The 113,894-nt window shown below is 49.6% G+C and overlaps 1 protein-coding gene across 7 annotated transcripts; it reads left to right on the top strand.

Moving 5' to 3' along the window:
• Positions 1–18,771: 18,771 nt before the first annotated feature.
• On the top strand, positions 18,772–103,120 carry BRD1 (bromodomain containing 1). Of its 7 annotated transcripts, none has more exons than XM_081309357.1 (13): positions 18,772–18,925; positions 21,643–23,023; positions 46,040–46,196; positions 51,248–51,379; positions 51,771–51,899; positions 52,371–52,683; positions 55,428–55,688; positions 61,021–61,518; positions 68,483–68,618; positions 69,144–69,271; positions 70,287–70,396; positions 70,580–70,734; positions 100,968–103,120. In XM_081309357.1, the coding sequence occupies exons 2-13, from the start codon at positions 21,657–21,659 to the stop codon at positions 101,029–101,031; spliced, it is 3,450 nt and encodes a 1,149-aa protein (XP_081165483.1). In that variant the 5' UTR covers positions 18,772–18,925; positions 21,643–21,656; the 3' UTR covers positions 101,032–103,120. The 7 variants fall into 7 exon arrangements, 6 of the variants coding, with proteins under 6 accessions (XP_081165483.1, XP_081165484.1, XP_081165481.1 ...); XM_081309358.1 differs by lacking the exon at positions 100,968–103,120 and adding an exon at positions 71,780–73,238 and having other exon boundaries at positions 18,773–18,925; positions 61,414–61,518; XM_081309355.1 differs by lacking the exon at positions 100,968–103,120 and adding an exon at positions 71,780–73,238 and having other exon boundaries at positions 18,773–18,925.
• Positions 103,121–113,894: the final 10,774 nt, after the last annotated feature.

Below are 113,894 nucleotides of genomic sequence, written 5' to 3'. Positions count from 1 at the left end.
GGCTGCAGCCCGGATTCCGGCCCCACCTGTCCGCAGGCGGCGGGTCGGCGCGTGAGCCCAGGTGCGCCAGGTGCTCGGGCCGGCCGCTGCGCTGGGCGCCGAAGGGCGGGGCTGGCCGTGGCTGGTGCTGACCGCGCTGGGCTTGGGGCGTTTGAGTCCCTGTGAGCAGCGTGGGCTTTCAACGTAGTGTTTCCTAATTCAGGTTCCTGTGCGGAGCAGATAGATTCTGCAGGTGGGTTTTAGCCCAGCGGTCCCTCGTTGGTGACATTTTACGAAAATGAGACAAGTTTGTTCACTTCCTTCGTCCTGACTGTAATGACAGGAAGCGGCTCCACAACTGCCCGCGTGGTTGAGTTCGGTTGGGACCTGCCCGCCTCCACCCAGCCCTGGGAGTCCCTGCTCTGGCTGGACCCCCTCCTCACACCCCGTTCAAGCCCCTCCTGCTGCCTGAGTTTGCACGATCCTGACTCTTCTTTTCAGAAGGTTGAGGGGCAGGTACGTGCAGGCGCAGGCGGCGCGCTGCCTGGAGTTTCACTGAAGCACGGCTGGGCCTGCTCCCACCGTGCAGGGCTGAGCTGGGAGGTCAGCAGAGACAGTACCCAAGACGCCGGGTCACTTACTGTCCTGGCCTTCACAGAGGACGTTCGCCCACAGTCTTCCACTGCTGCTGACCGACAGGTTTCCTGAGTGTCAAAGCTCTCATCTGTGCCCTCCCACAACCTCACCAGCCCTGGAGGAGGCTGCTGCTGCCCCAGGCTCAGAGGCTTCATCTGAGATGGAACTGTTAAGTGCTTAGAGGCAGACGTCCAGGCCCCTGCTTTAAACGTTCAGGTGCTCTCCAGCGAGGCTTTTCTGGGGACCTGTGGCCTGGAATGGGCCTCCTCTTTTCAGGTACAACCTACAAGGCCCTGCTCAGACTGCTCTGGAAAGGCTACCCCGATGTTCCTTGGGACCTCACAGCTCCACCAGATGGTTACCATGTCAGTGGGAGCCTAAAATCATGCCTTGTTTCCTTTTGTTTGGGGATAGACCCCGCTTTACCATTGAGCTGTGCCCTAACCCTGGTCATCATTGAATGAATGCCTGTTGCACCGCATAGGTGTGCACACGGCACTATGGACGTGTGACAATTAGAAAAATACATTTCACCTCTATCCCGAGTTTCTAGCAGAACGTCTAATTCCTGAGTGCTGGAGGCGATAGGAGTCTCTCTCTTTTTTTTTTTTTTAAAGAGAGAGTGAGAGAGAGAGATTTTTTTTTTTAATATTTATTTTTTAGTTCTCGGCGGACACAACATGTTTGTTGGTATGTGGTGCTGAGGATCGAACCTGGGCCACACGCATGCCAGGCGAGCGCGCTACCACTTGAGCCGCATCCCCAGCCCAGGAGTCTCTTCTTCATAGCTCCTAAGTTCCTTGAAATTTCTATTTTTATTTATTTATTTTGGTTCAGGTGTGTGTGTGGGGGGTGTTTGAACCCAGGGGCACTCAACCACTGAGCTACATCCTCAGCCATTTTTTACATTTTATTTAGAGACAGAGTCTCACTGAGTTGCTTAGGGCCTAAGTTGCTGAGACTGGCTTTGAACTTGCAAACCTCCTGCCTCAGCCTCCCAAGCTCTCCCTTAGAATTTCTTGAATGACACAGTTTTAGGTGATGACCTGGATGGCTTCAGGAGGGGGCTAGTCACCATAACGGCCAAGCCCTGGTGAGAAACTTGGACCTCCCAATGTGGTCCTCTGGGACTGCAGATTGAGTAAGCGGGATGGATCATGCCTAGGTGATGAGGCCTTCATAGAGATCCCTAAATATGTGGAAGCTAAAAAGTCGACCTTAAAGAAGAGGGTGGAATAGTGGCATCCTCACCCTGGAAGAGTGTAGGGAGAGGTGGGAAGGGAAGGAAGGTTAGTGGGTACTAAGGAGCTGTTGGGCGGAGGAGTAGATATTCTGTAGCACATTAGGATAACCATGCTGACCGAAATGGAGAGAACCCTTCAGACAGTCAGCAGAGAGGGTTTGTGTTGCCAACAGAGAGATGACACACGTCTGAGGCCATAGATTGCATTGTTGGACAACCTAGTCGAATGTTTCAAATTGAAAAAATTAAATTTGTTTTGAGGGGCTGGGGATGTGGCTCACGTGGTAGCATGCTCGCCTAGCATGTGTGAGGCACTGGGTTCGATTCTCAGCACCACGTGAAAATAAAGATATTGTGTCCACCTAAAACTAGAAAATTAAATACTTAAAAAAATTTTTTTTGAAATAATTGTAGGCTCAAATGAAAGATCTCAAACTGTATTGATTCGATAGGGTCCCTGATCTAATTCCAACTCCCCCAGCCCCACCTGTGCTGAGTGTGTGCTAACTTCTGCACAGTTGGGTCCCCCAGGCAGGTCTAGGTCCCTAGTGGTCCCTTTGTAGCCACTTCCTGCTGGGTCACAAACCCTGGGCTTCAGCTCATCTGTTTTTCATTTCTAAAGCCTCATTTATATAGAATCACATTATAAATAACTTTTGTTGATTGACTATTTTTGCTCAGTATAGTTTCCTGGAAATTTATCCACATTACTGCTTGTGTCAATAGTTGTTTCCTTTTGCATACTAAGTACTATTCCAGGTAGATTTAGCCATTCCCCTATTGAAGTATACACGGGTTGATTCCAGTTTTGGTCTATCATAAGATTAGCTGGTATCAACATTCAAGTACAAGTTTTGGTGGGAAGAAAAGTCTTCATTTCTCTGGAATAAGTGCCCAGGAACACAACCACTGGATCATAAGGTAGTTGCATGTTTAGTTTTTGAAGAAATTGCCGAGCTGTCATTCACCAGCAGTGTGTGAGTGAGCAAGTTTCTCTACATTTTTGTTAATGTTCAGTGTTGTCACTACTTTGTATTTTAGTTATTTTAATAGCTATGATACTTTATTGTGCTTATTTATTTATTGGTACCAGGGATTGAGCCCAGGGTCACTTAACCACTGAGCTATATCCTCAGCCCTTTTTATTTCTTTTTAAATTTTGAGACAGGGTGTAGCTAAGTTGTTGAGGCTGACTATGAACTTCTGATCCTTCTGCCTCAGCCCTCCTGAATTGCTGGAATGGCCAGTGTGGGCCACAGCACCCAGCTTTTTACCCCTTTTAAAAATTGGATCAAGAGGGTTTTTTATTATTATTATTATTATTATTGTTGGATTTGAGGCCTTTCTGTAACAAAGGGTGTGTTTAGAGTCAGGGTCTCACTGAGTTGCCTAATGCCTCGCTTTTGCTGAGGCTGGCTTGGAACTCTTGATCCTCCTGCTTCAGCCTCCCAAGCTGCTGGGATTATAGGCATGCACCACTGTGTCTGGCAGGTTTTAAATTTTAATGAGGCCCCATTTATCAATATTTTCTTTTACAGCTTATGCTTTTGTTGTCAAGTCTAAGAAGTTTTTACCTAGTCCTAGATCTTAATGTTTTTTCTAAAAGGTTTAAATGTTTGGAGCTAATCTTTGAGAGCTACTGAGGTCATGGTTGTCCTCCCCATCCCTCTTCTCTCCCCTCTTCCTACTTCTTCCCTATACATGTTTGACTGCCCCAGTATAATTTATTGAAAAAACTTCATCCCTTGAAATGCTTTTCTGTGTTTGTCAAAGGTCAATTGGATGAACTTGTGCAGGTTAATTCTGGGTGTCTCTTTTTTTGCATTGACCTTTGTGTTTAACTCTTCGCCGACACCTCACAGTCTTGGTTACAGAGCTATAATAAAGAACATAAAGTGATTCTTCCTACTTTGTTCATCCTCTTCAAACTGTTTTAGCTATCATTCTGTATACATTTTAGAATCAACTTGTTTGTGTCTTCAGAAAATTCTTGTTGGGATTTTGATGGAAATTGTATTAAACTTGTATATCAATTTGGAGAAATCTGGCATTTGTACTATTTTGAGTCTTCCAATTCATGAACATGGTATGTCTCTTCATTTATTTAGACCTTTGATTTCTTTTTATTTTTGTTGTGGTAGCAGGGATTGAACCCAAGCATGCTAAACTACTGAGCCACATCCCAGTCCTTTTTAATATTTTATTTAGAGACAGGGTTTCTCAAAGTTGGCTTAGGTCTTTGCTAAATTTCTGAGGCTGACTTTGAACTTGTGATCCTCCTGCCTCAGCTTCCTGAGCCACTGGGATTACAGGCATGTGTCACTGCACCCAGCAATAAAATTGATTTTTTTTTTAATGTTTGCTTATGTACTGAGACCTGCTGAATTTGTCTGTTCTGGGAGTTTTACTGGTGATTTCTTTAGGTTATTTATATAGGTACTAATGTCATTTGCAAATAGAGACAATTTAATTATTTCTTTTAGAGGTAAATGCCTTTTTCTTTTCTTTTTTTCTTTATTACACCAGCAAATGTTTCCAGAACTATAGTAACAGTGTAGGGAGTGAAATCCTTACATTCTTCCTGGTCTTAAGGGGAAACTGTCAATCTTTTGCCCCTAAATATGTGAGATTTAGGATGTTTGTAGATCACATTGAAGCTATTCACCTCTTCTGTCTCTGTCTCCACCACCCCCAGGTACATGTCAGGTATGTGCTCTACCACTGAGCAGTATAAACCCAAAGCCCAATTCCCCTCTTTTCTCAGTTTTTATCTTGAATTAATGTTGGATTCTGTAAGGAATCAATACCAGTTTTTTGTATCAATTAATATGACCATGTGATTTTTCTCCTCTGTACTGTTAAAATGCTGAATTACTTTATTTTTATTATTGAACCAGTTGTGAGCCTCAGTATAAACCCCATTTGGTTATAGTGTATGATTCTTTTTATATCGTATTTAGATCTATAGTAATATTGTGTTAAGAGTTTTTTGTGTGTATACTTGTTGAGAGCCACGGCCCAGTCGGGAGGATGCCTGGCATTTTTGCCAGAAGGAGTGGTTGAAAGGTGAAGCCAGGGAGCCATTAAGATGATGATAATTAAGTTAAGCTGTGTATAATTGCTGTGACTGGACGATGCTGGATTGAAACAGGCTGTGTATTCAGTTGTATATTAGACCCCTGCTGTCCGGCAATAGGAGGGCTACTTTTGAGTTCTGAGTTCTCAGTTGAGTTCCGGTTGAGCTCTCGCGAGGATTCCTGGAGAGTTTGCATTGGTTGGTGAGGTGCCGGTGGAGGGAGTTCCAGTTGGGGTGTGGTGTTCCTGAAAGGGCTGTGTGGGTGGCATTCACAGGAGTTCCTGTTTGAACCTACAAGTGCCCTGTGGTGGCTCAGTTATTTTGTGCCCGCGACCTTGGTGTTATCAGCACCAAGCTCTAACCAACTGCCAGGTGTCATCGGCTGTGGCTCTCAACATCTACTTATAAGTGGTGTTGGTTTGTAGTTGTATTTTTTGGTAATGTACTGATTTGGTTTTGTTATTGGAATACTAGCTCCATGAAATGTGTTGGGATGTGTTCCCTTCTTTCCTATTTTCCGAAAGAGACTTTTTAGGACTCATGTTTGTTCTTATTCAAACGTTTGGGAAAAGTGTCCAATGAGACCGCCCAGACCTGAAGGTAGGTAGGTTTGTTCATTCCTTTCCCCTTTATTTCCTTCCTGCCCTCCCTCTCCCTCCCTCTCTTTGTTTCTTTCTGCCTTAAATTTATGGATTCAATGTCCTTAATAGTTGCATGGCTCTTAAGTTCTCTATGTTTTTGATGTATTGTGCTAGTTTGTGTGTTTTTGTGGGATTGATTCATTTCATCTAACTTGTAAATTTATGTGTGCAGAGTTGTTCTGTAGTATTGCCTGATTATTGGTGTCGGTAGGGCCTGTAGTGGTATTTCTTGTTTCAGTCCTGATACTGATAATTTTTCTCTTCTCTGTCTCTCTCTACCCCACTCCCTTTTTTGTGTCAGTGTTCTTCAGAGAAACAGAACCGATAGGAACCAACACTTGCATCTTCACATATAGGCATAGGTCTGTATGTCCACTGCCAGCTCTCTTTATAAAGATATGGAGACAGAGATGGTGTTTGGGGGTTGCTGGGGACTGAGTGAGGGCTTTTCAGGTGCTAAGCACACACTCCACCACTGAGCTACAGCCCAACCAGAGAGATTTATTTAAAAGAATTAGCTTATGCAATTATGACTTGCTGAATCCACAAATCCAAAATTTTTTTTTCAGTACTGGGGATTGAACCCAGGTGTGCTTTACCATTGAGCTACATTCCTACATCCCATACCCCTAGAAAAAGATTCTTAAGACAGAAACTTAGATTATTGCTTTCAGACATATCTTCTTTTCCAAGATATGCATTTAGTGCTGTACATTTTCCTCTTACCACTGCTTTGGATTTTTTTATATGTTGTATTTTGTTTTAATTAAGTTCAATATTTTCAAATTCCTCATGCCTTCTTTTTTGAACCATGGATTATTTAGAAATTTGTTGTTTAGTTTCCAAGTATTTGGAGTCTTTTTTTGTGATCTTTCTGCTAGTGGTTCCTACTTTGATTCTTTTATGATCAGATAACACTTTGTATTGTTTCATTTCTGTTAAATTTGCTGGGGTGTAATCTGTGAGCCAGGGATGTCTGTCTTGGTGAATGTGCTGTGGTTGCTTGGTGAGAGTGGACTCTGCTGTCATTGGTGTTGTTGGATCCTGTGGTTGACAGTGTTGCAGAATTCTTTGACGTCTATTGACTCTCTGTCTGGTAGTTCAGTCCTTTCAGTTGCTGAGACTGGGGCAAAAAAAAGTCTCCAGCTGTAATTCCAGGTTTCTCTGTTTCTTTTTTCAGCTCTTTGAGTTTGTGTAGTTTTAAGTCCGTGTTTGGTGCATACCTTTGTAGGATCATATCTTTCAAATGGGTTAATCCTTTTTTCATTGTCCCTCTTGTACCTAGTAATTTTTCTTTGCACTAAAGTCTATTGTACATGATTTTATTTTTTTATTTTTATTTTATTTTTTTTAAATATATATATTTTTTAATATTTATTTTTTAGTATCGGCAGACACAACATCTTTGTTGGTATGTGGTGCTGAGGATCGAACCCGGGCCGCACGCACGCCAGGCGAGCGCGCTATCGCTTGAGCCACACCCCCAGCCCCTGTACATGATTTTAATACATAATAAATAAAAATATGTGCATTATGATTTGGAAATCTGTGTTGATACAGGAGTGTTCAGATCCTGGTCTTTTTGATCCTGATCTGTTTCATCCCCAGAGGTGCTTACTGAACTCTGCAGAGGTGAAATGACTGAACTGTGAGAGCTGTTGGAAGGGACTGACTGGGTGGTACTGGAGGAGGTGGTCATGGGGGTACCCTGGAGGGGTGCATCTGCCCTGTGGTCCCTTCCCCCACGCTGCTTTCTGACTCTGGCCAAGAGAGTGACGCAGCTTTCCTTCACTTCCCTTGTGACTGTCACCACAGCCCAGAGCAGTGGAGTTGGCTGTATGTGGACCGAGGCTCTGAAACCATGAGCCCTAAGTAAACTTTTCCTCCTCTAGGTTTTTTTATTATTATTATTTTGATTTACTACATTTTTCAGTTCTATAATTTCCATTTGGTTCTTTTTGAAAGATTTTTTTTTAGTTGTAGACAGATAACAATACCTTTATTTTATTTATTTGTTTGTTTTTATGTGATGCTGAGGATGGAACCCAGTGCCTCACACGTGGTAGGCAAATGCTCTACCAACTGAGCTACAACCCTTTTGGTTCTTTAAAAGAAAAAAAAAACTTGCTGTTCTTTTGGTTAAGATTTTCTATTTTTTCATTTGTTTCAAGATTATTTGCAGGGCTGGGGATGTGGCTCAAGTGGTAGCGCGCTCGCCTGGCATGCATGCGGCCCGGGTTCGATCCTCAGCACCACATACATACAAAGATGTTCTGACCACCAAATACTAAAAAATAAATATTAAATCTCTCTCTCTCTCTCTCTCTCTCTCTCTCTCTCTCTCTCTCCCCCCCCCTCACTCTTTCTAAAAAAAAAAAAAGATTATTTGCAATTGCTTGTTGAAGAGTTGTTGTTTTGGGGCTGGGGTTGTAGCTCAGGGTGGAGCACTTCTCTTGCACTTGTGAGGTACTGGGTTCGATCCTCAGCACCACAGAAAAAATAAATGAATAAATAAAATGAGATATTGTGTCCATCTACAATTAAAAAACTATTTAAAAGAAAGAGTTGCTGTGTGTGTGTGGGGGTGCTGGGGGCCTTGTGGATGCAAGGCAAGTACTCCACCAGCTGAGCTATATCCCCAGCCCTTGTTGAAGAGTCTTTGTGACTACTGCTTTATAACCCTTGTCAGACACTTCCAACTTCTGATTCATCTCAGTATTGACATGTGTCAATTGTCTTTTCTCATTAACTTGTGAGTTCTAGCTTGTAGCACAACACATCATCTTCTGATGACAGTCTGGACGGTAGGTATATGTAGGAGGCAGGGACTCCTCTTTCAGCCTTCCCTGCATCTTAACTAGGAGTTGAACAGTGGCTTTGAAGGTGGTCTGGCATTTTGATCCTGGTCTGTTCCATCCACAGAGGTGCTTACTGAACTCTGCAGACACTGTCTGTGGTGTTTCTTAGGCTGCCCAGAGCTGGTTGGGAAGAGGAAAAGTGGCACAGGTGGCCCAGGGCCACAGGGGTCCTGACAGCTCTGCTCACTTCCCTAGGGGAAGGCACTTGGGCTTTCCTCACCCTGGGTGGGAGGCAGGGAGACCCTGGGTTGGACATTTCCTGCCTCTGGCTGGAGGTCAGGCGGTTCCAGTCTGCCCTGCCTTTGAAGCCGGGTGGGGATGGAGGCTGCACTCCTGGCTCTGGTCAGCCAGCTTTCCTCCTCCAACTATTTGGGGTCCTGTAATTGTGTCATTTAAAAGTCACGTTTAGCTGGAGGAGGGGAAAAACTAGTCCACACCATTTACTCCTGAACAAGACGTCTCTGGTCTTATTTATTTATTTTTTGGAGAGTATATTCTTTTTTTATATACATTTATTTTATTTATTTTTATGTGGTGCTGAGTATTGAACCCAGGGCCTCACATGTGCGAGGCACGTGCAAGGCACGTGTGAGGCAAGCGCTGTACGACTGAGCCACAACCTCAGGCCCTCTCTGGTCTTATTTTAAAATTATGTTTATGTAATTATTTATCCAGTGTGTTTAAAGTTTTTAGTGTTGCTGAAGCACAGCATGCGCTCACACACATGCTCCCCGAGACGTGTGCAGCTCTGTGGCGTCAGCACTCTGGAGGATGTGCGAGCCTTCCTGCAGTGTTGTGGACAGTTTTGTGAGTCACAGATGAAGTCACTGCCCTCAGCATCGCTCCCCATCCCTCCCTCCCAAGCCCCTTCCTAAACCTGTTTTACAGATAAACCTGTTTTACACATTTGCCAATTGGGAACATTTCCCATAGTGAGTGGCCTCTCTCACTGAGCAAGATGTTTTCAAGGCTCATCCACGTCACAAGTTCATTCGCTGTTATTGTCAAGTCTCATCCCATTTATATGCACACCACACTGTATTTTGTTTTTACATTTTGGCTACTTTGAGTGACACAGCCATGGACCTTTACACATAAATTTCGGATGAGACGTGTCTTCCTTTCTCCTGGGTGAGTACCTGGGGCAAAAGAGTTGTGTTGGATGCAAAGCTGCTGCTGAGTGCTCCAGGGAGCATCTGCTCCTCCACACAGCAGCAGCACCACCCAGTCCCCTGCAGTGTGAAGCCTGCAGCATCCCCAGGCCCTGGCCGATGCTCGCTACCTGGCGAGGTACCCTGGCGTCTCAGTCTTTGGTGGCTGATGCTGCTTAGGGTCTTACAGGTGCTCATCGGCCATCTGTATATCTTCTTTGGAGAATTGTCTGTTCAAGTCCTTGGTTCAGTTTTTAGTCACTTTGTTTTTCATTGTTAAGTTGAGGGCTTTGGCTTTGATTCTGAGGGAGACGATGAGTCAGGTAGTGTCTCAGCACAGAAGTGACAGGATTTGCTGGGCTGTTGCATAGAACAGAGGTGCCAGGATGAAGCAGAGTAACGGGGTCCTGGAGAGAGACAGGTGGGAGGTGGTGGCTCACCCTGGGGAGCTGGTCACAGAACTGGTTCTGGACACACTGTGAAAGGTGAGCCCCAGGATTTCCAGGTGGATCTGACCCGAGTGTAGGGCCTGCCCCTCTCTTGGGAAGCACGAGGGTGCCTGTGACTGACAGGATGCACTCATGGTCTGTGGCTGCTATGACAGACCTGAGACTGAGCATTTTAAAGTAGTAGATGCTCCTTGCCTTAGAGTTCCGGAGGCCAGAAGCCTGACATCAGGGTTGGCAGAGCTGCCTCCCTCCGAAACCTGTTTAGGAGGATCCTTCCTGCCTCTTCCAGCTCCTCTGGCTGCCAGTCCTTGGTGCTCCTGGGTCACCCTTGGCAATCCTCCAACCTGATGCCACACACACCACTCCAGTCTCTGTCTCCACCCTCAATGTGGCCATCTTCCCACTGTATATCTGTCATTGGGTTAGAGCCCACCCCGTAACCTGACCTTGATACATATGCAAAGACTCTACTTCCAAACCAGGTCACAGTCACAGGTACTGTGGCTGAGGACATGTCCTTCTAGGAGACATTCTTTCCATTACAGAGGGGGCATGACGGAGTTGCTTGGGGATGAAGGTAGAAGCTGAGCATCAGGTTGTTTTGAGAGTCCCATCAGATTTCCCAAGGGGGATGCTGAAGGGTGGCTGGATGTAGGATCTGTCAAAGCATAATTTTCAAAAAGTTAAAAATATGACTCATACAGCTCTAAACTGAGGATGCACCAAAGATTTATTTAATCCCTAATGAGGAAAAGCAGTGTGAGGGTGAGGCTGGTTCAGAAGATTAGAGAAAGGGAAGTATTTGTAGTGTCTGAGAAAATGCTTGGTTGAGTAAGCCAGCTGATTTACAGTTTAAAAAAAAGAAACTTGGTTAATGCTGTATAGGACTATGAAACTGTAATCTTTTCAACCAGACGAAACAATTTCTATCACTCATTACTGAATTAAATAATTTTGCATTGCCATCAGACCAGGATAATTTTACTTAGTTATCTATTTTCTACAAGTTAAAGTTTATCCTTGCTGAGTTGTAAAATATTATAAAAGCCAAGTTAAACCCACCCCAGAAATCAGAACCCCTCCTTGGCAAGTCTTGTAGACAGCACTCAGCCTGCCACTGAAAGCACACAATGCCATCCTTGTGCATGGTCCTAAATTTTGGAAGTTTCCTTATTAGAGCGCCCTTATGATGACAGTCTCCATAGGTCTGACCATCACTAGGCAGCTGTCTTGTGTGCTGACCTGATTCACAGATATATAAAAGTGGTGATTGACATGTACCAACCTCCCTGTTGGGGCACATCTAAGCCATGCCTTACGCAAGACCAAGGCCAGAAAATCAACTCTGTCTGGAGATGTCATCTTAAGGAATGTAGGATTGAACCTCTATTATACCTGAGATCATTTTTTTTTTTTTTTTTTTTTTTTTTTTTGGTGGTGGTGCTGGGATTGAACCCAAGGCCTATGTGCATGCCAGGCAAGCACTCTATCAACTGAGCTATATCCCCAGCCCTGGTTTGCTCTTCTCATCCTGGGATAGGAAACTGAGCCAAGCTAAACGCCCTCAAGTTGGCGTGCAGTTCTTGAGCAGGTAGGGAGTGTAGGTGAACTCTTACCTTGCTGAGGGCCTCTGTGTCTGTGTGGTTCTTGGCTTGCCAGGGAGCATCTTCTTACTACTTAAGTGGCTGAGACTGTACACCAGAGCTCAGATGGCCAGCCGGAGCCTGCTGAGGGCGGCGTGGGCACAGGTCCAACACGTACTCTGCAGCCCTCATTTCTTCAAGATGGGTGTGTCATGTGGCTCACATGAAATATATTCTCAAGTACGACACCCTTGTGAGGCCTTGGTTGCACAACCGATTTGTCTAACTATTTCCTGGTAAAAAGGAGGACTGATTTCCATTGCAGCTATTGTGAATTGCTAGATTTCTATTAAAGTAAAGGTAAGTAAACATTGTTTTTCTGAATTTTTTAAAAGATCCTCATTTTGTTTGTTTATTTTTATGTAGTGCTGAGGATCTAACCCAGTACCTCACGAGTGCAAGGCAAACACGGTACCGCTGAGCCACAACCCCAGCCCCTGTTTTTCTGAATTCTGAAGTGAGAAAAATACTTAAGAATGTTTCATTTGTTTGTGAAATAGTCTATTAAAGATAGGTCAAGGGGCTGGGGTTGTGGCTCAGCAGTAGAGTGTGCACCTAGCACGTGTGAGGCCCTGGGTTCGATCCTCAGCACCTCATAAAAATAAATAAAATAAAGATACTGTGTCCAGCTAAAAAATAAATATTAAAAAAATAGGTCAATAAAAAGAAAAAAAAGGTTTAATCTTATTCATGCCAGAAAATATAACATTAAAAAGAAAAGAAAAACAAACCATCAACACCCTGCTCCTTTCCTCTGTTGGGCTCAAGCTTTCAACCAGCAGATCTAACAGGTCGGAGGGGCATTGAGGTCCCTTGGCCAAGCCTTTTTTTTTTTTTTTTTTTGGTGATAGGGGTTTAACCCAGGGGTGCTCTACCACTGAGTTACATCCCCAGCTCTTTTTATTTTTTATTTTGATACAGGGTCTCCCCAAGTTGCTTAGGTCTTGCTAAGCTGCTGAGGCTGGCTTCAAACTTGCAATTCTCCTGCCTCAGCCTCCTAAGTTGCTGAGATTCAGGTATGCACCACTGCTCCTAGCCCACAGCCAAGCTTTTAACTGGTGCATGAAAAGGGACACTGGGGATTGCATTTGGAGTAAATTTCTATTTGGTATAGCCCAGTGATGGTTACATACAGGGAAACTGAGTTAAGCAAATGCTTACGAATTTCTTACTGTTGAAAGAGTCATAAATATAGAAAGGGAGGAAGGACAGAATCAGAAATATTAATATGAACTCTTAAGAATTATCAATGAGGGGCTGGGGATGTGGCTCAAGCGGTAGCATGCTCGCCTGGCATATGTGCGGCCTGGGTTCGATCCTCAGCACCACATAAAAACAAAGATGTTGTGTCTGCCGAAAACTAAAAAATAAATATTAAAAAATTCTCTCTCTCTCACTGTATCTTAAAAAAAAAACAAAGAATTTTCGTCAATGACACCATCAGGATATGTGCGTGTGTGCGCACATTCCGGTGTACATAGGCATCTCCCAATTGTTCCTGCTGAGAGTAAGTGGAATCATCCTTCATAGTCTTCTGTGACTTGCTTCTTCCACTCAGCGTGCTGTGGCTGAGATTCAGTCATATAGTTTCAAGTGGTGGGATCCATTCATTTTTGGTGCTGTGTGCTGTTCTGCTGTATGGAGATACCTCTATTTATACATCTTACAGTATGAGGACATTTGAATCTTTAATTTTTTTTTTAAGTTGGAGATGAATACATTTATTTACTTTTGTGTGATGCTGAGGATCAAACTCAGTACCTCACACATGCTAGGCAAGTGCTCTACCCCTGAGCTACAACTGCATCCCAATATTTGAATCTTTTCTCTAGTATTTTTTGCTATTAAAAACAGTGACCCTCAGGGCTGGGGGTGTGGCTCAATGCCAGAGCACTTGCCTAGCATGTGTGAGGTACTGGGTTTGATCCTCAGCACCACATAAAAATAAATAAAAAAATAAAGGTACATCAACAACTTAAAAAGTGAAGCTCAGTTGGTAGAGTGCTTCCCTTGCATGTATAAGGCCCTGGGTTCAATCCCAGCACCAAAAAAACACAAAAACAAAAACAATGCTATCTGAGCATGGTGGTACTTGCCTATAATCCCAGCAGCTTGGGAGGCTGAGACAGGAGAATCGTGAGTTCAAAGCTAACCTCAGAAACAGCGAGCGAGGCGCTAAGCAACTGAGACTCTGTCTTTAAATAAAATACAAAATAGGTTTGGGGATGTGGCTCAGTGGTTGAGTGCCCTCAAATTCAATCCCTGGTACCCCCCCCCCAAAAAAAAAAAAAACCCAAAAAACAACAGTGCTGCTTTGGACATTGCAGGCATGGAATGCCCTAGTAATATATATGGACTTATCCCTCCACCTGGGAGTGGTTTTCTTGGGAATCTTGTTCTAGGAACCTGGCCACCATCCTTCAAGGGAGTCCCCACAGCCCTCAGCCCACCAAGATACCAGCCACGTGAGTGTACCAACTCTGAAGTAGTCGCTCCAGCCAACAGTAGCCACTGCTGCATGTAGACAAGCTGTGCTGTTGAGTCCTGCTCAGGTAGTGGATCTGGGTGCAGAAGGAATGATTGGTGTTTTAAGCTACAGAGTTTTGGGGGTGGTTTGTTATGCAGCAATAGATAACTGATACACATGACCAATTTCAGTAGGTAATGTCATGTTATTTGCCAAGATAATTGTACCCCTGGATATTCTGGCCAGCAAGTAACATGCATTTAAAATGCTCCATCCTCTAGCATCACTGCATATTGTCAGACTTTAATATTTGTGCCCATTAGGTGTGCTCTTAGTTTGCATTTCCAAAATTATTCAAAAGATTATTGGCTCTTTTCGTATTCTCTGCAAGGTACCTGATTATTATGAAAGTTTCCTTGCTGATTATCGATTTTGCCCATCATTCTATTAAACTGTTTCTTTTCAATGGTTTTGAAAGAGTTCTTTATATATTTTGGATGCCAATCATTTGCAAGGTTATGTTGCACATACTTCTAGTTCCTTTTCTTAATTCTCTTCCTACTGTCTTAAAAATAGGACTCATTCATCCCATACTTTTATTTTTGATCTACATCAGTTTTCAGGTGTATTTTCTCATAAAGTATAATTTTTATTCCATTCCTGAATTTATACAAAGTAACAGAGGTCTTAGCTGGGTGCATGCCTATCAGCAGCTTGAAGCAAGATTGCAAGTTTTAGGCCTCAGCAACACAGGCAATAAATACATAAATAAATAAATAAAGCTTGGGATGTAGCTCAGTGAGAGTGCCCCTGGGTTCAGTCTCCAGTATTGCAAAACTATCAAAACTATCAGCCCAAAACCCCACAAAGTAATAGACTTTCCTACTAATAAAAGAAGTGAATTCTAAAGCACTTGAGAAATTTGGGCCAAGTATAGGCAGATGCCAAAAGTGGGCTGACAATGAAATGATTTGTTCTTTGGTGAAGGAAACTTGAGAAAATATATTTGGATACCAATCAGGTACATGTCTTTTTTTTTTTTTTTTTTTTTTTTTTTTTTTTTTTTGGTACTGCTGGAGATTGAACCCAGGGCCTAGTACATGCTAGGCAATTGCTCTAAAACTGAGCAACATCCCCAGTCCTTTTAAAAATCGTATTTGGAGACAGGTTTTTGTGAAATTGTCTAGACTGGCCTTGAACTTGTGATCCCCTTGCGTCAGCCTCCAGAGTAGCTGGGATTGCAGGCATGAAGCTGAGTAATTGGAATTATAGGCATGCACTATCATGCCAGCAGGTTTATGTCTTATCATAGCATTAAACAGTATTTATATTCCAATCTTAAAAGTCTCTGTCTTTTAATGGATTAATTTAATTTAATCACATTTTTGATTACTCAGTTTTTTTGAACTTATTCCTGCCACCTCATATTAAGCTCCTCATTTACTTTGTCTTTTATCTTTTCCCTGTTTTGGTGTCAGTTTTTCTTGGTTTCATCTTTTCCTCTCATTTTGAATGTTCTAAATCCTATTTCTTTTTTTTCTAGTGGAAACTTTGATATTTTAACATTTTAAGTCTTTTTCCTATCCATTCTAAAATTCTCTAAGAAATACAAGAACTTTGGTGCACTTTCACTTCCTGTTGCTTCCTTTCTTTGCCATGTCATGTTGACTTCATCTGGGATTTTTCTCCTTACTACTACTGATTTTAATAGTCCAAATTGGTTTCTTTGTTGACATTCATGTTTCATTCTTGGATTCACTTTTCATTTTGCTAAGGTATTATTATGGTTTAGATATGAGGTATTTCCCAAAAGCTCATGTGTGAGATGATGCAAGAAAGTCTAGAGGTGAACAGATTGGGGTCTGGTGTCTTAACCTAATCAGTGAATCAGTCCCTTGATATAGGGGGTCAACTGTAGGCAGGAAGGGTATGGCTGGAGGAGGTGGTTATTGGGGGCATACTTTTGGGGTATACTTTTTTTCATGGTAAGGGGAGTCTCTCTTTGTTTTTAATATTTATTTTTTTATTTTATCGGCGGACACAACATCTTTGTTTGTATGTGGTGCTGAGGATCGAACCCGGGCTGCATGCATGCCAGGCCAGCGCGCTACCACTTGAGCCACATCCCCAGCCCCGGGAGTCTCTCTCTCTGCTTCCTGGGTGCCATATCCCCAGCCACTTTTCTCCATCACACATTTTTGTCACGATGTTCTGCCTCATCTCCTTAAGGAATGGAGTTGGCTATCTATGCACTGAGACCCCTGAAAACATGAGCCCTCAAATAAACTTTTCCTCTCCAGATGTTCCTGTTAGGTCTTTGGTCACAGGGTGAAAAGCTGAGTAAAACAGGTATTGTATTAGCACTTTTTTAGAGAGGTGTTGTAGTAAACTTGGATGTTCATGGGCTGTGAATGTCTGTCTTGCTGTTTCACTGTGTAGAACTCTTAAGTTCAATTCTATTAAAATCTTGACAGTTCCTCTTCCATACAGTGTCTGATTAACTCTAAAGAAGATCCTCTTTTCTGAAGGCTTCTTAAGCTGGTGTCTTTGTCTTTGGAATTTTAGAATGTCACTGTGACATGCCCGTGTGTGTGACTTTTTTTCTTCACTCCTTTGGAACATCACTCTTTTGTCTGAGAAGCCTCACCTTGTCTCTATCTCCTGTTTTGTGAAGAAAGGTTTCCTGTCTTTTCAGGTTTTCATGAGACTGTCTCATTTTCCCTCGTGTCATGGGAGATTCTCTAGCTTGTTGGTTTGGATCTGTTCTCCCCAAGGTGGAAGGAAGAAAGGTGCAGGCCTAGTGCACTTACCTCCATCTCCCTGGCACATTTAGTCTCAGATAAGCAGACACCTGTGGAGCAGAGACAGTGTTTGCAGTTCCTGGTTGGGTGCTGCGCCGTGGTCAGGGCCCCATGGCTGGGCCTGCTTCCACCATAGCTGAATTTTGTGTTTGGAGGGATTTCCAGTTTCTGGTCCTTCTGAGCCAGAGAAACCTTTTCCTTATGGATAGGAAGGTGGGACTTTGCTCAGGACTGATCACTGGGTGACCCTGACTGTGGTGCTATGTCTTTACTTCTGGATCTGTACTTTGGGTGCAGTGGGGCAGGAGTGCTGGCCAGCCACAGGACTGTGGGGCTCCAGCTCCCACCTGGATTGCGTAGGTGAACAAGGCCACCCTGCTGCTATAAGGCTGTTGGTGGAGCATCCTGAGCAGTGGTCCTGACCTGCCTACCATGTGGAGGGAGGTCTCTCTGGCTCAGAATGACCCAACCTCTGTCCTGGGGTAGACAGACCCTCTTTCTGAGGGGCTTGCCCTAATACCACAGATAGGGCTCCCCACCCTGCTAGGAGCTCCTTCAACGCCATCTGTACCAATCACAAATCAATCCTTGAAAGGAACCGAAGAACCATCTAGGTTTCTCTCTCATTTTGAAACATTTTGGGACTTAATCTTAGAATGAAAGTCACCAATAAAACCACTGAATTAATTTAAGAGCTTAGGCCAAAGTAGAAGCAGCCAGTTAGTTGAAGTCCAAGGTGCAGGTCTCCTAGCTGCCCACAGGATCTGTTTCCCGACATCTTCAGTGGGCTTATCAGATCCCAGGTGGGGGTCATATACCTGGAACCTGGTGTGCAACACTCTCAAGGGAGGTCTGGGCTGGAGCACAGTGCCCTTTCCTCTTGCACCCTGCCCACCCATCAGTGATCCTCCACTCCTAGTCCAGCCTCCCTTGCCCCAAGTCCTGGTTACTACCACCACTGAAGGGCACACTCCCAGGGATTTGATGACCCTCCCACAGGGATCCCACTTCCTAGGCCCCCTCAGTCCCTCAGAGCCACCTCCCTAACCCTGAGGCCCCCAGGTGGAATATACCCCCCTTGGGCTTCACCCCTCAGCAGCTTGCTGGGGACCCCGACTTGTGGTGCCCGCTTAGTCCCTTCCATAGGAACCACCAGTCACCTTGCATTCTCAGGAAGTTGCTCCACCTCTCAGGATCCCCCTTCTGGTCACCCCACACTGTAAGGACCCCCCAGCTCCTTGGGATCAGCCTCCTGGTCCCCCAGGACCCTGTGCTCCATCCACCTGCAGACCCTGCAGCCACCTCGGCCCTCTCAGGTCCCCCAGGCACTTCAGGTCCCCTCAGGTCTACTCAGGTCCCCTCATCCACCTCAGGTGCCCCTGGCCCGTCCCCTCAAGTCCTCTCAGGTCCCCCTGTCCCCCTCAGGTCCCCCTGAGGTCTCCCTCAGGCCCCCCTGTCCCCCTCAGGTCCCCCTGTCCCCCTCAGGTCCCCTCACGTCCCCCTGTCCCCCTCAGGTCCTGCAGCCCCTCACCCCGCCGTCCCCTCAGTCCCCTTCCGCGCGGCCCCGCCCCCGCTCCTCCCGCCCCGCCCCTCCCCCGCGGCGGCGGCCCGGCGCGCGTCATGGCGGCGGCGGGCGGGGCGCGTCTCGCACGCAGCGCGCCGGGCGGAGCGCTCGCCGCATTGTTTGCTTCGCTGGGGAGCGAGCGGCGGTCCGGCCGGCGTCCGAGCAGCCCCGCGCCCGCGCCCGCGCCCGCGCCCGCGCCGCTCCGGCGGCCCCGAGCCCGCTGCCGCCGGCGCCCCACCCCCGAGCCGCGGCGCCCTGCGGGCCCGGAGCCGCCGCGGCCGAGCGCGCCCCGGAGCCCGGCGGGGCCCGCAGCGCGGCCGTTGGCGGAGCAGCCGCGGCGCCATTAGCGCCGCCTCGGCCTCGCCGGCCCCCGCGCCCGCCCGCCCGCCGGGCTCCCGCGGCCGCGGCGCCCAGAAGGTGAGTGGCGGCGGCGTCCCGGCCCCGCGGCGCCCGCCTCCGGCCTCCCGGGCGGCGCTGCCGGCGCCATGTTTGGCGGCGGCGACGGCGACGGCGGCGGCTCCGCATTGTCCGCGGGCGGCCGGGCGGGGGAGGCCGGGCGGGGGAGGCCGGGATCGGGGCCGGGGCCGGGCCGCCGCGGAGGCCGGGATCGGGCCCGGGAGGCGGGGCAGGCGGCCGGAGGCCGGGGAAGCGGAGGAGGCCGCGGCGGGGCGGCGGGCGGGCGGGCGGGGCCGGGGCGGGAGGCGGCGGGTCCCGGGCGCTGCCCACGTCCGCCCGGCCCGCGCCGCGCCGGCCCATTATGTAACCGCCGGGCCGGGCCCGGCCCTGTGCGCCGTCGGCCCCGGCGGAGGCAGCCCGCTCTGCCCAGCCGGCCCGCGGGGGAGGCCCGGCGCCGCTGCGCGGGGAGCCGGCGCGGCCTTTGTGGGCCCGCAGCTTCGCTGGGAGCCGGGGCGGCCCGCGCCGGTGTCCGCGGCCGGGGACGCTGGGCGTGACCCGCCTCCTGCCGAGTGGCGCGCCCACGCCGGCCGGCGCCTCGCCCGAGGGGCGCCCAGTGGCGGAGGCCCGCGGCCGCTCCGGGCCCGCAGGAAACGCCCGCGCAGTGGCCTCCTGCCCGCTGGGCCGCGCGGGGCCTCGTCGGGGGCGGGTCGCGGCCCTGCGGAGCGCCCGGAGGGCTCGGGTGCAGCCCAGGCTCAGGCGGGGGCCTGGGAAGTGACGAGGCAGATGAGGTCGCGGCCACTGTGGACGGTGCTCCAGTGCCCGCTCTTCTCTGCTTCCCTGGTCACGGTTGCACTTTGGGACCACAGAGCTGCTGGGAGCGTGGAGGGTGGGGTTGAAGGGCCGCTGGCAGTTAGAGCCACTTGGTACTTTGTTGTAGAGGAGAAAATTGCACATTTTCCTTAGTCTGGTGAGTGACCAGCTGTTGCTTCTGCCTCACCTCAGTGATGACACATTAGGCTGACCCTGGGTGCAGCATCCATCCAGCTCGCCTCAAAAGCAATGGCATGGGCTGCTGCTGGAGTCCACTGCCAGCTGGGGTGGCTTTGCTGGCAGCTGCTTGGGAATCCAGGTTTGAATTTGCATCTGGAGGCCCCCTCAGATGCAGGTGACTTAGGATTTGACTGATCAGTCTTTGATGTCCTCTCTAGGAAGTTGCTATCTGATTTCTATATAAAATGCAGGTTTTTGCAACCCGAAGGGTCTGTCTTTAAAAGTGCATTTAGGATTTGCTGGATTTTGCTTTTTGGCCTTAGAAAGTGAAGTCTGTTCTTTGAGGGGATTTCCTGAAGACCAGCTAGATCACTGAAGCTGTGACTTCACACTCTCTCAGGTACCTGATGCTGGGCTTTGCTGATGTAGGCTTCATCTTGAAGTACTTGTGAGTCAGTCACTCAAAAGTCATTTTGTTCCCTGTTAGTAACATGTGGTTGTGTGTGTGGGGGGGAAGGAGTCTGAGCAGTCCTTGTCATTGTTGCCCAAGGTGCTGCCTTGTTTGGCAGGCAGAGTCTATAGTTGGCATGTCTTCACATGGGGTGCCTAGACATCAAGCCATACTGGGGAAAACTGGAAGTAGATGCAGTCAGTGACATTTAAACAGTAGAAGTCACCACCACAACAAGGTGGAGGTATAGGCTGATAACTCACTGGTTCTGCCTACCTCTGAAAAGAGCAGATTCTAATAAACTTCTGTGGCCAAAACTTGGCCACCTGAGCCAGGATTGGGGACCCTCAGTGTATGTGTAGGCAGTGTGGGGCTTTTGGCAGTATGGGGTTTGGGAGGGTCCGCTCTTGCTGTGGAGCAGGAGCTGAGCATCTTACTTGCAAATGTGTCAGGAAGAACAGATGCCCTTTGGCATGTTGTACATAACTGGGTTTATTTGAAAAAAAAGAAAGACAAGGTCTAGTATAGTGGTCAAGCCATGGCTGAAAAGTCACCCTGAGGGGAAGGGGCAGGCTGGCACTGCCTACAGAAACTGCATTGGGCCACCCAGAGGTGGTGATGTCCCCACAGGCCAGTATAGGGTTCTTTTGGGTCCTGCTGTGGCTGGTGGCCCTGGTCTGGGTCTGGGTGTGTGTGTGTGTAGGACGTATTTGTGGAGAGGATGGACAGGCTTACATTGTTGGGACATGAACAGAAGCTTCTGGCTCCCAGTGGAGGTGCTGTGAGGACTATGGGCTCACAGGGGCACTCTGCTGGGCAGCAGTGGAGAGAGGAGTTTATAGGAGGCCTTTGTTAGGACCAGGTAGCCACTGAACATATCTACCTTGTAGCCACAGCCTCTGAGCCTGGTGGGCTCAAGCTCTGTGCATGGGTTTCCCCAGTGGGTTGTCTGTACACCAGAATAACACTCCTGCATTTGTGGGCTGGATCCTGGGCCGCTCTGGAGTGCTTGTTGCTGTTCTCTGGGTTACCTTTGGCTTGGTCTAAAAAGGTAACTGGCTGAGTGGTGGGGATCAGGGCCCTGGCTGTCCTGTATTGCCTCCCTGCCTGCTGCCATTTCCAGTCCTGGGACACTCTTGAAGTGTAGTCATGACTCCTAGGAGTAGGAGTTTGGAAACTTCAGAAGTGTGTTAACTGTGAGTTCATTTTGGGGGCGTTGCCCCTGCATACTTGTGTGCTTTTCTCCAGTCTCTTGTCACTCTACATGGAATTAACTTTTCCTTTGATTCTATTTCAGGTAATTATTGCCAAATGAGGAGGAAAGGACGATGTCATCGAGGCTCTGCAGCGAGGCATCCTTCCTCCCCATGCAGTATTAAACACTCTCCCACCCGAGAAACATTGACGTACGCTCAAGCTCAAAGGATGGTTGAGATAGAGATTGAAGGGCGCTTGCATCGGATCAGTATTTTTGATCCCCTGGAGATCATATTGGAAGATGACCTCACTGCTCAAGAAATGAGTGAATGCAACAGCAATAAAGAAAATAGCGAGAGGCCACCTGTTTGCTTAAGAACTAAGCGTCACAAAAACAACAGAGTCAAAAAGAAAAATGAAGCCCTTCCTAGCACCCATGGCACGCCGGCCTCAGCCAGTGCCCTTCCTGAGCCCAAGGTTCGGATTGTGGAGTACAGCCCTCCATCTGCGCCCAGGAGGCCCCCCATGTACTACAAATTCATTGAGAAGTCGGCTGAGGAGCTGGACAATGAGGTGGAGTATGACATGGATGAGGAGGACTACGCCTGGCTGGAGATCATCAACGAGAAGCGGAAGGGTGATTGTGTCTCTGCTGTGTCGCAGAACATGTTTGAATTCCTGATGGACCGCTTTGAGAAGGAGTCATACTGCGAGAACCAGAAGCAGGGGGAGCAGCAGTCCCTGATTGACGAGGATGCTGTATGCTGCATCTGCATGGATGGGGAGTGTCAGAACAGCAATGTGATCCTCTTCTGTGATATGTGCAACCTGGCCGTGCACCAGGAGTGCTATGGCGTGCCCTATATCCCTGAGGGCCAGTGGCTCTGCCGCCATTGCCTGCAGTCCCGGTCCCGTCCCGCGGACTGTGTGCTGTGCCCCAACAAGGGCGGTGCCTTCAAAAAGACGGACGACGACCGCTGGGGCCATGTGGTGTGTGCCCTGTGGATCCCAGAGGTTGGCTTTGCCAACACGGTGTTCATCGAACCCATCGACGGTGTGAGGAACATCCCTCCGGCCCGGTGGAAATTGACGTGCTACCTCTGTAAGCAGAAGGGCGTGGGCGCCTGTATCCAGTGCCACAAAGCAAACTGCTACACAGCATTCCACGTGACATGTGCCCAGAAGGCTGGCCTGTATATGAAAATGGAGCCTGTGAAGGAACTGACTGGTGGTAGCACCACCTTCTCAGTCAGAAAGACCGCTTACTGTGACGTCCACACGCCTCCTGGTTGCACACGGAGGCCTCTGAACATTTACGGGGATGTTGAAATGAAAAATGGCGTCTGTCGTAAAGAGAGCTCAGTCAAAACGGTCAGGTCCACGTCCAAAGTCAGGAAGAAAGCAAAAAAGGCTAAGAAAGCGCTGGCTGAGCCCTGTGCAGTCATGCCGACTGTGTGCGCCCCCTATATTCCCCCACAGAGGTAAGTGCGTTTGAACACTGGGTGAAGAGTAAGCCTGGAGTGGGGGACCGGGGGACCTGAGGGTTCACGCCTGCAGAGAGCCCTGCCAGATGGCCTTCCCACTTTGTAGTAGTCAGCTAAAGTGCCTTGCACTCACTTTTGGGGGCAGTGGTATTGTAAAAGACTTGTGGAGGATTTACAGTTTCCTTCGTGCCTAACTGGTCTGCAGAATAAGCCAGATACGGTCATGGTAACGATGGCCACACTAGTGTTCACTGCATCAAGATCTCTGCCTCATGGTGGCTGCCATGCTCAATTGGTTGGAAAAGTGAAACTGATCAATAAGGCAGCTCCTGAAGTGGAGATTAGAATGGGATTTATGTCGAGAGTGGTAGCTGTGGGGAAGGAGATGGTCTTCTCCGTCCCGCTGTCGTCCCGCTGTCCTGCTTTGTGGCAGGACATTTTTCTGATAATTTCTTTCATTTTTTTTTTTTTTCTTTTGGTTTGGGTGGTGGGGAATTGAACCCACGGGGCTTAACTACTGAATCGTATTTCCAGACCTTTTGTTTTTTTAAATTTTGAGATGATTTTACTAAATTGCTTAGGGTGACACTAAATATTAAAGCTGGCTTTGAACTTGTGATCCTCCTGCCTCAGCCTCCTGAACTTCTGGGTTTACAAGTGTGCACCTCCACACCCGGCAGATAGTTTTCTTTAGTAGTGCAAACATTGCTTGATCCATAGAAGTGCTCTCTGATTAGTGCTGGTTCCTGGTGGTTGGAATCTAGCCCAGCCCTGTTCTTTTATGTGACCCAGGGGTTGTTTCAGATCCTCCTGTATATGTCTTGGTCTATCTCCATCTCACAACTTGTATCTTCTTGACCTGTTCTTGTTGTTACTGACTTGCTCTGTTTGTTCCCTTATCTTGAAAAATGCTCTTTGCCAGTGGGCCTGATGGCCACCCCTGTAATGCCAGCTACTAAGGATGCTGAGGTAGTAGGATCATGAGTTCAGGGCCAGCCTGGGCAACTTAGTGAGATCTTATCCCAAAATAGAATAAAATTTAAGAAAAGCATTTGGGTGGGCTGGGGTTGTGGCTCAGTGTTAGAGCGCTTGCCTAGCACATGCGAGGCCCTGGGTTGATCCTCAGCACCACGTTAAAGAATAAACAAATAAAATAAATATATTTTAAAAAAAGGGGGAGGGGATTGATGCTGTAGCTCAGTTGTTGAGTGCTTGCCTAGCATGTGAGGGCCCAGAGTCCAGTCTTTTGGTACTGCCAAAAAACAAAAAAAAGGCTCTTTGCCTGCGAATATAAGGTAAGTGAGTGGATGAGTTTTACACTGGAGCCTGTGAGTGACAAGAAAGCACTCCTTTTCCAGGTGAACCTGGCTCCTTTTGGACCCACATGAACACTTCCTGGAACTTTGAGGAAGTGACACAGCTTCTGTGTAGGGTGTGGGCTTCCGAACAGTCTGGTCAGGTTGGTAATGCCTAGAGACAGTGAGGTGCAGAGGAAAGCTGTTCCTACAGGTGTTTTTATGGTGTCTTCTTGCAAACTGCTTTGTTTTCAGATGGGGCACATGCATTAATAAAATTGTACTTTTCTGTGAATGAATGGAAAATAGACATGCAGGATATTTTTATTACTAAATGTTTTTGACATTGTTAGCCTTATGTGTTATTTCCCAAGGTTTGTAGTGGTTTGAAGTTATTCATGCTTATCAGTACACTGTGATTAATGTGCCGCAAGTGTACAGCAAGCTAGCTCACTGGCTGGGCTAGGGGTGTGCTGGAGTCTTCCACTTAGAAAACAGGTTTCACCCTAATAGGAGCGAAGACTAACTTTGTATTAGCAGTTGAGAGTTTGAAAATAATTTCTGTAAATGTTGTTTTATGTCACTGACCTTTTCCCCAAATGGTTTCTTATCGCAGAGCTGTACATAGTCATTACAGAATCGTAAGTTCAGAGTGAGTAAAATGTGTTTACAGTCCCTCTCCTTCAGAGAAGACCCCTGTCAAAACAAGGTGCCTGTCTTTACAGATCAGTCAGCCTGACCTGAAAGACTTTAACTGGGATTCCTACTTGTGAGTCAGAAATGATGGGAATGTATCAAGAGCCTTTGTTTAAGAGGCCTAAAAATTTCAGCTTAACCAAAATTGAAGTGAAACACAAATGCGATCTCCAAAAGGGAAAAACCAGCAGTGCTCCTTTCTCTGACTAGCATCACAGGATTACCTGCTCCAGGTGAGGGCAGGGCCTGTTGGCATTTCACATCCCAGTCCTGTGGTTCCCATTGTTTAGGTTTTTGGACAGCAGAGCCCATCAGGTGGGCAGGGCTGTGGACAGGAGAAAGCATTGGCAAGGGGAAGGATGTGGGCACTCCTGGCCGTAGTGGCCAGGGCTGCTTTGGATCTGAATATTTCAGAGTAGATGGTGTGGCTTTGCAGTCTGGGTGATGTCTGTCCGTTCGTCCTTCCTTCCTTCCTTCACCAAGTTTAGAAAGAAACATCCAGCTTTGAGCAGAGACAGAAAGGCACACCTGAGCAAATGTGTTTGAGGCCTTACCGTCTGAGTGCCAGGTCTCCGAGAGATGCAGTGTTTCAGGCTACCTTGCCCTCTGGGACAGGTTCCCACTTCCTGTGCTCTGCTTGTATAAGATGTGAAGGGCAGGCCCTGAGCACTGTGATGGGTGTTGTTGGAGACTGAGGTTTGCTGGCTGCTGCCCATGGCTGAGTTTGCAGCAGATCTGGTGGCCCTTCTTAAGCCGGAGATACTGCCCTTGGTGTTTTTGCACCCTTGGTTGGGGTTCCATATGCAGTTGTTCAGGCTTTGCATTTCCTTTGGCCTCTGGGTCCAGAGCATGTGTCCCGATCAGCTCAGAAGGCCCATCACATGGAAGGAGGACACAGGCCTGATCCATTGAAGTGGTTGTTTAGAGATTTTAGAGAAAGTATCTTCCTTAAATAATTTTCTAATGTTTAGCATTTCTATATCACAAAGATGGCATTTTATTTCTCTTAAGCTATAGATTGTGAACATCATAAGGATATTCCTGGCTTTGCCTACCCATTGGGGAACTTCCTCTGGAGTTGGTGCTAGAGGGGCTGTTTTCATCGGTGGCTGCCCAGATGACTCATTGGGAGCTCTCTGGTGGTGGCACCTGCCCCAGCCCAGCTGTCGAGCTGCTTGGCCTTCTCTGTGTGAGGATGTACTGTCTTCTGCTCTGATTGGACATTGTGGGTTTCTTATTGTTATGCCTGCAGGGGTCTTAGCCTTCAAGCCTGGTGGGCAGCTGCAGAGGTTTTGGAACAATTGTGGCAGTATCTCAAGAGTCATGCTCCCTTGTTTCTGTGTCCCTTGTCTTCACTTTTTTTTTTTTTTTTTTTTTTTTTTTTGGTGGTGCTAGGGATTGAACCCTGGGCCTTGTGCATGTGAGGCAAGCACTCTACCAACTGAGCTATGTCCTCAGCTCCTTCCTCATCTTCTAAGAAAAGGTTTCCAACACAGAAACAAGAATAGGTATGTGCCACTAAGTGGCGGTGCCATCTGAGAAATATGTGTCAGTAGTGATCCTGTCCTTGTTCTACCATCAGAAGCCTGGATGTTTTGGGTCAGTCACGTGGTAAATGAGATATGAGAGGCTGCAGCTGATGCATTCTGTTTTACTACAAACTTTTTTTTCTAACAAGGATTTACTCCAAAATAATCCTTAAGAATATAGTTTAGTAAATACACCAGCCAGTGATGTTGCTGATTTTCACGGACAAGTACTATGTACTGTGCATGCCTGTATTTGCTGTACCGTGACAAGCAGTGCAGCAGGTTTCTTTACACCAGTGTCCTCACAGATAATATGATGATGGATGTGGTGGCACATGCCTGTGGTCTCATCTATTGGGGAGGCTGAGGCAGGAGGGTTGCTTGAGTGCACGGATTCTAGGCCAGTCTGAGCAACATAGTGAGACCCTGTCTTCAGAAAAAAAAAAAGTGACCATAGTATGAGGGAACTGGTCATAGGAATTTCCAGTCTGTCGTACTTTTATGGAACTATCTTCGTATGTGTGGTCCCCGGTGACTGAAATCTTATGCTCTGTGTGACTATATTTAAAATTGGGTAAGACAGAAGAAGGAGAGTCTAGATTAGAAGACAAAATTCCTTTTTTCCTTTACTTTTTTCCTAAGAAAAATCACATTTTGATGATTTTGGTGTTTTTGTTTTGGGTACTGGGGATTGAACCTAGGGGTGCTTAACCACGAAGCCACATCCCCAGCCCTTTTATATTTTATTTAGAGACGGTCTTACTAGGTTCTAAATTACTAAGGCGGGCTTTGAACTCTAGATCCTTCTTCAGCCTCCCAAGGTGCTGGAATTACAGGGGTGTGCTGCTGCACCTTGTTGGATGCTTGTTCAGAGCAGTCATTTGCCTCTGCTGCTCCAGTGGAATTTGTTTTCTGCTCACTCATCCATTTCATGCTGTTTCATGGGATAGGAGATGGGACAAGCCAGGGAATGTTCTAGAAAGAAGGGACAGGTAAGCTTCCTTTAGAGTCATGAGCTCTGCGTCCCTTAAAACATCAAACCTGGTAACTCCTGCTTGGGTTGTGCCTGGGGTGCTCTTTCTCTTCAGAAGAGAAGCCAGGTAGCTCTCGTCTGCTCTGATCCGCGCCTGGGCTCAGAACGCGTCGTGGGTACCCTTGGCTACTGGGACCGTGGTGCCTCTTTTACCCAGTGCAGAAGCCTGGCTAGCGGGCCTGCTGTTGGGTAAATGAAGATGGTGTTCCTTGTGTGTGCTGTTCACGGCCCTGCTGCCACCAGATGAGGACCGAAGTAGAGCACGAGTGCCTAGTTGACACTTCATTATCAGCGTCATGTCATACTTTTGAGTGTGACAGTACAAAGTTCTGGGGGCTGAGGATGTAACTCGGTGGTAGAGAGCTTGCCTAGCATGAGTGAGGCCCTGGGTTCAACCCTCAGCACCACCAAAATAAATAAGTAAATCAATCAATAAATTTTAAAAACTGGCTTGGGTTTTGTGTTTTATTTTGTTTTCCCTTCATGTTTCTGGCAGTTAATTTTATTATACTGATGCTGCCTGACTTAATGATGGTTTTATTTACGATGTTTTGAAAACAATGTGTGTGAAAATGAAACTTGTTCAGTACAGCATTTTGAATTTTGGATCGTTGTTTTTCCTGGCTAGTGTTCACGCAGTGTGACACACTCTGGAGATGCTGGGCAGTGCGCAGAGGGTGGACAGTGGGTATCCACGGGGTATTCTGATGCTAAGCAAGGATGCTTGGTAGGGTAGGTGCATTAAGTGCATTTTTGACTTAAGATATGTCAACCTAGAGTGGGTTATCAGGTTGTAGCCTGTCATGTCAAAAGAACATCCAAATTCTGTAACTTTTCATCTGCCTTGGATGGGTGGTGGAAGCCCTGCCCTGGAGGCTCTGAGAGCAGTGCCGTCTGAGTTCACCCCTGTGGATGGGCTGTGCGTGCCTGTGGCTTGTATCTGAAGTAGCCCTGTGGGGAGAGAAGCACCGTAGCAACAACTGACAGGAAAAAGCCGAGGGTCGCCAGGTACCGGGTGGAGCTCAGGGCCAGTGTTCACTGCTAAAGCAGCCTGGGGGCTCCTGCTGCCTGGCGTAGACGTCCTTCTGCCCTCCCTGGCTCTGGTGCTTTCTCTGGCTCTCCTGGGTTGGAGGAGTGAGGCACACCTAAGAGGGGAGACAGACATCTGCAAACAGTTTGGCTCTGGGTACGGGAAGGATGTGTGGCCTGGCACTGCCCTTGTGCTCTCTGAGGTATGCCCCTACTTTTTGAAGCAAAACCTGCCCACTGTGCTCTGCTCCTGGTACCTCAGGCCTCTCCTGCCTGGGCCTGGCCTCTTTGAAGCATCCCAGGTGGAGAGGACTTGGCTAGAGTGGCTGACTTTCCATTTCTAGTCACTCTCAACCACAGTAAATTGGTTTGGGCAGAGTTGGGGTTGAATATTTATTGGAGGTTTTCTTTAATAGTGGGGGCAGGTTAGTGCTGCCGTCCCGCCACTGTCCCTTCTAGGTGGGACTGGCATGCTTGAATTTGCTTGTAGTTAAAACAGCAGGACAATGAACTTTGTTCTAGAGCCACTGAGGCACTTTCTTCTGGATCCCCAAGGAATGCAGCAAGGACCTTGCTTTCAGTTATGATTTGGAAATAACTTTAACTTACAAAAATCTTTAAAAAGATTTCCAAAATATTGCAAAATAAGGAGAATAAAGCCACCCAGCAGTCAGCAGTTACCCGTTGCTGTCCTTTCACTGTGTGGGCGTATCCCTCACTTGCAGGTTGCACCTGTGCCAGGAGTTCGCCTCATGTGGCCCAGGTCCCCAGGCATTCCGTTGCTGGAGAAAGACACTGGTGTCCCACTAGCCTCCCCTCCTCCTGTCCAGGGCCCAGTCCTAGGCCAGTTGCTGCTTGAAACTGGTGGCCCTCCAGCCTTGGAGTGTGACGCCCCCACGGCTTTCCCTCACTTCCTTTCATTCTTTCATGCTGTTTTTGAAGAATGCTTTTTGTTTTGGGCTGGTCTGGCATCTGTGTGGCTTGCTAAGTCATGCCTGGATGCTGTGGTGTGTGCTGGGTGTGCGCCCACCTAGTATGATCAGACGTCTGCAGGGAGACCCTAGTTTGTGTAGGCCCAGACTGGGGGTTGTTGGTGGTCCCTGCTTGGTTTTTCCCTCCAGCTTCCCAGTCCAGGGTCCTTGCCTTCTCTTAGCTTTGTGCTGATGTCAGTGTGTACCGGGAAGGCCTGACTTTCCATGACACCTGCTACAGCAGGACATGGGTGTGGCAGGGGAGGCCTAGGGTCCCAGGAGCAGCTGTGCCTCAGTAGCCACCCATGAGTGAGATTGATAATAAAATTGGTCTCTTGCCTCCAAGGAGACCTTGACTACTGGGAGTGTGCTACAGTAGCCGGGGTGGGGTGGTGGGGTTGGTGGGAGTCTGTCGGTGGTGTTGTGCATTTGCATCCAGAGGCAAATTCTGGGCTTTTCAGGCTTTGAGGGCATAAAATAATATTGTAAATGACATTGTCTCTCATTTTCATGATTCCGTGATTTTTGTGCATCGATACTGTGAGGGGAAAGGCTCTTGCCACTCTGACCTGAACTGTCTGTGAGTCGCATCTGCTATAAAGTTCGACAACGCAGAGGTGTTAGGGAGGAAAGGAGAAAGTGTCGGACTCTGCTTTCCAGAAAGGATGCTTGGAGTGGGAGCTCTGGAGAGTGCGCCTGGAGCTGTGCCCACGCCTGGGCAGTGGTGGTTCTTGGTGTCTCTTCTTTTGTTTCTCATCATACTTACCCAGGAGTTTCCTTCCTTCCCTCCTCTTTCTCTTTCTCTCTGCCTCCCTCTCTCTCTTTTTTTGTTTTTAGTTGTTGAGGTGCTGAGAATTGAACCCAGTGCCTCACACATGCCAGGCAAGTTTGCTACCAGCGAGCCACAACCCCAGCCCCAGCTCCTCTGTCTCTCTCTCTCTCTCTCTAATAAAGCAAAACAAACATTTTTATTTGTCAAAATATGGTTCATCCCAAGGAGTTTTCAAACGAGAAGCAGTGGAGCCTCCTCTGAAGTACTCAGTGTGGCCCTAGTACCATGTGTGGCTTCTGGGACCCTGCAGTCTTCTTGTCCCCCTCCCAGCAGTGCTCTGTTTGGGTAGGCTCTTGTGAGTGTGTGGACACACTGTGGCCTGGACTTCTGTCCTCAGGTCTTCATGTGCCTGGCCCCTTGCAGCTGCTGTTTGGTGCCAACCTGGCTGAAGCTGGAGAACCCAGGGTGAAGAGGCGCCATCTGCAGGAGCTGTCTTGAGGTGGGATTCAGAGTGGGGAGAGTGGCCACACTCTTTCACTGTGCATGTGAGTTGCTACTTACAGACTGGCCCTGTCACCCCTCCTCTGGCCTGGGTGGGACTTGGGTGTGTGTCTTGCCCTGGGCTGTGTGCACTAGTTATTGGACCTCTCGTCCCCTTGGCTTGCTTCTTATTTTCAGTGATGTCTGTAAAAATGTCTATATTTTAATCAGGAAATATTTAGAGAGAACCCACTGGTTCTGCAACTTAGCTTCAAAAGTTAATGTACCTGGTCAGGATTCCTTCACCTGTCCTCCCCTTCTGTCGTGGAGAAGGGAGAAGTTTCAGTCGTGTAATTTCACCCATGAATGTGTGTGGACTCTTAAAATCATAACCAGTGTAGCCACGTGGATCAGGCTTTTCTCACTTGGTGTAGGGTCAGAAGGCTCTCGGGTTCGTCCTTCAGGGTGGCGTGAGTTGTCGGTGCTGTCGGCCATATGGCTGGGCCTGCTGGTTTTGGGGTCCTACCCTGTCTCTTGCCCTGTTGTGGCCTTGCACCAAGCCACCCAGTTGAGGTAGGCCACCTTTCTTCCTGACAGAGTCTTGTATGCTCTTGGGTCTTTTCTGTGCGGTGGGTGGTGGCACTCTGCCAGCTGGTGCTTTTGGATGAGTCCCTGTGACAGGACCCTGGCCTGCGTGGCCTCACCTCACCTCTCATGTAGGACTTCCTGAGCATCATAGTGAAAGTTCATGGTTTGTTCTCTAAAAAATTGGTTAGGGGGCTGGGGTTGTGGCTCAGTGGTAGAGTTCTTGCCTGGCATGTGTGAGGCCCTGGATTCAACCCTCAGCACCATAAATAAATAAATAAATAAATAAATGTCCATTGCCAACTAAAAAATATTTAGAAAATAGAATCGGTTAGATATATTTTTAGGTAGCTTCTCTCAGTGTATAGTGTATTCTTTAAAACGAGCATTTTGTGTCTATAGGTTTTTTTTTTTTTTTTTTTGGTGGTGCTGGGATTAAACCCAGGGCCTTGTGTGTGACGCTAGCCCTCTACCAATTGAGCTGTATCCCCAGCCCTCAATTTTTTTTTTTTTAAGATTTACATATAAACCAGTTGCGGTGGGGCTAGGGATATAGCTCAGCCCTGGGTTTATTCCCCAGCACCACAAAAAGCCTCCCCAAAAACCAGGTACCGTGGTGCATGCTTGTAATCCCAGCGGCTCAGGAGGCTGAGGCAGGAGGATCATGAGTTCAAAGCCAGCCTCAGCAAAAGCAAGGCCCTAAGCAACTCATGAGACCCTGTCTCTAAATAAAACACAAAATAGTACAAAATAGGGCTGAGGATGAGACTTAGTGGTTGAGTGTGTCTGAGTTCAATCCCTGGTACAACCCCCCCCAAAAAAAAAACAAAAAACAAAAACAAAAACAAAAAAAACAACAAAAAAACGTATATATGATGGCATTGTGGGTCTTGGGGAGTATTTTTTTGGACAGTGTGACAATGACAGTTGAGGTAGGCTTTCCTCATCTTTATCTGATCTCGTAGCCTAGGATTGCCATGGAGAGCTGATTGGAAGGAGATGTTATAAATACCCTTCTAAATTAAGGCTCCTTTTTATTTCTCTTAACAAAAACCCCCCACATTTATGATACAAAGTATGTCAATATGCATCAATGTTATTTTTTTCAAATGATTGAGAGACTTGTTTGTTAGTACTGTAGATTTTAGTATATTGTAAGAACCGATGACATTCATTATATACCAAGTAGTATATAGACCATATGTGAAAATAATAACCCCAGGTAGCCCTGGGGACCCATGTGGCCCTTCCTTGTTAGAAGGTGAGGTTTGCTTACACACACCCTTTTTACTGCTCCCATCCGTGGAAACGTTTTATCACTTCTTTTAAAACACAATTCACACACATAAAATTTTCACCCATTTAAAGTGTACAGTTCAGTAGATTTGTTTATTTATTTATTTATTTTTACCTTAACCAATTTTAGAGCATTTTTATCAACCCCAAAAGAACCCCCCCCCCCTTTCTGCTGCTGGCCTCTTTGTCTTGGTGGCATGCCTCTTCAGGCAGTGTTGTGTAAACAGAACCGGTACTGCTTCTCCTTTGTGTTGGCTTCTTGGGCGAACTTTTTCAAGGTCCATCCGTGGATCAGTGGTAGGTAGCATGGATCAGTACTTCCTTCCTTTTTGTGGCTGAGTAATGTTCCATTGTATCAATAAATTACGTTTTAAAAATATACTCTTCTTGGGCTGGGGATGTGGCTCAAGCAGTAGGGCACTCGCCTGGCATGCGCGGGGCACTGGGTTCGATCCTCAGCACCACATAAAAATAAAAAATAAAGATGTCCTGTCCACCGAAAACTAAAAAATAAATATTAAAAAATTCTCTCTCTCTCTCTCTCTCTCTCTCTCTCTCTCTCTTTTAAAATAAATATACTCATCTTTTGGTGGATATTTGGGTTTTTGCTTTGTGATTTAGGAGCAGCTCTGCATCAAACATTTGTGTACGGGTTTTTGTATGGACCTGGGTTTTCGTTTCTCTTCCCAGGAGAGGAGTTGCTGGGTCACATGGTAATGCTGCTGAGCATTTTTAGGAACTGCTGCACTTTCTCATTCCCTTGTCTTTTGATGGTAGCCATGTAGTGATGTGAAGCAATAGTTATTTGTGGCTTTGATTCACAATTCCCTGATGGCTAAAACTGTGGAACATCTTACTTATTGTGTGTTTTCTTTGGACAAATGTCCATTCACATCCCCTGCCCCCTTTATTTATTTATTTATTTATTTAGTTATCTGACTTACTGTTCAGTTATTGATTCTTTTCTGGGAGGGGTACTGGGGTTGGACTCAGGGGCACTCAACCACTGACTACATCTCCTGACCTATTTTGTATTTTATTTAGAGACAGGGTCTCATTGAGTTGCTTAGTGCCTTGCCATTGATAAGGCTGGCTTTGAAATCAAGATCCTCCTGCCTCAGCCTCCTGAACCGCTGGGATTACAGGTGTGTGCCATTGCGCCTGGCCAGCTATTAATTTTTTATTCTGGATACTAGATTCCCATCAGATATATGATTTGCAGGTGTTTATTCTCATTCTGTGGGTTACCTTAGTACTTTATTCATGGTATCCTTTGAAGCAAAACAGTTTTTAAATTTTTAGGAGGTCCAATTTTATCATCTCTTTTTTATCTTTTAGTACTGGGGATTGAACCCGGGGCCTTGGGTATGCTGTGCAAGAGCTCTACACTTGAGTTATGCAGCCTTTAATTTTAGTTTTTGGAGATAGAGTCTTGCTAAGTTGTTGAGGCTGGCCTCAAACTCGTGATCCTTCTCAGTAGCTTGCAGTATAGGTGTGTACTACCATGGTGGCTCTTTTTTCTCTTTGATTGCTTGTGCTTTGGATGTCTTGTCTAAAAATGTTTTTAGGCAAAACCTGGGGTCATTTAACAGGAGTTTTAGAATGCTCTGAATCTTTAGTAGTTCTTTAGTAATACATTTTTGTCCTAGGAACATCTGCAGCATCTCTTGGCCCTCCTGGGCCTGTGTAGCTGTAACTGTCTCACTCCACACCTACTCTTCTTTTGTCCTTCTGTCTGTAGATCAGGATGTGATCCTGATCCCAGCTATACTAGGGATTGAACTCAAGGATGCTCTGCCACTGAGCTGCACCATCAGCCCTTTTTACTTGAGGCTGACCTTGAACTTGCCATCCTCTTTTGCATGGGCATGTGTGATAAAAGGCCAAGGGCAAGCCTAGCACATCTTTTCCCTGGGCCTAGTGTTCTTCCTGCCTGTAAATCAGAGGTGCAAGTGTGCCCACCCTGGTAGGTGTGAGAGTTGAAGTAGCTGCGGTCAGGAATCTGCCCTGCACCTTGGGACACCCTCTGTCAGTGGGAGTGGGCTGCTATCTCTTCTGCTTTCCATCAGGATTGTCTTATAAAGGCAGCTCTTAGGGTCAGGGTGTTCATGGCTTGTGCTTGTTGTGTCTGATTTGAATAATCCTCATTTCTCTGAGGTCTGAAAATGTTTTCTCGTGGCAACTTTAGTTTGTGCCTGCCCTCTGGCCATCCTCCTGCTCTGTTTGGTCTGGCCTGCCTGGCTCCCTGAGCTGACTCCACGTCTAGCCTGGCAGCACATGGAAGTGCTCAGCAGATGCTGTTCAGTGGATGTTGCTAGTCCACTTAGGGTTGATTTTTGAATTTTCACTGTGGGTGTTATTTGTTCCATAATCACTGCTTGGTGGCTTCTTTGTCCATAGAGATCTGTGACACCTCTTGTACACTCTACAGGTTTTCTCCGTGACCGTTTTTGTTCTTTGGAGTTCTGCACTTGCCCAGCCTATTCCCAAGGGTGAGATCTGCTGCCTCTGCAGGTGCATTGGTGTTGATCCTGATTCTGTAAGAGTTTTAAGGTCAAGCTGTCAGGTTTCTGGACAAGTCTTCGGAAGGTGGAATTTTTGTGGACTCTACACTTGGATTTGGCGATGATTACATGTATCATTTTGTCTTCCCCTCTCCAGCAGGCCTTCAGGGTCACTCAGTAACAGTCTGTAACTTTCTCCCTTTGCGAGGGCTGCCCAGCCAGCCCGTAAACTCCTGTGGTACTCCCCTGCAGGATGTGGCCCTGCTCTCCTGGAAGCTTTCAGTGCACCCTTGGAGGTGGCTGACCTTCCAGGGTCAAAACTGCCAATGTCCTTAATCTGGGTGTGTCCTTGGTCTGGGTGTGTTGTGACCTTTCATACTTACTTGGCCTCAGGGACTCCTTTTGTCCCACAGGCCAAGTGTCCCTGCTGTGCATGACTCTTGCCCCACTGCTGCAGGCTCTGAGGAGCTGGCTGCAACTCCTCTTTCCATCCAAGCAGACTGGGGACACTCAGCTAGATCCTTTTCTGGAGAGTCTTCTTTTTGTGTTCTTTTGGGGGTGGGAGTAAATTTTTCAACTATTAAATCAGTTTCTAAAATAATTATTTTATTGGTGTACTTAGGTGACTCCACAAGTCAGTTTTGACAGGTAAGATTTTTCTGCAGATTTGTTTTGTATCTAAGTTTTCAAATTTATTGGCATAAGATCATTTTAAATTGGGTTTCTGATTATTTTTTCCTTCCCATTTCTTACATTGTTTTTGAAAGAATTCCTCCATGCAAGACACTTCGCCGGGGAGAGTTCCACTTTATTCCAAAAGGCTGTGGGCTTATATAGATCTAAGGAGAGGTGACAGGGCTTAGGTAAATGACGGGTCACTCGTTTATTGGTAAGTTCTTCCAGATGTCAGTTCTGGAGCCCACGAAATTAGTTCTTATTGGGGCTAAGGTTTCCCGCCAGCGAGATTTGACATTGGCGCCAGTGGGAGAGTTCACACCGGCGGGAACTTTTGGTGGGAACTTTTTGCGTCAGTGGAAAAAGGGGAAAATAGGAAGAGAAGGTCCTTAGGCGCCATGTTGGGGTTTTTTTCCTGGGGTGCGGCTGCCGTTATACTTTTTCCCAACATTCCTCCCTTTTTGTTTTCTTAGGAACTAGGGTGTTGATAGTCAGATCTGGCTGCTTCCTGCTCTGCGGGGGCAGTGTAGGGCCTAGAAGGGGAAGTGGAGGAATGTTCGGGGGCGGGGGGGGGGGGCAGGTCTGAGGATATCATGACAACCAGAAATAAAACCCAGTGGCTATAGACAGCTACTTCGGTAGAGGTAAAGCCTATAAAAGTTCCCTGAAGCCACAAGTCGTCGATGGCATCGAACCAGTCCTGGATAGAGGAGATTGTTGGTATCAGCCACTCGTCCTGTAACAGAGACTCTAGGAAATACTGGAAGTGTTGCCTCCAGCACCTGAAGAAGATCAGAGCGAACAAAAACAGGGTGAAGATAAAAATTAAAGCAAAGTTCAGTTTTTGGCAGAAGTTCTGTGTTGGGGGACTGACAGAGAAGAGGCCAAGGGCCTTGAGGAGGCTTAAAAGGACATAAAGACTCAAGAGTCCAGGGTGGCAGATTAAGAGGTTCTCCGGGCTCGTTGTCTCCCGCTGTCCGATGTCCGTTGCGTTCCATCGTGCCTGGTAGTGAGCTTCAGCACTGCGTGAGCTGTTTTCTTGAAGATGTTGGGGGTTCATTGGTCATCAGAGGCTGGTAGTGCCTAAGCAGAAGCTGGTTGAAAGTTTGATTAGAAATTTTCTGTAATTGGGTTTGAAGGAACTTCATTATGCAGGGCAAGAGAGCACAAAAAAGGAGCATCCCAATAAGGGGCCCCAAGAGAGGTAGCAAGTACGTGGTGAGAGAGGATTGGAAGAATCCCATTATGGGATTAGGGGAGGTGGGTTTGAGCAATTGGGTCAATAATTCTTGTAATTTAATAACATTTTGTTCTATTAGACTAGATTCATTAATATAACAACAACATTCTTCCCTGAGAAATAAGCAAGTACCTCACCTTTTCCGCTGTTAGAAGGTCAATTTGGTGTATGCTTGATTCTCATAGCAAGGCTTATCTAGAAAGCGTTTTTTGCATGAATTATAAGGGCATCTGCCATAGGTATCAGGCCAGTGCTTACAGGATTCCTCAGTTTGGTCTGCTGTGAAGCTTAGCATTGCTGAACATAAGTGGGATGAGGTGGTCCAGTTGAATCCAGTAACATTAAGGACCCAATTACAGCCAGTGAAAGGGTAAGCCTTGACCCATAAACTGAGAGTGGGTGGTGCCATCCTGTTGGTCACTTGGATGTAGAAGCTCCATCTGTGGGTTGGGATAGAAGCTTGAGAGAGATTAACGATTAGTAACAGGAGAGGGTTGGCGAGAAACTTTGAGTTTGATGGGCCCCAGCATGGTAGAAATATGACTGCATGAGGTCCCCTCCAGCGAGGTTTCAACGACTGAGAATGTAGCTCTCAAAGTAAGACTGCATCACCCGGTTGAAGAGGGTCCGATTCAATTCCTGGTTGTGCTGGAGCAGAAGTAACAGATGGTGCAGGAGGACACCTGTCTGCGTGTTCTCTTAGGAGTTTGTACAGAAGTATGAGATAGGGCAGGTAGGACATGGGGGGGGGGGGAGTGACAGGAAAGTTTTAGTTGATTAAGAAAGGCGCCCATAGAACAGCTCAAAGGGGCTAAGGCCTGAGGGGGCTCAAGGAGTTGCCCGAATTTGGGTGAGGGCCAATGGCAAAAGATTGGGCCCGGACAATCTGAGTTCAATAGCAAGTTTGGTGAGATGGTCCTTGAGAATGCTGTTAGTCCTGTCAACCTTACTCGAGGATTGGGGTCAGTGGGGGATGTGGAGCCTCCAAGTGCTTGTTAAGGCCTTTGGAAACTAGTTGAACAACCTGAGAAGTGAAGGCTGGATCGTTGTCTGACTGGATGGAGGCAGGAATTTTGAACCTAGGAATGATCTGCTCAATGAGGATGGAGGCGACAGTGTTAGCAGTTTTTGATGGTGTCAGCAGTTTTCCTGGAGGTAGGGAAGGCTTCTATCCAACTGTAAGAGAGTGCTATCCCCAAATTACAAACAGTTAAATCCTGTGTCAAGGCCTGACCAAAGAGGTAGGGACTGTCCCTGAAGCCTTGGGGGTAGGCCTGTCCATGTCAGCTGTTGAAACCTAAAGAATGTAGGGTCTTCCCATGTGAAGGCAAAGAGGTAATAAGAGTCAGGATGCAGAGGCACTGTAAAGAAGCCAGCTTTAAGATCCAGGACAGTAAAGTGAATGGTCAAAGGGGGATATGAGAAAGAAAAGCATGAGGGTTGGAAACCACCGAGTGGATGGGAATAACTGCCTCATTAATTAGGCGGAGTTCCTGGACTAAGTGATAGGCTCCTGAGGGTTTGCATACCAGAAATATGGGAGTGTTGCAGGGGGAATCTTAGGGACCTGAAGGAAATTTAAGTTTGGCATTTCAGCTGGATACGGACTGGCTAGTGGTGGGAGGCTATGACTGGTGTGGAGATGTCCCAGACCTGGGGATCAACTAGATCAGGGGGCAGTGGCACAGTAGGTACTGTCAGGTCATTAGAGAGGGTAAGGATTAGAGGCAGAAGGAGATGGGTGGTAGTATTCTTGGGGTGTAGTTGGAGGGTGGCTCCTAATAATTGGAGAACATCTCTGCCTAGGAGAGGAACCGACAGGATGGAATGACCAGAAAAGAGTGAGTGAATGGGTGTCCCTCCAGGGCACAGGCCAGCTTTACAGTTCTGTTTGGGGAGAAGGGTTTGTTATCAATCCCCATAACTGAGACCTGGGAAGGAAACAGAGGCCTAGAATGGGCAGGCAAGACAGAATAGGTAGCCCCTGTGTCCACAAGGAAGCTTATGGACTTACCCGCTGTCTGGAGCATTACCCTGGGCTCAGGGAGGGCAATGGGGGTCTTTGAATCTGGGCTTCTTCAGTCTTCTGAGAACCCCAAAAGTTCAGGAGAAGGGACTGCCTGACTGGTCATACCCCTGCGTAGAGGCGCCAAGGAAGGGCCATCCATGGGGCAGTCACTCTTCCAATGTCCTGTCTGCTTACAGGTGGGGCATGGCCTGGGAGTAAGCCATGGGCCTGGGCATTGGCTAGCCCAGTGACCTTCACATCCACGTTTGAGGCAAGCCTCTGGTGGAGAGGAATGCTGGTTCCCCTCTGAAACTTCTGCTGGAGACGTAGGCCTCAGGGCCGCTGCCAAGGCCTGGGTTTGGGGTGTTACCTTTTTCTGCAATGGAGCCTGCTTCAAAGGCCATTTTCACCAGATCTCAGATAGGGGTCTGAGGACCCTCCCCAGCTCATTTGAGTTTTTTCTAATATCATGAGCCGATTGAGTAACGAAATGGGTTGCTAACACTGTAGCCCTGATGGGAGACTCAAGATCCAGCCTAGTGTATTTGGTTAGGGCCTCTGTAAGGCGGTTGAGAAATAAGGATGGATTTTCATGAGAATTCTGGGTAATTTCCTTCAGTTTATCGAAGTTAACTACCTTATTAGAAACTGCTTGCATGCCTGCTATAAGACATTGGACCATGCGAGCGAGCACAGTGACGGCGACCTTGTTGGCCATCTTGATAGTCCCAGTTAGGTTTGGTTAGGGGAACAGCTGCTTCACCTGTGGGGAGAGTCATGTCTGTTAAACGAATTTGGTCAGCATGATCTCGAGCAGCCTGCTGAATGTGGGCTCGCTCATCTGGGGTCAGAGTAGAGGACAGAACAACATAGATCATAGGTCTGGGAGAGAGATCGGAATTCCTTAATATAAGCAGAAGAGTCAGCAGAGAAGGACCCAAGACGTTTTGCAATCTGGGAAAGATCTTGAAGCGAAAAATGGGACGTGCACTCGGACTATCCCTTCAGCACCAGCTACTTCCCTGAGAGGACAAAGGAACTGTGGGTTATCTGATAAGAGGGATCGTGGGACCGGTGTGGGCACTGAAGGGAGAAGAGAGGCGTGAGTAGGGGGAGGGGAAAGGGCTTGTCAGTAGAAGAGGTGAGCAGAGTTGGGGAGGAGGCTCAGAGGGATCTGGAGAGTCCCACCCATTGCAGCCAGGTGGGACCCATCCTGCCCGCCCGTTGGAACCGAGTGGCAAAAGGGAGGTGCAAGCGAGTCAAGGGCTCGCGCAAAAGCTGCCGGCGCAATGAAGGTGAAGGACGGCGCCCGCCGGCTGAGGTGGGATCCCGAGGCCTCTCCAGGCTGCTGAGGGTGCACTACCTGCCCGTTTGGCCCACTGCACCGGGAAGGTGGAGCACCAGTGCACATGTCTGGTGGCCAGGCAGACTGGAAGCGCGCAGATAGGGCCACTGGCGGTGGACAGGAGGAAGAGGGAGGGGAGGGGGATGTCTCCGGAGGAAGAGGAGGGGAAGTGAGCAGACAGGGCCCCTGCAGCAGGGAGGGGGAGGGGGAGGGGACACGGTACTGCTGGGAGGGAGAGCAGACATGAAGAGCGGAGGAAGGGCGCGGAGGGAAGGTTGGGAGCAGAGAGCAGAGGGCAGGACGGGAAGACCTGGGAATCTCCTTCCACCCTTTCAGACGCTAGCAGTAGTTCCCGGAGAAGATTTTGGATCTAATGAGCCTTCTAGAGGCCAATGATTGCCATTATCCAGAGGATATGTAGGCCATACTTGGGTACAGAATTTGATCAGGAGTTTGGGCTTGATGTCTGGTGTGAGGGAGAGTGTGGCCAGATTTTTTATAAGACATTTGGGGGGTGAGGCTTCAGGTACAGATGAAGAGGCACCCATGGTCACAGGGAGAGAGAGAGAGAGAGAGAGAGAGAGAGAGAGAGAGAGAATGAGAATATAAGAGTAAGAGATAGGGACAAAGAGAAAACCCGGGCCGGAATAACTTTCTGGAAGCTTAGGGCAAACGGGGGGATCAAGTGGGCGTCCCCAAAATGACCCATCTTTGCGAGGAAGTGCCATCTGTGAGACCCAATAGGGCCGGAGCCATGGGCAACCTGACGTCAGGAAAGTTTTTGACTGGAGTGAAAGAGTCAGGAATGAGAGGAACGGAGCTCTGGCGGAACGCAGCTCCTGGCCGGAAGTTCATCTCCGAGCAGACCGCAGCTCCGGCAGGACGCAGCTCTGGCAGAGGAGGAAGAAACCGGGGAGCCTCTCGTGTAAACCCAGAAGCCTCACGCCCAAAAGGGAAGTGGATCGCCAGAGGGTCCACTGCGGCCAGTGAAGGTCTTAGTGGGGTGGGTTCCCTCCTCCCTACTGGGTGTCAGGAGTGTGCTGGCCAATCACGGTCACAGTTCCTGCTGTTAGCCCGAAGAGAGTTGGCGAGCCGGGGAGGGGGAACTTACCTAAACCAGATCAGTGGTGAGTGCAGGGAGCCAGCGTCTGAAAGAGCGGATTAGGACTAGGGCGGAGTGTCTTGGTGGAGCCTCTTGTTATAATGAGCTCACCCGTGCTGTGGGTTTCGGCACCAGAATGAAAGAATTCCTCCACACAAGACACTTCGCCGGGGAGAGTTCCACTTTATTCCAAAAGGCTGTGGGCTTTATATAGATCTAAGGAGAGGTGACAGGGCTTAGGTAAATGACGGGTCACTCGTTTATTGGGAAGTTCTTCCAGATGTCAGTTCCAGAGCCCACGAAATTAATTCTCATTGGGGCTAAGGCTTCCCGCCACCAAGCTTTGAAATTGGCACCAGCGGGAGAGTTCACACCAGCGGGAACTCTTCGCGTCAGTAAAAAAAGGGGAAAATAGGAAGAGAAGGTCCTTAGGTGCCATGTTGGGTTTTTTCCCTGGGGTGGGCTGCCGTTATACTCTTTCCCAACAGTCTTGGTCTTTTTCCTTGAAGGGTCTTTCTGAGGTCGACTGGCCTTTCCTTCCAAGGACAAGGTCTGGTCTTGCTGAGGCTTCCCTGTGTGTTCTTTTTCCTGTGTGCCGTGCTGGGGTGGAATCGAGAGCCTAGTGCACCTGGGCCAGTGCGCCACTCTGAGCTGCACGCAGCCTGCTGTTGGCATCCTAACAGTGTCGGCTCCTTCAGTCCAGATGTTTCATTTCAGGTCGTTTTTGCTGATGTAGTCTCTGTCAACAGGGTGTCCAGGAATCTCCTCTCCTTGACATGCAATGAGCACCTGACTCTGCCACTCTGGCGATCTTTCCTCTTTGAGGGGACCCTTTCCAGGCGCCCCCAGTGCATGTCGTGGCTTAACAGGTGTATATCAGGTTGCTTTCCTGGCATCTCAGTCCACGTTTCAGGGGCCTCTTTCTTGTTTCTTTGAATTGCGTCTTTGTTGAGATCAGTTGTAGTCGGTTTTCCCTTAACTCTTGATTAAAAGTTGAGATGGGGGCTTAAGTCTTTGCAGCCTGGAAGCTTCTCTTCCATTCTCTTCCCCTCTCAAATTCTGAATTCTTTAGATCTTTCCTTACATGAGTCCCTAAAGTAATTTTAAAAAGCAGTTTGCACTTTGAATTGGAATCTGGCGTTTTTCACTCCAGAGTCCAATGGTGGAGAGTTGTAACTTCTAGGACATGAACTGATATGCACGTACTTTTGAAGGTGGTGTGGTGGATTGAGAGTAGTCTGACAGTTGACCTGGCACATCTGGCTTCTATCCAGGGCTGCTTTCTTTCTGTTGTCCATTGTCCCAGTGCATGCCAGGTGGACCTAGGTTTCCTGTTGATAAGTTGTTAAAATTGTCAGTACACGTGGAAACACCAGGTATTCAGCTTGAGAGTTGACCACAGGTGATGCTTACTGGAGATGTGTATCTGGAGTAAATGGAATTCATTGTTGCAATTTTTTTTAATATTTATTTTTTGGTTTTAGGTGGACACAATATCTTTATTTTATATTTATGTGGTGCTGAGGATTGAACCTAGTGCCTCGTGCATTCCAGGAGAGCACTGTACCACTGAGCCACAACCCCAGCCCGAGTAAATGGAATTTTAAAAAAGACAGCTTCCATGCTGGGTGCAGTGGCTCGCACCTGTAATCCCAGCTGCTCGGGAGGCTGAGAGAGGAGGATCACAAGCTCAAAGCCAGCTTCAGCAAGGCGCTTAGCAACTTAGACCCTGTTTGTAAATAAAATACAATGTAGGGTTGGGGATGTGGCTCAGTGGTTGAGTGCCCTTGAGTTCAATTAAAAAAAAAAAAAAAAAAAGCTTAACCTTTGCACAGACAAACATTACTTACTGTGGGAGTGAGACAAGTTCACCCTTAGTTCTTGTCCTGGTTTGTTTTTATATGCGTGAGTGGTGGAAATGTTGGTCACATCTAAAGTAGGTTGTATTAAATGCAGTTTTATTGTAGCACTGTACTCAAGTTTTAGCTTCCAAAAAAACTATTTAAAATATTATACCAAGGGCTGGGGCTCAATGGTAGAATGCTTGCCTAGCATGTATGAGGCCCTGGGTTTGATCTTAAGCACCAAATAAATGAATAAAATAAGCCAAAAAAATGTTATACCAAAAATTACAAACTGATGTTAATCAGTTGACCTCCACTTAAACGCTTGAATTTCTCCAGAAGGTAGAAGGTGGGCAAGCTTAAGCCCTGAAAGAGGGTTTAGAGTAACCTGCTATTGCAAGGCATAGGTGTTTATCGTTATCTCTAAAGGCTGTATCACCAAAATGTACCTGAAACCTTCCCCTTGAAGACACCTTGCTTTTAAAATTAGCTGTACTGAGAAAATTTTGAGTGCACTGATGATGAATATTTAAAAATTTTGTACATACAAGATTGGAAAGGTTGTAAAACTGATGTGTGCATTGTTGATTTACTGTAAACACCTCTGTAACCACCATTCATGTCAGAAGGCAAGGCCTTGCCAGCCCCATCCCCTGCTAGCCTCTTCCCATCCTCTAGGACCCAGCATTTTTTGGAGCTGCAAGTTCAAGCTGGGGCAGCCTCATGGATTTGGCCTCTGGTGGGAGCAAATGTGGCAAGACAGGAAGCCAGAGTGTGGAGAGCAGCTGTTTTTTTGACCTTCCACTGGGCACCTCTTCAAATTGCCACACTGGCAATTAGGCTTCTTGTCCATGGACTCTTGGGACAGACCACATCCAGTATTTATGTCTTTTGATCTCTCTTCTTTGGTCTCTTCTTTGCAATTTAATTGTTGGGGGTCCTCCCAGGTTCTTGTCTGCAGCGAACCCCCGACTGGGCTTGGGTTGATTGCATGTCCCTGGTGCAGTCTGATGTGTTGTTCCACCCTGCACTCCTAGTAAGCTGGTAGTTGGACTGGTTGATGGGTGCAGGTTGGAGTGTGGCTGTGTTTGCTGCCAGGAGATAGTGGCTGCAGCCTGTGCACCTGGTGCCGTCTTGGGGTGAGCCATGGCTCACGAGGGCAGAGCCAGTGTTGCACCTGTGGTGTCTGGGAGCTGTCTTCTGGGGTGCATTTTACATGTGATTCCATTGCAGCCCTGGGGCTATGCATGTTTCTAAAGATCCTGCTGCTGCAGAAGGTGTGGTTGGTCTTATGAGGTCCTTCATGAAACGGATTGCAACCAGCATTTCCTTGTCTCTTCAGATTGCTCAAATATACTTCCATTTGTTTTGCCTCATCTGATCATTAAAAGAATCCAAGGTTCTATGTTTCAGCATCCCTGTCTGGGTGCAGCTGCTCTGGGCTGTGTAGTGTTAGGATTCACACAGTTCACTTCACAGTCAGAAGTGGTAAAACTGCTGTGCCAAGCAGTAGTCCATGAGCTGAGCATGACCAGCCCTATCCAACTTGTGGTTGTAGAACCTGAGTGGGGCCATGGTTTGAGCCCAAGGGTCCCCCACTCCACTTTTGCTAAAGCCCAGCCTTTTAGTGTGCTGCAGTCACCTTCATTGGAGATGTGGGCTGGGTGCCTGGGCTGCCTTGAGCATGCAGGCACAGAAAGGGTCCTGGTGACCCAAGGAGAGCCTCAGGGCAGGAGACCTACAGCAGAGAGATTGGGAGCAGTCTCAGGAAGGAGCTGTGCTTTCTACCTGATGTTTTTGTTTCTTTTTTATTTTGTAAAAGTTTTGATTTTAAGTCTTCAAAAAGTTGAACTCAAAATTCCTTAATTTTAATTTAAGGAGCCATCCGATATCATAAAACAGTTTTGAAACTTTTGATGTTTGGTGGGGGGTGAGGAGCTGCTTATTGCAGTAAGTGCTGGTTTATGATTGAATTTATCATATTTTGGCTTCCTTGAGGCAAATTGATGATGGGCCATCTTTTGTTCTAGCAGAAAGCCTCTCTGGCTGGCCTTTAAGGGTTTAAATAAGGACCTCATTCTCATGCAGGTGTTTTTACCATTTTGCATTTTATAGTCCCTAGAAAAATGAGGTTTCTCAGGAGTCTGGAGAGGCCCAGTTGTCACTTAGTCAGGACAGACTCTTCCCACCCTGGCTGTCAGTTGTTGTCCCTCCAGTGGGCCATCTGTCTTCCTTGAGGGTTGAGTGGCACCAAGGTCCCCAGTGGCAGTCTGAGAAGCCTCAGCACAGCAGTGATGGCCCCAGCCAGCCCGTGAATAGGCGAGAGAGCACGCAAAGAATCACAAGTACTTCAAACTTTGCTCAATTCTTTCTTTTTAGATGTTTAATCTGATACATATTTTGGTAGATGAAATCTTCAAATAGCTGAATTGTGAACTTTGTTTTTGTATCACTAGGGATAGTAGAAATAATGTATATCATGGCTTAGGAGAAGACTAAATTATGAACCTGTGGTTTTATTAAAAGTAATGCTTCATTTCTAGTTTCTTTGATGAAAACATTTGAATGTACTGCTTCAAAGCTAAACTCTGAGTTTTTCCATGTTTTAGATTAAATAGGATTGCGAATCAGGTGGCCATTCAGCGGAAGAAGCAGTTTGTGGAGCGAGCCCACAGCTACTGGTTACTCAAAAGGCTGTCTAGGAATGGCGCTCCCCTGCTGCGGCGGCTCCAGTCCAGCCTGCAGTCCCAGAGAAACACGCAGCAGGTACGTGCATGCGCTTTGTCAGCCTCAGTGTCTCTTGCCTCCTGACACACTGATCACACTGAGCAGACAGCCCCTGGCATGGAGGACACTTTCTTTAGGCAGGATGTGGCACTGGGCCTTTGTGCTGGGATTGTGCAGGTGACACATGCATCCTCACGGCCTGTATGTCTGCTCTTCCTTCTGTTACCGCACAGGCTGATGAATTGTCGGCCCCGTGCCTGGCACTTGGCAGCTCTGGGGGCAGAAAGTGCTGCCCAGGGAAGCTGTTGTCACATTGGCTGCGTGAGTGTTCAGAGCAGGGACAGCAGGAAAGAGTTGGAGGAGCGCCTGGGTCTGATGGCTGGTCTGCATGGTGGGCGCTGGCAGCCTTGCATAGGATTGATTTGTTTCAGGGCTTTGCTCTGAAGGCCAGTTTTAGCATTTAGTGAGGAGGAAAGGAGCTGAGAGGGTCCAGAGGCTTCCTTTTAAGAAGAACAAGCTCAGGCACCGTAACAGTTCAACATTTTGGCGGTTAATGTAGACCTAAGGAGCCATCCGATATTATAAAACAGTTTTGAAAGAATGTAAAAAAAGTAAAAGAAAAGTAGAAAGTAAAGAAGTGGCTTCTGTAAGATGTCACAAAAATGAATTGAAGACAAAAAATGGTACTCCTGAACACCACCCAGAAATATGTATCTGGCAGCTCTGCTCACTTGTGTTTTGCAAGGAAAGGCCAGTCTCTGGGAGGGTGTGTCTTCTGTCAGCCACCTCCTCAGGCTGAGAGGCTAAGAGGGCTGGGTGGAGCCTCATGGGACCTTTGTGCGGCCCTTTTCCTGTGCTGCAGTCCTGAGCAGGGAGTGGCATTGTTAGTCTGCTGTGAAATTCAGCTCTGGTTTTGGTAGGAGTGTGTGGCTCTAGAGTTCCTGGTGGGGCCCTGTGATTTAGGGGGTGAGTGCGGTTGGCTGTCAGCTCAGTGGTGCTGCTTGACTGAGCCCTGAGTGGACAGATTGCTTGTACCTATGAATGGCTGCCCCGTGCTGCTCCCTGGAGAGCTGGCTGGTCTGTGGGTCTGATCTGGGTGGTGGAGTCGTCCTTGGTGCTTGGTAGAGGCTATGGATAGAAACTGCTCCTCACTATAATCTCCTAGTGACTGTGGAGAGTCTGGGGCCTCCACGAGCAGACTCCCCCACTTGCATCTTTCCTTCTTTTGTGGTCTGCAGGGGAGCTTGAGCTTGTAAGTCAGCCCCTCACTGGCAAGCATCCTTATATTGCCAGGCTCTGAAGTGCCTGGCAGAGCAGCGGCTTCAGTGGGTATTTCTTGGTTGTTGAGTGACTCAACCATATTTTCACCCCGTTGTGCTGTGAGGCACTGTTGTTCACCCTTCTACATCCTTTTTTCTTACTCCACAACCCCACAGGGGCTCCAGGTATAGAGGAGAGGAACCTGGGGCAGGGGATCCTTTAGGACATTGAGTTACAGAGTGGAGGAGTATGTGGCCACGGTGGACACTGGCAGGATCAAGGATTTCAGCTTTGCTTCTGTGATGGTGGAAATTTGGGAAAGAGAGTTGTGGCCAGTGGCAGTGGAGAATCTAGACCTTGGATTTCATCCCTGGCTGGAGGGGGCTTTCCATTAAGCCGGGGAAAAAAGTCACAAAGGAGCAAATGTCAATAGAGTCTCCATGAAAAGAGCACTGACGTGGCTGGGAGGGATCTGAAGGCTGTGGGGATCATTGCCCTTCACAAACACTGAAGGATGCAGGGCTTGTGTGGTCTGTGGGTGGCTGGGCCTGGGCAAAATGGAACTGGTAGGAAGGCCAGGGAGGAAAAGGGGGAGACAGGACAAGATGGGAGAAGATGGTGCCACCGGGTGCTTGGGTGGGTCAGACTGATCCAGTCCCAGGAAAGTCTATGAGGACACCTCACTAGGAGGTGGAGAAGAAGGGTCTGTGGACTGGAGCCCAGCATATTCTACAGTGGTGTCAGGAGGCCTGCATTACCTCTCAGTTAAGAGGGCTTTGGGGAGGAGGGACTTGGAATTGCTGAAAGGGCTGATGACCATGCTGACCTTCTGGTGGGGCATATGCACCTTCAGTGCCATGTTGGAATAAGCGGGAACTGATGGGTGACAGCCCCAGATTACTCCTATATTGTCCTATGAGGATTGATTTTTCTAGGGGTTCCATGACAGTGGTGCTGTTCAAGGAATGTTTAAAAGACTTGAGTTAATCTTTTTTTGGTGGTGGTTCTGGGGACTGAATTCAGGGTTTCCTGCTTGCTAGGCACATGCTCTACCACTGAGTCTCACCTCAGCTCTTTTTATTTTTTGTTTTGAGACAGGGTCTTGCTAAGTTGCTCAAGCTGGTCTAGGAACTTGCTGTCTCCTCTCTCTTGAGTTGCTGGGATGATAGGTGTGTGTCATCGTGCCTGGCTCCTAATGGTTTTTGAAAGTAGAAATACTTGATGTTAGAATTTGATTTGCCCAGGTTTCTGGGTGTCTGCCCTCATCCAGGCCCTGGGAGAAGACTGGCAGAGTCCTTTGGTCCCGTGGCTGACCGTTCAGGTATACCACAGACAGGGTGGATGAGCAACTTTGAAAGCTAGGCCCCCGAGGTTGCCAGTGGTGCAGCTGGGGTCCGGAGGCCATTCTTAGAGGGCTGTCTGCCCTAGACAGTGGAAGGACAAGTACCATGTTTTTCACTGTCTGGAGGAAGAAACAAGGCGGCTGCATAGATCGGGCCTGTAGTCTGGCAGCTGTGTACTCAGTCTGGCTTCTCTCCATTCATCCTGCTCCCTGGGTCTTCCTTTCTTGCCATGCGAGTGTGTCTGTCAACTCCCTCTAGGTTGCCAGCCCTCCCAGCCTCCTGCTGGTGGCGTCTCAGGGAGACTGGGGCTGGCTGGGCTGGACTGGTTGCTCTCTGGGTCTCAGGCCCTTGGTGCAGTGTCCAGGATGGGATTTGTTGTTGTGGAGCTGGCTAGTGTCTACAGCCCTACTGGCACATCCCTCAGCACTGGGGTTTCTGTTACGACTGCTGAGCCATTCCTCACCCTGGGGGACGCCTCCCATCCCAGCACTTGGGTCTTCTTCCTGTTTTTGAACAGGCTTGGCTGGGCATTTCTTCCTGGCAGTGGCCAACCACCTCTGTACTTTCCCCTCTCAGAAACCTCTCTACTTCGGTCCTCCTATGAGGTGTCTTCCACAGTTGACATTTGCAGAACAAGGAGGTTTAGGGCTTTGCAGTAGACGAGACTGTGTGTACTTGGGCCCTTCAGTCATGATGCCATGGCATGCAGGAGTGAGGGCCACAGTGCTCCATCACCATGCATGTGACCACATTGCTGCTGGATGACATTTTCTTATTAAACCTAGGCCTTGGACAAACTAGCACATTTTGCTAGCTCGTGAACATGAAGGAGCTTCTTGGTATTTAGAAGATTATTTGGTGTCACGGTCCAGGCCAAGTATCCTCAGGATGTTTCCAACTAATAGGCAGTATGATTTTCAGATGCTTTTAGGGATGTGGTTTGTCAGATCCACATTTTAAATATATTACTGGCATTGTTCATGTGAGTGAGATTGTTGACCCTGATTCAGTGCCTGAGAATTTCCAGTAGCATTAGGTGTTCCCTGTGACCTGTGCTATGGTGGGCGCTGACACTGCTTCCCTGCAGGCAGGAACCTCCTGGTTTGAGATGGGCACAGGGTACATTGGCTTGTGTGCCTCCTGGCCTTCCTGCACCATCTGTACTCAGGGCTTTTTCACTGTTGAGTGGTGGAGTCCATGACCATTTGCAATCAGACCTTGTATCCTTGAACAAGCATGCTTGTCCTCTGGGTGTGGGAACGTGAGGGGCAGAGCCGCCCAGAGATAGCGTGCCCCATGAGTGTAGGGCTTGTTCTAGAAATTGATGTCAGCTCCTGGCTTGTGGCTGCCCAGTGGTGTGTGTCCAGGGGTCATCCTTCAGCAGTACAGGGCAGACATCCCAGGTAGGCCATTTTCCTTCCCATGGTGGTGGGGTCAGGGCATGCTGAGCCACTGTATGGAGATGGTCCTGGACATAAGCTGTCTTGTGTGGTCCTGTGAGTGGGGTGCAGTGTCCCTGCCATGTCCCTCCTCCATAAGGCAGAGGATGGGTGTTCACTTTGGGCAGTGACCTGAGGACCAGTGTTCTTAGTGTGGGTGTGCCCTGACTGGGCAGGAAAAGGAAGTTTGAAGTGTTGTCAGAGAGAGGCCCGGAGCAGGGGAGCAGAGGGGCGGGTCTTGATTGGATAAGGTATAGGAGTGCTGGAGGCCTGTTGGCATGTCTTACATTGGCTGGTAAATTTTCTGGTTGTCATTTGCTGCCATGTGGCTAGAGAGCTGGTCCTGTGCTGGGAAAGGCTTTGGTTGTCTTGCTGGATACTCTGCAGTGGTTGCTGTAGGGGAGTGTGCCTGTGCCTCTGAGTACACCCTGTGAGAGGCTTCTGTGAGCCTGTAGGGCCAGCATGGGTTGCTGTGGTTCTTCATCCTGCTAAGACCTCTGTATAGCCAGGGTGACTGATTATGCGGCCAGGCAGACCCAGTGTGCTCTTTACCACCACGCGCCACGGCTTTGCAGTACTGTGCTTTCATATCTATGACTTGTTGGGAACAGGTTGGCATAGTCCATGGGGAGGTCATGGCACATGCTGCCTGGTCCACCACCCTGTCCCCCCCAAGGAGGGAAGGCAGGAGAGGAGCCGTCTTTGGGGACTGCAGAGTGTAGCCATCTCCAAGGGCAGGGTTGGGTGTCAGCATGCCTGTCCCACGCCTCTCTGCAAGCCCAGAGCCCAAGCTACTCTACGCTGTGAGGTGGATGGACACAGACCTGGTTTTGTGCACCTGGTGCATTCCTGTCGTGCTCTCCCTTCCCAGCTCTCCTGGGGTCCTGTAGCTCCCTCAGCTCCACAGCTAGGACAGGCCTGTGGGACACCTATGTGGCTGGTACTGGCATGCAAGGCACAGTGGGCTCTGCTTGTGCAGGCATCTGAGGCCGTTGGCAGGAACAGTCTGTGCGCTTGACTGAGGGGAAGTTTCAATTAATGTTTTCAGAGAGAAAACGATGAAGAAATGAAAGCAGCCAAAGAGAAGCTGAAGTACTGGCAGCGGCTCCGGCATGACCTGGAGCGCGCCCGACTGCTGATTGAGTTGCTGCGCAAGAGGGAGAAGCTCAAGCGTGAGCAGGTGAGGTCCCCCTTTACCCTGGACTGTTCCTTGAGCGACCTGTGGGTATCCAGGACCCCTGTTTGCCTCACAGGAGCTCTGGAGACACCCTTAGGTAGCCCCACTTCCCAGCATGTTCCTGCCTCATACTTAGCCCCACAGTTGTACCTCCCTTGAGCCAGGTCAGGTGACTGCCCCTGGATTGCAGGTCCTTAACAGAAGGCTGTGTTGATAGCTTCCTTGAAATAAGTATAGGCAGGGCTCAGGAGGAGGGCTGCCTTGTAGCAGGGGCTGGCCTACATGTGATGCCTGGTCTGCAGGGGTTTCTCTGTGGCTGTGCAGAACGTAAGGAACCAAGGTTCCCAAGGGGTGTGCCTGAGTCCCTGATGGTGAGCATGTGCTGTTGTTGCAGGTAAAGGTGGAACAGATGGCCATGGAGCTGCGGCTGACTCCACTGACTGTGCTGCTGCGCTCAGTCCTGGAGCAGCTGCAGGAGAAGGACCCCGCTAAGATCTTTGCCCAGCCCGTGAGTTTGAAGGAGGTGTGTGTTGTTTTTCAGTCTCAAGAGTTGCTGTTTGATGGTTAATGTTTAGCTGGGGAACACTGTAGACATATTCTGATTTTACTTAATGCATGTATATATTACTTATTCTAATCAGTTATACATGACAGCAGAATACTCTTTGATTCATTGTACACAAATGGAGCAGGATTTTTGTATATAAGTATTTTATTAAAAATAGGTTTCACTGTGAAGTACAGCAAGTGCCTGCGGGCGTCTCCTCTCAGCCTCACCAATTGGCACCAGTGCCTGGCCAGTGGTACTTGTAGCTAAAGAAACTTGGGTCAGGAGGGTCCTTGTCAGCTTGCTTTGGTGCTGCCATTTGTTAGCTGTATGAAAATACTCTTGAGATGGGTGTGGCCCACAAATATGATTGCTAGTGTAGGTAAGTAGAGTAAGCTCAGAACCCTGTTTTAGTTTGTAAATGATTGTTTTCCTCCCTAAAATCAGGTACCGGATTATCTGGACCATATTAAACATCCCATGGACTTTGCCACGATGAGGAAGCGGCTAGAAGCTCAGGGGTATAGAAATCTGCGTGCGTTTGAGGAGGATTTTGACCTCATTGTAGATAACTGCCTGAAGTACAATGCCAAGGACACCGTGTTTTATAGAGCCGCAGTGAGGCTGCGCGATCAGGGCGGCGTGGTTCTAAGGCAGGCCCGGCGCCAGCTGGACGGCATTGGCCTGGAAGAGGCCTCTGGAATGCACCTGCCCGAGCGGCCTGCTGTGCCCCCTCGGCGGCCTTTCTCCTGGGAAGATGGTAAGAACTGGTGCTGTGTCCAGGCAAAGACAGGAGGATGCTCTTCCCAGCCCACTGTGCAAAGCATCAGGATTCCTGCCATGTGGTCAGTGCAGATATGCCAGAGGGTGCTTGTTTTATTTTTTTTTATTCTCTCTGCAACCTGGTGTGTATTGTATACAACATATATCATCCGGGTCCTGTTACATTTCAGGCACATTTGACCTGCAGCAGCCCAGGTCTCCATGATACAGACCATGAAGGCAGTTGAGTTAAGAGATTTGTACCCAGCGGGGCCCTTGTTCAGCTTATGAGGATGTCTTGCAGCTCTTGTCAGAGTTGACAGACAAGGGTAGAAACTAATTGGTTTTGCCTTTGACCTCTACTCATGGTTTGCGCATGTTGCAGAAGGGCCTGAGGAAAAGTGTGTCCCTGGCCCTCTTGACCCCAGTTGGGCCTGTACTTCTTGGCTGCCCCAGGCACATGCCATGTCTGCCTGCCTCTCATCTGCCTCCTCCTCTGAGCAATCTACGGAAGCCTTGCTGACCCTTGCTTCTCAAGCCCATGTTGGTGTTTGTTGAGTGGCATGAATGTCCACATGAGTAGGTAGAGCACCCTAAAGCATGGTTTTCCTGAATTCTGAGTTGTTAGTTAAAAGTCATGGTATTTGGGTCATTTGTTCAGAGTTCTGATATTCCTGGTTTCATGGCCTGACCCGCCTGCTGGTAATCACTGCTGAGACTGGACTTGGATTGGTGCAGTCTGGGTATCTTCCTTTCCCTCCATTCCCTGTTGACTGTGGCTTCAGCCAGGACATAGGTCTCCCTGTGGGCTGCTGGCTGCTGGCCCCTGTATCTAGCCCAGAGGGACCATTTCCTGCCAGCACTAGGGCATGCAGGATAGGTTGAACTTTTTTTTTTTTTTTTAAAGAAGGGAATGTCTTTTTATTTTTTGTTTCTGGTTTCAAGGGGAATGTGTATTTTTGTAGAAAATTGGGAAAAAGCCACAGATTCAAAACTCGGAGCTGATGACTCTTGGCAATCCCAGATAGAGCTGGTTAGGTCAGAACCATTGTATTCTGTAATGTTCCCTGGGGTCCTGGGTAGAAGTAGGTCTGAGAATCATGGTCTTGGAGTGACCTCATTCTTCCATACTCACCTCACTTCCCTGAATATCTTCTCCAGTCTGCATGTGGGGAGAAGGGGAACAGCCCCCCAGGCTTTCCTGTCTGGTGTGGAATTTCACCAGCTGTGGCCCTCGGCAGAGACTGTTCCCTCCACATGGTGCTGGCTGCCCTTAGAAACAGGAGGACCCAGCTGGGCATGGTGGTGCACATCTGTAATCCCAGCGGCTCAGGAGACTGAGGCAGGAGGATCGTGAGTTCAAAGCCAGCCTCAGCAATTTAGTGAGGCCCTAAGCAACTCAGACTTTGTCTCTAAAAATAAAATATAGAAAGGGCTGGGGATGTGGCTCAGTGGTTGAGCACCCCTGGGTTTAATCCCTGGTATAAAAAAAAAAAGAAAAAGAAACAGGGCCCATGTGATAACTGGGAGCCCTTGACCTCATAGGCCCTGATTCCTCTCCTCAAGGCCTGCTAACTGTGACCACAAGATTCCCCTCAACAGACTGGGCTTGGAGACCTATGAGTTGGTATCTTCGAGAAAATGATCATGCATGTTGCTAAATAAATTTCTATGCTGGACTTTTTGCTGAGGAGAAAAATAAGAATGAGAAGTCCAATGTCATTTCTTTCTTCTGCTTGGGCAGGGAACGCTTGAGCCATGGTGTTGCTCAAGGAGGGTGCAACTGCTATTCTGTTGGCACCAGGCACCCCAAGTCTTACGGTGTTGTCCTGCAGGTACAGATGGAGGAGCTGCTGGCCTCCGTGGAAGAGGCCGGCATTGCAAGGCTGTTTCCTGGGGGGCTACAGGTGGCATGAGGGGCTGCCTCTGGAGGTTTTGTGGGAACAGCGACAGGGATGTGAGTCACACGTTGCAGATGTTGGTTCATTTCCCACACAAGGGCTGCATGTCCTGCATGTCCTGCAGGTATTCAGAAGGACTCGGGGTTCTTCAGAGGCCTGGGCCACTGTGCCACACACGCTTGATTGGCTTTGTCTTCTTTTGGCTCTTGAGTTCATCTTAGATAGCTTCTAAGTGTGATTTCTTTCTTGGTCGTCTCTCAATGGTGTAAGATTTGTACCCCATGAGGGTTTTTTTGGGTGTTTTTTTGAAATTGTGAGGACTTTAATAGTAAATATGCCTGGATTCAGAACCACCTGTGAGCTCTTTAGCTCAGGCTCAGGAAAGCCACATGGTATTCTGTCTCTGAAGACTGGCTGGGATCTTGTGATGAGTGCCAGTCCTAGGTGGACCTGTGGGCATGCCATCACTCTGCTGGCAGACTTGGAACTGGGAGAGAATGTGCATCTCTCTGGTGGTCCTTGTGCACCCTTGCTCAGATCTGGCTGTCCACCCAGGAAGACCTAGTTGGGACCTACCCTCGACAGGAGGTGGATGTCATCTGGATACCGCCTCTGCTCGTCTACCTTGTCCCCCACTGTGCCTGGTGGCTGTGGGAGTAGGGATTCTCCTTCAAAAGCCTCCTGTGTCTCCTTGTGGCAGTTGGCCCTCCGTGAATGGGTAGAGGAGCCTGGGCACAGCCTTGAGTGGCCAAGGGCAGTTTCAGGGACAGTTGGGACCAGTGTAGTATTCTCAGAGGGGTCCTGGAATCTGATGGTTTATGGTGTCTATCCTTTGGTTTAGTGGACAGGTTGCTGGACCCCGCCAATAGGGCCCACCTGGGCCTGGAGGAGCAGCTGAGAGAGCTGCTGGACAAGTTGGACCTCACCTGCTCAATGAAGTCCAGCGGCTCACGGAGTAAACGGGCAAAACTGCTCAAAAGAGAAATTGCTGTCCTTCGAAACAAGCTTAGCCAGCAGCACAGCCAGTCCCCACCAGAGGGGTCAGGGACTGGCAGCTTTGAAGAGGATGCTGCTCCGCTGGGGCCTGACACAGGGGAGGAAGGTAAGCATGGTGGGGGTCAGCCTTGACCAGTGCTCTGTGGTCATCACTATTGTTGTAAGCTTTGAAATTCACAAAAACCCTGATCGTGGTTTCCCACCAGGTTTTGTTTCCTTTTGAAAAGATGGTACAGTCTGTGCCGTTTGTATCATATTTTGGCATTTGCATAGTTTATAGACTTTATGGCACAGAGAATAAAATACCCCCCCTCCCCCAATTCAGGCCTGAAAAAAACATTTTAAAGAATGATGTAGATGTTCCAGTGCATAGAAGAGCAAGGTGGTTTGCCTGTAAGAGTGAGAAATGCTTCTTTTTTGTAAGTGAGAAATGCTTCTTTTTTGTAAGTGAGGGGGCTGCTGAGGTATGCACTAGTCCTCAGAGTGGCTGCTATCCCTGAAGTCTCCCCCTGGTGTGGAATGGTGGGAGGAGGCTCAGTTTCTCCCAGCAGAGGCCAGAGCCCTTCCTGCGAAGACCCTCCATGGACTCTACTCTCCTGACTGCAGAGCTCTTCCGATGGGTCTGAGGGACATACAGGAGGACAAATCCATCCGTCTAGTGGAGAAACAGGTGGAGTCCAGTGCAGACGTAGCGTTGTAGTGGCAGTAGGGTAATTGTACACGTCTGGGTTGAAGAGGTAGGGTCCAGGTGAGAGTTAGAAACCAGCTTGAGTGGAGCCGGCAGGCCAGGCCACTCCTGCTACTCACCACCCGCTTTTGGTTCCAGTTGTACAGAGTAGAGTAGAGCAAGATCTGCTCCTGCCACTCCTGTCCCTGCCACGGCTGTCCATGGTGGTTTCCCATCTCCCAGAGTGTTTTCCTCACGTATCCAAGTGGGGATAGGGAAGCTGAACGCAGACCCACAGATGCAGTTGCTGTGAGTGTGCTCTTGATTGACATGGGATTCCCTGCTTGTCCCCACCATGTCACTTCCTGCAGCTCCCCGTTGGTGGCTGCTGAATGTGTCAGACAGCCCCCGCGTGGTCAGGCCTTCCATCCTGTTGCTGTCAGGTGACGGCAGGAAGTCACTCCAGCACCTGGGCTTTCTTGGGCTTGGCAAGTCCTCCCGCTTGTCCAGCTGGGGCGTGCTTGTGCCCCTTCCCTTCCATCCTTTTTGGTGGTGGTGTGGTCTGTTCACACGGTGAAGAATTAAGTTCTCAGCGTGTCCCATGTTCACCCTGTGCTCTGTGAGCCTCTGTCACTAGTATGTAACACCCTGCTGACTCTGGAGATTCTGCACCTTTCTTTGAGGAGCATTTGCTCATGGAACCTTTGACAGCCAGACTTTCTGGCATCTGCTGCTGTCCCTGTGCCCTGGTGGGTCCTAGATGGCATCACTGCCTGTTTCCCAGGGTGATCCTCTTGCCACAGTCTGAGCCGGTCCCCTGACTGAGGATGATCCTGGGGTTTAACCGCTCTTAGGTATAGTGTCTCTTTCCCTTGAACAAAACAGTGAGTTAAGGGAGGAGGTTTGGCAGCAGGTTGGTTACCCTGATCAGAGCAGCTCCATCCTTGGAGAGCCCCCTCCCTGACACCAGCTTTCCCACTGCAGTCATGTGCTGCCTTTGCAGGTCTTTCCTCAAAGGTGCTTTCCATCCATAGTGTGTGCACAGGGTCCAGGACTCTCACTCGGCTGTGAGTGTGGCTCCCCAGATTCCCCTGACCTTGAGCATGAGCCAGCTGGGGTCATTTTAGAGAAAACATGCAAAGACACTTAGAATGGCTGAAGGTTGTTGGGTCTGTGTTTGAAATGACTGAACTCACAAAAAGGGTGTTTTCCTTCTAGCTAAGGGGAAAGACAGATAGGGAAAGAAACAGCCTGATCTGTTCTGAGGAGAGTAGAGGGCAACGTCCCATTTCCAGGCAGAGCAGATATGCTATGGGGAATGGCGTGAACATGGGGTGGGCAGCCAGAAGTGCGTCTGAGCTGGTGTGGAGGTGTGCTCAGTGTGTCCGTGATGGCTGAGACCAGGGACCAGATGCTCGAAAATGTTTCAGCACATTCTTCTGAAAGATTAAGACCTCTGTTATTTAATTAAATATACCTGCAGTATTGTTACTCCTGTAAAGGCAGAAATTCCTTGATATCAAATGCATGGCTTCACCTAAATTTCAGTGGAAAGATGTTGATGTGACATTTGTGTTGTTTGCATGTGAAGAACTTCAGGCAGGATAACCCTAGGTGCTGCACATTGACACACAGCTCTCTGGCTGGCCATGACTTGGTCTGACACCAGGGGCTGATTTGCCAGGTTCCCCCCTGTCTTGACTCGAGTTACCAAGATCCAGCTGGGTGAGGTCGAGGTCTAGAACTGGGGCATGATGAGCCTTGTGAGGTGAACTTGAGCTCTTAGGAGCCTTCCCTCTGCCTTTACACCCAGTGGGGTTTCAGTTGATTGGTGAAGCAGAGGCTTTGGGAGGAGCAAGAGCCCACACGTGGTGAGTGAGGCTTGTACCTCACTCCTGGATGGGTCACGAGGAAGTGTGCTTGTCCCTTGCTGAAGGCTCCAGAGTCAGTGCAGTGCAGGCATGTGGCACTGCTGTGTGTATAGTTCTTGCTGTGTATGTGCCATGCTATGGCCAGAAGGGATAGATATGTTTGGAAGGGATTTTTAACTCAAGTGCAGAATGCTTAGTGTGTGAGCTCTGTTCCCGCAGGGTGGCTGATGAAAGGAACCAGGAGGACAGCAATTGGTAGCACTGGTGGGAATGTTCCTATGGGCTAACCCCCCACCCAACCCAGTGGTTTCCAGAGGTTTGGGCTTGGGTGCAAGCATTCAGGTGAAGGTGGCCAAGTGTGTCAAAGCATGGTCACCAGATCCCTCAGTTTAATGGAGTAGCCAGTCTGGATCTGACCCTGTGTGTGAGGCTGTTTCTTGTTTAGCAGTTTTACTGCTATGTGTGAGCCAAGTCTTGGCCAGGGGGACTTCAGGGTACCTGCCTTTATATTCACATTCAAGCTGCGTGCTTGAGTTGTGTAGAATTTATTCTAGAAGTTAATCGAGCATTTCTCACATGCAGTTAAATAACAGCATGTGATTGATAACAGCCAATGATACAAAGAATTTTCATAGGCATGTATTAACTTCCCATCTGGCTTCACTTGAGTGACCTGACTGGGCACGTTTCTCTGTCAGCCGAAGCCCTGGCAGAAGGGGTGGTAGCTATTGGGGATGTGTTCATAGCCAGCCACCCTAGAAACTCACTCTTCTTGCAGCTGCCCAGAGAGGCTGGGGTGCTGATGTTTCCCCATTTTATGGGTGAGGAAATAGAGGCACAGAGAGGTTGAGCAGCCTGTGTGGGTCCCACAGTGGGTGGAGGTGTTTTTGAGTCTGTATATCTGGGCAGCCTTCTCTCTCCAGTGCCTGCCTTCCTGTGTCCGCCTTGTAAACACCACAGCAGCATGTCCAGTGAGCCACAGGGTGGTGGCTGGGAACCTGGGCTTACATGTGGGCTGACTACAGGGCACGGGTGGAGGACACCTGGGGAGTGTGGCCACACAGCACCAGGGTTGGAAGATGTGGACTGTGGTGAACGACTTTGTGCAGGAGTACAAGGCCCCCAGGGCTGAGCCAGAGTGGTAGACAGATGGGTTTCTCAGCCCTGGACAGGTAGCTTAGCCAGGACGCCAGCCTCGTGCCTGCAGGCCCCAGGAGAGACGTGGAGCCAAGCCTAGCTGGGCTGCAGAATCAAGCTGGTGACAGCCCCAGGCACCCCCGTGCCCCTTACCAGCCAGCCCTTTTGTCAGGGATGCGGTGCAGGCACAGTGTTAGTGGAGCTTTCCGCAGGCCCTGCGTGTCCCCCAGGCACAGCTACTTGGCACTTCTGTGTGCTTTGTGAGTGCATTCTCCTAAACTGTTTTATCATATGTGTTTTAAAAATCTATCTCATTTATTTTAGCATGTTTTCCTGAAGTAATGGCGCCTTAACCAGGGCGGGTGAGGAAACTTGTTCGCACTGATGCCAGTGTGTGGAGCTCAGTCCAAATCATTTCCGATTCCTAGATATTGTGATCTAGAGAAGCAGGTGGCTGGCCCCTGGGGCATGAGTGTTACATGCTAGATATGTTTGTGTTCCCTGTGTAACACATTTTGAGACAGAAGGCCTTTTGGTTGAGGCAGCATTGTGCCTTGGTGCTGGGGTGGCTGTGGCAGGCAGTAACACATCTGTGGGTGCGTGACCAGCCTCGCTGCGCTCTGCTCTTGAGGGTTAGAGATGACTTTAGAGTCTTTGCTCTCAGTCGATCAGATGCCAGACACATAGTGAAGCTTGTAACTTGTGAAGCTTTTCATTTTCAAAGTGAACTCTTGAATTTAAAATATCAACCTTACATATTTCAAATGATTTGTGGGTATATGCAGCTTTCATAAAATAAAATGACACATGGGGCTGGGCTTGTAGCTCAGTGGTAGAGTACTCGCCTTGCATGTGAAAGGCACTGGTTTGATCCTCAGCACCACATAAAAATAAAATAAAGGCAACGTATTCATTTACAACTAAAAAATATTAAAAAAACCACGACACATAGTAATAGTGTATACTACTGGATCATTTAAGTTGTTTCTCTTTGTCTTTTTAATATCACACCTCCGGTAGCCCAAATCAGTCCTACCGCGAAACCCCAGTGTCTTGGCCCCGCGTGGCATGCACTCATGCTCTCCACAGAGCCAGACAGCTGCCTCCCAGGGTTAGACCTGGGAGCTCGGCTCCATGTCCTTTTGTATTGGTAGTTTTTAAACACCTGTTGCAACAGGCTAAAATAGTCTTCTCCCAAAGACTGTTCAAATCAGGCATGTGAGAATTGCCCTCAGTCTTTAGGGCTTCTGTGCAGATGGGTACTCTGAAGGAGTGGGCATTTCCTGCCCTTCCTGGGACTCCTTCCTAATCCCCAGCCACTCCTAGCAGTTAGCCCTGGTCAGAACCATTTAATGTCTGTTCCCTCTGTTGGCGCGCCTCGGGTGCAGTGTAGAGTGCTGTGGGATCCTGTGTGAGGTCCCCTTAGTTCTGTGGCTGTTTTGTCCTCCTCAAGGTAAGTGAATGTTGATTGTAGAAATCGTGACAAGCCAATATTGATGTGTGCGAAGCACATGTTCAGCTTTCTCCAGAAAGTAACTGTGCACTTGGGCCCAGGGTACCAGACCGCAGTCTCTGGTTAGGGACAGGCACACAGTGTGGCCCGAGGGACCCCGGGCTGCCCCACTGCTCGACAGATGGTTGTGTGTGATGCTTTGTTTCCTTGATTGAATTAGTGTATTGGTGGACTTCACATTTATAGTAAGTTTTATGATAGATTTTATAATCTTCAGTTTCAAAAATCACTTTATTTATAATTTTTTCAGGAGATAAATCTCCCCCTAAACTTGAACCATCAGATGCATTACCTCTTCCTTCAAACTCGGAGACTAATTCAGAACCACCAACCCTCAAACCAGTAGAACTCAACCCCGAGCAGAGTAAACTATTCAAAAGAGTCACATTTGATAATGCATCACATAGCACTTGCACTCAGAGCGCACTGGTAAGCGGACACCCTCCAGAGCCCACCCTCGCCAGTAGTGGCGATGTGCCGGCGGCGGCGGCCTCCGCAGTGGCGGAGCCATCAAGCGATGTAAACAGACGCACTTCTGTTCTCTTCTGCAAATCGAAAAGTGTAAGCCCCCCAAAGTCTGCCAAGAACACTGAAACCCAGCCAACTTCTCCTCAGCTAGGGACCAAAACCTTTTTGTCTGTAGTCCTTCCGAGGTTGGAGACTCTACTGCAGCCACGGAAAAGGTCGCGGAGCACATGTGGAGACTCCGAGGTGGAGGAGGAGTCCCCGGGAAAGCGCCTGGACACAGGTAAATGTCAGGGGCGGCTGCCACGCGACATGCTCTTCCTCCAGGGGTCTTCATATGAACTTTTTGGTGCTGAGCTGTTTTTTGCAGTGTCCTGTTTTCTTATTTCCAGAGAAGATGACAAAAAAAGGTGTTTTTTTTTTTTTTTCCCCTTCCTTTCAAAAGCTCTGGATTGAGTCCAGGGTTGGCACCCTTGTGAGGAGTGTTCAGGCCAGGGCTGGTCCTGAGGCTGCAGGGGAAGGGCCTTGATTTCTCCTTTGTCTCCTTTCTTCTCTGTGTTTTTTAAAACTCAGCTTCACGTGTGGTTTGGTTGAGCACCTTGACCATTCTGTGTCTGGGTGAACTGTGAGTGGCTGCACCGGGCACTTGCTGGCCTCTCAGCCCTTCCCAGCCCTCTGGAGGGTCTCTTGAAGTCCCTGTGAGCCCAGGACCCTGATTGGCAGCTGGACCTTCTGTTGCAGCACTTAGCACGAGTCTAAAGGACAGGTTTTCCAAGTGTTTGGCGCAGTGTGTTAGTGCAGTGTGGCCTCACCACCTGCCGAGACAGTGCCAAGCTTGTACAGGGCCTTGCATCCGTTCACCAAGATGTCCCAGGCGCCCCTCCATGGCACTCCATGAAACTGCACCATGCTGTTGTTGAAGGGAGCCACCTTGGCTCTTTGGCAATCTCCAAACCTGCTCCTCAGGTGAAGGCCAATAAATTTCTTGTGTTCTTTAAAGATTGACTATCACCAGTCATTCTATAATGGCTGTGTAACTGGAAGGTGCCAGGATCAGATCTTTTTTTGTTTTGGAGGTGTTTTTCCTTTGGTTTCTGGCCCTGGTCAGAGCTTGGTTCCTGTTTGTTCATTGTCCACCTCTTATACCTAGATAAACAGAAGCGCATTTCCTCTCCACTGCCTGAGTGCGGGTGGTTTCCTGTACCTCTTGGCAGTGAGAACATGGGGCTGATGTAGTTGTTACTTCATGTCCCAGAGTGGGTGCTGGTCAGATGGGGAGGGTAGTGGGTGTGGCCAGCTGCAGGGTGTCTGCAGCCTCCCACCTTTGGGGGACTGCTGGCCTGAAGTACCATGTGGATCTTTGTACATTTCCTCCCATAGCTAATAAGATACCATGCTTTTATAAATTGTGTGTGGGAGGTGGGGAGAGAGAAGTTGAAGGTGAAGGGTTGATAGGGATTGAACCCAGGGCCTTGGAATGAATTTTCATTTTGATTTGCTTGTGCAATCTTATAGGAACTTTCTACCTTTGTCCTCTAATTCCAATGGGTGGATATTGCATTATCATTTAGAAATTTGATGAGACCCCTGACTCTATGTGAAATGAAGTGATTTGAGTGTTTCATAAGACACTGTTATGAAGGTAGAGGTTGGACGTTTCTAGCCTTGGGACTCCTCCTTAACTATGCTTTTGCCTTTCTCAGCCAAATTTAGTAAAAGACTTTTCCACCTTGTGATTTGAGCTGACTGGAAAGGCCCAGAGATGGTAAGCAGAGGGTTACAGTGAAAGGGCAGGCCCCAGCTGTTGCAGGCTCCAGTCTCAGGTGCCTCTCCATGCAGAGCAGATTTTAGGCCTTGTGTCTGTTGGCAACACAGGGCTCAGGGTGCTGTGGGAAAGGGGACCTCCGTGTATCTGGTGTCCAAGGTTGTGGCCTTCCTCTGCATGTGCAGGTGGCAAGCTTCTGCCAGGCAGGCCCTCATCCCAGTAGGCCTTGCTGGATGCTGCTGGTGGGCTGCACCCAGAGAGGTGGTTTCAGGGGCTATGCACACTTGTTCTCAGGTGTTGCTTGTGCCCCTTTCATTCTTGTTTCTGTATTTCACTGGAGTGTTTTGCAGGTTTTCAGTGGTGACGATGAGTCTGAAGGCAGCCTTACTGCGGACCTGTGATTTGTGTGACCCACAGTGTGCCTTGGCCCTGACTGAAATGGAGGTTTCTGCTGCTTGTTCCAGAATGGCAGTAGAGTCAGTGGGTGCAGGGTGCATTCCTAAGCGTGTTCCTGAGCAGCTGGGAACCTTAATTGCGCTAAGATCAGACTCTTGGGAGCAGCAGGTGTCCGCCGCTGTATCTGCTTAGCCCAGGGTGGGCCAGGTGCAGGCTGAGTGAGCCAGTCCTGCCTTTGTACTAGCTGTGTTTCCTTCTGAACTGTCTGGTGCTCTCTGTGCACCTGAATTTCTAGCTGGAGTTGTAGTCCGAGGCCTTGAAGTATTCAGAAGTCCTGATTTTTCCCAGATTCACTTTTGTGCTTTGAACTTATAGGAAGCTCTCTGGTATTCTCCAGTGCATTGCAGGATTCCAAGTTAGATCAAGGAAACACTTGTTGGTTCTGAGACTGCTCATCCATCTGTCATTGTGCCACCCTGGCTTGTGGCTATGGGATAGGCCTATGGTGCATTAGGCCTTATGTTGGCTCAGGGCCCGTGACTCTTACTTTCCTAGGTGTCACACCTTCGGAGCTGGCCCTGATTACTTTCTTCCTCTGTGACTGCTCGCTTGTTTCCAACACTAGACCTTCCGTCCAGGGCGAGTGCTGGAGTCTCCTGCTGGAGACAGTCGTGAGTGGGGGGCGAGCCAGTGAGCTGCCTCCTGCACAGGGAGGGGGCTGAGCTGTCTCTGCACTTCCAGTCCCACTAAATGGCTTTTTCGCTGTTTTCCAGGTTCTCATTTAACTGCTAATATGCTGGGTAGCTCCCTCTTTGGATCCTAATCCCTTTCTCTTACTTCGACTTGGACTGGAGTGGGACACAGAGCCATCGCTGCTCCTTGCCTTGCACGTAATTCTTGCGGATCATATTGGAATCATCCGTTCATCCATCCTCTAATCAAAAACACAGACAGCAGCCGTTGGAGAACTCTGCTGTGGCCAGCCCACCCATCTCTAAGTCAGCCCAGCGGGGGGAGTGGCGCTGGTGCCCCGGCATCCCACTTCAGCTGGTGGGACTTTCCAGCACTTTGGGCCTCCCCGTTTGGATAGTTGTGAAGGAGGCGAGGAGAGCCTTGTTCTGCGGCAGAAAACTGTCATAGCATGGACAACATAATTGGACAGTCTGAGCTCCATCCTGAGCATGCCCAGACCTGGCCTCTGATGACCTCTGAAGATGGGGCCCAGACACCATTTTTTTTCTCCCTCAGTTGTTAGCATCTTTCATCTCTTGGTTCTCTACCTGATTTCCCCTTTCCCTTTGCTTCTCTTTCCTTTGCTTTTTCCTGGAGTATCGAGCAGCGCCCACTCTGGCTGACTGTGTGCCACGTCTGCTGGGCCAACTGGCAAGTCCTACCTGCGGGACCTGGAGTGACATCTCGTCCTGGGCTCTTGGCCTGTCTTGGCTGTCCCTAGCTGTTCTGCATGAAGCACATCTCTGCAAAAGCAGGCAGTGGCTGGAGTCGTCTTTGTTTGCTATACTTTGGTTGAAAGGCGGGAAAGGGCACCAAAAGTGCAGTTCCCTTGGGCAGGCAGGAACTGAAAATGTGCCAGCAGGAGATGTGGCACCTTCCACTGGCCTGCGGTGCTCTGGCCCCCTGGCCTGGAGCAGGGCAGAGGCTTGACATGCCTGGAGGATGTGGACTACGAGACGCTGGGCCTTGGCTCAGTGCCCACTTCATGTCATGTTACACGAGTCCAGGAAACACGGTGGTGGCTTGTTGGCCACAGCAGGGGTGAGGCTTGTGTCCTGCTCGCACAGGCTGAGCACACATGGTGTCTCCATTCTCAGGTGTATCTGAGACCATAGGGCTGAAGGTGGAGGGCAGAGAGCTGGCCTGCCCAGCTTACCAGGTCCTGGTGTTCTCATCCAGTGCAGCCAGAGGGTTTTTGGCATCCACGTGGGTGGGGACACCTTGATCTCCCAGGGAACCACCTGGGGGCTTTTCCCTGCCATGTGTGTGAGCTGCTTGGAAAAGGGAGTCCTGACTGACTCAGGAAGTCCTTTGGGATCACCCCAGCAGCCCCAGGTGTGCTACAGAAAGTCCTGGGTACAAGGGAGCTACCAGGGATTCTTTAGCTGTTTGCTTGGCTGGGTCCCCCTGGGCTTGATGGTGTCTGTCCTGGTTCATGGTCTGCTCTAGAGCAGGGCAGTCCTGGGGCTGGTCTTGGCAGGCTCCATTGTGCTTACAGGTGAGTGCTTGGGGCTTGGAGCAGTAACTCCTTCAAAGTACGCCCCTTTCATTTTTTCACTTGTTCTTTATCATAACACCAGCCTTTTCAATGGCTGAAAGTTACCACTGTATACATGATTTAGAAGCTTGGTGCTCTGTGATATCCTGCTGTTTGCAGATGCCCTATGGGCCGGGTGCTCATTCTAGACTGGGTGTTGTTTAGTTCTTTGCAGAGTTTAGGGGAAGGGGTCCTGGTGAGCTCAGTGGCCTCAGTGCCATGAGAATGTCTTGTCCTGAGCCTGCAGCTGGTGGGAGGGATCAGCACAGGAGGCCAGTCCAGGGGCCATGATGGAAGTAGAGGCAGGAAGGGTCTGTGCCTGGCTATTGCATCATAGTCCTGTGGCCTCCAGGCTGTGGCTGCAAGGCCTTTCTGAGGCTGGCCCAGGATCCCTGAGCCATACTGCCTCCTAGGGCATGTCCAGGACCTCTCTGAAAGCCCTGCAGGGTGTAGTCTGGCTATGCAGGTGTCCCAGCCCTGCTTCAGCTTTGCTTTTTCCTGGAGTATCGAGCAGCGCCCACTCTGGCTGACTGTGTGCCACGTCTGCTGGGCCAACTGGCAAGTCCTACCTGCGGGACCTGGAGTGACATCTTGTCCTGGGCCCTTGGCCTGTCTTGGCTGTCCCTAGCTGTATCTGCATGACACCCTCCTGGTAACGTGGCCTCGAGCTCTGCTTTATGCCATGTGCCTAGCTCCCAGCAGGTGTCTGCCCCTTCTGAGGCACTTACTGCGGAGACCTTGTGAAGTAGAAAGCTCTGGGTGTACACAGCTTTTCCGCTTGTACGTGGAGTGCCCTCTAAGTGCGTGCTCTGGAAAACTAAGTGGAAGACATTTGAACATTCTCTTTTTTCTCAGAATCACGGACCTTCCTCTGTGTTTTCATCTTTTGCTTCCTGGGTCACTTTGGGGTCCCAGCCAGGCTCCTTGGTGTGGGTTGGACTGATGCCATCATTCCTGGGGGCACTCAAGTGCCTCTGGGCTGTGTGCCCTTCCTCTTGGCTTGCTGTCACCAGGCTGGTTCTGTGAGTGGCTACCACTGTTCGTCATCTTCCCCCAGCTGGCCTCCACCAGTTGTGTGGGTCAGGCTGGCTGCTGCTCTGCCCTCAGTTCCTTCCTTGTTTGAGGTCGTCCTCCCCAGCTGCCCCTGATGGACCTGACATTTGGCCTGGCTGTGCTACTTGGCCTTTGTAACTGAGGGTCTTGGATTGTACACATCACAGGGAGCCAAGTGTCCCTTGAGATTGCACTTTGTCATCTGAAGTCACTGCATTGGGTTTTCACTCAGGCTTTGGAGTGACGTTTGTCCCTATACCTTGAATGAGTGGCCTTGGCTGCTGGGCCATGTGTGTGGTCCTGGCTGGTCCTGCTGATGTCCTGGGCTTTTTCCTGGGTGGAGGCACCTAGGCTGGTGCCTGCTCGTTCAAGACCTTGAGACTTACTTGCAGACCCATAAGTCTGTGGCAGCTTGGTTCAGTGATGGCAGAGGGCACTAGGCTTTCAGTCCCTTCTCAGACCCTGGGTCCTGAGCATGGGATCCGTCTGTCCCATCTGTCTGTCAGTCTTTGCCGAGTGGGCTACCTATATTGACTTGGGCCAGAGTTGGGGCGTGCGTTCCTCTGCTCCTGGATCAGTCAGCCTGGCAGCACCTCTGTGACTTGAGTGTGGCACCAGACCCTGCCTCAGCCTATGTGCCATCTGCACTGCAAATGAGCAGATGTTGAAGGTGTGAAGACGCTTGTTGCATGTCGGAGCCCTGTGTCAGCAGAAGCAGGCCCTTTTCACGGAGGGGAGGCAGGCAAGAAAGCACACGTGCAGTTGGAAGTCTGCAGTCTGGCCACGCACTCCAAAAGATTCCTGAAAAAACGCTTTACGTTATTACTCTGAAAATAGATTTGCAATTGATTTGTTTTAAGGATGAGATAAGCCTGAAGATGGGATTCTGTTTTGGAAAAATCACTCCTCCTCCTCCTCCTCCTCCCCCCACTGACACCAGAGGGAGCCCTGCCAGGTGTGCGGCCCAGGACATGCCACCCCTCCCAGCCTCCTGATCCAGAGTCTGGCTTCTTCAGGAGGAAGGGCAGAGGAGCTGAGCTCTGCCTTGATTAAAGCACTTTTTACTCACTAAGATGATGGAGTTGTATTTGTCCAGCCACTAGACACTGGGACCCCTTGGAGTCCACCTCCCTGAGCAGTGCACCCATGTGCTTTGGTGCTGGTGGTGTTGGGGGAGCCTTGATGAATGGGGGCCTCACTTCCTATTTTGAAGTATTTTACCAGCATTTTTCAGGTTCATGTTAATACCTGTCTTTTGAAATAAAGCTTTAAGGAAAAAAAATAATTTTCTATGCCCTGCAGATCTGCAAGTTTAGACATTTTTGGTGATGGTGATTGTGCCCCACTACCTTGGGCATCTGATGGGCCTTGTCTAGGGTTGGTCCCCTTAGGGAGGGCAGGCTGGCCTTTGTCACAAGTTCATGGAAGTATGTGTGACCTGGTCATTTGGGAAGGGATGGCAAGATGCCCTTGTCTTTGCCTTCATGGGACCTCTTAGAAAGTCTCCTTAAGAAGAGTGCCTTCTTCCCCCACAGAATAACTGACTTGTGCTTACTTTTATTGCTCACTTCACTTGGATGAGCGCTTCTGGGTCTCCGGTGCTGTGAGCGCTGGGCTAACTGCTGCAGGTCACGGGGTGAGAAGGGTTCTTTGGAGAACACAGTCCATATTGAAGAAAAAAGTGCAGCATAAGGCCTAGAAAAGTCAGACGTGGGCAGCAGCCTTGGCAGCGCTTGACCCGGCACCTGCCCACCTGTGTTCCAGGTCTCACCAATGGCTTTGGGGGTGCCAGGACCGAGCAGGAGCCAGGCAGTGGCCTGGGGAGGAGAGCTGCACCCCGACGGCGCTGTGCATCCGAGTCTAGCATCTCTTCCAGCAACAGCCCGCTCTGTGACTCGAGGTGGGCACTGGCCTCATCTCCACTCTTGCGTCTCCCCAGCACTTGCCTGCCTTTAGCTCCCATCTTAAGACCCCTCGAGAGAGGCTGGCCTGGGGTCCATGTGTGTTTTCTGCCCTGTAAAGATGAGTTCCCATGAGATATATCCATCTGCTTCTTAAAACTTAATTAGAAGTGGAAAATAAAACTACATAAAAGATGAGCACCATTTTAGAATCTATAGTTAGAGTTACACTTTGTCTTTTTGTCTCCAAATCTTGCCTTTAGCAAGATGGGGTCAGCATAGCCCAGCAAGCCTGTCTGCCCCATGGAGGCCACTTTGGCAGCTGGAACAGCCCTCACAGTGACAGGCTCGTCCTCCTCCAGCCCCACCAGCAGGCCAGTCCTAGGGTTGTTAGGCTCCATCTTTGCAACCTCGCCTGGTGGTTGGCAGCTTCACCATGCAGCCTGGTTTGGGGGAAGCAGTGGGTAGGGCCTTCTGTGCTTTGGGTCTTAGTCCTGGACTGAACTCTGCTTTTCCTCCTCAAGTTTTAGCACACCCAAGTGCGGGCGAGGCAAGCCTGCCCTTGTGCGCAGACACACACTGGAGGATAGGAGTGAGCTGATATCCTGCATTGAAAACGGGAACTATGCCAAGGCGGCCAGGATTGCAGCTGGTGAGTTGTGTATGTGGCCTCTGGTGAGCGTTTCAGGGGTGAAGACTGCAGACTGTCCCAGGGAGCACTGTGCCATGAGCCGAGACCACTTCCCTTATGAGGGACTCTTGTGCTGGGCTCCCAGGACTGCCCTGGACCTCATCAGGCGGGCTCTAGAAGGCTCCGGATCATCCCCGCTGCATGTGTTTGTTGGGTTCACTAGCCATTTGCAGCTGAATGGGTCACAGTGGGCTGGGTGGGGGCTGGGCTGGCCTGGCTGGTGAGTCCTGAGGACAGAAGTGCCCTCTGTTGCTTGGGGCTTAGGATCTGGTGGCTAGGTGTCCAGTGAGGCAGCTGCATGCTGTGAGGGTATCAGGGCGGAGACCTGAAGTGGGGAGGGCAGGGGCAGCAGGGAGGCTGGTGTGGGGCAACAGGTGATCAGGCCATGTGGGCTGCGGCAGGGTGCCATGGGGACTGGGAGAGGCTGATGAATGAGAGTGTACTGCCATGAGGAGGGGCTGGGGCTAGTGTGGGCTCTTGGAGGTGGTGGGTTCTGGGAATGTTGGGGATGGGTCCTAGGAGCAGGTGGTAGTTTTATTGCAAGTGGCCAGGATTGTGATTTTGAATTTGAGGTTTCAGTTTTAAAAGATGCATCTGTATCAAGCCAGGGGCCTGCCCGTGGAGAGAGGGTCTCAGGAAGTGGGGTGTTGGGGACCTGGCATTATAGGTGTTATAGGCCTTGGAGCTGTGGATGGCATGGGATTTTCCAGGTCATAGGGAGGCACGTGGGCCATGGGCAGGCTGTATGGGGAGTTGGGGGGGGTACATGGTTGTTCCCTGACTTCCATAGGAGGGGCAGTGGGATGGCTCTCTCTCCCTCAGACCCGGGGATAGTGTTCATTTGACTGCCCTCCTGCTTGAGAGGCCAGGAGCGTGCTTGGGAGTCTGCAGCCCTTAGACTGTGTGGCTGTGCTGGGCCCTAGGAGCACTGCGGCTCTCCTGGGTCACTCACTGCTGGGGCTTCCTTCTTTCCCAGAAGTGGGGCAGAACAGCATGTGGATTTCCACTGATGCCGCAGCCTCCGTTCTGGAGCCCCTGAAAGTGGTGTGGGCCAAGTGCAGCGGCTACCCCTCCTACCCAGCGTTGGTGAGTCGGGCGCTGTGGGCGGGGCCTGCTCTGCTGGGGCCTGGGACCCAGTGCATGGCCTGTGCTGCTGGCAGTGTGTGGCCGTCATGGCGGGAGGCAGGTGTGTGAGTGGCTGCTGGGGGTGTGCCGGGCGTGCAGCTCTGGATGTGAGCTCTTAGAGTGACTGGAGTGTGCCCTTGGCAGATCATCGACCCCAAGATGCCTCGAGTGCCTGGCCACCACAACGGTGTCACCATCCCTGCCCCACCCTTGGACGTGCTGAAGATTGGAGAGCACATGCAGACCAAGTCCGATGAGAAGCTGTTCCTTGTTCTGTTCTTTGACAATAAGAGAAGCTGGTGAGTGTCAGCAGCCAGGGCTCTGCAAGACAGGATGGGGCTGGGGATTGCTTCCTGCTCAGTGCGCTGGACCCTGCCATGCTGTGTGGGGCCAAACTGCCACAGAGTGCTGGCTACCTTGGGTCCTTGCACTTCCAGTGTGCATGGTGGGGTCTGAGAAGGGCATTGTCTAGTGACCCCACAGGGACTGTGGGGAGGACCATCAAGCACTGATTGATCTCTCTACCAACAGCCTCCTCTTTTTCTTCTTGAGTCCTGGCCAGCTTGAACTCTGTTTCTTCTTTTCCTTTTGGTGTCTACAGTGGTGTTCCAGGGGCCCCTGCAGTGGGCCTCATACTCTGTACTCTGTCAAGATGCAGGTCCCCTCTGCCTAGAGCTCTCTGCATGCATCATCTGGCTCTTTCATTCCCCAGCTCTGCTTCGAGGCCTAGAGCACTTCGAACCCACAGTGTGCCATGGTTCAGAATCCAGAACCCTCTCTGAGGATGGGGCACACCACACCAACTGTCCTGACCATTTGTGTCACCAAGAGGAGCATCCAGTTGGGTGTGGGCTTTCCCTATCTGGCCACAAGGAGATGTTTCACTCCACTCCAGGGAGCCAGCCACTCTGGGGCACACATCTGCACCCTGTGCCATCTTCTCTGCCTTGCCTACCTGTTTCTGCTGGCTGCTTGGCTGCTGTTCCTTATCACACCTGGAGGGAGGCTCCTGTGGCCTGGCTCATCCAAGGACCTCTGTCGTAGGTTCTTGCTACTCCTATCCTAGGGCATCCCCTTGTTCTAGGGCTCACCTGGCCTGTGTTGAATGTGTGTATGCCTGTCCTCAGGGAGGAGATTTGGAGGAGATGACTGACTGGTTCTCAGAGAGGGATGGGGAAAGTGGGGATGCACTGTGCACGTTACCTACTCTGCTCCTGGAGGAGTCTGGTCCACACCAGCCAGCCTCAGCTGGGCATTACCAGGCTCCTAGTCCACAAGGGCTGGTGGTTAGCGGTTACAGAATGTGCATATGGGTCTTAGTTTCCCTACTTTTTCTTTAAAAAGGCAGTGGCTTCCCAAGTCCAAGATGGTTCCTCTTGGTGTTGACGAGACCATCGACAAGTTAAAGATGATGGAAGGGCGGAACTCCAGTATCCGGAAGGCTGTGCGAATTGCTTTTGACCGGGCCATGAACCACCTGAGCCGTGTGCATGGGGAGCCGGCCAGCGACCTTAGCGACATTGACTGAGGCAGCTCCTGCAGAAGGCTGCCCAGGCCGTCGCCAGCCGTGAGCCTTGTCCATAGTGTTCATAAGCTGTATATGTTTGTATATTGTTCAAAACTTAACTTATTCTGATTTCGTAGTCATAGTTCTTTTAATTCTTTTTCCCAGGGGCGGGGGGAGGTTTTGTTTTGGAGTTTTCTATGAAACCATCTCGTCTTGGCGCGTAGTGGGTGGGGTGCGGTGTGGGCAAGACGCTCTGGTGGTGCCGCGTGCCTCACTTGCTTCCATCTGTATGTAGCTTTTTTTTTTTTTAAAAGACTTTTGAATGTTTAATAATTTTGTAAATCATGCTCTTTACACAGAGTACCACTTATTTAATAAGACGGGGATGTAAATTTACAATGACAAATATGTATTTTAAGAAAGAAAATGACATTATTTTGAATGGTACTTTGTGCAAAGAGATGGAGAGTAAATTTATGCTGTGTGCATCACTTGCAAATCACCAAAAACACTCCCGCCAGCGTGACGCCAGGCGGGGGCCCTCCTTCTCATCGTCCTGTCTGCCCTGAGTCTCCTCTGGTCCGCCCCGACTCCTACAGGCGTGCCTCCCAGCGGATTATTTATTGTAGAAAGTGTATTCAGTTGCTTTATAATGAAAAATAAATTTGCAAAAGTATATTGATATGCATTTTTATACAGGCACATAAAAATTCAACTTGGTTTGGGAGCAGAATGTGTTGCGTGATTATATAAATGACTCTGGCCTGTGTGTACTTTGATTTTGTAACTTGTAATCTTTTGTTTACAATGAGGGGCTTTCTGTAACTTGTTTTAATTTAGAACACTTTGGTAGCAATAGAACTTTGGATACATTTTTGTATGGTACATGTGATGTATATAGAATTAGTACTTTATTTTTATTTTTAAGAGGTAAAGCATTATGTTAGGGGGGGAAGTAGGGTGGGTTTCCAAATTTGCATTTTTTATATTAAAAATAAAGTCAAGATTTGGATGGTGTGGGCCTTTCATTCCTATATCATTAGGAGGCCGGGCACACGAGTGGCCTGAAGGACAGGGTGCTGGGGGATGTGGACAGATGCAGAGCAGGGCCAGGCCAGGCAGACGACATGCCTTGATCTTAAACATTGCCCTGGGATGGCATTATTTATTATTTTGCCTAATCATATTTTTATTTTAAAGCTATAGTTACTTAAAAAATTTTAAGTGTTCTTCTTTTAAGTCTACATTGTTTGTAATATTTCCATAGAAACTTGAAATAAAAAGTCTTCCTTTTGATAGTTTTTGTCTAGTATTTGGCAGATGCCTCCTGTTTGCTGTGGGCACACTCTGTGGCCCTTGTGGCAGGCTGCCCCCGACTGCCAAGGTTGATGTACACCAGGCCTGGCCAGGCCGGAGTGACTGGTGGTCCCAGGACCACGCTGGAGAGGTATATTGGCCTGGGGTTGGTTTCAGGGATCAGAGGAAGGAGGAGAGGGGCAAAAATCCTGGTGGCACAGCGTCTGTGGGTCAGTAGGGACCCGAGAGTGGAGCTCGGGGGTGCTGCTGGGATCTGCTTGAGGCAGGGTGCCATTTACCTGCTTTGTTTCCTAACCACCCCCACCCCCCCGCCGCAGATCCTGATGTGCCGAGCTGAGAAATCTGCTCGAGTCAGGCTCTTGTTTCTGGGATAAGCTTTGGTTGGCTTTTGACCTCTGGTGCATCTGTCTGGGTTAGCCTATGTGGGGGAGAAGGGAATTGGGGCAGGGTGTTTGGGCAGCAGGAGGGTAGGTTGGCCCTGTGCCTCTGGTATGCTGAGGTCACCTGGAGACTGGCCTGTGTCCATGCCCTTGACCCTGGGACCCTACATAGCCATGCCTTAGAGCCCCTACTTGGGTGCTATTCAGGAGGCTTCCAGAGTCTGCCTGGTCTCTCCACCATCACCACCTGTCCCAGCCCCGTTGCCCAGAACCCTTCCTTGCCCCCGCTGTGGTGTAGGGCCAGCTTGACTCCATCTGTCCAGGTCTGTCTGCTGTCTGGTGTCAGCACTGCACTTGAATGGGGGCTGGCCACCCGGCCTCATGCTAGACAAGGCCTGGGTCCTTGACACGGCACCTTGAGATGCTGGACCCCGTCAGGAGTGGGAGCTCGGCTGTTCAGGGCTGAGGGTGTTTGGTGTTTTTTGGGGACCTCCTGGAACCTCCAGGGGTGGGTGTAGAGGGCCCCCGAGGTCCCTTCCTGTGTGGGCACCTCCCTGAAGGTGCCTGGGCTAGGGTCCTATCACCAGCTCTCGGGAGGTGACCCTGGTAGTCTTCTGAGGCTCACTCTGTGGGATTTCCCTCTGAGCCTCATTCTGACCCCCCACACCTGTCCCTGTCCCCTGGCTAGTACTGTTTGAGCCTATCTGGGTGCTGTACCTGGCCCATGGCTTGGGTTCCTGTGCAACCCTGGGTCCAGTTGGGCTCTCCTCTTGGGGCTGGGGCCAACATGGACCTGTGTACTGCATGTGGATACTCTAGGTCTGATACCACCTGGTGACCTCCTGTGGAAGTAGCTTGGGGCACCTAGGTACTCCCTTTTGTCCTGCTTGGTTGTTCCTCGTTAGACACCCCTGGCCGCCTCTTAATGCACATCAGGCTTGTGTCCCTTCACATTGGGGGCCAGCCTCGCTCTCCACAGGAGCCACCCTGGAGGAGGCTTATTAGTAGGAGTTCCTAGGCAAGGATATAGTGGCCACTAGAGATTTTGTGGATGCCAGTGTCTGCTTATGTCAGTGTTGGAGTCCTGCCCTGAGTGCCCCTGGCCGCGCATTCTGGGACCTGGGTGGCCCCTATGGGGTGGGCTTTGGGAATGTAGGGACAGCTGTGGGTGTGGCAGAGCCCCAGGCTAACCCTGCCCATCCTCCTCCCTCCTCCCAGCTGAGGAAGGGTGGGGCCTGCCACTGAGCTTCTGGACACCTCAAGGTCCCTCCTGACCCTGACCCCGACCCCCTGGCATCAAGCACCATGGCCAGGGAAACTTCCAGATATTTGAGCAGCTTTCTCTGGTCTCAGCTGTTGGGCTCATGGGGGGCATTCTCTTTGCAGATGCTCAGAGGTGGAAACAGATCCGGAAGTTCAGGAGCCCCACGGGGCACTGGCTTCCCGGGATGATTCCCCCCCCCCCCCAGGGTATAGTTGTTAGGGTGGATACCTGTATTAGCTCCTGGCCCTGAATGGGCAGCACTGAATGGGAATGAGCATCTCTTCTCTCTAACACTGAGGAACCAGGTGTGGGGCTCAGAAGTTGTGGCTGGGGGTGGTCCCCTGCCTGGCGTCCCCCTCAGGCATTTTCTTGCACCATAAACACTGAGCCCAGTGATGTTCCTGGCTCATGTCATATCCACCCCTGCCTGGCTGTGGGGCTGGGCTCTTCCCAGCTGGCTTTCAGCTCAGCAGGAAAAGCCAGTGGTGGGTTTTGCATCAATCCAAGGAGCTGATTTCTGGCCTCTAAGTGGATGGCTTTATGAATCAATAATGTTCATTAAAAAGTTCATACTTCAATATTTCAATTTCTAACCCACTGAGGGTATTGAGCAGCTGGTGCGAATGCATCTCAGTGAATGGATGCCAGCGTCTGCATCTGTGCACTGTGTCGTGCGGCTGTGGTGGCTGGCTTGGGGGCTGTGCCCGGAGACCTGCTGCTGTACCCATCTTCCTGCACTGCTCTGGGATAGTGACCTTCTCCATGTTGTCTTTTTCCAAGGTCCCTGTAGGCAGGAGTGTCCTTGGCAGTGTTAGCAGTTCTCCTGTGTTCAGGGTGGACACTGGTTTGTACATGACTTGGTGTGGGATCTGCTGGTTGCAGCCTGTTACAAGCCAGCATCTTTGGAGATATGGCAGATTTGCTGCAGTTTATACATGGCAGGTGCTTCAGCCTTCTCCCTGACCCGTACTTGGGCAGTTTGGGGGCTTTGCTGCCTTTGTGAGGATGGTTTAGAACTCGATGGGGCTGTTAGAGCTGAGCTTCCTTGGGTGGAGTGCCCCTGGGTGGGGGGCAGGTGGGGACACTGGCAGATCTGTGGGGCTATGGATCGTGGCTGACACCCCCACCCTACTTACAGCCCACTGTGCCACACAGTAGGCACCTGGCTCCCGGCCCAGGTATGCCCACCTGCACTGTGCACGGGTAGACAGGTCCTGGGAGGGGACTGCATAGCCCCTAGAGGTGGGCTTTAACCATTTGAGCAGGAGCTCTGAAGTGCAGGGTGCTGGGGGCACTGCAAAAGGGGAGGCAAAGATGGCCAGAACAGAGGCCATCTACAGCTCTGGCCTGGTTTGGGTTTCCTTTCTGGGTTTAAGGGTGTCCTTCCTGGGGTGCAGGCATGGTCCCTCGCTGGGGGAGTTAACAGGGTGCCGCATGGGGAAGACATGGGCAGGTGCAGCCTGAGGAATGGTGACGGCCCAGGGAGAGTCCTCTGGGTGAGGGTCTGGAGGAATCCTGGGGGCCTGGGGGAGTATGGTGAAATGGCCAGAGTGGACAGGTTGGACATTAGCACAGTGTGGGGATATGGAATGAAGATGGGCAGAGGGCAGGTGACAGATGTTGCTGGGGGAACAGAAGAGGCAGGAAATGAGAGTGGCTGGTGACCTTGGCCAGGGGCTCCCTGGAGTGGTAAGGGTGTCGAGGCTTGCCCTTCAGTGGGTATTGGTCCCTGGGGGAGCAGACTTCTCCTTCACAGGAGGCTTGCCTGTGGGGTCCAACACTGCAGGGGGCCTACACCTGCTCAGGCCACTTTGTCTGGTTCCCTGTGCCCACCTTTATCTGGGTGTTGTCAGGTGTTTTCATGTGTGACTTCACATGTGACTCGAGTGGCCGGGTTCGTGTTCCTCCACTCCAGACCTGGTTCCATCATGTTGCGAGGATTCCCGGGTGAGTTCCAGAGTAGGCTGATTTTCCATCACCTGAAACTTACATGAGATTTCAATGTCTTCACATTTTCCTTTTTTCTGTATTTATTGAGGCAGTCATGTGGTTTTGTCCTTTATTATGGAGGTGTGTTACATCAGTTCAATTTTGGAGCTAAGGCGACCTTGCATTCCCGGGATAAATGTTTTTTGGTCATGGGCACAACTCCTTCTTGTCGACTGCTGAATTCTGTGTGCTGGGGTCTTGTTGGGGGTACTTGGGTCTGTGCGTGAGGGTCTGGCATGCGTGTTCCTTGTGATGTCTTTATCTGTCTTTGGCGTCAGGCTGATCCTGAACTCATGGATGGACTGGGAAGTGTATGTTCCATTATTTTGGGAAGTTTTGAAGGGTCGCTGTCATTCAGGTGTTTGATTATGGAGCTGGATCTTTTAAAATCACTGTCAGGCTCTTGACTTGCTACAGGTCTATGCGTCCTTTCCACTTCTTGAGTCAGTTTTGTTAGTGATGGTTTGTCCTTTTCATCTAGACGGTCTCATTCATTGGTATACAGTTGTTCCTAGTATTCTCTCGCTGTTTCTCTCTCTCTCTCTCTCTCTCTCTCTCTCTCTCTCTCTCTCTCTCTCTTTTTGGATGCTGGGGATTGAACCAGAGGCACTTTATCACTGAGTTTCATCCCCAGTCCTTTTTATATTTTATTTTGAGAAAGGGTCTTCCTGAATTGTGAGGTTGGCCCTGAACTCGATCCTCCTGCTTGAGCCTCCATAGTGTTCTCTTACAAAAACTTTTTATTTCTGTTGACGTTTGTAGTGAAATCTCATTTTTCATTCTTTTTTTAAAAATATTTATTTTTTAATTGTAGATAGACAGAATAACTTATTGAATTTATTTTTACGTGGTGCTGAGGATTGAACCCAGGGCCTTGCACGGGCTAGGTGAGTGTTCTAAGTTCAGTTATTTGAGAGTCCCTCCCTGTGATTGTAGCTGAAGTTTGAGTGTTGTCAGTTTTGTGATTTTCTTCTTTGTTGTTGTTCAGTTCTCTTTTTCACTTATTTTGACTCTGAGCTTCATCATTCATGTTTGGTTTCTAACTGGGCTGTGGCCCACCCTGGCCACACTTCCTGGTGAAGACTGAGGCCCAGGCTGTCACGGGCCTTGCTGTGTCGCTCAGCCTTTGCCCAGTTTCACAGCTGTGGTCTCTACATCTGGGTGGCTGTGGTCCGGATGGGGGCTGCCAGGGCTTCTTAGAGCTCTCTAGTAGGAAGTTGTGTGTGGAAGTGTGGGGCCTCTCTGGTCTCAGATGGACCAGGGTCCAGATTTGTGTGTGGCCTCTCCCCTGCCGTTGATATTCCAGGAGAAGATGGAGAGTGTTGCGAGGTGGCCAGCACCTCGCCAGGGTAAAATCTCCTGTTCAGGAGGGGATAAGGCACCTGAGAAAGTCAAGTCTGAAGTAGTTAGCGAAGAAACAACAGGTAAAGTCAGAAAAGTAGTTTCCATCGCAGAGCGCCTTATAAGTCCAGCCCACATGGAGCTGGAGATGAACAACTAGAAAATGACTGGTGGTTTATTTAGGGGTAAGGCAGGGTTAAGGTTTCTGGGGTGGAGACTTGCTTGTGGTGTCTTGCAGTCAACAGGTTGATCGGCATCTTGGGAAGCCACGTCCATCTCTGAGAGTCAGTGTGCCCAGGTGGCTGCTGGAGGTCACCCCTGTCTGGTGCTGGTCACCCATCTCGGGGGACCTGGAAGACAGAATAGAAATTCCCATGTGTCTGGGCAGCCTTCACCAGCAGGAGTGCTGGTGGACGTTCCCAGATCCCAGATTTTCCTGTTCACTGGCCATGATGCCAGTTGGGTCCACACACAGTCCAGGGGTGGCTCTCAACAGGACAGGCGACTCCCTGTGGCTCTGTGTTTCTGTGAAAGGTGCAGGGGCTAGGGGGCTGTTGTAGTCTGGAGGGTGAGGAGGATCTGCTATCCGAGGCCTGGGCAGCCAGGCCTGAGCCAGGCCTTGTCCACCCTGACAGCCAGGGAGGGCTGCCTGGAAGAGGGGATCCACTCAGCCAGCTCAGCACAGAGGGGCCTCCCTGGTGGATGGCGGGGAGGGCTCAGGAGGCAGGACGTCACCGTGGGGGCCCTGGTAGGAGCAGGCTGCGGCGCTGGCCTGCACAGTTGTGTATCTTGAAGGACTTTGAAGCAGAGGTGTGGTGTGACTCTGGAAGAGACGGAGGCACTAGCGTCCACCACAGGAGCCCCGTAGATGTCATGTCCCTTTCTGTGGGTCTGCTGCCTGAAACTGGGAGCTGAGGGCTGAGTGTGGTTCTGGTCTGGACCGGGAACGTCCCAAAGCCCGTGTGTCGAAGGCTCGCTCTCCAGTGCAGCGACATTCAGAGGTGGGCGTGGGGGAAGTGGTTGAATCCCGAGGGGCTGATCTCATCTGTGGATTGATCCCTTGATGACTTTATGACTGAGTAGACTCCTGGGAAATGTGGAGACGGGGGGGAGGTGGGACCTGGTTGGAGAGAGTGGGTCCTTGCAGAGGTGGGGGCCTGCCCTGGGGCTGACTCTGGTCCCTGGCCCTTTCCTCTTGGCCTCAGCTGGGACCCGAAGCAGTGCAGCTGGCTGACCATGGATGGAAACCTCTGACGGTGTTACTGGTGCTGAGGTCCCCAGGGCGTCCTGGATTCAGGCTCTTAAAGTGCCCAGCAAACAACTGAGCAGGACACGACAAGTAGAGGTTCATAAAAGTGAAAAGAAAAGGCCCCGGGACAGCAGAGTGGGATGCACCCTGCAGAAGCTCAAGGCCCCGTCTATACAGGGAACTCACTTTTATTGGGGTATGTCAGTCGTCGTGCCCCCCCCCCCCCCCCCCCCGTGGGTCTGGGGTTGATTGGCACCTTGATTGATAGCTGAGTTGGAGTTATTCCTTCTCTTCTGCCTGTGCAGTCAGTCTGTTTCTTCCCCAGAAAGTGCCTAGAGGGGGAGCAGACCACGATTTAACAATATGTTCAGTAGCAAATACTCCCCTTGTAGTTTTCTAGCTTCCTCCCTTTGACCACAAGATGGCCCAGTTTCCCCTCACAGGAAGTGGAGTTTTAGGTAGGGATGGGGGCCGTTGGATGGCGGTGCACCTTTTTATTCCTTCTGCATGCCTTATGTCCAACCTAACAAGACCATGAGCCAAAATTTTTCCTCCTCTAAGTTGTTCTAGTCTGATACTTTATCACAGCAACAGAAAGCTACCAGAACATTGGTACAGAGAAGTGGGGTTGTTGCTGTGACTCTGTCTGACCATGTGGTTTAGAGGACTTTATAAACTGGTTTGTGGGAGGAGTTTGGAAAAGTTGGGAGATGTGGGTTAGAGAAGCCCTGGAAAGCCGTAAGAAGAGCTTAATGGGCAGTACAGATGTGAGTTTGGAAGACCAGAATGCTGGTAGAGACGCAGACAGTGAAGAGTGTGCACTCTTGAGGTTTCTGATGGGAACGAGGACACGATTGGGAATGGAATAGAGTCCATTCGTGTTACATTCTGGCAAAGAACTCTCCAGGCCTGAGACTCTCTGTGAGGCTGAGTTTAAAGGAGGGGGGCTAGCCTGGCAGAGAGAATCTCAAAGCAACATAGCATTCAGGCTGTGGCACGGGTGTTGACTGAATGCTTTTAGCTGGATTTACAGTGAGAATCAGGAGCAGAGAGCGGAGTGGAAAGATTTGAAAATATTGCGATTTGGTTAGAAAAGGAAGAGATATAAAGTGGGGCTGTGGGAGGTGTGATGGCTGAAGAGATGAGCGTGACTACAAAGCCTCAGGATGATAAGGAAGACCCCTTAGGAGCACCTCAGGAACTGGCCCCAGGGTGTCGGAGTAGAATCTGTTGGAGAGACTGTCCTTTAAGGAGCAAGTGCCAGGCTGCCCCGTGGCTCCAGAGCCACCTGCGGAGCTGTTTTCTCAGGAGCAATCCCACCATGTCCAGTTATTCAGGCGCAGTCCAGACAGCCCGGCTCCTGCTCCCATCGCGTAGAGCGGCAGCGTCTGCCTGGTGCTGGTCCTGGGCAGAGCGATGAGAGTCGGAGAGGCCTGGCTGTCTCACATTTCTCAAAGGAAGGCCAGGCCATGGGTGCCGGGTGTGGAGTCCCTGCGCTCAGCCCCTGTGAGGGTGATCGGTCACACTGCTGAAGCTGAAGCTACAGGAGACCCCAGGAAATCATAAAATCCAGGAGCCTGGAGCATTTGCTGAGGACAGTGTAGGCGGCCAGTAGAGCCAGCCCGAGAGAGACCGTGCCTGGGGCAGCACTGCCCCCCCAGGGGAGTGCACACTGGGCCGCCAAGGCCCGGTGCCAGACGTGGTGTTTCCCCCGCTGGGTTTTGGTCTTAGTTTGGTCCCATTCCTTATTTGTATGTCCCCATTTCTCCCTTTCATAATGGGACTGTTCACTCCGTGTCACTGCATGTGGAAGTATGTGACCTGCTTTTTGATTTTTACAGGGGCTCACAGATAAAGGTTTTGCCTTGAGTCTTGGGGGAGACTTTTTTTTGGGGGAAAGGGTAGCAGGTATCACACTCAGGGGCACTCAACCACTGAGCCCATTCCCCCGCCCTATTTTGAATCTATTTAATCTCATGAGTTGCTTAACGTCTCGCTTCTGCTGAGGTGGCTTTGAACTCGTGATCCTCCTGCCTCAGCCTCCTGAGCTGCTGGGATTATACGAGTGTGCCACTGCACCTGGCATCGGGGAGACTTCTGAGCGATGCCAGAACTGCTGAGACTTTGGGGACTCTTGAAGATGACTAAATGAACCCGACATTATGAGGTGGAGATGGGCCTTAGGGGCCATAGGCAGAATGTCATGGTTTCAGGCTGGAATGCCACGTAGGCTCGCGTGTCGAAGGCTTGTCCCCTCTGCTCAGAGGTGGGCTTTGGGAAGTGGGGGGACCAGGAGGGCTTCTCCCCTGAGCACAGATGGGTCAGGCTGAGCAGGGGCAGCCTGGGTGGAAGGAGGGACGGTGTCTTTCCCCTGACCCCTCTGGCTGCCCTGAGCTGCCACTGCCCCCATCACACCCTGGGCCACGGTGCTCTCCTCCCCGCAGCCCCACTGCAGTGCAGCTGGTGACCAGGAGCTGGAACTCGGGGAACTGCGGGCCCAGCTGGATCTCTCCTCTTCTTGGTTGTTTTATAGGGTTCTCATGTGAGGGCTCGACTGTCCCAGGGGCCTCAGCAACCTGGAGGCTGTACCCTGCACCTCCAGGGCAGAGGGCATGTGCGCACCTGCCAGAGGCTCGAGGTGGGCTCTGCCCAGGTCCCAGAGGTCTTGGGCATTCTCGCAGCAGCGGGTGCCCTGTCCCCAGGGGACTGCAGGCACAGGTTCCTGAGTAGGAGCGCCTGCCCTACCCAGGACAGCACTGGGAAGTTGTGGGGGGACTGGAAGGAGGTGAGGCCCGGGGCTGCGGGCGGGTCAGAGGGGGCAGATTTGGGGTTTCAGGTGACCACCGTCCCTGGTGGGAAGCTGCACAGCCTTGGAGCAGCTGTGTCGGGTCGGGGTAGCCATAGGGAAGCTGGGTGGGCTCCCTGCTCTGGGAGTCTGCCTCCCTGCGATGCAGATGGGGTGCTGGGGGAGGGCCGTGGGGGTGGAGTCGCTCAGGAATGGCGGGAAGCTGGTGTGACCCCTCAGTGGGCTTGGGTCGCATCTGGGATAGACCGCCTGTGGCTTTCCTAACAGAAAGAGATGCTATTGCCCCCAGCGGTGCTGGCGAGGCCTCCCCGCCCAGGTGTCCTCAGCCTCCTGCCCGCAGGCACTGTGCTTTCTGGCCTTCAGGGAGGCAGGAAACCTCCACTCTTCAGTCTCTGCCTCCAAGCATACCACACTGCCCAGGCCGAGAGAGCAGCGCCACTTTTCAGAAAGGAAAAGCTATGAGAAAGGTTGTCTCCTCTTCCCAAGCAAGTGGCGTGCTCAGGGCCCTCGGGAAAACTGGGGCCATCGAAGCTCAAGAGCTGGCAGGGGCCCTGACGACCCTGTGGGCCCCCTCAGTGGACTCCCAGTCCTGCCGGGGCCTTGAAGCGCACACAGGCCACACCTGGACAGACCACTTTGAGGTTCTGAGAGTTGCCCTTGGAGTAGGCTCGAGCTGCAGAGGGAGGGGACTCGGGGTCAAGCGCCTGCCTCCTGAGCTGGAAGTGGTGGACGGGATCTCCCACACTCCTCTTGGCCTGGGGGGGACCCAGTAGCCTCCACCTGGACAGTGCCCAGGAGGCCAGGCCCACTCCCCCACCCCCACCTCCCCCTTGGCTGGGGTGTGGCCCAGTGGGAGAGCGCTTGCCTAATCTGTGGCAGGCCCTGGGGTCCCTCCGGGGTCCCTCCTGGGCCCCGGCTGGCAGGGAGTGAGCAGAGAGGTTGAGTGTGCACGATGAGGTCCACCTGGGCTTTCTCCTCATTGACTTCTGCAAGGTAATTGAAGATGAAACTCGTGACTTTTTCTTTGGATGGGGAGAAGCAGATTTAGCTGGAACTAATGTTGGAATCTAGATGGAAAGGGAATTCTTTGCCTAAGACATCAGTGTGGGAGCCCAGCCAGTTACTCAGGCTTTCCTTTTGTCCGTCCCTCCCTGTCTCTCTCCTTCCTTTCTTAATTTTTTCCTTTTCAGATTCCTATAAGGGATCAAGAGCTGGGATGTAGAGAGGGCTGAGAAACAGTCTCTGAGGAGCTCATGTTCTAAGGGTTAATTTGAATGATTTTCAAAGAGCTCCAGTGAGAAATAGGTCAGTGTCCTATGGAGGGTTGGTCATGGAAGGGGTACAGGGAGGTGGAGTGACAGTGACAAGGAGGTGTGACTTTGGAAGTAAGTCCTGAGAATGGGCTCATTCTTGGTGAACCAGGAATGCCCTGGAAAATAGGTGATTGGCAAGTGGAGTGAGTGAGTCTTACTTTTTTATATATATATATTTATTTTTTTAGTTGTAGTTGGACACAATACATTTGTTTTATTTTTATGTGGGGCTGAGGATCAAACCCAAGGCCTCACACATGCTGGGCGAGTGCTCTACCACTGAGCCACAACCCCAGCCCCTAAAGACCCTCTTAATTAATAATTCGATTTATTTATTTATTTTTGGTTCCTGGGGATTTAACCCAGGGGTGCTTCATCACTGAGCCCCATTCCCAGTCCTTTTTATTTTCTATTTTGAGGTGGGTCTTGCTAAGTTGCCGAGGCTGGCCTTCCGAGCCCCACCTCCTGAGCTGTGGGGTTTACAGACAGGTGCCACGATGCCTGGCTGTCTTTATTTTTTAGAGCAACTTTAGGTTACAGTAAAACTGAGGAGGAAGCATGGAGCTGTCCCACGTGCTCCCTGTTCCCCCGATGGCCTCCCACACCAGGGGTGTCCCCCATCAGAATGCTGCAGAACCTGCCCTGATGGATGTCTGTCACCCAAAGCCTGTAGTTTACATGACAGCTCACTCTTGTGGCCACCTTCTAGATGTGTCCACCTTCACAGGATCACTGAGAATCGTCTCACTGCCCCGAGTCCTCTGTGCTCTGCCTCCTCCCGTCTCCTGCCTGCTGACGCTCGGAGGATGCCACTTACCCTCCACTGCCTTCATAAAGTGATTTCACTCCGTGACATGCCTTTGAGTTTCTTCCTTGCCTTTCAAGACTTCAGGTCACAGCTTTTTTATCCATTCACTGTCTGAAGGGCATCTCGCCTGCTTTCAGGTTTCATCAATTATGAATGAATCTGCTGTAAGCACCCCTGTGCAGGTTTTGTGCTAAGGTAGGCTTTCAACACTTGGATAAATCAAGAGGCATGATTACTGGGTTGTATGCTGAGAGCTTATTTGGCTTTTGAGAAACTGCCAAGCCACCTTCCCAAGTGGTCGTGCCATTTTGTCTTCCTGTGAAACAGTGAAGGAGAGTTCCTGTTCTCCCCATCTTTGCCAACACATGAGGTGAGTCATGTTCTGAACTGTGGCCTTTCTAACGGGTGTGTAGGGGTGTCCCACAGTTGTTTAATTTGCACTTTGAGGACGACATGATGTGGAGCATTTTTTCATATCTTGTTTCTATCAGTGTATCTTCTTTGGTGAGGTGCTTTTCTTCATTTTTTACTCAGTTGTTTATTATTTTTGAGTTTTAAGAGTTCTCTGTGTGTGGGTGGATAGTAACCTTTCGGATATGACTTTTGCGAATATTTTCTCTGGTTGTAGTTTGTTTTCATTCTCTTGATAGCCTCAGATATTTTCATGAAGTCCAGTTCTTTCCTGGTTTGTGTCTTAATTGTGTTAGAGTCCTTCCCAAGCCCCAGCTCAGCTGGGTGTCCTCTGCTGTCTCCCAGGAGTTTTGTAGCTTTGCACTTTACATCCAGGTCTGTGATCCATGAAGAGTGTTAAGAATGTCTAGAAATACTTTTATTTATGTGTGTAGTTACTGTTTGTTCCTGTACCATTTGTTGAAGACATTTCATTTGTTCCACTGAATTGCCTTTTCTTCTTTGTCAAAAATCCATAGACCTGTGTTGGGCACCTGTTTTCTCGTGGATCTGTTAGTCTCTTCTCTCATCAGGCTCCACCATCGTGATTCCTGTAGCGTCCTGTTAAGCTCTGAAGTCAGGTGGCATCAGTCCCACCAACTTGGTTCTTCTCGGTGTTGTTTTACTATTCTAGTTCCTTTGCTTCTCCATGTAAATTTTAGGGTTAGTTTGTCAATATTCTTGCAATAACTTGCTGAATGTTGGTCAAGTCTGCATTAATCTACTGTTCAAGTTAGGAAGAACAGACATCTAGACAATACTGGATTTTTTCCCCTATCTGTGAATATGGAAAATAGCTTTCTTTGATTTTTTTCATCAGAGTTGCATGATTTTTCTCATATAGCTCTTGTACATAGTGTGTTAGATTCATAACTAAGAATCGTCAGTTTTGTTTGCTAAAGTAAATGGTATTGTTGTAATTTCTAATCCTACTCACTTGTTGTTGTTATATGAAAAAGCAACTGACTTTTGTGTTTCACTGTGTATTTTCCAACCTCGATATAATTGCTTATTAGTTCCAGGAGTTTTTTCTCCCCATAAATCCTTCAGCTTTTCTGCATAGATCATCAGGTTATCTGCAAACAAAACCAGTTTTATTTCTTCCTTCCTAATTAGTGTACCCATTATTTCCTGTTCTAGCCTTATTGCATTATTTAGGATTTCTAAGATAATGTTGAAAAGTAGTGCAAAAGAGGGTACCTCCTTCTCTGTCCCCTCCCCTGTTCCTAATCTTAGTGGAAAAGCGTTTACCCTCTTACCATTGAGTGTATCTTGGCTGAGTTCTTCACAGACATTCTTTATCCAGTTGAGGAGGGGCCTAGGTTGTCCTTGGTAAGCCTTGTTGTCCCTCGGTGCTCAGGAGAGCTGGAGGGACGGCCACTACTTGGCTCCTGACCGCAGGGATTTCTATCTTCTTTCTCTCTTGATTGTCCTGGCTAGAGACTCATCTATTTTATTAATTTTCTTCAAAGAATCATCTTTTGATTTTTGTCTGTTGATTTCAATCTCATTCTTGTCAATTTTTATTGACTTCCTTTAAAGAGTTAACTTTTGGTTTTCTTGATTTTATCTAAGCAATTTCCTGTTTTCAATCTCACTGATTTCTGCTGTAATTTTATTATTTATTTTCATCTTACATTGGACTTAATTTTCTTTTTTTTAGTTTCATAGTATGGAACTTTATATGATTGCTTTTAGAGGTTTCTTCTTTTGCAATAACATGTCTTCAGTACTTCCCTCTACGCTCTGTATTTCCTGTATCACACACATCATAAGTTCTATGTACACTCATTTAGCTTAAAATATTCTTTGATTTATTTTGTCACCTATATTTAGGAGTATGTTGTTTGATTCCCCAGTATTTTGGGGTTCTCTGCTTTTCCTGTTACTGTATTATAGTTCAATTCCATTTTGTGGGACTGAGCTTTATGGCTCACAGTGTGCTCTATTTTGAGCATTCTGCGTGTGCTTGAGAAGAATATGTCTCTCTTGTTGGGTTGAGTGGTCTCTGCACACCCCTTGGGCCAGGGCATTGTTGAGTGACTGACAGAGGGTGCTGTGGCCCGCCTCCCCTTGGCTCTGTCAGTCTTGCCTCACACATCTTGACACTCATTAGGCATATACACACTGAGGGCTGTTACATTGTCTCAGAAAACTGAGCCCTTTATGGCCGAGTGACACCCACTTTGTGCACCGACTCCTCTCTTGCTGAAGAGTCTGCTCTGTTGGAAATGACGACAGCTTCGTCCACTTCCTTTCAGTCGGTGTGAACCTGCCATCGCTTTGTCCTTCACTTTCACAGTGTTTCCTACAGACAGTGTGTACTTGGGTCTTGTTTGATGTTCCACTGACCACATCTGTCTTTTCATTGTCTTAACTGCCAGCACTCAAAGTAATGATTGATGTAGCTATGATAAATGTAAGTAATAAATAGTATGTATTAACCATATTTATTACTATTTTCTATTGTTATCCTTGCTCTTTGCTCCTATTTTTCTCCTGTTCTTTTTCTACCTTTTGTAGATTTGATTGAAAATCTTATGATTCCATTTTCTTTACTTTCCTAGCCTATTATTCATACTCATTTTTATTCTTTTTTTTATTGGTTGTTCACAACATTACAAAGCTCTTGACATATCATATTTCATACATTAGATTGAAGTGGGTTATGAACCCCCAATTTTACCCCAAATGCAGATTGCAGAATCACGTCGGTTACACATCCACAATTTTACATAATGCCCTATTAGTAATTGTTGTATTCTGCTACCTTTCCTATCCCCTACTATCCCCCCTCCCCTCCCCTCCCATCTTCTCTCTCTACCCCATCTACTGTAATTCATTTCTCTCCTTGTTTATTTTCCCATTCCCCTCACAGCCTCTTGTATGTAATTTTGTATAGCAATGAGGGTCTCCCTTCATTTCCATGCAATTTCCCTTTTCTCTCTCTTTCCCTCCCCGCTCATGTCTCTGTTTAATCTTTTCTTCCTGCTCTTCCTCCCTACTCTGTTCATAGTTGCTCTCATTATATCAAAGAAGACATTTGGTATTTGTTTTTTAGGGATTGGCTAGCTTTACTAAGCATAATCTGCTTTAGTGCCATCCATTTCCCTGCAAATTCCATGATTTTGTCATTTTTTAGTGCTGCATAATATTCCATGGTATATAAATGCCACATTTTTTTTTTATCCATTCATCTATTGAAGGGCATCTGGGTTGGTTCCACAGTCTAGCTATTGTGAATTGTGCTGCTATGAACATCGATGTGGCAGTATCCCTGTAGCATGCTCTTTTAAGGTCTTCAGGGAATAGTCCGAGAAGGGCAATAGCAGGGTCCAATGGTGGATCCATTCCCAGCTTTCCCAGGAATCTCCATACTGCTTTCCAAATTGGCCGCACCATTTTGCAGTCCCACCAGCAATGTACAAGTGTACCCTTTTCCCCACATCCTCGCCAGCACTTGTTGTTGTTTGACTTCATAATGGCTGCCAATCTTACTGGAGTGAGATGATATCTTAGGGTGGTTTTGATTTGCATTTCTCTGACTGCTAGAGATGGTGAGCATTTTTTCATGTACTTGTTGATTGATTGTATGTCCTCCTCTGAGAAGTGTCTGTTCAGGTCCTTGGCCCATTTGTTGACTGGGTTATTTGTTTTCTTATTGTTTAATTTTTTGAGTTCTTTGTATACTCTGGATATTAGGGCTCTATCTGAAGTGTGAGGAGTAAAAATTTGTTCCCAGGATGTAGGCTCCCTATTTACCTCTCTTATTGTTTCTCTTGCTGAGAAAAAACTTTTTAGTTTAAGTAAGTCCCATTTGTTGATTCTTGTTATTAACTCTTGTGCTATGGGTGTCTTATTAAGGAATTTGGAGCCCGACCCCACAATATGTAGATCGTAGCCAACTTTTTCTTCTATCAGACGCAGAGTCTCTGATTTGATATCAAGCTCCTTGATCCATTTTGAGTTAACTTTTGTGCATGGCGAGAGAAAGGGATTCAGTTTCATTTTGTTGCATATGGATTTCCAGTTTTCCCAACACCATTTGTTGAAGATGCTATCCTTCCTCCATTGCATGCTTTTAGCCCCTTTATCAAATATAAGATAGTTGTAATTTCGTGGATTGGTCTCTGTGTCCTCTATTCTATACCATTGGTCCACCCGCCTGTTTTGGTACCAGTACCATGCTGTTTTTGTCACTATTGCTCTGTAGTATAGTTTGAAATCTGGTATCGCTATACCACCTGATTCACACTTCCTGCTTAGAATTGCTTTTGCTATTCTGGGTCTTTTATTTTTCCATATGAATTTCATGATTGCTTTATCTATTTCTACAAGAAATGCCGTTGGGATTTTGATTGGCATTGCATTGAACCTATAGAGAACTTTTGGTAATATCGCCATTTTGATGACGTTAGTTCTGCCTATCCATGAACAGGGTACATTTTTCCATCTTCTAAGATCTTCTTCTGTTTCTTTCTTTAGGGTTCTGTAGTTTTCATTGTATAAATCTTTCACCTCTTTTGTTAGGTTGATTCCCAAGTATTTTTTTTTTTTTTTTGAGGATATTGTGAATGGAGTGTTTTTCCTCATTTCTGTTTCAGAAGTTTTGTCGCTGATATACAGAAATGCCTTTGATTTATGCGTGTTGATTTTATATCCTGCCACTTTGCTGAATTCATTTATTAGTTCTAGTAGTTTCTTTGTAGACCCTTTTGGGTCTTCTAGGTATAGGATCATATCGTCTGCAAATAGTGATAATTTAAGTTCTTCTTTTCCTATTTTTATGCCTTTAATTTTTTTTGTCTGTCTAATTGCTCTGGCTAGTATTTCAAGGACTAAATTAAATAGAAGTGGTGAGAGAGGGCATCCCTGTCTTGTTCCAGATTTTAGAGGGAATGCCTTCAACTTTTGTCCATTCAGAATGATGCTGGCCTGTGGCTTAGCATAGATAGCTTTTACAATGTCAAGGTAAGTTCCTGTTATCCCTAGTTTTTCTAATGTTTTGAACATAAAGTGATGCTGTACTTTGTCAAATGCTTTCTCTGCATCTATCGAGATGATCATATGGTTCTTATCTTTAAGTCTATTGATGTGGTGAATAACATTTATTGATTTCCGTATATTGAACCAGCCTTGCATCCCAGGGATGAATCCTACTTGATCATGGTGCACAATTTTTTTGATGTGTTTTTGTATTCGATTCGCCAGAATTTTATTGAGGATTTTTGCATCTAGGTTCATTAGAGATATTGGTCTGTAGTTTTCTTTCTTTGAGGTGTCTTTGTCTGGTTTCGGAATCAGGGTGATGTTGGCCTCATAGAATGAATTTGGAAGAGCTCCCTCTTTTTCTATTTCCTGAAATAACTTGAAAAGTATTGGTATTAATTCTTCTTTAAAGGTTTTGTAAAACTCCGCTGTATACCCATCCGGTCCTGGGCTTTTCTTGGTTGGAAGTCTTTTGATGGCTTCTTCAATTTCATCCATTGATATTGGTCTGTTCAAATTGTGTGTATCCTCCTGACTCAGTCTGGGCAAATCATATGACTTAAGAAATTTATCGATGTCTTCACTATCTTCTATTTTATTGGAATATAGGTTTTCAAAATAATTTCTAATTGTCTTCTGTATTTCTGTAGCATCTGTTGTGATATTGCCTTTTTCATCCCGTATGTTAGTAATTTGAGTTCTCCTCTTCGTTAGCATGGCTAAAGGTCTGTCGATCTTATTTATTTTTTCGAAGAACCAACTTTTAGTTTTGTTAATTTTTTTAATAGTTTCTTTTGTTTCAATTTCATTGATTTCTGCTCTGATTTTAATTATTTCTTGCCTTCTGCTACATTTGCTGTTGTTTTGCTCTTCCTTTTCTAGGGCTTTGAGATGAAGTGTGAGCTCATTTATTTGTTGGTTTTTTCTTTTTTTGAGGAATGACCACCAGGCGATGAATTTCCCTCTTAAAACTGCTTTCATTGTGTCCCATAGATTCCGATATGTTGTGTCTGTATTTTCATTTATCTCTAAGAATTTTTTGATTTCCTCCTTTATGTCTTCTGTAACCCATTGATCATTCAGTAACATATTGTTCATTGTCCATGTGATGTAGGATTTTTCCTTCCTTCTTTTATCATTGATTTCCAGTTTCATTCCATTATGATCAGATAAAATGCAAGGTATTATCTCCACCCCTGTATATTTACTGAGGGATGCCCTATGGCATAATATATGGTCTATTTTTGAGAAGGATCCATGTGCTGCTGAGAAAAAAGTATATCCATTTGATGATGGTTGATATATTCTATATATGTCAGTTAAGTCTAGGTTATTGATTGTGGTATTGAGTTCTATAGTTTCTTTATTCAACTTTTGTTTGGAGGATCTGTCCAATGGTGAGAGAGGTGTGTTGAAGTCACCCATAATTATTGTGTTGTGGTCTATTTGATTCTTGAACTTGAGAAGAATTTGTTTTATGAATGTTGCAGCACCATTATTTGGTGCATAAATATTGATAATTGTTATGTCTTGTTGGTGAATGGTTCCTTTTAACAGTATATAATGACCTTCTTTATCCCTTTTGATTAACTTAGTCTTGAAGTCAATTTTATTCGATATGAGGATGGCCACCCCTGCTTGCTTACGAGGACCGTGTGCGTGGTATATTTTTTCCCATCCTTTCACCTTCAGCCTGTGTATGTCTTTTCCAATCAGATGTGTCTCCTGGAGGCAGCATATTGTTGGATTTGTTTTTTTAATCCATGATACCAGCCTATGTCGCTTTATTGGAGAGTTTAAGCCATTAACGTTTAGAGTTACTGTTGATACATGGTTTGTACTTCCAGCCATGTTTGATTATTTATCCTTTTTTTAAAAAAATTTAGTTTGTTTCTCCATGATTATTCTTCCCCCTGCCCTCTGTCTTTACCGAGGCACTTCCCACTGATAGTTTTGGTTATTGTTTTTCATTTCTTCCTCGTGTAGTGTTTTGCTCAAAATGCTTTGCAATGCTGGTTTTCTGGCTGCAAATTCTTTTAACTTTTGTTTATCATGAAAGATTTTTATTTCGTTGTCATACCTGAAGCTTAATTTTGCTGGATACAGAATTCTTGGTTGGCATCCATTGTCTTTCAGTGTTTGAAATACATTGTTCCATGACCTTCTTGCTTTCAGTGTCTGTGATGAAAAATCCGTTGTTAACCTTATTGGTTTACCCCTGAATGTAATCTGTCTCCTTTCTCTTGTAGCTTTTAATATTTTCTCTTTGTTCTGTATATTGGATATCTTCATAACAATGTGTCTTGGCGTTGGTCTACTGTGATTTTGTGTGCTCGGTGTCCTGTATGCATCTTCAATTTGTATATCTGTTTCCTTTTTTATTTCTGGAAAGTTTTCTGTAATTATTTCATTCAGCAGGTTACTCATTCCCTTGGTTTGAATCTCTGTACCTTCTTCTATCCCGATGACTCGTAAGTTTGGTTTTTTATGTTATCCCATAACTCTTGGATGTTTTTCTCGTGATTTTTTACCAGCCTTTCTGAGTTGGCTAGACTGTTTTCAAGATGATATATTTTGTCTTCATTATCTGACGTCCTGGCTTCTACTTGCTCCACTCTGTTAGTGATACTCTCAATTGAGTTTTTAATTTGGTTTATCGTTTCCTTCATTTCTAGAATTATTGTTTGATTATTTTTTATAATCTCTATCTCCTGATAAAGATGCTTAACTTCTTCTTTTATCTGTTTATGTAATTCATTCTCAATGTGTTCTTTCGCTGCTTGAATTTGCTGTCTTGTATCCTCTTTAAGGTTCCATTCCATCTGTCTAAGGTGTTCCTTGAGTTCTTTACATGACCATTTTTCTGATGACTCTAGGTCCTCCTGAATATTTAGGCTGTCCTGCATTGTTTGTACTCCTTTTCTTCCTTGCTTTTTGAAGCTGCTCATGTTACTTCTTGTTCTGTTTGACTGATGAGTTACTGTTTACTCCTATAAATTTATTTGATGCTTGGGAGGAAAGGTATTAGAAGGGAAGGGAAGAAGTCACTAAAGAGAATGAGAGTAAGTAGGTAGAATTCAAGGAAGGGGAAATAAGAAAATTGAAAAGAAATGAAAAGACAAAAGAATAAAAAAATAGGAAATAAAAAAAGAAAAAAATTAAAAAAAATAATAAAAAAATTGAAAAATTAAAATTAGAAGAAAAAAAATTAAAAATGTAAAATAAATTTTAAAAACAACAAGAAAGAAAAATGAAAATGAAAGAAAAAACCCAAATCAAAAAAAAGAGAGAAAAGAAAAAAAGAAAAAAAACACTAATAAATGCAGTCTTAGAGTTTGATTAACTTCTCTTCCAGTAGGTGGCGCTGTGCCCACCAGGCCAAGTTTCTCCTGTCAGTACGCGGGAACCAATCACTGTGCAGCAGCTCCTCCCAGACTGGGCGAGTCTCCAATCCTGAGTGCCTAGGGCCTCCTCTTGTGTCTAGTCACTTCCCCACTTTTCCTCTAGCCAGGCCCCTCTCACGGGTGCCGCTCACCACAATACTGGCTACACGCCAGGTCTGCTGCTCCTGGGAGCCCTGTTTTCATGAACGACTGGGCACACTCTTCCAGTTTGCCATTCCCTCAGACCCTAAGTTTGTAGAGCTTGGGGCTGAGAATCCTCAGCGAATTTTACTTGCCCTCTGGTAGCCACGCTCCCGGTAGCTGGTGCAAGAGACCTCAGCTGTCAGCACTGGTGGGAGCGGTAGCCGGGAGTTCCTTGCCGCGGGTCCCGCGCCACCTCTGATTCCCTCGGGCTGGCTGTTGCACTCACGGGAGAGCTGGGAGGAGCCCTTAAGGTTTCGCCGTTGTGTGGAGAGGGAAGGCTAGGGGATCACACACCTGTAGCCGCAGGTTTCAATGAAGTTATCTCCTCCGCCGCAGTCTGGTGACGTCAGTTCTCTGCCATAGTGGTGTCTCTTGCAAATGGTGACAGTTCGTTTCCCTTTGCCGGGCGACCAATGCAACGGGTGGGTCCTTACTGTCTCTCCCAAGCCCCGTTTCAAACCTGTGGCCACTACCTATGAAGGCTCGGTTGGCATTTTCCTCCGTAGGAACAGAAGGGTTGACCGGTTGTTTCAGCCGGATGGATTAGTGCTGAGTCACAGCTGTTTGTCTGCGGGAAGCAGGCGAACGGGAACTTGAATTCAGCCGATCCGGGCTCAGTGTGTGTTCTGAGAGGCCCAGACAGTTTGCCCCAGATCCACGTCAGTTCAGCATTGCTTAGTGATCCTGAGTGAACAGAATTTAGATTGTTTACGACTCCCTATGCCCGCACAGCTGAAGAGGTCAGAGACTTGATCTATCCGCGCCCGCCGCCATGTTGGAATCTCGACATTTTTATTCTTTAAAGTGTTTTCTGTAGAGTTTTCTGTCACTCCAAGGTGACGGTCCAGTCACGCTGCACCACTCCACCATCTAACGCATCACAGACAGTACAGCCATTCACTGCTGAACCAGGGGGGCGGATTTTTGAGAAGGGCATCGTCATGAGGTGATGCCACTGTTGTGCCAACACCACGGTGCGCACACACAAACTACGGTGGCCTGATGTCATGGGTGATCTCATGGGGTTGCTGGTACCTGCAGTTGTCACCGACTGAAACACCATCACACAGACATCCCTGTATTGATCTTACCTAAGGACCTGACTGTAACTCAGGTCCTTCTCCTTCATTTTAAGCCCAAGTGATCATGTGTACATACTTGCTCATATGCAATGTACTCAGTCATGTGTGCTTCTGTGTGTATCTTGGGTATTTATATTGGGTGTGTGCAAAGATGTGTGTATGTTGGTTATGTACGCAGGCATACATCCTTAAGTACGGTGTGGCTGTTACTTTGAATAACGTATTGTCTGGTAGCTTGATGGAGAGTAACAAGAGGTTTTTATCTCACCTTTGATGCTCTTCCTTTGCCTGGGTCTGAACTTCTTTTGACTTGTTTTTGCAAGGCAGGTCTCCTGCTAACAAGTGTCAAATTTTGAGAACGTCTTTATTTCCCCTTCACACTTTAAGGATGAGTTAGTTTTCAGAGCACAGAGTTCTAGTTTGGTGCTATTCTCTTGACATTTTAAGTGACTTGTCCCTCTCTCTTCCTGCCCATGTGGTTGCTGATGAGACATCAGATGTAATTCATGTCTCTGTTTTTTTTTCAGGTGTGGTGTTTACCCTGACTTTTTTCAGGACGTTTTGTCTTTGATTTTTCTGTAGTTTGAATATGATTATAAGTGTCATTCTTAATTTCTCCCATTTATCCTGCTGGGTGTTCCCTGAGTTTCCCGGAATGTGGTTTGGTATCTAACCACAGTTGGGGACAGTCTTAGTCATCATTGTTTCAAAAATCCCCCCCCCCTTCTGTACTTTGTCCCCTCCTCTCTCTCTCCCTTCCTTCTGGTATCCCACTGTGTGTCTGCTGTACTCTGTCCCCTCCTCTCTCTCCCCTCCTCCTGGTATCCCACTGTGTGTCTGCTGTACTCTGTCCCCTCCTCTCTCTCCCTTCCTTCTGGTATCCCACTGTGTGTCTGCTGTACTCTGTCCCCTCCTCTCTCTCCCCTCCTCCTGGTATCCCACTGTGTGTCTGCTGTACTCTGTCCCCTCCTCTCTCTCCCTTCCTTCTGGTATCCCACTGTGTGTCTGCTGTACTCTGTCCCCTCCTCTCTCTCCCTTCCTTCTGGTATCCCACTGTGTGCCTGCTGTACTCTGTCCCCTCCTCTCTCTCCCCTCCTCCTGGTGTCCCACTGTGTGTCTGCTGTACTCTGTCCCCTCCTCTCTCTCCCTTCCTTCTGGTATCCCACTGTGTGTCTGCTGTACTCTGTCCCCTCCTCTCTCTCCCTTCCTTCTGGTATCCCACTGTGTGCCTGCTGTACTCTGTCCCCTCCTCTCTCTCCCCTCCTCCTGGTGTCCCACTGTGTGTCTGCTGTACTCTGTCCCCTCCTCTCTCTCCCCTCCTCCTGGTATCCCACTGTGTGTCTGCTGTACTCTGTCCCCTCCTCTCTCTCCCTTCCTTCTGGTATCCCACTGTGTGTCTGCTGTACTCTGTCCCCTCCTCTCTCTCCCCTCCTCCTGGTATCCCACTGTGTGTCTGCTGTACTCTGTCCCCTCCTCTCTCTCCCCTCCTCCTGGTATCCCACTGTGTGCCTGCTGTACTCTGTCCCCTCCTCTCTCTCCCTTCCTCCTGGTGTCCCACTGTGTGCCTGCTGTACTCTGTCCCCTCCTCTCTCTCTCTACTTTCTGCAGTTGTTCCACAGTCCTTGGATATTCTGGGTTTTTTTTTTTCAGGCTTCTTTCTCTTTTCCATTCAGGCTTTTTGGTTTCTGACCCTCAAGCTCAGAGATTCTTTCCTCTGCTGTGTTTGGTAAACCAGTTAAGTCTATCAAGGGCATTGATCATTTCTGTTATAATTATTTTGATATGTAGCTTTTCTTTTTGGGTCTTTCTTAGAATTTCTGCTTTCATTACCCATCTGCTCTGACAGGCTGTATTATATTTAGAATACTTGCATCAAAAATGTTTAAAATTCCAGTTCTGATAATTCCAATATCCCTACTCTGAATCTGATTCTGATGCTTGCTGTTTTCAAACATTTTTTCCCTTTATTAGTGTAAGATTTCTCATAAATCTTCCCTAGTAAGTTTGTCTTCAGGGCAGGACGTCATGCTCTGGGTAAGGAGCTATAGCAGATGGGCCTGTGGTGATGTGGTGAGGCATGGGCGGGGGTGGGGGAGAATGTGCTGTGGTCCTTTGGTGAGCTGCAGGCTTTTGGTGGCTTGCATGGCATGGGCTGCGTGCTTTGCAAGAGCTTCTTAGCCCTCATGGGTGAGAGGGATGTCTGGGGCTGAAGCTGGAACTCCCTCTGTGCACGTGGAAGACCTTGGCTGGCAGCAGGGGGCACTGTCCTCTCCTCATGTCGGTGAGGCTCTGGTGTAGCCCAGTTCTCAGGCTCCTTGACAGCTGCCCCAAGAACAGAACTCTTTACAAAATGAACACTCTACGTATTTCAGAATGGTTCCTCTCCTCGCCTGCCAGAAACACGACAGGTGTTTTCCCTTGGGACTCTCCAAGATGCCCTGCAGAACACATGGTAGAGCTCAGAAACGTGGGGACCTCCAGGACTGGTTCCCTGGTGCTGGACTTGTCCGTATGGTCAGTTTCCATCTGGGTTCTGCCCTGGCCTAATTCCCGGGCAGGTTTGGGCTCCCGAGCCTCTGTTCTCATAACTGTGATCCTCTTTGTTCTCCTCTGGATCTCTCCAAAGCTGGAGTCGGGTGGTCTTGCGACCTCACTCAGTGTGCCTTGCTTTTCACGGTTGTGGGGACTCTGCCAGACTGGAAACTGGAAGGTAAAGTCCCTTTTAAAGCCAGGTGTGGGGTGAGACTCACAATAGACTTCACCTCTTTTCCCTGCACAGCTCAATAGCTTTGAGAACAGGTCAGTGCTGTGATCAAGGTAAACATATACACACTCCACAGCCCATCCTCATGCACCTTTTGTTGACCCTGACAGCCCCATCCACCTTGTCCTAGGCAGGGCCCTGTGCGGTGTGGTCTGCAGGGCCCCAGTGGCCATCTGGCCACAGTGCAGGTGAGGGCCTCGCCTTGCTGTGTGCCCAGTTCCTCCAGGTCGCAGTGTTGCACCCTGCCTTTAGACGCCCTGTGACTTGTCTAGCCGTTCTCCAATTTTGGGTAGCTCCTGGTGTTCAGCTGTTGTACCTATGCCCAGGGCATGGCATCGGGTGTAGGTTTTCGTCTTCTTGGTCAGCACCCAGGAGGGTTGGTGGATGACACGGTAGGTGCAGGTTTGCTTCATGAGAAGCTGCCAGTCTGTTTCATGGCCTTACTGTTTCATTTTGCATTCCACTAGCAGTTAACAGTCTTCTAGTGGCTTCACCTCCTTGCTACTGATTGACAGTTTCAGTTTTTAAGGAATAATAGTCCCAAATCACCCAAATGTGATGAAAAATGTAAACTCAAATTTCTAAGAAGCTTAATAAGCTCCACCTGCACAACAAAAACTACACCAGGCACATAGTACACAAATTGCCTCAAATTCGAGCTAAAAAATTGAAATCGGGGAGATGAACAGGGATCAGAATGACAGAGACTTCTGTGCAGAGTGGAAGACAGTGGAGCAAGAAGTTGCCCTCAGCCTGGGCACTGCCCAGGGAGATGGATGTCAAAATGAAAGGCGAGATAGGCTTCTGGACATGGGGAACCCAGAAGCGTCTGGGTCAGCCTGCTTTCTTTCCCGTGGCGCAGCACCACAGGCGGGTGGGTTAAAGGGAGAGAGCGTCACTCCTTGGCTCAGGTCCTGGTCAAGGCTGGAGGCTCCCCTCCAGGGACGGCCCTCTTGCTGGCAGTCCCGTAGCCTCCCAGAGCACCACCTGGCAAGGGGTAGGGAGCACCTGAGTGTGGTTTTTGTCTCTTCTGGTCTTTCCTTCTTCTCATAAAGCCGCCAGTGTTCAATCACAGAGCTCCACCATGGCGACCTTATCCAATCCTATTACCCCTCAAAATGCCCACCTCTAAATGCCACAGTCGGATCCAGTTTCTGCATGGGAAGCCTGGTGCGACACTTAACTCACATCCAAACCACAGCAGCGTGTGTCCCGAAGACCCGCACCACCAGGATATTAAGCAGGTCTTTCAGGAAGAAGGGAACTGGCACCGCAGTACCGACTCACCAGGTGACAGCAGTGCCGGTGAAGATGGATGTGTATGGGAGCAGTAGAGACATCCATGACCTCAAAGTACCTTCAGAGCAGCAGGCTGAAGACCAGGCATGACAAGGAGGTGGGGTGGGGTTCAGGATCTGCGTCGCAGCAAATGGTGTGCCAACTCAAGTGGCAGGAAGGTCGGTGCTGGAGGGGACTGTAGGTTTCTACTCCCTGAGAGCCAGTGCAGTCCTGCTGCAAGGCAGACTGCAGGCTACTCTGATAGACCGGAAATCAAGGAGTTACAGCTAGTGAGTCCACAGAAGAGATGAAGAGGAATATGGCAGCACCATGTTAGTCCCAGGGGTGTCAGAACGGAGGACACACGCAGAGGGGCACAGAGAAGACGGTAGATTGGGCAAAGGAATTAAATAGACACTTCTCAAAGAAAAACACAAAGGGTCCACAAATAAATGAAAAAATGGGGCTGGGGCTGGGGCTCAGTGTTAGAGTACTGGCCTCTAGCATGCATGAGGCACTGGGTTTGATCCCCGGAACCACATAAAAAATGCTAAATAAAGGTATTGTGTCCATCTACAACTAAAAAAAAAAAATGTTTAAAGAAAAAAAATGTTCAACACCATTAGCAATTAGGGAAATGTAAGTCAAAACTATACTGAGGTTTCATGATACTCCAGTTACAGAGGAAATGAGCAAGAATAAAAATGGTAAATGCTTGAGAGGGTGTGGAGAAAAAGCGACTCTTGCACTCTTGGTGAGATTGTAAATTAATACAATCACCATGGAGATGAGTATGGAGGTTTCTCAGAAAACTAGGTATGGTGACACTATATGATCTTGCAGTACCACTCTGTCCTGAAGAATAAAAGTCATCATACTACAGTGGTACCTGCTCACCTGTGTTTTATAGCAGCCTGCAAGAGCCAGACTGAAACCAGCAGAGGTGTCCATCGCTGGATAAATGGTAAAGAAAATTCGGTATATGTACAGTGTGGAGTTTAACTCAGGCATAAAGAGCAAAATGCCAAAGAACAACGAAATCATGTCATTGGCAGAAAAATAGATGGAACTGGAGAACATGGTGTTAAGTGAAATAAGTCAGACTTCGCAGGACAGGTCGCGTGGATCCTCTCCTATGGAAGCTAGAGAGGAGTAGGGCAGAGGAAGGGACTGAGGGGGATCATAGAGCAGAGGAGAGGGACCTGGGAGTGGGGTGTGGGGAGGGAAGGAGGAGGTGCTGGAGAAGGGGGTCGACCCCATTGTGGATATGCTTGTATGAATCTATTGCAATGAATCCCACTATTCTGCATGATTATCATGTACCAATAAGAATTTAAAAGGAAACACCCTTTCAAGACGAGTTACTTCCTCCAGTCAGATCCCACTGCCTAGTTAACACCACCTCTCAGAGGTGCATCTGCTATCAGGGGATTAATGCACTGGTGAGGTCAGAGCCCTCCTGACCCAGGCATCCCCAGTGCCCACAACTGAACACTGCCAAGTTGAGGGCGCAAGCCTTCAGTACGTGAGCCTCTGGGGAGCTGCTCCAGATCCAAGCTGCAACAGCGACCTGAGGAGCACATTGTTAACAGGAGCAAGCAGAGCTTAAAAGTAAAGAGATTAGCCGGGCTCTGGGGCACACACTTGTGATCCCAGCTGCTCCAGAGGCTGAGGCAGGAGGATCGCGAGTTCCAAGCCAGCCTCAACAACGGTGAGGCACTTGGCAACTCAGTGAGACCCTGTCCTGAAATAAAATACAAAATAGGGCTGGGGATGTGGCTCAGTGGTGGAGTGTCCCTGGGTTCAATCCCCAGTATCAAAAAAATAGATAAATAAATAAAATAAAAAAGATGGAAGAAGATATCCTAATGGCAATCAGAATACTGATGGCAAGACCAGATAAGCGTCAGGAAAGATTTCCAGGCAAAGTGCATCTGGGATAAAGAGGTCAGCTCCCAGTGACCAAGGGCAGTTCATCTGGACAGCTGACCCAGAGCAGTGAGTGAAAGAATCCCCAGGAGCAAGCCACAGTTACAGTCGGCTTTCTTGGTGCCCTCCCTCAGAGCCCATCGGGCAGGGGAGGACACCGGCATCAGCCGAGGGACGCCAGCTGAGCAGCGTGTTCACAGGATGCCCAGCCCCAGTGAATGCAGTCTCCCGGAGGGAATTGGGTGTGGCCATGCCCAGCCGAGTGCTGGGCCGTGAAACAGGCCTAACAGGTCCAAATCAAGCATGTTCTCTGAACAATGGAAGTTTTAAAAATCCAAAACAGAAACAAAAGAGCAAGAGCTGAAAAATAGCTTGAAAATCCCCCAAATATTTAGAAATGAAATTATATACTTCTGAATAATTCCTGAGTCAGAAAAGAAATCAAACACTTTCAATGTTTCTTTTCTTTCTTTTTACAGGCTGGGGATGTGCTTTAGCCAGCTCGTGCTGCTGGGACCCAGAGACCTTACAAGAGGAGTCTAGAGGAAGGAAGGTCTAGAGGAAGGAAGGTCATTGGGACTCATGGTTTCAGAGGTCTCGGTCTGAAGATGGCGGCTCCACTGCTCTGGGCCTAAGATAAGGCAGAACATCATGGCAGAGAGCCCAGGGTAGGAGAGCTGCTCAGCGCACGCACGGTGGGGTCAGAAGCCAGAAGGAGCCAGGAGGGAGGGGCCTCAGGAAAGACGCCCCCCTCCAGGGCAGCCCCCGTGACCCACCTCCTCCAGCCTCGCCCCACCTGCCTGTAGCTGCCACCCAGGTCACAGCTCTCCCAGTCCAAGCACTTCACCTCCGAACCTTCCTGCATCACAGGAGCTTTGGGGGGGACCCCTCACATCCAAACCAGGGAACCCAGGGCCTCCTAGGCCAGTGTCTACTGCTAAGTCATGCCTGAGCGCTAGAAAGCATTTTTTTAAATCTTTAAAAAATATCTTTATTTTATTTATCTTTATGTGGTGCTGAGGATCGAACCCAGGGCCTCACATGTGCGAGGCAAGCGCTCTACCACTGAGCCACAACTCCAGCCCCTAGAAAACATTTTTAATAGAATAGAAATGAATACAAAAATGTTCATTATCTCAATATCTGTGGGACACCCCTGCTGCAAATTTACTCACCAAATGTCTGTGCTAGAAAAGAGATGATCACAAGTCCCTTCTTTGCACCTTGGGAACGTGGAAAGAGCAGGCATACAGATGAAAGCACCAATAAAGAAACAGGATTGGGAGGCTGAGGCACGAGGATCGGGAGTTCAAAGCCAGCTATAGCAACTTATCGAGGCTCTAGGCAACTCGGCAAGACCCTGTCTCTATATAAAATACAAAAAGGGCTGGGGTTGGCTCAGCAGTTGAGTGCCTTTGGGTTCAATCTCTGGTAAAAAGAAAAGAAAGAAAAATAGGAAACAAAATCAAGTAAAAAAAAAAATCAATGTAGCAAAAATATACCACGTTTTCTTTACCTGTTCATCTACTGATGGACACCCAGGCTGGTTCTGAAGACTGGCTATTGTGAATTGTGCTGCAGTGAACATACTATGTGTCACTATAGTATTCTGATTTTAATTCTTGAGGATAAATCCCAAAGAGTGGTATAGCTGGGTCATTTGGTGCTTCTATACCTAGTCTTTTGAGGAAACGCTATGCTGCTTTCTATGGTGGTTGTCCTAAAGTACAATCCCAGCAACTGTGGAAAGGGTTCCTTTTCCCACACTTCCTCCCCAGCATTTAGTATTGCTTGTATTCTTGATGGCTGCCGTTCTAACTAGAGTAGGATGGAATCCCAGTGTACATTTGCTTCATGCAAAAATTCTTAAATTCTGGACTGTGAATATAGGTCAGAGTGCTTACCTTGCATGCACAAGGCCCTGGGTTCAGTCCCTAGTATCACACACACGCACACACACAAAAATCTTAAATTCAACAATGTGTAAAAATAGATAAAACCAAATGAGGTGACATGGGTGGGGTTCATCCCAGGATTACAAATGTCGGGTTAACATCTGAAAATCAGTGCAATATTTGGTGTTAATAGAATGAAGGACAAAACCATATGGTCATCTGACAGATGCTCCCATTCTTCTCACAACCTCAGGAGAACTGGGAGCAGGTAAAGGACATCTGCATCCCTGTGCCCCCAGGAGCAAGAACCAGACAGGAAACAGAGTCTGCTCAGGGAGCAGAACGGGAAGTGTCACTTTCCATGCCACATGGGGTAGGGGGACAGCATGCCACCTATGCAGAAAATCCTACAGCAAGCATCATGAAAAGCATGGAATGGTTCTCATGGTCATCCACACAAGGATACAAGGTCAACACACAAAGCACAGTAATGTGTATGCACGTCAGCTATTAACAGTCAAATTGAAATGAAAACACTTCCGTCTATGGCAGCATCACACATGTGAAACACTTTGGGTTAAATGTGACCAAAGATGTAAGGTTTAAGCTTTGAACTGTAAACATTGCTGATATTAGAGAATCACTGGAGAGATGTGCTGCATTCGTGGTCAGAAGACTGCACACTGCGGTGTGTGTCCTCAGATTGATTCAAGAGAGAGAACCCTAACTCAAGGTCATCGGTGGTGGTGTGTTTTTTTTTGTGAGAGTGTGTGTGTGTGTGTGTGTGTGTGAAAGGGAGAGCGAGAAAATGGACAGGCTGACTCTAACTTTATATAGAAATGGAAACAGGGCTAGACAAAATAAGACAAAAGAGCCAGTTGGAGGTCCCACACAACATGATTTCAGGATTTGTGCACTTGCGTTTTTGTGATGGTTTGGACGTGAGGTGTCCCCAAAAGCTCATTTGTGAAACGATGCCAGAAGGTTCAGAGGTGAAGTGATTGGGTTAGGAGAGCCTTGCAAAACCTGATCAGTGCATTGATCCCCTGTGTGGATTAACTGCGCGGTGACCGTGTGTGGGTGGGGGGTGGCTGGAGGAGTGGTCACTGGGACTGTGCCTTTGGGTTTATATTTTGTCCCTGGAGAGCAGAGCTCTCTGCTTCCCGGTGCCTTGTCCTGAGCTGCTGACCTCCACCGTGCCTTTCCTCTGGTGTCCTGCCTCAGCTGAGGCCCAGAGCTGTGGAGTCAGCTCCTGAAACCAAATAAACTCTCCCTTCTGTGAAGCTGTTGTCAGGTCTTTGGGTCGCAGTGGTGAAAAGCTGACTAGAACGCCAAAGATCCATGTTTCCACAGTAAATCGACCTTTTTTTTTAATTTTCAAAGATGCAGAAATGATTAATAGCCAAGAATGATCCTTTACAGATGGTGCTGGAATGCTCCTATATCCGTATATTGGAAGACGGAGGCTGTTCCTGCCTTTACTATTCACAGGACTAACTCCAGGTGGGCCACAGATCTGTAGAACCATCAGGAGAAGGCCTTGGTGATCTCAGGTCAGGCAAAGGCTTCTTAGATGTGGCACCAAAAGTGATCCCAGAGAGAGAGGGAGGGGGAGGGAGGGAGGGAGGAGATAACTTGGGCTTTGTAGAAATTGAGAATTTCTCTGACCCTGTGAAGAGAATGCAAAGAGAAGCTATGAATGTGGAGGAAGTGTGTGCAGATCATGTCTGAGAAAGAACTCATCCAGAACATAAAAATAATGCTCAAATCCTGATAATAAGAGGACAACCCAGTGAGGAAATGTTGGGTGGTGTCATGGTTTGGATCTGGGATGTCCCCCCAAAGCTCCTGTGTTAAAGGCTTGGCCCTCTTTGTAGTAATGTCCAGAGGAACAGCTTTTGAGGAGTGATTGGACCGCGAGGGGTCTGACCTCATCACTGGATTAATCCATTTGATGGATTAATGATTGATTGGCTGACTGAGAGGAGGTGGAAGCTGTGGACAGGCGGGGCATAGTGGGAGGAAAGTGGGTCCTTGGGTGGCCCCTTCCTTGAGCTCCTCTCTGCTGCCTGGTTACCATGAACTGAGCAGCTTCCGTCGGCACGTCCTCCACGGTGATGTCCCACCTGACCTCAGGCCAGAGCAATGGAGCTGGTCGACCATGAGCTGAACACGTGAAACCAGGGAAAAAATAAATCTCTCCTCCTTGAAGTTGTGTCATGTATTTTGGCCAGTGATGAACAGCTGACTGACAGGTGGTTTTGAGTGGTTTCCTGGTGACCTGGAACTGTGTTGATCTGGTCCCGGGGTCCCAACTGTGTGGCTCTGATTCACACCTCAGGAACTTTTTGATTCCTGAATGAACGTTTCAACTCTCAGAATTTTGGGTAAAATCTGCAAATAGTCCCAGATCCAAAAAGCTCTGCAGTGGGAAATACTTCTGGCCCTAGGCATTTCAGATAAGGACGCTCCACCTACATGCAGTGGCCTGCTACTCAGCGTCTGGAACACCTGTGGCTCTAACGGGCTTGATTGTGAGGAGCTCTGTGTGCCAGGCAGGCTCCAGGTCTGTGCCTCCAGGTCTGGGGTGTTTCGGGGTGTGTGCCCGTCAGCTGCCTCTCCACTGCAGGTCTGAATCACCCAGTGCGTGCTGGGTGCTGTGGCAGGACCTCCCTGCTCTCTCTTCAGGCCCACCCTGGGACCGGCAGGCGCCGCCCGCTGCCCCTGCCTCCCCCTGCCGTTTGGCCATTTGCCACCCAGACCAAATGGTAGACTGCTCAAGGCCCACTTCCGGGTGTTTTCCCCCGACATTTTTTATCGGTGCTTTTCAGTTGTATCCATTGATGGGATTCGTTGTTAGGGATCCGCACATGCACACAATGTAACTATAATGTGGCCAGGGTCACTCCTCAGCACCCTCTCCAGGGTCTTCCTAATCTCAGTGCATACACAGTGATTTTACTAATAAAAGTAAGAAGTGCATCCTCGAAAGCATTCACCATCTTGAATTTATAGGAAGCAGCCGACCTACAAGTCAAAGAGCAAAGGCGGGGAGTCCGCGGGGCACCCTCACTCCAGCCCGCGGACCTGGTGGCCCCGCTCTGCCTCGCCTCCCGCGCCTCCCGCGCCTCCTGCACCCCGGGGTCATTGGGGGTCGCGGGGGGGCAGTGGCTGGCCAGTCCGCGGCCGCCAGGTCTCGGGGAGCTTAGGGGGCTCGAGGTCCGGCAGGGGCGAGGCTCGCGGCCGGGATCTGGGGGGCACAGACCCTGGGGCCCTCCCGGCGCCGGGCCGTCCTGCGCAGCACCAGTGTGGCCAGTCCCCCAGCTGTCGGGGACTTCCAGGGGCCCCCCGGACCTCCCTCGCGCCGCCAGGGGGCGCTGCCGGCCGCGGAAGGGAGTCCAACACCCAACACGACGAGCGCCGGCAGCAGTTCTGGGCAGCGTCGGGACCTGTCCTTGGGCTCGCACGGGCGCCAGTGATGATTGGCAGGTGATTGGGTAAGAGGGAGACAGACGTGGATGTGGCAGGGGGCCGGGTGCAGGTGAGGGGCTGCTGGGGCGTGGGGCGTAGGTGGGCCGGTGGCCCTGTTCTGCAGGGCTTTCAGGATCTCCACACACAAGCCTCCCTGGATCAGGTTGGGGTGTTAGACCCATTTCCTTTCAAACCTAGAGCTGCCGGACCCCAAGTGTGGGTGGGACCCTGTGGACCCCGGAGATCCCCCCAGTGGGCAGTGCTGGGACTCCCGGAGCAGTTGGGGGACTTCTTCTGCAGGGAGCTGGGTCTCCAGAGAGGAACGAATGTGGGGTAGGTCCTAGGGAGGTCCCCACCTCTGGACAGCATCAACCAGAGGCAGGCCTGAGCAGGCTCTGCCAGAGCTGACTCAGGACTGGCCCAGGCTGCTCTGTCCCTGGCCTGCAGGGTCTGGTCTGGCCTGCAGTCGGTGGGGGAGCCAGAGGGACACAAATGTACCCTCTGCTCCAGGTGGCTGGGATCACGAGGGGCCTTGCTGGCCGGCTGAGCCGCTAGGAGGGCTTCTGGGAGGAGGTGCCTGCTACTTCCTTCCCAGGACACCCTGGCGGGCCCAGAGGTCGCCCTCAGTCTTCTCCAGGCGGGAGCTGTTTGAGGCTGGGGCAGGCTTTTGGGGAGTCTGGTGGGGTGGCGTTTCAGTCAGCTTTCTGCTGCGGTGACTAAAGGATCTGGCCAGGACAGCTAGGAGGGAGGGGACTTTACTTGCGGGCTCACAGTTTTGGGTGTCAGTCCACAGACAGCAGCCTCCATTCCTCAGGGCTCACGGCAGAGGGAAGCAGCTCACATGGTGATCAGGAGCAGAGACTCCACTGGCCAGATACAAATGGACACCCCAAGGCACGCCCCAGTGCCCACCTCCCCCCGCCAGCCCACCTGCCTTCAGTCCAGCCCCATTAGGGGATGAGCTCACCAACTGAGTTAAGGCTATCATGACCCAATCATCTCTCCCCCAAACCTGGTACTGTCTTACCTGTGAAGTTTTGGGGGTGAGCACATCTAAGCCATAACAGGTGGGGAAGAAGCTGGGGTCCTTCGGCCCTTTGTGGGGGACATCCCAGGCCATCTGCGCCCCTGCTGTGGCTGAGCATGCTGGGTGCCCAGGATGGCTGACCGTGGGGACATGCAGAGGAGGGAGGGCAGATGGGTGCCCTCGGTGTTTCTCTCCTGCTTCTCATTTTAAAAACGCGTAGGTATTCATTATGCCATCATAAAAATAAAGGGGAACCAAGGATTCCCAGCTATTTACAAAAGCAAGGTGCACAGTGCTGTGTGGGTTGTCTCACGTCCCCCCACTGACAGCAGGGCGCGGCACTGCCCACCTGTGGTCCCCGACATCTGGGGGGCTGAAGCAGGAGGATCCCAAGTTCCAGGAAAGCCTTTCTCAAAAGGTCTCAGGTGTGGCTCAGTGGAAGAGTGACAAAGGAAGGCTGGCTGCACATGGAGAGGGTGCTGCAGGGGTCCTGGGGACACTGCTGTCCTTCCCCTCTCCACCCTCCCTTGTTGTGTGTCAGCGTCCATGGATCAGAGAGGACATTCACCTTCGGTTTGGGGGGATGGCTGACTTAACACGACAGCCTCCGGCTCCATCCATTTACCAGCAAATGCTATGATTTCGTTTTCTTTATGGCTGAGTAATATTCCACTGTGTATAAGACCTTCATCTGCTGAAGGGCACCTAGGTTGGCTCCATAGCTCAGCTATTTTGAACTGAACAGATTCTCTCTGAGTGGCATCTGGCCCTTTGTATCCAGCCTCTGCTTGCCCAGCAGATCTAGGTATTCCATTCCCCACCTGACCCTGCCAGGTGAGGTCTTCCTAGGATGCTGTGGTCTGAGGCCCTCACCAGGTTCCAGGGCTCTGCTGAGCTGTCCTTCCCTAGCAAACACGATGGAGCTGACAGACAGACACCAGGAGGTATTTACTCAGGAAAATCTAGGAAGACTCAGTGGCCTGGGGCCTCGCCCACTCTCTCCTCACTAACGCAGGGTCAGACCTGGCCATGAGGATGAGCTCGCTCTCCCCGCAGCTCCATGTCCCTCCCGGGCAGTCACCAGCATTCCCAGTTGCCACAGTCTTGGCTGGGCACAGAATCACGAGCCACCACACACCTTGTAGATTCAAACAGCAATTCTTTATTCCCGAACTCACACCGGCCTCTACACACATTCTGGGGAAATCCAAGTTCTGCTGCCGCCCAATTCACCTACTCCACGAGGCTTTTTTCCTAAAATACTTTCTGAATCTCCCGAGAACTCAATGTGAGCTCAGGTAGCAGGAATGCCCTATTTCCAGCAGCAATAATCTTCAACCTCCAGCTTCCCTAAAACCCATATTGTCTTAAACCGGGAACGCCCTAAACCCAAGGAGCGGGATACTTCCTCAAACCTGCAGGATACACCCTAATCCTGGATCCACCCTCGTCCTTGAGCAGGGTCACCTTTCTCAAACACACATGCAATGTCACAGCGAATTTCCAAGGCAAGTCCATTTAACATGGGGTACGCTGGCAAGGAAATTTCGATGCGTCATTCCTACTTGGCAATGGCCCTCAGCACCCAGTCTCTCCAACCTTATGCCAACAGGCAAAGTGTGGCCCTGAGCTCTGAGGCTGCACTCCAGGTGGGGCCGCTGTGGGGACCACCTGGCCCAGCTCACCCCCAGATCACAGACCTCAGGCTGCTGCCTGCCGAGGGGCTCAGGGTCGGGGTCCAGACGTCTTGTCCAGGGGAGAGGCAGTCAAAAGGAAAGGCCCTATGGACTTCATGTGGAACCTGAGGACGCTTTGGTCTCAGAGCTGATTCTGTACAAAGAACAAGGAGAGGGACAAGGTGAGAAGAGCCCTCTGGGTCAGAACAAACCTCAGAGGGTGGCCCCAAAGGTCATCTCCACCTGAATGTGACTGGTCCAGCCTGCTGAGCAGCTTGTCCCAGGCATGTTAAAACCAGAGCAGTCGCTGGGTAGTCAGCGCAGCCCAGCAGCTGGGTGCAAAGGCCAGCAAGGGGGCAGCGCCACCAGAGTCCAGAGCGCCCACTGCCACGGGGTCGAGGAGGCCAACTTCACTCAAGTGACCAAGTCAGAAAGAAGAACCGGGCACCCAGCAGCCCGGGGGGGGGGGTCGGGGTCGGGGCCAGGTCCACAGTGTGCCCTTGTCCCTGAGTTTCCAGTTTGCCACGGACAGTAGGAGACGGTGGAGACGGGAAGGCTGATGTGGACATGGGAGGAGCAGGCCACTGGAACCTCCCTGAGAAGGACCGGATGTCAGATGTCACAGTGAAGACTTCACAGTAGGCCGTGAAAACACACTCAACACGTCACCAGAGTCAGGTCAGAATCAATCCACTGAGTTGATTCTGATGGGTTAAGATGAGACTGAGCAAATAAGAAACGTCAGAACAGCCCCGAAACATGGACTAGGAAATGTCAGGACGGCAGTCAGGGGGGACAGACCGGAGGGCAGCAGCGGAGACCGCCAGACTCTGCAGGAGAGGCAGGCGGGGTGGGCGGGGTGTGTCCACGGTCACACTGGACGTGAGTGAATGGCTCAGGCAATCCAGTCAAAAGGCAGAGGCAGACCGGGCGGGCAGAGAAGGAGACCCAGCGCTGTGCCACGTCAGGAGACTCCTTTTAGGAATAAGGACACCAGGGCCACAAGGAGGGGACTGGAAGACACAGAAGCCACAGGAAGTCAGTCCCTAAAATATCAGAAAAAAATCTGGACGTTGAAACAAGAAAAAAATGTTGCCAGACATGAAGACGTTCTCTGATGATAAAGGTCAGGCGGCCCGACAAGAAGGGAGCCCCTGGTGGGGAGCTGTGGGGAGCACCCAGGCCTCGGGCAGCGGTCAGGACGCTGGGCAGAAGAGTGGGAGCCACGCCGACCCCCGCACCTGCCCACACACACCAGTCGGGCCGGCCACCGACCCATCCGAGAGCTCTCCACCGTGGATCCCGCACCAGGCCTCCGAGGGCCCAGTCACCCTCAGAGGCTTGAAACCTCCGTACAATCACTGACTCCAACAGAGTGAGATTACAAACCAATCAGAAACTTGGGGGGTTCACAGATATGTGGACATCAGGCTCCATGCTCCTGAATGACCAAGCGGATGAGAGGAGAGCGCCAGGCGGTCAGGGAAGGCTGGAAATGGGACGCAGGCGGGCGGGGCGGTGGGCGCCTGCAGCAAGTGCAGGCACCACTTACAGATAAAAGAATAAAGGTGCATCCACAAGGAGAAAACCAGTTAGAACAGGGACAGAGACACAGTGTGCACACAGCAGTGTCTGCAAGAATCCACTCCCACAAGAGCCTCTGACCAAGAGACACCACGCAAAACGGGGGACGGCAGGGGAGGGGACGGGACGGCAGGGGAGGGGACGGGACGGCAGGGGACGGGATGGGACGGCAGGGGACGGGAAGGCAGGGCCAGAGAGTGTCAGGCAGACAGTAGCAAGTGCGACCTGAAGCCAGGAGTCAACAGCCTCGTCCCAGTCAGCAGACTTTAGCTGGACCCAGAAGGCCGAGGGAAAGGGCCTGTTGTAGAATAAGAATAAAGAGGGTCCTTATCAGGAACAAAGGAAGAGCCGAGAACCAGACAGGGCTGAGCGGTGCTGAGCGTCGACTGAAGTGCTGGAAGACCCCGGACCGTGCAGTGCCCCAGGACCCTCTGCAGAAGAGGATCCGCACCTGAGGCTGGTCTCCGAGACCTGAGTGACTCGTGACACCCTGAGCAGTCCTGACTCAGGGCACAGTGGGGGACTCACAGTGCCTACTTCAGAACTTAGGGCAGGGCCTCCACGAGCTGGCAGCGTGGCACTGCCAGGAGGACGGGCGTGGACCGGGCCCAGCATCCAACCCTCCGGCCTGCGCCAGCTCCTCGGACCAGGGAGCGCAGCTTTCCAACCCAGATGGCAGCTGGACCTCCAACTCCAAATAGATCTGGGCCCCACCTCCACATGCCAAGAGCCAAATCCACTTGGACCAAAGATCTCACTCAACTCGGATGTCCCAGAAGGAAACGAGGGCCGACCTTTAGGCTTTGGGTTGGGGTGTGGCTTCTTCCATGCAAAACCAAACCCCAGGGACGGAGGAGAGCAGCTTGGGACTCCGTCAGTAGGAGCTTGGCATAACAAGACGAGGAGCTGAAAGGAGCCAGGCCCCAGGAGCAGGCGCTCCAGGGACACGCCCAGCCTCAGGCAGGCCTCTCTGCACACCCGCGGGACACAGATCTGAAGGCGGAGGGCAAGGACTGAAGCCAGACGTCCTGCTGGGGGGGGAGCCTGGTGGGGTCTCCTCAAGAGAGACGGGAGCCCACTCGGGAGAAGTCGGGGTCCGGCCTTCGGGTGCATGACTGCAGCCAAAGGAGGGCAACCCGGATGTCAGAGGGCGAGTGGGGTGAAATGCACAGTGGTCATCGAGGGCAGGGAAGTGGGTTGCGAGCCGCAGCATGGGGGAACCTGGACAGGACCGTGGGGACGAGGTGGAGGCGGAGGCCAGGTCCGGTGCGGTCCCGGAGCACGCATCTGTATGGGAGCAGGGCGGCGGTGGAGGCGGGCGAGACCACTGGGCCGTGAGAAAGCATCCTGACGGTGTCATGGATCGCGGTGGGAGACGTGGGACAGGCTCGGTGGCCACACCTGTGATCCCAGCCACTCGGGAGGCTGAGGCAGGGGGTCCCGAGTTCAAGGCCAGCCTCAGCCACTTAGCCAGGCCCCGTCTCAAAGTAAAAACAAAGAAATAAAAAGGGCTGGGGATGTGGGCCAGTGGTAGAGTGGCCCAGGGTCAATCCCCAGCACCAGAAGGACGCAAGGCTCGAGAAGGATGGGGAGCCCCGACCTGTGCGCTTGGAGTGGGGAGCTGGGTGGCTGGCGGTCACCCTGGAGCCCTAAGCAACAGACGCCTTAAACTCTAGCCCCGTCTTGGAAGCTCCTCATGCAGCCGCCCCAGGAGGAGGGCAGGAGGTCGGGCCGGGGTGCCCAGCCTCGGGTGGTGGCCGTCCAGCCGAGGCCCAGTCACCTCCCAGGCCTTTCTGGAGCCCGAGCCCAGTCCCGGTTTCAGGTACTGTTTTCTGAGCATGGCCGTGTTTGTGAGCAGTTGGCCACAGCGGAACGCCTTGGAACTCTTGCTGTACTTAAGCCAAACTTGTGTTCGAGTTCCTGACTGTCGTTTGGAGGACAGGGCAGTGGCTCTGTGTCTCTCTGACTTTGCATGTGTGTGTTTCCCCTTGCTGTCAGCCTGGCCGCGAGGTCCTGGACCTTGTGTCCTCTTCCCTCTTGGCAGGGATGCTGGCCTCTGACCCAGGGCCTGTGGTGGAAGCTGACCTGTCCAAGCCCCATGGCTGCTGTACGGAAGGACAGGTCTCCGGGTTTCCAGGGCTGCAAAGGTCCCGGGGCTCACAGTGAGTCTCCCGCCTGTTCCAGATCTGCAGAGGGTGCCAGCGGTGGACAGAATCTCCACGTAGCCCACCCAGCCTGGGCACCAGGGAGACAGGCAATCGGCCCGGGCACACCCTGAGAGATCCAACGGGCGGGATGAGAACCCAGGCTCCTGGCTCCCGACAGGCCTCTTGTTGTGCTGCCCACTCCTGGGGCTGTGGGCATGGGCCTGCCAGGGTCCAGTGCTGCCCGCAGGGTGGGACTAAGCTTCTTGGGCTCTGCCCCAGGGCACTGTGTTCCAGTCCTGGGCGAGTCATTTCTACCCTCTGTGTCCATCTTATGGGGAGGGGACGGAGGCCAGGGAGGTCTCACAGTGAGGACCCAAGGCAGAAGGGGGCCTCTGCCCTGGGTGACTTTCCCCTACACTTCTTGAGCGTGGGCAGGGGACAGGAGGTGGGAGATGCTCCCCAGCTCAGACGCAGCAGTCCCCTGGGGGTGTGGGAAGCCATTCTCTCACGTGATCGGGCACCTCCGGGATTGGGTGTGAGGCGCTCTGGCTAAACTGTGTCAGAGCTATCCCCACCCTCTCCAGGTGCGAGAACCTGTCCGTGTTGGGGGTGTGACTGACCACCGACCCTGAGGCCAGTCACTGACCCTGACCTCGGAATGCTGCCCCCCTCGACCTTCATTGGATGGAATTTTCCCCAATAAAAGGCCACTCCCTGGCGTGCTCTCGCTCGCTCTCTCCTGCTAGCCCTGAGTAAGCCTCGCTGCCCCACCGGGTGGTTTGAGGTGTGAGCTAGAGGGAGGGCTGTCTCGGACCTGGTCATAGAAAAAGGTGATCGAGTCTGTGTGGTTTATTTTGATCTCACTAGTTAACTTCTTTTTTTTTTTAATTTATTGTTGGTCGTTCAAAACATTACAAAGTTCTTAATATATCATATTTCACATCACTAGTTAACTTCTATGCCACGAACCTCTTTAATGGAACCAGCGTGCTGGGCGCCTGGTGGAATGGGGGAGTCGCAGAGCAGGCAGGAGGCCGTCCTTCCCGGGACGCCTGGTCTGTCCCTGGGCAGTCCTAGGAGCCAGAGACCTGCTCGAGTCCATGCACTAAAGCCCACAGGGTCCCGGGCAGCACTTGCTCCTTCCTCCCTGCCACCAGCCACCGTCATGTCCCCTGCCCTGTCTTCTGGAGGGTGTCCGTCTCTCATTCTTCCATGGTGGTTCTCCAGGGGCCTCAAGTTCCCTCTGGTCAGGCCCTGTCCAGAACTGGGAAGCCCCTGGTGGACCCCCTGCCCCAGTGGGAGAGCAGCCTGGGAGTGGGTTTGTGGGTAGCCTCACAGCAGAGGGTGGGACATCAGTCCCTGGCCAGGACCCACCAGGTCCTGTCCTGACCCTCTGGCGCTAGGAGCCAGGTCTGAGGGGGCAGGTGCTCTGCCAACCACCCGCTCTGGCTTTGCAGGCTGCGGGGCCGAGGTACCCCTTCTCCCCCGGAGTCCCTGCCCTCTCCTTGGGCACAGCACAGCGAGGCACAGGGCCGTTCTGTCCTGCTGACCCCCTGCAGTGTGAGCCGAGGACAGAGGGAGCCCTTGGAGCAGAGGGCCAGGCCGG

Source organism: Spermophilus citellus (assembly GCF_964194105.1).
Source record: "Spermophilus citellus genome assembly, chromosome: 10".
In the NCBI taxonomy this organism is placed as follows: domain Eukaryota; kingdom Metazoa; phylum Chordata; class Mammalia; order Rodentia; family Sciuridae; genus Spermophilus; species Spermophilus citellus.
This window is presented reverse-complemented; position numbering and strand designations above follow the sequence as displayed.

Bases quoted from the DNA above. Each gene is read 5' to 3' on its own strand.
- BRD1 (XM_081309355.1), top strand. From the start codon at position 21,657: ATGAGGAGGAAAGGACGATGTCATCGAGGCTCTGCAGCGAGGCATCCT. The intron at 51,900-52,370 runs GTGTGTGTTGTT...CCCTAAAATCAG, and splicing joins AGCCCGTGAGTTTGAAGGAG to GTACCGGATTATCTGGACCA. The intron at 69,272-70,286 runs GTGAGTTGTGTA...CTTCTTTCCCAG, and splicing joins GGCGGCCAGGATTGCAGCTG to AAGTGGGGCAGAACAGCATG.